The sequence below is a fragment of the Taudactylus pleione genome, unplaced genomic scaffold, assembly GCF_031769625.1.
Source record: "Taudactylus pleione unplaced genomic scaffold, aTauple2 ptg000579l, whole genome shotgun sequence".
In the NCBI taxonomy this organism is placed as follows: Eukaryota; Metazoa; Chordata; class Amphibia; order Anura; family Myobatrachidae; genus Taudactylus; species Taudactylus pleione.
Genome location: NW_028284981.1, coordinates 141,008 through 285,186, shown reverse-complemented (window position 1 = coordinate 285,186; position 144,179 = coordinate 141,008). Strand labels below are relative to the sequence as shown.

The 144,179-nt window shown below is 47.5% G+C and overlaps 3 protein-coding genes across 7 annotated transcripts; 2 read left to right on the top strand and 1 right to left on the bottom strand.

Moving 5' to 3' along the window:
- The first annotated feature begins 29,059 nt into the window (after window positions 1-29,059).
- Window positions 29,060-38,191, top strand: ASDURF (ASNSD1 upstream open reading frame). Its single transcript, XM_088453308.1, has 5 exons — window positions 29,060-29,126; window positions 30,011-30,128; window positions 32,051-32,104; window positions 33,723-33,798; window positions 38,104-38,191. Exons 2-5 carry the CDS (start codon window positions 30,051-30,053, stop codon window positions 38,166-38,168), a joined length of 273 nt encoding a protein of 90 aa, XP_088309434.1. The 5' UTR covers window positions 29,060-29,126; window positions 30,011-30,050; the 3' UTR covers window positions 38,169-38,191.
- Window positions 38,192-38,196: 5 nt separating this feature from the next.
- Window positions 38,197-43,890, top strand: ASNSD1 (asparagine synthetase domain containing 1). The gene is made up of 3 exons (XM_088453302.1): window positions 38,197-39,609; window positions 41,971-42,152; window positions 43,517-43,890. The coding sequence occupies exons 1-3, from the start codon at window positions 38,197-38,199 to the stop codon at window positions 43,770-43,772; spliced, it is 1,851 nt and encodes a 616-aa protein (XP_088309428.1). The 3' UTR covers window positions 43,773-43,890.
- Window positions 43,882-119,996, bottom strand: LOC148481416 (uncharacterized). Of its 5 annotated transcripts, none has more exons than XM_088453306.1 (10): window positions 119,869-119,996; window positions 63,476-63,675; window positions 63,304-63,393; window positions 58,163-58,242; window positions 55,996-56,111; window positions 53,884-53,981; window positions 52,533-52,601; window positions 45,451-45,477; window positions 45,004-45,062; window positions 43,882-44,177 (listed from the first exon to the last, which is right to left on the bottom strand). In XM_088453306.1, the coding sequence occupies exons 2-10, from the start codon at window positions 63,665-63,667 to the stop codon at window positions 44,057-44,059; spliced, it is 852 nt and encodes a 283-aa protein (XP_088309432.1). In that variant the 5' UTR covers window positions 63,668-63,675; window positions 119,869-119,996; the 3' UTR covers window positions 43,882-44,056. The 5 variants fall into 5 exon arrangements, with proteins under 5 accessions (XP_088309432.1, XP_088309431.1, XP_088309429.1 ...); XM_088453305.1 differs by lacking the exon at window positions 119,869-119,996 and adding an exon at window positions 65,632-65,913; XM_088453303.1 differs by lacking the exon at window positions 119,869-119,996 and adding an exon at window positions 65,427-65,611.
- Window positions 119,997-144,179: the final 24,183 nt, after the last annotated feature.

The following is a 144,179-nucleotide window of genomic DNA, read 5'->3' as shown; positions in this document are numbered from 1 at the left end:
CTTACTATACAGTATATAATACACAGCTTACTATACTGTATATTATACACAGCTTACTATACAGTATATAATACACATATTTCTATACAGTATATTATACACAGCTTACTATACAGTATATAATACACAGCTTACTGTACAGTATATAATACACAGCTTACTATACTGTATATTATACACAGCTTACTGTACAGTATATAATACACAGCTTACTATACTGTATATTATACACAGCTTACTATACAGTATATAATACACATATTTCTATACAGTATATTATACATAGCTTACTGTACAGTATATAATACACAGCTTACTATACTGTATATTATACACAGCTTACTATACTGTATATTATACACAGCTTACTATACAGTATATAATACACAGCTTACTGTACAGTATATTATACACAGCTTACTATACAGTATATAATACACAGCTTACTATACAGTATATTATACACAGCTTACTATACAGTATATAATACACAGCTTACTGTACAGTATATTATACACAGCTTACTATACAGTATATAATACACAGCTTATTATACTGTATATTATACACAGCTTACTATATAATACCCCAAACCTTACACACTGCTACAACAGTCATAGGCTGAGTGGTAATTATAACTCTGAATATATAATGTAAGAACCATTGGAGATGTATGTAGACCATTGGCTCATTGTATATCTTTGAATAAGGCCCAGGAATGGGTGAAGTGTTTGGCTATCAGGTGCTGACTCCACTGTGCCTACGGGTTAGTTATATGGTGATAATAAATAACGTGTCCGAGTTATGGGTTATCTCTGTGAGACTAAGCTGGCAGGGTTACATGCGTGTTCACATACAGGTACAGATACACGGTACAGGTGCAGAGACCCCCCCCCCATCCCCCTCTCTTCATGGACCCCTCACCATTTCCTTTACACTTTGCTAACCACATTGCTTTATCATTTGTGTATTTCACTAAGGTCTTTGGCCCTCATTCAGAGCCGTACGCTCTGAGCAGAGCGCACGCTCTGAATGAGGGCCGGGCTCCATTTTCATGGAGCGTCCTCCTGGACGCTCGTATAGCTGTGGGTCACCACCCACAGGCTATACGAGCGTGCATTTTGATGGCCGCGATGGTCGTGACCATCGCGACCATCGAAATTGCGAGCCGGAGCCTGCGGTTGAGGTTTTCAACCGCAAACTCCGGAGTGATTTTGGCTCTATCAGAGCCAAAATCACTCCCACTGACATCACTAGTGATGTCAGTGGGCCGGCTTCTGACGGGAGGCGTTCCCGTGGGAACGCCCCCATCAGGGAGGCACGCCCCCGGCACGCCCACCAAAGGGGGCGTGCTGTCAATCAACATTGACAGCACGCCCCCTTTGATCGGACACAACGAGCGAAGGAAAGTCCTTCGCTCGTCGTGTCTGGCGCATGCGCACGACGGAGCTCCCTCCGTCGTGCGCATGCTCAGTGCAGACCATCGACCCACTTGCAAGCGGACAGCCGCTCGCGAGTGGGTCTGAATCAGGCCCTTTATTTCAGTCAGGTGGATTTGTTGTTTTTTTATTATTATTATTATTATTATTATTATTATTATTATTATTATGTGTTTGTTTATGTTAATTACCCTTGGATATGACACAGATCCCTGTATATTGGATACAGCTGTAACCACATATTGGTCCTGTAAAAAAGGGTATGAGGGGATTTTAAAGGGCATGTAGAGAGCATGCATTCTGGTGGGACCAGGAAAAGGTGAGATAGGACCTCAAATTTTGGTTACATGAACAGGTAGTAGCCCACGCTGCAGGTCCCACCTAAATAATGCTAGCCGGCCCAGGGTTACTAGTACAGTAACTATATAGGAAGCATGAAGACATTGGGCCTGATTCAGACCCACTCGCGAGCGGCTGTCCGCTCGCAAGTGGGTCGATGTTATGGACTGAGCATGCGCACGACGGAGGGAGCTCCGTCATGCGCATGCGCCAGACGCGACGAGCGAAGGAAAGTCCTTCGCTCGTTGTGTCCGATCAAAGGGGGCGTGCTGTCAATGTTGATTGACAGCACGCCCCCTTTGGTGGGCGTGCCGAGGGCGTGCCTCCCTGACGGGGGCGTTCCCACGGGAACGCCTCCCGTCAGAAGCCGGCCCACTGACATCACTAGTGATGTCAGTGGGAGTGATTTTGGCTCTGATAGAGCCAAAATCACTCCGGAGCTTGCGGTTGAAAACCTCAACCGCAGACTCCGGCTCGCAAATTCGATGGTCGCGATGGTCTCGACCATCGCGACCATCACAATGCACGCTCGTATAGCCTGTGGGTGGTGACCCACAGCTATACGAGCGTCCAGGAGGACGCTCCATGAAAATGGAGCCCGGCCCTCATTCAGAGCGTGCGCTCTGCTCAGAGCGTACGGCTCTGAATGAGGGCCATTGGGTAGTCCTGTGCACCCCCCAGTGTCTATGCTAATGGATGGTCCTGTGCACCCCTGGACCACCCCCCAGTTTTGCCTATGCTTCTGTAGCTGCGTTAATTACCTGCTCCCCATCGTCCCCGGCTACGCAAAGCTGCCAGAGAGATAGTGAGTAGGCGGCAGAGGGATCCTCTCGGATCCTTCTTCACATCCCCGGAACTCCTTCCCATAGGAAGGAACCATGGATCTGAGAACAAGCTCCGTCTGAAGATGGTGCTTGTTCTCGGCAGCAAACTCCTCAAACTTTCAGTTTTCGCCGTTTGCTGAATACTAAGGGTGTCCTATCAGACCCCTGATGATGAATGGTCCGGTAACTTAAATATGCATGGTTACCGGGCCATAGGGGCTGATTCAGAGCCGCTCGGAAGCGGCAGTACGCTCGTTCCGAGCGATGTTCGCACATCTGCGCATGCTTACGGTTTTTAGTACGCATGCGCGAACCAGTCAGTGCGGCCGAAAATTGTTTTTTCGCTATATAGCGAAGGCCTGCTATTTTGAGTGACAGAATGAGGCGTATGTGGGTGGTAACGGGAAGGTGCTTGAAAACGGGGAGTGGAGATCAGAACGCAGGCGTGCTTAAAGGTCAAAGCGGGCGTTTTATGGGTGTGCATAATTAAAACAGCAGTGTCATTGACCACGTCACTAGGTTGTTTTATAGTCGGAACTGCTCGCAATATAGTGGTAGGAAAAACCAACCACAAGAATAGTGAGCAGTTCATACGCAGTTCGATGTACTCGATTAATCTATTAAATAGCGGACATGACGTATGATGCGAGCGGCCAGGGGGCGTTTTTATTAAATAAACAAACGCATGTTTTGATCGCTCATTCAGACATGGAGGCGGCAACAGACCGCAAGGAGCGAACGGATCATTTGAATAGCTACCCTCTTTTTCTGAACGAGCGAGCGCTAATTGCGTCCGGCTCTGAATCAGGCCCATAGTCATTAACAACGTCAAACAGCGTGGGTCAGGGCGACTTGGATCTCTACTAGGCATGGGTTAAAGTGGGCCGGAACGGGGCAGAACTGGGTTCCGTCACTTCTATTTGGAGACGTGACCAGTTCCGCCTCCTCCGACCCACCTCAGACCGGCGCCGCAGGGAGGCTCCATTTGACAAGCGTCCGCTGAGATTTTGTTACCAGCGAATGACTAGCTCCCTCCCCACAGCAGCTGCCGGAGGCTGGAGTTCACTTCTGGCTACTGCCGTGTGCACTATGGGAGAGACTTCATGACGTCTCTCCCATAGTTCCGAGGAGCAGGATGTCGATCGGCCACGGACGCAGGAGCGGGGCTTAAGGTAAGTATTGTGTTTGGGTTTTTTTGTGTGCAAGCGGCACTACTATAGGGGGTATTACTATTGGGGGCCCTACTACAAGGGGCATTACTATTGGGGGCACTTCTACTGGGAGTATTACTATTGTGGACATTACTATTGGGACACTTCTACTGGGAGTATTACTATTGTGGACATTACTATTGGGACACTTCTACTGGGAGTATTACTATTGTGGACATTACTATTGGGGCACTTCTACTGGGAGTATTACTATTGTGGACATTACTATTGGGGCACTACTACAGGGCGTATTACTACTGGGAGTAGTAATTGTTTTATATAAGGAATGTTTATGTGTAACATGGCTGGAAATTAAATGTATTTATATTTCATATGTCTTTCTTTCTTTCTTTCATAGTTGTCCTCACAGAACTTAAAGTGTTAGCATTTATTATGGCCCAAATAGCCTACATTTTCATTCTCGGGTTTGCCGTAGTTGGCTGCTACACCTGCGTACAGTAAGTTACTACTAATACCATGTAGAGATCGTGCTACAGTTTATTTAGATATAGCACTTACTGCCCTGACTTATGGGCGTGTATCTAAGGCTCCATCAGGGCCGTAGTGAGGATTGCCAGGCCCCGGTTGTTATTTTTTTTCGGGAGGCGTGGCCTAATAGCAGTAGGTGTGGCCACACCTTCGTAAAAAATAAAACGTAAAAAAAAAACTAGTTTTTGCAGTGCCACGGAGGGCTGGGAGCTGTGTGTCCCTTAGCCAGGAGCAAATACGAAGGGGCAGGGTGCAATCATTGTGATCGAACTGCCCCCCTTCCCCCCCTCCTACTGCCAGACTGCTGCTGCTGTTCAGTGGCAGCTGCCTCTCTGATCTCACACTGCAGCACAGCACACAGCAGCATGTGCTGGGTTGAGAAGTGGCAGGTAAGAGAGAGGTGGGTGGGGCCCTCCATCAAGCCCAGGCCTGGGTAATTAGCACACGCTCCTCCCCCCTCTCGGTGCCCCTGGGCTCCATACGAGTCTTGCGTATGGGGATCGGAATCCTGTATCTTACGGATCTCTTGCCTAGCATGGTGACGTTTGCGGTGGCCAGCGAAAAATCAGTGGACAGCACAGGTTTCCACGTGCAGGGCACGATCCCCCACATTATATGAATGGAATCTGGTATTAGCATAAGATAGTAAATCAGGCTTCCGTGACTGCCCACGACTCGGGCCACTTTGCGTGTGACTTAAGACTGTAGACATCTGGACTGCATCCCGACTTGGTGATGCTGGAGCCTATTTATCAAGAATAACATATTCACTGCGATCTGGTCACGATATTATGGCACCCATGATCGCATTGCAGTTTGCTATAATGTATTACATAGCACACGCAGGAGACCATGGGATGTACTCAGAGTGTAGTGACCGCTGCATCTTCTATCCGGAATCCTGCACATTTCAGGTCTACATACCACGCGTGTATGGCGGCCACTGCCTGGGAGGTACTGGAGGAACCCTCTCCTGGCAAATGTTGTGAAGTGTGGCCCATAGGCTACAGCGGCTAAAGCCATCTTCAGATGCTTGGTAAATCTGGCAGTTTCACATCCGCCATATGGAAACCTATAGAGATTGCGTTTGGTGTTGGAAGTGGGACTACTGCAGGTATCAGAGACATCTGCTCAGATCCCTCCGTAGTACATCTGGGGGATACTAAATATTTAACGGGTGTTGTCAGGGAATATGCTGCAAATATTTAATAGTAAATAGGTCCCTTAATACGCATTTGCTCCACATTTCTTGCTGGTTATTATCTGTAACTGATAAATTATTATATCTGCTCGTTTAGGAAGATATGGACAAAAATAAAAAACGAAAAAGACCCACAGCACCATCTTGAGGAAGTGGTTGTCCACAAACCAGGTAACAATAACTAGATACAGTATTACACAGTAACAAGTGACCACAGAATAGACTAACAGGTCTATATGCTAGAGCAGTGATTCCCAACCTTGGTCCTCAAGGCACACCAACAGTCCTGGTTTTAGTGATATCCATGCTTGAGCATAGATGGTTAAATCAAAATAACTGAGGTACTGATTAAATCACCTGTGCTCAAGTATGGCTATCCTTAAAACCTGGACTGTTAGTGTGCCTTTAGGACCGTGGTTGGGAATCCCTGTGCTAGAGAGAGAAAAGCCCTATCTCTGGTGAGAGCTTGTGTTTTTGGTGTAACCCAACCTATCAATGGCTACTGCTGTGCTATAACCATCCAATTACTATTATATCTAATTAGTCCTCTATATCCCTCTAATTAGGCAGTAACCTACGGTGCTGAGCTCTGACCTAGTGCAGATATCACGTGTTATTGCAGAGAGACAATGATTGCCCACTCGCCTTCAAAGACAAAAACAGCCCTAATAATGTGCCCTCTCCGCCCTGCCATCTCATGCAGGGCCGGCTCTTGGGGTGTTCGACCAGTGCGGTCGAACAGGGGCGCCACCCCATAGAGGGCGCACCCCCTCCCAACATCCCAATTTCAGCGGGACAGCACTGTCCCGATGTTCCACCCGTGGGCCGAAGTGTCCCGCGGGTGGTCAAATCGGGAGGTTGGGCACCCCCACCACCACGGCGGTGCCAGACCACAGTGTAGCTGAATGGATGCTGAGCGCGGCATCCATTCAGTGACAGGAGAGGGCTGGGGGAAGCTCAGATAGTAACGGAGGGCTGGACTCTCCCCCAGCCTGATGTTACACGGGAGGTGTGCCAGGCAGGCACGCCCCCAAATAATGTGAGCTAGGGGGCGTGGTCTATGGTAATTAGGGCACGCCCCATTTCTTTTCTGTGCGCAACTAGAGGCGCTTTACACCGAGCCAGCACAGGGCTCGGCTACCCCTGGAGCCGGCCCTGATCTCATGGCTATGCCCTCAGGATGTCACCGTTCAGGATTGACTGAAACAAGCAGTGCACACAGGACCATAACTCAGAGCTCTGTGGGCGGCACCATCGCCACCCTACGGCCTTCTGGCTAGGACCGCTGCTGCAGTGTCGCCAGAGTGTCCGTTAGATGCTCCAGACAGGCACTCTGCAGCCTGTACAGCCAATCGGAGCTTCCTCAGGATGTGTTTCCCTTACATATAAAGACACAGAAACACACAACACTATACTTACCTGAATCTCTGCTCCTGCGCCAGCCACCTTCCTACTGCACTATGGGTGAGATGTCATGACATCTCTCCCTTCACCCACTGCGGGAGCCGGAAGGTCGGTGCTCAGGAATGAGCTCCAGCTACCACTGCAGGGAGGGAGCTGCCGGGCACCCGCTGGTAACAAAATCTCAGCGGACGCCTATCGTATGGAGTAGACAGCGGAGGCACCTCTCTCCAGCCCGGTGCCGGGCCAGCTAAGTGGCCCATGGAGGAGTTCCTGTGAGTGAGACAGGTAATATGGTCATGGGCCATATGTACCAGGGTAATTTATATTTGCTTGAGAGTGTGAAAAATGGTGTTGGGGATTCCTATATCACAATATAGCATAATGTGCACTGCCTATCTTAAGGAAGTGTTGTCAGCCATTTTCTAGAAGCTCAGTAATCCGCATCCATGCGAACAGTCATGTGGATGTTTTGGCCAATAGCACAGATAGCAATATATAAAGAGCCAAAGTGGAGGCCCTCATTGCCATCATAGCCGTGTGCTTCAGCAAACGCGAGCTGCTCATACTCATGGACATAATGGACAGACGGCTGCAGGTGACGGTGCCTTATGTCACCAAGCATCTGAAACTTTCAGCCTACCATGAGGTGCAGAGCCGACTCTGCATGGAGCAAAGCTCAAAACGCACCATCGTCCAGCTACAGTAGAGTGGCAGTGGAGTGTCCTCTGGTGCAGGGAGCTGGGGTCTGCAGTATCTATCGAAAGTTTGGTAAATTACACACATGGCCAGTGGAATGACTGTAGGATGTATCATTATACACAAAATAGACAGTATATTCTGTACATTATAGAAAGTCATGAAATAACATTTAAGAAAAACTAAAGGCCTGACTTGTAATATAAAGTGTTTAGTTTGTCCAAGAATGCTTGTACCCAGGGCCAGATTAACAATGGGGCGGATGGAGCTACAGGCCTCCACATAAAAATAGGCCCATTGTCATGACAACATGATGATGACTGGCCATCTGCTCTCCACACGGTCAGCCATAAATCATAAGTAGTAAAATTGTATTTCTATTTACCTCACAAAATGAAGGATTTTTTTCCTTTTACATATTTAGGGAGACATTGGAACAGAGAGTATAGGGGGTACACGTCCACATGGCACTGGCCACACCCACACAGCACTGGTCAGGCCTCCTCTTCTCATAATAGGCCCTTTGGTCATTTTCAGCTCCAGGCCCATGTGGCCATCAATCCGGCCCTGAGTGTATGTAGACACCCATCAGCCTGTTTTAAGACGCCCACTTGTGCACGTCATGTCCAGGAAGTGTATGCAACCATCGGTACATCGGGTAACATCAGATGCTATCGCAGCGCTTGAGGTTGACCACCTCAGTGTATAAACAAGCCAGGTGACGTGTACTATGATGCTGTCTTTTTATTATGCACACCTCTAACACGCCGTGGAGATGCTCAGGCACGCCTGCGTTTGCACCTCCACTGCCCCGTTTTTAATGGCCAGCACGTTACCACCTACCAAACAGCTTCTCCTGTCACTCACTCTGCTGGGCTGTCTATGTGCAGCGAGCGAATGCATTGTGAACTTTCGCTAAGGTATGCGCATGCACACTGCATACCAGCGGCAGCAACAAAAGTATGCATCTTAGCGAGCGGGTCTGAATCAGGCCCTCAGGCCTCTTACTAGCTGCTTTTATCTCTTTTTCTGCCACACATGGGGCCTATTCATCATCACTTAATTTTTACAAAAGCAGCTTAAAATTAACATTTTCACATGCAATTGTAAAAATGAAGTTATCGGGCCATTCATCACGAAGGTAAAACAGGAGATATCACAGATATCACAGATATATCTCCTACTTACCTTTCTCTAGCGGATTGGCCCCCTGTCCCCATACACTAGTATCACAGATATCACCTTACCTTTCTCTAGCAGATTGGCCCGCTGTCCCCATACACTAGTATCACAGATATCTCCTGCTTACCTTTCTCTAGCGGATTGGCCCCCTGTCCCCATACACTAGTATCACAGATATCTCCTGCTTACCTTTCTCTAGCGGATTGGCCCGCTGTCCCCATACACTAGTATCACAGATATCTCCTGCTTACCTTTCTCTAGCGGATTGGCCGGCTGTCCCCATACACTAGTATCACAGATATCTCCTGCTTACCTTTCTCTAGCGGATTGGCCCCCTGTCCCCATACACTAGTATCACAGATATCTCCTGCTTACCTTTCTCTAGCGGATTGGCCCGCTGTCCCCATACACTAGTATCACAGATATCTCCTGCTTACCTTTCTCTAGCGGATTGGCCGGCTGTCCCCATACACTAGTATCACAGATATCTCCTGCTTTCTCTAGCGGATTGGCCGGCTGTCCCCATACACTAGTATCACAGATATCTCCTGCTTACCTTTCTCTAGCAGATTGGCCCCCTGTCCCCATACACTAGTATCACAGATATCTCCTGCTTACCTTTCTCTAGCGGATTGGCCCCCTGTCCCCATACACTAGTATCACAGATATCTCCTGCTTACCTTTCTCTAGCGGATTGGCCCGCTGTCCCCATACACTAGTATCACAGATATCTCCTGCTTACCTTTCTCTAGCGGATTGGCCGGCTGTCCCCATACACTAGTATCACAGATATCTCCTGCTTTCTCTAGCGGATTGGCCGGCTGTCCCCATACACTAGTATCACAGATATCTCCTGCTTACCTTTCTCTAGCAGATTGGCCCCCTGTCCCCATACACTAGTATCACAGATATCTCCTGCTTACCTTTCTCTAGCGGATTGGCCCACTGTCCCCATACACTAGTATCACAGATATCTCCTGCTTACCCTTCTCTAGCGGATTGGCCCGCTGTCTCCATATACTAGTATCACAGATATCTCCTGATTACCCTTCTCTAGCGGATTGGCCCACTGTCCCCATACACTAGTATCACAGATATCTCCTGCTTACCTTTCTCTTGCGGAATGGGCCGCTGTCCCCATATACTAGCATGGGGACAGAATTCATCAAGCACCGAAGATATTATATTTTCGGAGCTTGAGTGCGGCGAGTTAGAATGTTAATTATCAGACCCCAATAATTAACATAATGAACATTACCCTAAGGGGTAAATTTACTAAATGTTGATTTAGCTAGATTTAAAACACAGATGGGCTTTCCAAACGCAAATTTTGCATATTTATCATCCGTAGGGTTTCATCTTCAATTGGAAGTTGAAACCCTACAGATGATAAATATGCAGATTTTGCATTTAGAAAGCCCATCTGTTGATGAGTGACCATATAGACGTACAGTGCTGCCGGCCTAGTCTATTATACAGGTCATAGAACTCTGCGATGACCTCTGATATCTATAGTAATGTAAGGTAGGGGGGTATATTGCACCTTATGATACACAAGATTTAATTACATTTTGTAAGAAATAGAACTTGTGGACAGTATTAGCAATTTATAACGGTTTTATGTTAATCAATACCAATAAATGTATAACACTATGGGCAGTTAGATCATTTTTGCGTCACAATTTCCAAATGGTAAAATGCGTTAACTAAATAAACACGATTGCTTGTAAATACAGATTTGCAAAAATTGCAGGATGTGTGTCGGTCTGCGCCAGGATTGTGTCATGCATACATCACATACACTTACTTTTTGTTATAAATTGGTTTATTGCTAATTATATACAAATGTTTTTCTTTCTCCTGGTTTTCCTTCTCTATTTTAATTTCTGATGACAGTACTGTAGGCAGGAGTTAGTTTTGCTCCTACTCATGTCTTGCTCTCTGCAGAGAGTCCATATATAAATAGAGCATGGGGGTTCACCATCAATCTTCCTCTTCCACCATCGATAGTCTTGCTGCACGCGCTCTCATATGTCAGCATACAGCTTCTCCCAGTATGTATCAATCGTTTTTGCCCAGTTGTTTCTTTATTAGCGCCACCCATGTTCGGGGAGTTGCGACGACAGGGGCCATCCATTTTCTGGCTATCATCACCGGTTAAAATAAGCAATGTATCCAAAAATAGATGTGGATTCCGATTATCCATGACAGAACGCTGACCAGCATATATAGATATGGGTCATCAGCATTATTACAGCCAATGATGTTTCCTTCACCGTTGTTAAAACTTTCTTCCACAGGCTCCTCCGGCTCTTCCTCCTCACGTATACTGGGAAGATTTTCTTCCACAGGCTCCTCCGGCTCTTCCTCCTCAGGTATACTGGGAAGATTTGGCCTAAATGCATAGCTCTTGTATTTGTATATCCTACGTTTGCTATACATTGGTGGGGTGGTGATGATTTTTTCAAGGATATCTGCTTCCTCTTCCATCGAGAGATCCATGGATTGGACATTGGAGCAGATGTCAGGATTCTGAGCTACGGCAGACGCAGCATAATCCCCATCATCATCATCATCATCATCGCCTCTACAGCATTTGCTTCCGCAACATCCCATTTTGCAATGGAAACTTCTTACCACCAGCTCCCTTCAAGAAGTGAGCACCAAGCCAAACAGCTCAGTGTATATGATCCATATGTGACCTCATAATGGCCAGACTTGGTAATACATTGTGACATCACCAGTCTGTGTAATCAGCAGAAGCAGCACCTATCATACCTATGTGACTTTTTCTTGGTACCCATGAGTTGTAATAAAACATACTGTCCCCAGTTATTTCCAACCAGAGTTGACCAGTGACACAATCAGCACCATTAGTCAGTGCTGCCTATGCTTACTTATCAATCTGCCTCCCTTGGAGATAGAAGTAAAACAAGCTGAGCTCCACAGTGATGCTGAATGTACCCATATACACATATATCGTGAGATGAGAGGGCCGAACTGACACTGATGTGTTGCTTTATTTTAAATAGTTTTTGTTATAGGAATAATAAATATAACAAAACTTTTACAATGTCAAGAAAATCATGGAAAGCATGAGATAGTACTGATCTTTTCAATTTAGTTTGAGTGTCGTGGGCGTGTAGACCGACTTCCTTGCTGGTGTGTAAGAACAGTGGCCGGGTTAAGCTTCCACATGCAGTCACGCGGATATTTAGTATACATGAGCGGATTCTCACATTACCATAATGTAGTAAGCAGACAGCCGTAAAAGTGACCAGGGATACGTCTCTCTCTCAGAATCAGCCTTGCCACACCTCTCTGTTCATAGGGTACACCCACTTTGGCAGATGGTCACACCCCCTCAGCGGGCCCCTATCACTGCATTCCCCTGGTAGGCCCTTCATGCTCCAGTGCACAGTCCATCACTGCATAGGTGGAGGGTTTGCCTGTATCCAGGCCTGAAGGACACACAGTCACGGCGATCATTACATGTTTTCTCCTATCTCTGGTCAATTTTAAAGAGGAATGAAGAATGCCCAATATTGCCCACGCTGGGAAAATGGGGGCATAGAAAACTAAATGGGTAGAGTTATAGAGGTAAATTTGCCTCCAGAAATGTATAACAGAAGGACATTCCCACATGCAGTGCACAGGAGGCAGTGCTTGGAGGTTCACATCTTGAACAAGTAGAACTGAGAGCCCAGTAGCGGGGAGGGGACAGGTAGCCCCTATGGTATATATTAATAAACATTGCCCTATAAGAACTAACAGTAAGCATTTTGCAGGAGTAGGATAGTGTCATAAACAACTGGTCAATGGAAAGGGTAGGATTTTTTTTTTAATGACCTACGGAGGTACTGGTCATGTATGGAAATGTCCCTGTCTCTCACCAGAGGCTTACACACAAGGAAATCAAGGCTGTTATATCAATCAGATAAGGAAAAGTCATTAATAACTGAGTGTACTTGGTGCCCAGCAGAGACCAGCCAATTGTAGCCTGGGGGTGGGGGACTCTTAGCATTGGCCTATGAGGAATGGACAATCTATAGAAGGTGATTTCTGGTATAGAACAAAGGGGCTAGCTGTGTCTTGGGAGTTAAAATTCCCATTTTGTCTGACCCATATTGTATGTGAGGCTAATCTTTTGAGTTTGTGTGGACATCAGACATTTTGGGTCCTCCCCAAAGCCTTACGTTCCCCCTCTCACATTATTTTGGGATATCTATGTGATTATACACTCAATGAAAATAGAGATGAGCGGCTCGGTTTTGGCTCAGATCTGCCCGCCAAGTTCAGATTTTAGAACAAGGCAAAACGTCATCTTTCATGGACAAAGATGATGTTTTTCCTCATTTTGAGATGCGAAACTTGGTGGGAAGATCCAAGCCAAATCCAAATCGCTCAATAAAACTGACTTGTGTAAGTTGAGTTATTATTATTATTATTAAATTATGTGGAGACCCACCCGCCCCATTGTTAATCTGACCCTGATCATAAATCGATAGTCCATGTTCCTGATTGGATGGAAATGGATCGCAATAGTTGCCGCCATTGATTCTACGGTGTCAGCTTCATAGCACCCTTTGTGTATGGGCTGCAACTAAGCAGAGGGGTCAGCAGTTCTTGTGACACCCGGTACACACTCCATATCCCCCTAGCGCAGCAGAGACTCTGTGTTGCCATAGATTTATTCTTTTGCTTTGGAGTTTACTTTGTTGGCCTATTGACCCTGGGCTGGATGTTCCCTGGCCCTTGGCTACATGGGTATTGTTGCACCTCATTTATCTGGGTGGGGAATTAGATAGTTAAGTGCAGTTGGGGTGGAGCTTAGTTCGGGGATCCAGATATGACATAAGTTGGGTGTTTAGTCATATAGGGTGGGGGGAAATGGGGGGCGGGTGTTCTTATAGTTGCTGCCTAAGCTGTAGAGCCACTGGCTGATGTGCATATTATTTATTTCTGTTTTATGCTTGTTTGTCAGGTTTTTACCACTTTACAAACATTTCTTTGAGGTGAGTCTATGTGACCGGTTCTGGTATTGGGAATTGTGGCCAGTGGCGTAACTAGGGTCTTCGGAGCCCAGGATACATTTAAGATTGGCGGCACCCACCCCCCTCATCACAGAGGAAAATTTGTGTTGCGCACCTTTGTCGCGCAGCAAAAAATGGGCGTGGTCAGAAAAGAGGCGTGGTTCCTGAGAATGGGGCGGGCCAACATGACACGCCACCAATTTTTTGTCAGTCTGGGAACATTCCTTTCTATTCCATATACACCTTACCTATATGGTGGTTTCTCACAATGTGGAACCTCTGAAGAATTACATCCTCCCTGGGACAACGGAGTCTTCAGTCGGTATTCACTATTCATGTAGGTCACATGGTCCGGAAGATGCCTGTTTGTGTAGGAGTATTAACAAGGTCATCATCATACGATAGCGGTTCAACCAGACTCGTTACCCGTGTAACTTCCTTCCCCCTGCGTCTCTCAGTCACACCATCATCTCACTGCATCACCTCTTAGCCACACCATCATCTCCCTCCCTATGTTGTCTCTTCTTAGCCACACCATCGCCTCCCCCCCGCTTCATCTCTCAGCACACCATCACCCCCCCTGTGTCAACTCTCAGCACACCATCACCCCCCCGTGTCAACTCTCTGCACACCATCACCCCCTCCGTGTCAACTCTCTGCACACCATCACCCCCCTGCGTCAACTCTCATCACACCATCACCTTCCCCCCTGTGTTGTCTCTCAATACACAGACACACACTGACACATATACATACACACAGACTGACAGACAGATACACACACACCTTTCACACAAATGCAGCCAGCCAAGTAAAAACATCACTGACATCAATTGAAAGTCACCCCCCACGCGGCAGTCCGACCCTCCTTACCTGGCTGGTCCGGAGCAGAAAGAGCGCCGGGGAAGAAGAATCACCCTGTCACAGGCACCTCCAGCGGCAGCTCTCAGTATAGAGAGAATGGGAAGACTGCCTGGGAGGGGCTGCATGCTTCTGCTGCAGCTCCCCCTACAGTCCTTCAGCAGCACCAACAGGCACACATGCCTGTTTGTTCAATATTCAGTCCGGGAGCAATGGAGATGCTGGGGGGGTCGTTGGGCTGGGGGCCACGGTGTCCTGACCAGCGGGGCCCCCCTCTGCTGGGCCTGCCACGGCGCCATGGGCATGTGCCCCGCTTGCCCTGCCCTGGTTACGCCACTGATTGTGGCCTTTCCTATTTTGTTTATCCTTATTTTCATAAAGAGCTATATTGACCCTCTTTGTAGGCTGGAATTCTCCTTACTTTGCTGGTACCTATTGCTCCTGTTATTTTTATTTCTCATTGCGAGGGCCTGGAAAGCTCCTTCAGCCACCCGTCTCGTCGATATTATCCTATTAGGGGTTTTTGTATCTGTGGACTACCTGTACAGTATATTATAAAGCTGTTACCTGCTCGTTTTTGACCTTGTTCTATCCTTTATTTTTTGTTTTCTTTCATATATTCTGTACTTATCCTTCACCACACTACACCACTCACTGGATATGCTTTAAACTTTTTCATATTGTCTTTTTGTATTGTCTTTGATATTGTACATATATTTAATGTTATTTCCTTTTATTGCTGTCTTCATTCATGCCAGTCCTTTTGTATTGTCTATTCTAAAACTGCACATTTGTCTTGTCTGAAATGTGTTTTGTTGTTATTTTGGGTGTAAAAAATTCCAAAAATAAAATAATTAAAAAACCCTGCAGAGGAGCTGGGTCGGACTGGACCACAGGGTTTCGGGGAAATCCCCGGTGGTCCCCACTGCCTATGGGCCCACCCCTGTTTTCTAGGTGTTAGGTTCCAGACCTCAAATTATAGATTGTTACTCTATTAGACAGTAAGTTACCTGGAGGAGCAGGACCACTGATCAACATGGGGGCTTGGTTCCCTTCTAATGGTTAGGCAATCATCTGTGGTTGCTTTCCACAACCCCTCTGGTGGATGACCGCACCCTTTAAGCATGGGCCCCTACCACTGCATTCCCCAAGGTGGGCCCTTCATGCACTTCTGTTAAACACGCAGCTAACAGGCAGCTCTATTGTATTCAGTCCAAATACTACTGAATTCACACACTTGCAATATGATTGCATACACCATCGATAAATATCATTCTGTCACACACGTTTGTTTGAAACAACCTCACTGGTGTCCATGCAATACCCAGCGTGTTTGATACGGGGCCAGACACGATTCTTAGTAAATATACCCCTATGTATTTATATACAGTATACGTTAATATGGGGCGTGAGGCTGTATTTTGCCTAAGGCCCTGTGGGGTCTTAGGGCCTGATTCAGTAGCAGGCGCAGGGGCGTTTTTATAATGGGTGCAGGGTGTGCGGGGCACACGGCCCCTGTGTCCAGTAGACTTAGACTAGTTCCCGGAGTCTACTGCTGCTGTCAGTCGCAGGCGGCATCAGGGAGAGAGGAGGGGGCCCCAGACGGGGAATGCACATGGGCTCTCTTAATGCGCCCCTGGCATGGAGCCACGAGCAATAACAAAGTGGGAGGAGGCGGTTCCTTCCCATCATCACCCATGGCTCCTCCTTTTTGCCTCCACTGAGCTGCGTCCCATGCTGGCCCTGATGTCAGCTAGCCCGGATGGCATGAATTGAGCATCAGTCACACAGGAGGAGAGATCACGGTGGCTGTTTCCCTGCTGCTGAGGGGAGGCCTGAGCCGGGTGCTGTGTTGAGAGCTTGGTTGGTGGCACCCAGGACTGGGAGGAGCCAGAGCGGTGAGTCTGGTGCAAATTATCAGTGACTGCAGTGGTTATGTGTGAGTTCTCTGACTGCACTATGCTATCCAGCCATTTCAGCTGACCACCAAGCTGCTGGATCATTCCAGTTTCCATCTGGTGGTGGATCAATTATTGTGCGCTCCCATCCATATCTGACTCTGTGTGCGCTCACACACACCAGCCTGGGGATGTACAGATGTGTTACATACACCTTTTCTCACATTGCTTCAAATAGCTCCATTGGACGTACTACAGACTTTGCCATTTAGCTGCTCCAAACATCTTTTTCTTTTACTATGGATCTTATTCGCATACCAATTCCTGTGTGACCAAAGTATTCATCTAGTGTCCCTGGTATACTGTGAGCGAATCTGTAGGCCGCTACACTGTGACTATGACACAGAATTTAGGAAAAAGTATTAATCGCTATCCATGGCAGATTCATCCGAGTTGTGGCAAGCGTCTCATGCTATACATTATGTGAATGAGGACACAGAGGTCACCTGTATCTGTACGCTTAGGGCCTGATTCAGACCCTCTCGCTAAGATGTGATTGCTCTCACGATGTGTATGCAAATTGCGTAGGCAGTGCAACCGCACAGCAATGCATTAGCACGCCCAGTATTTCTTATAGAGCGATCACATAGTGTATGCAGGGCCAGATTAACAATGGGGCGGATGGAGCTCCAGCTCCAGGCCTCCACATAAAAATAGGCCCATTGTCATGACAACATGATGATGACTGGCCATCTGCTCTCCACACGGTCAGCCATAAATCATAAGTAGTAAAATTGTATATCTATTTACCTCACAAAATGAAGGATTTTTTTCCTTTTACATATTTAGGGAGACATTGGAACAGAGAGTATAGGGGGTACAAGTCCACATGGCACTGGCCACACCCACACAGCACTGGTCAGGCCTCCTCTTCTCATAATAGGCCCTTTGGTCATTTTCAGCTCCAGGCCCATGTGGCCATCAATCCGGCCCTGCTTGTACCGTTGAATGCATGTGTGTAATGCACCCACTAGCACTAACAAAATTGTCCTGTCATCTCCACAGCAAATACACCTGCTGAGGAGCATAGTCGGGCTCAGGAAGGAGAAGAGGTGGAGAGTTCTGCATCTCCTGCCTATACCCCCTCCCCAGCACCTGCCCACGCCAGCTCCCCATAAGAATCCCCAGCCCATGCCCACACTACCTCCCCAGAAGAATCCCCAGCCCATGCCCACACTACCTCCCCAGAAGAATCCCCAGTCCATGCCCAAATCACCGCCCCAGAAGTCTCCCCACCCCATGCCCAAATCTCCGCCCCAGAAGACACTGCTGTGAGTGGCGTTGTTGGTGAACGAGAAGGTAAATAACATGTTTTTTTGGTTTTGTTTTAATAATAATTGTAAATTATTTAAACAGGTGCAGATAGATAGCAATGTTTGTATACTAATGCTTTAATGATTACTGGAGGTAAAAGCAGGTTTATATTATTAGAATAGAGAAACATGTCTGTCTCTTAAGGTGGGTACACACCTGACAGATATATATCACTCGATCTGCAGATGATGGTCATTCATATACACTGAACAACCATCATTTGCATGCTGCAGCGGGTCCCGGGGGGCAGAGGGCGTGGCCTAATTGCGGAAGGCATGGCCACGCCCCCTTCAAAAAAAACATTTGCGGCGCTGGGGAGGGGGGCGCTGTGTGCCTTTCAGCCCGGCGCACAGCCAATGGGGGGCCGATCAGCGTGATCGCTCCCCCCTTTGGTATAGGAGACTGCTCGGGCTGCTGCTTTAGCAGCCTCGGACAGTCTCCCAGTGCAGCCCAGCACACAGCAGCGTGTGCTGGGCTGCTGTGGATGGGGAGCTGTGCCGGACCCGGGTAAGTAGTACCCGCTAGCGGCTCCCCCCCCTCTCTGTACCCCTGTGTACGGGCGATCGGCTGATCGCCCGTACACACTTGCCGATGGACATATATGTGCAGCACAGCCAATGCGATATGTCTGTGAACTACGTTGTTCACAAACATATTGTCTGTACACACTGGCCGACGGGGGCACGATATATTAGCCGATCAATTTTATCGACCAATATATCAGCCAGTATTTGTTTTACAGTAAGGAATATGCTTCAAAGTAGCCTGTATATTTGATGGTATGTTATGTGATGCTGTATCATAATTGCCTACCCTCCCTGGAACAGGTGGAAAGATGGATAAGTCAACAAGAGGCTGTGGCTACCCGGCCACAGCCGACCACTTCCCCAGGGAAGTGGGTGGCACAGACGGCCAATGATGCAATTCACATTGAATCGCGTCATTGTGGTTTCATTCCCCCGCTTCACAATGACGGTAATCACGGCATTGCATAGTGGGGGAGCGCAACCACGGGCATAACTAGGAGGGGGTGGACCACACCAGGGGGGTCATTCAAACCCGGTCGTTAGCGCCGATGCGCTCGGACCGGGTCGATGGTCCCCCACAGAGCATGCGCACGACGGCGCTGGCGCCATCGTGCGCATGCGTGAGACCCGCTACGACCGACAGCGCCGGTCGTAGCGGGTCTCGATCCAAAAGGGGCGAGCTGTCAATGTTGATTGACAGATCGCCCCATTTGGAAGGCGGGCCGGGGGGGTGGCAGCCCAAACAGGGGCGTTCCCATGGGAACGCCTACCGTTTGGGGGAGGCCCCACTGACATCACTAGTGATGTCAGTGGAGAGCTTCCGGCTCAGACAGAGCCGAAAGCTCTCCGGGGCTTACGACAAGGGAGACCCTACCCTAGGGTCTCGTCGTATGCCCCGATGGTCGCGATGGTCTTGACCATCGCGACCATCACCTTAGGCGGTCGTAAGGCTGTGGGTGTTAACCCACAGTCTTACCACCGCAAAGGAGGACGTCTTGAAAATTCAAGACGTCCTCCCCTCATTCAGACCAACGGCATGCTCTGTGCGACCGGCTCTGAATGAGGTCCCAGGTGTCACCCTCTCACGGGGTGACACCAAAATGCCAGCTCCTCAGTGACAGGGATCAGAGCACTCCACACCAACATCACAGTGCAGCGCATGGCTCCCATTTGCTGAGGAGGAGTGGGCAGCACAGGCAGAGACTGAGTCACTCTCTAGGGGCAGCCTGGCATCTCTGGGAGTGCTGGGCATGCTGGGACTGTAAGGACACTATGGGTTGGGACTGGAGGGACACTGGGCTGGGGCTGGAGGGACACTTTGGGGTTTGGAGAACGACTGTGGACTGAAGTGATAGAAGGGGTATTTGGTTGGAGAGACAGAAGGGAGTAGGGCTGGAGAGACACAGGAGGGGTGGAGAGACACAAGGCAAGATGAGGCTGTAAAAAACTTGGGGGGGGGGGAGCGGCTGAAGATTATCCACAACTGGCAGGATTACAAGGAAAAGGCTCGGGGACAGTAATCTTCATTCTAAAGAAACCTTACTGATACAAATGGGGCCAAATGAGCAAATACAGTTTATTAATATATAATTGTCTGATCGGGGAAGTTCACATTTTGCACTGCACCAAAACTTCTGTTGCTATGTGTTACCTGGTTGAACCTCTGATCTTTGACTATGACATTGGTTATATTCCTACGCAAACAGGTGTCTTCCGGACTATATGATTTCTTACGTGAATACTGAATACCGACTGCAGTCACCATCTGCCAAGAAAGAAACAATTTCTTCAGGGGTTACCCACTGCAGAGAAACCACATATAGGTAAAACAGACTCTCAAGCAACTGACCTGTACCAGCCAGGGACCTGGGGATGGGGGGACCCTAAAACTTGGGAGTACCAGGTTCTATGATTTCTGTTGCCGGCCCTGGCTGTATAGTACATATAGAAGGGCTTAAAGTGACCTAGCAGTTCACATGTGTGCCATAGACATGTGAAAGGTTACAGTAATGTAAATTGTCACTCCAAACCATCATTGTGTTTGTAGTAATGTTTTTTTTCCCCATTTTCTTCCCTTGTGTTTTTATGTAGATGGTGATGGTGAGAGCCTACAATTCCTCTAGGCTGTAAGGGCAGAAATGTTGCAGATGCAAGGAAGCCTCAAGTTCCTCCAACACGAGACAGATGGTGTCAAAAGCCATGAATAAGTTTGATAAGTGATCACAGGCCGGTTAGGTGACCATGGTGGAGAGCCGGCATTCAAAAAGTGAGCTTTGGCTTCTTCAGGATCAGCAGAAAAAAAAAAAGTATACGACCATTAATATCCACTAGCTGACGTGCTGGAAAAAGTGATGCAAATCTGAGTTTTTTTTGCACCAAGTGACGACAGACTGGAGAAAACACCTTTTATTTCTGTGGCACCATGGAGGAGAAGTCTTGGAAGACCAGAATTCTCCTATCATCTAGGATATATCTCCGAAATCTGGAGATGACTGGACGTGGATGGTTGTCATCTCCTGTCCACTCTGGATCTATTCTGTGTGCCAGTTCAATCAAAGGCTGGGGCCCATCAGAGTACAGTCGTAGAGCTTTGGACAGGGTAGTACATAGGTAATTAGAGAGATGCTCCCCTCTAACGGTTTCCGTAATGCCAATCAATCTCAAATGATTGCAACTGCTCCTTTTCTCGAGGTCCTCAGGCTTCTTGGACATGACTGTGTGAGCGGGATTGGGAATCCACCATGGTTTAAAGTGAGTGAATGGTATCTTCTATGTCGCTTAATTTTTGCTCTAAGCCAGAGATATGGGAAGTGTCTGAATCAACCTTGGACAACACTGCATCCAGAGAGGTCTGCACAGCTTCAAATTGTCAATCTGAGGCATAAGGTCTTTGGACATTGCAGTGACCATGTCAGCTATGGACGTTGGAGCAATCACGACACCCTGTGTAGTTGGCATTGACTCGGGTGGAGATGAGGAAGAATCAGACATGGATCTTTAACCTTTATTTTATGCTATTTTGTATATATGTATGTTATTATACCATATACAGTATATGTTACTTTTATGAATGTTATATATTTGTATGATGATTTTTATATGATTGTAGCTTGATTTTAATGAAAATAATGCATGCTATTAATGGTCAACAAGTTAAAAATTACCTAATTGACATGGGTATTTAAACTGATGCTGGGGGAAGAGGACCACACCTCCTGATGAAGTCAATGAGTGACGAAACATGTTGAGGCTTGGCTTGTGAAGCGAATGCTGTGACGAGATCTGCCGGTGTCCAGAGCCGGCGTTACTCGTGGAACGTTCGGGCTAATCTCTTGAACCATTGGATGGATTTTTTTTTTTAATGCAAACTGTTTTTTATTGAAAAAGGATCAGGCATTTTAGATGGAATACAACGGAAAAAGCATATAGATACAAGTGTTGACAATTGGTGTTTCCATTTCAAATAATACAATCAAAATCATAATATAACATAGATAGATCACATGAAAAATATACAATAAAATTAAATAAACAATAAAAAATAAACAATATAGGGGGAGTTTGGGGAAAGGAAAGTCAGAGGGGAAAAAGGAAACTGAGTGGGAGATAAGAAGGTGATCGAGGGGAGCAATTTATCATAGCCTCAAATAGATTATATTGGAATCAAAAAGAAACAGATACGGATGTAGAGTTTGAGCCATTAAACATGGAATATTGTGTAGAGCCCTTGAACACCAGCCAAGGAGACCACATAGCAGTAAAGTCGGTAGGTCTACCTTTAGTAAAAGATACTATGTCCTCCATATCCATGTAATAGTCGATCCTCTTAAACCAGTCTTTAATGGAGGGAGGGGAGATGGATTTCCACAAAACAGGAATGACGGCTTTAGCTGCATTATTCAAGTGCCTCAGTAAGGAATTCTTGTAGGAAGCCGTAGAAGATGAGGTCATGTTTAAAAGCCAAAAACCAGGATCTCTAGGGACCTTTCCCCCAAGAATTATCTTAGAACACTCAAATACATTCAACCAAAAAGGGGCCAGGGAAGGGCAATCCCACCATATGTGGAGAAGGCTACCTGGTGCAGAGTCACATCTCCAGCTAATTTTTGGGACCTGTGGAAACATTTTATTTAAAAGTACTGGATATCTTAACCAACGTAATATTGAAATGCAGGGGGCAAGTGTGAGAAGCAGGCGGCTATGGTGAGATACAGGGGGTAGTAGTTAGAAGTAGGAGACTGTTGTGAGATGCAGGAAACTGCTGAGATGATGGGGACTGTGGGGAACATAATACTGTTATCAAAATAGTAAGGGGCCCATTTATCAAAGTTAATTTGAGGTAAATTCCCCAAAAACACCTGTTTTCGGGGGTTTACCTCAAATACTAAGTATTCCCCGGATGTATGAAGGAGGGACCGCAGCAGGTATCTCCGATACCTGCTGCGATCCCTCCATTGCCGTCCGCAGCTGCCACTATAAGCATCAGCACATCCTCCTAATGCTGACTGCCTTCATGCCTCTCCAAACTTGCAAAAAAAAAATGGTAGTTGCTCAGATCAGCTTAATTACATAACACAGGTGCTTGTAAAGGGCGGGGTTTACACTGAACACAGAAAAAAAAGAGATTTTCCCCCCAGCACACTGCAGCAAAAACAATACTTAAATCCTGCATGATAATAGCGATTCAGAGGTATTAGTTACATACATTTGTAAATATATGAATAAGCGCCAGGCCAATCGTCAAGGCTCCTCTATACTGGCGTCCGTAGCATTAAGGGGTTCACGTCCGAGAAGCAAGGCACCCCAAAAATCATGCAGTAGTTCAATTGTAATTATATGACCCAGAGTGGGTGCTACCATTATGTAGCAATAATTATTTTGGGGTGAGCGTTTGGGAGTGGGGCCCCCGGGGGGGTTCTGACTGGGCCTTTCTCATGGCATCACCACTTAATTCACATAGAATACCTTTATCACTTCTCTATTTGTTTGTATATTATTTGTGTCATTTTAATTCTTTCTCATTTCATTAACACATTGATTTATACTTACACATCTTTTCTTTATACTTCACTATCACCTTTTTCCCTTTTCGTGTGATGCCCTGGGGATGGCCCTTGGTTGGAATTTTTTTGGGGTGCCTTGCTTCTCAGACGTGAACCCCTTAATGCTAGGGACGCCAGCATAGAGGAGCCTTGACGATTGTCCTGGCGCTTATTCATATATTTACAAATGTATGTAACTAATACCTCTGAATCGCTATTATCATGTAGGATTTAAGTATTGTTTTTGCTGCAGTGTGCTGGGGGGCAAATCTCTTTTTTTTCTGTGCTGCCAAATGTATCAATATCGGGAATGAGAAGCATTCCCGATATTGGCCCCAGCAGCTAACGCCATCTGAAGATAGCGTTAGCCGCTGTAGCCTATGGGGACTTACCGCATTTCAGCCGACGGAGGGATCTTCCAGATCCCTCTGCCGGCAATGGGCGCCGCTCATGTGCAGTCCGCGGGACTGCGCATGCGCAGGAGCCCCGCATGCACTCCAGCCACTTCGCAAGGACGGGCTCCTTTCGGAGCCCGTCTCCCTGCATGTGCCGGATCATACATCCGGCCGGTATGATCGCATTACAAAATGCGATCATTAATAAATGGGCCCCAATAAGTCTAATAAAAGATATGTCATAAAGTAAAACACCACTAGGTGTCAGCAAAATCAAACTAGTGAGAAAGGATCAGGTAATATTATAGACTGGAAAATATACAACCAGTGTGACAGTATTGGGAGATGGTTCTGTATCCACCCTGGTTCTACGTTATTATAAACAACAATATACAGTCAGGTGCATAAATATTGGGACATTGACAGAACTTTCATATTTTGGCCTCTATTCACCACCACAATGGCTCTGAAATGAAACAAACAAGATGTGCATTAACTGCAGACTTTCAAATTTAATTTGAGGGTAATTACATCCAAATCAGGTGAACGGTGTAGGAATTACAACTGTTTCTATATGTGCCTCCCACTTTTTAAGGGGACAAAAGTAATGGGACAAACTGTGGTGGTGAATAGAGGCCAAAATATGAAATTTCTGTCAATATTTATGCACCTGACTGTATGTTGGAATAAACCAGAGTATAGTGCAAAGTTATAAATGGCAGCATACAAATGGTAACGAGTAACTGACATGAAAATAACAGGAAAAATATATAAAACTGACAGGCAGAGCTCAAGGTATAAACAATCAATGGTAATACTGTAAGCAAATAATAAAACATAAAAAGCAGTTATCAGTTCTGTATATACTGGGTGCAGCTGTCTAATTAGGAAAGGTGTGCACTGTCATTTGCTCCCACACATTACCAGGTTTTCATTCCAACCAGCCAGATTGGACAGATCTCTGACAGAAAATTGTATAGTGGATGGCCAGCCTTAGGGTTAGGGGTCAGGTCTAGGGTTAGGGTTATGCACTAGGGGAGGGTTAGACTGCGGGAAGGAAGGCTTAGGGGTTAGGCGATGGTTGGGGATAGGCTGCAGGAGGGGTGGGTTAGAGTTAAGGTAAGGGTTACAATACTCACCAACATGCACCTGGGTGTTAACCATCAGGATTCCATAGACAGCATTGTCACCATCTGTATTCTGACTGCTGGGATTGTGTACCCAACCCCCTATGACGCATGGCCGCATGAAGAATGAAAAACTGCAGCAATACCGCCAGGTGTGTTTGGTCATGAATAAAATTCTTCACTCCTGTGCATGAAGTCTAACTAGTATTATATTTTCATTGTGGGAATCTAAATATTAAAGCTTAAAGGAGATTGATACACTGGACAAATTGTATTGCTGGGCATATACCAGCACAATTTCAGGCTGATTGGGCGATTTTCGACGAGTCATAAGATGGATCTTGTGAAAATCGTGTATAATTTTAGTAGGTTACGATGCGATGCGCGCTCCCGCAGCTCCTATAATCGGATCTTATGATCAGATGCGCAGCCCATATTGTCCATCGTATCGTCTGCAGATCGTACCGTACATTTAGTGCATGCGATGCATCGTGCGTCCATTCATGTCATTTCAATGACATTTTCCAGATGAGCGCGTGAGGCACACGATCGATTGTAGGATAGATCGTGTGTAAAGAAAAACACCAAATCATACCGCCGGGACTGCAGGGAGCTCCGGGGAATCGTGAGGTGAATCATATTGTATGCTGGTCGTGCAGGTGTATGGCCAGCATATTACTTATCTCAGCTGCAGAGAGTATCTGACCGTATAGGGCGTCACATGACCGGATGTGAGCGGCAGCTGAGGAACCTCCTGGCCAATCACGATCAAGAATGTGATTCAGTTGTGGGATTTATTCCCTTGACATATATTTATATTTTATTGTATATATATCTGCATATTGACTGATCTGCAGATATATCAGCAGATGATGGTTGTTCATACACACTGAACAACCACGACTGCCTCAGGCCGTGGGTCGGGCTGGCCAGTGGTCACGTCACGACCCCCTCCCCGCTGGCCTCTGAGCAAGTGTACAGGCAGTCGGCTGACTGCCTGTAGACAAGATATATCTGCCATCGGCTGTGCTGACACGATATGAACGACATCATTCACAGACATATCTCTGGTACACAATGGCTGATGGGAACACCATATATCATTTGAACGGCCGATATGTTGACCAGTGTGTGCCCAGCAAAATATCCAGACTTTAGACAGGTATCTCCTGGGCTGGCTTCTACCTTGCCGACTCCAGGTGCTGACAGGGCCCAGGGAAGTAGGGCAGCCGTGAGAGCTGTGAGGGAAGGGGGGCGGGATCTCCCTACATCTCTCAATGCGCTTGTGCAAGACACACATATATCAGAATTACATAATAGACTATCAATAATTCATGTACACAAAGAAAGCAGAGGAGCCTTCTTAAACATTATACAATTTGTCTCCCAATACCCACTTCACAGTTCATCATACACCTGATGTTTGTAAAACGTCTTACCTGCTACTGGCTGGCTGTCGAGGCTGCAGTCTAGATGCATGGATGAGGCTACAGTCTACTCTAGATGCATGGATGCAGTCCAGATGAAGAGATGTCTTCTGCAAAATGCTGTCCAGGCTCCACTGCTGCCCAAAGTAAACAAGATTTGTAGAAGGGGGAGGCGGGGCCAAAATGTTAATTTTCAGAACAAAGCGATGATCAAGTCTCCAGCGATACTGGCCAGCAGCAGTCAGCAGGATTAACCAAACTGCAGACCAGTCGGGTCCCTTTTGTGCATGCATGGCCCAGCATTTGCCAGGTCACATGAAGACAGGTTTTAGGCTTAACAGGGACTATCTGGCAAAATTTAGCTCATGAGTGGCAGCCCATCCTTGGACGCTACAGGCAGGCACCCTACCATAATTACAGCTGCCTGGAGCATCTTCAAGACGCTCCAGGCACTGCTGCAGCTTCAGGTGCCGACGTCTCATACCTCCCAACTGTCCCGCATCCAGCAGGACAGTCCCGTTTTTATGGGACTGTCCAACCCGTGGGCCGCAGTGTCACGCGGTGGCGGGGAGTTGGGAGGAGCTCAAACCGCTGCTCTGCAGAAACCGCTGCTATGCAAAGCAGCGGGTGTGCAGGAGGAGAACAGATGCTGTGCACATGCGCCCGGCATCTGTTCCCCAGTATACAGAGAGCCTGGAGGCTGTCCAGCATCTCGAGAGTGCTGGGCACACCCCCATAGTGATGTAAACAGGAGAAGCTGCTAGGCCCTGCCCTGTTTTCCCTCAGGCTCCTCCCACTTCCCCCCAAAGCCCTGCCCCTTTTCAGTCGAGCTCGTCTAAGGTGCGCGAACTGTCTCTCTTTGGGGGGACCTAAAAGTTGGGAGGTATGACGTCATGACGTCATGCGCAAGGGGGGCGGGGCTGGCACAGGGTGCTCAGAGCCCTAGTTACGGCTCTGCATAGTAGTGCCCACAATTCACGTTATGCCACACAGTAGTACCCACAATTCACTTTACGCCATACAGTAGTGACCATAATTCACATTATGCCACACAGTAGTGCCCATAGCTCACTTTATGCCACACTGTAGTGCCCTTTATTCACATTATGCCACAGCAGTGCCACTTTATTGTACACATTATACCACAGTGGTGCCCCTTATACACATTATACCACAGTAGTTCCCCTTATACACATTATGCCACAGTAGTGTCCCTTATTGGCATGTGAGCAGTCAAACGCGACCACACCAGACTCACCACTCAGGTTCCTCCCGGTCATGGGTGCTGCTACCCGGGCACTCAGCAGCAGCACCCAGCTCAGGCCTCTCAACAGGGACACAGCCGCCATGTTCTCTCCTCCTGTGTGACTGGTGCTCAATCTATGCTGAGGACAGGCCCAGGATGGGACCCAGCTAAGAGGAGGCAAAGAGGAGGAGCCCACTGCTACTTCATTTTCTGAACTGACCAGTTCTTAATCCGGGTACACACTAGACGATGTCTACTGTGTACTGACCTCGCTTGCGACGGTACCCGTCGGGGTACTGGTATTGGCAAGTGCATACATGCAGCAGCGACGGAACGACGGCGGAGGCCATGCTGCAATTGGCAGCATGGCCCCCGCTGACAATATCGCCCGCCCGACCTGCATGTAGGTCCAACAGACGAGGTCACTGACGACACGCATTGTCAGTGACATAGTGCGCACACACTGGACGACTGTCATAATGAGTAGTCGTTATCGGCAAATCGTTTACAATGTCATCTAGTGTGTACCCGGCATTACATGCATCTGTTTATTCAGAGATTCTATTTTATTGCTTTACTTATGCATATTGCCCCTGTCATTTGTGTATTATTCTAATCATCTGGTTTCACATTGGGCTATTTAATATTAATTTATGCCTCTCCTTTTCTTTTTTTTTTCCCTGGTGTTTCCCATTAATGATGGTATGTATCTATCAATGTGGTAGTCACTGCACTGATTCATCCCCATACACAGAGCTGCCTCACTGCGCTGATTCATCCCCATACACAGAGCTGCCTCACTGCACTGATTCATCCCCATACACAGAGCTACCTCACTGCGCTGATTCTTCCCCATACACAGAGCTGCCTCACTGCACTGATTCATCCCCATACACAGAGCTGCCTCACTGCGCTGATTCATCCCCATACACAGAGCTGCCTCACTGCCCTGATTCATCCCCATACACAGAGCTGCCTCGCTGCCCTGATTCTTCCCCATACACAGAGCTGCCTCACTGCGCTGATTCATCCCCATACACAGAGCTGCCTCGCTGCCCTGATTCATCCCCATACACAGAGCTGCCTCGCTGCGCTGATTGATCCCCATGCACAGAGCTGCCTCACTGCCCTGATTCATCCCCATACACAGAGCTACCTCACTGCCCTGATTCATCCCCATACACAGAGCTGCCTCACTGCGCTGATTCATCCCCATACACAGAGCTGCCTCACTGCTGGAACGCAGCTGTTTCCTCTCCTGTGGAGCGCAAGCCGGCTGGTCTCCATGGACACGCAGGCCACGCCTCCAGCTCCAGGATGGACGTCACATGCTCTGGTCACATGGGCGGTGTGGCTTCCTGGTCTGTGGGACTCTGCATGCTGCTGCTGCTGGGGATCTATGTTAAAGTGGGTAAGTGGTCTGTACATGTTCTGCTCTGATATTCTTTATGGACCTGGAGTGCAGTTTTATCAACACCGCCCTGATGTCACAATAGTAGATATTTATTACTAGTTTGTTCATTTAATTTATTCACATCGATCTTATAAAATCCATTATAGGAGAATAATATGGTGTCAGTACTGTGTAAGACCGTATTACTCGGGGTGGGGGGAGGCTAACGAGGCTTATGTTATGTGACATTTCTGCAAAATGGAAGAACAAAACACACTATACAGATGTGCCCTCATACACCTAGCCTCAGCACGCCATGCGGCGCAAGACGTCTGACTTGAGTGAGCGGTGTAGCATCGTTTTGTCACCTGTTTCACCTGTAAAAGTGTCTTGAGCTGGGTACACACTGACAGATCGACCAAGGTATCTGGTGCCCGTCGGCCAGTGTGTACCAGCGATATGTCTGTGGACGACGTCGTTCACAGACATATCGCGTCGGCAGTGCTGCACAGTCGATGTCCGATCCATCGGGCTGTGTGTACGGGCGGTCTGCCCGTACACATGAAGCGGGGTAGGGACATGCCCCCTGGCCAGCGGAACCCGCAGCCAGAAGCAGATGATGGTCGTTCAGTGTGTATGAATGACCATCATCTGCAGATGTATCTGTGCTGTGTGTACACCCTATTAGTCACAATTGGATGCAACAAACCGCTTCACAAGACTGCACTGATTAACGTGATACGCGACACTTCTATCTGTGTGCGACCCAGTCCGTATATGAAGCAAAACGGAGTTGGCGCGACTAAAGCAATAGTGTACGAGGACACGGCTGTAGGTTTGGCCGCTGTAGGCGCTGGGCAATGTACACGATGTGCAGCATCATTGAGTGTGGTGTCCTCCAGGTTCTTCTGATGGGAGGGAGCTAGTCCTTAACTTGTGAACATGTCAGAACCTATTACCAGCGGTACAGAGGACTGCAGAAGCTGGACAGGCAGACAGAAAGAAGAGTTCTCTGCTAAGGTGAGAAGACTAATGTTATCCCCATGGATGCATCCTGTTTTATTAATGTTAGAATGTACCCTGCCCTGTGCTTAGGGGGAATGACAAATTATAAAGTAACTGCTGGCCAATAGGAATTGGCGAACATCGATAGCCGCCATGCTGTGTTTCCGATTGGCAGGCAGATGTAAGGTGGCCCTTAAGTTAAGATGATCCTGTGCACATCAAGGGTTGTGCCTGCCTATTCCCGTATACAGGAGACACTTCTGCAAACTAAAATGGTGAGGACAGATGGATATAAACAGGATAAGTGCACTGTGGCAAAGTGTAAAGATTATATCGAGTCCAGGGTTCTACCGCTTTAGTTTTGTCTCTTTCCTTAAATGTATTTCTCCTAAAATACTGTTTACCTCATTTATGAGTGAGGGGATATTAGTTCTGTCTTTATTCCCTATGGCACTTTTGTGTGTTTAAGGGGCCTATGTATTAATGCTCTCTGCACTATTATTAACAGTCCGTATTGAGATGGATATTTTCATTCTGAATCAAAATATCCTGCTACAGTATGTACTAAAGTAAACTCGCAGTGGTAATGATCACCGCTGTCCCTGTGAGTTACATTCCCAGCATATCGGAGGACTCTTTCACAATTGTGACTCCTCCAAAGGAATCGGGCACAGTGCTTGTCCACAGTTTCAAGTTTGGGGGCCGGATAGAGGCTGCGGGAAAGGGATTGGCAGATCCCTCTCCTGCGAGTATGCCTCCATTTGGCATAAACGTTTTGTGCAATCTGCTTTTTGTAGTTTGGTACATAGGGGGCAGATGGTAGTTCCCATTGATAATAATGGGGACTGCACACTGCACCGATAGTTGGCCTATTGCAGGAGATGTCCGTGAAATCTCCCGTATTAGGCTATTAGTACATAGTGGTGATAGATAAAATTATGCCGAAACTTTTCTTTCTGCATAATTCTATGAAGAAAAGCCTTGATAAATAGGTCCCTAAATCTTGACACAAGTCATAGATAACGTGTTTGTCACCTATACGTAATCTGGGTGTATTGGCTGTATAGCTAGTATGAAGGCGTAGTTAGTGTATTTGTTACAAGATTTATATTGTACAATGTAAATTTATATAGGAGGTAAAGAGGAGGCTGACACTAGGCGTACTGCACCCATGGTAGTTATGCCCATGCGGACACTGGGGGTCATTCAGACCCGCTCGTGAGCGGCAGTACGCTCGCAAGCGGGTCGATGTTCCCCCACTGCGCATGCGCACGACGGAGGGAGCTCCGTCGTGCGCATGCGCGAGACCCGGCGAGCGACGGGCTCTCCATCGCTCCGGGTCTCGCACCAAAGGGGGCGTGCTGTCGATGTTGATTGACAGCACGCCCCCTTTGGTGGGCGTGCCGGGGGCGTGCCTGCCAGACGGAGGCGTTCCCATGGTAACGCTTACCGTCTGAAACGGCCCCACTGACATCACCAGTGATGTCAGTGGGAGTGATTTTGTCGTCGCAAGCCCGATGGTCAAGACCACCGCGACCATCATCATGGACGCTCGCTATAGCTGTGGGTGGTCACCCACAGCTATACGAGCGTCCAGGAGGACGCTCCATTTTCATGGAGGAGGGCCCTGATTCAAAGCGAGCGCTCTGGTCAGAGTGTTCAGCTCTGAATCAGGCCCACTGTACCTGAAGTACAGAATGTAACGCTCTCCTGTCAGCTCATGTTATCCCGCCTCATGTGACTGCTCTGTGCCCTGCTTGGATAAAATCACTACTGAATGACTGTACCGTTTGCAAACCATAACTCAAATCTCATTTTGCATTACATCCATTATATTCATCTTTATTCACATGTACAGATAATACTCCTTGCAAATACGCAATTTGTAATTTAGACACAAGATGAGGACATTCCCAATAAATCTTTCTTATATTCAGTTTAGAGAACAGAAAGTTCTTCTTGATGAAATATCCAATTTAAAGAAAGATCGGGTAAGCTGTTACCATGGCATTAGTGTTTTGCATTTCATGTGTTTGTCAAGTTTGTTCATACAGCGGCTTTATAGTTATTTTGTGTATATCACAGTGCACTAAGGGCCTGCTTCAGAGATGTGCGCAAAGCCGATATTTATGCAATTGTGCGATTATCGTCCGCCTGTGCTTGCGTCTTAGCTGCTATGTACACACGCGGCGATTGCAATCGAATGTGACTACGGTTGTAGTGAGGATTTATTTGCAAGTGATTGGCAGACAGAGTTGGTTTTGAGAGAATAGGGCGTGTTGTGACTCTTTTCGGGGCGTGTATCTGCCTATATCTGCGATCCCATATGCAGACTATATGGCGCCAGCATCTCCTTTCTGGCGGCCATTCTGCGCCACCATAGGATTACTCAGATGGTCGATTATCGAAGCATCTACAGCCACCGCTGCGGGTTTATACGCACTTGCTTGGACTGGTAAGGCGCCGGTGGTCGTCGCAAAACATTTCTAGACAGCTACGGCATTAGTAGATTTTCTCACAGCTCGCCGTGCGGGATCGCAGCTGCGATTTGCTTTAGTGTACATTTCTAATTCAGGCCCCTGGGAGCGCAGGTTGAACCTAGTTCCTGTCATCTGAGACGCGCTCCTTCTGTGGAAAGCTGAAGAGTCCCGTCCCCAGGGGGAAGCTTTGGCCAACCTGGGGGGCGTGGCTAAGGAAAAGGGGGTGTGTCTTGATGGCACGTCCCCTTTTCGTCACTCCTGGGGGCGTGGCCGGCACTTACACACGCCGGGGAGCCCCCAGGTGCTGCGATCACTGTGAATGGAAGCCGGGCGCATGCGCCTGGCATCAATTAACCGGCGGTGACCGCTGCACCGCCGTTTTCCACACCCACGGGACACTGCGGCCCGCGGGAGGGGACAGAACCCGCAGGCTGTGTCAATGGGGCGCCCCGCTGAAACAGCCTAGCGGGAACACACTATATATCAGATGTGTCCACATACATCTTACCTCTGTGCGCTACAAGTCGCATTAAACATAACGTATGAGCGTCATGCGGCTCTATCGCACCGAGTGTCTTTTCTTCGTGTGACTTTTTGCCTTCAAATGCGTCTCATTCAGTGATGCGAATATGTCGCACAAGCTTCTGCTGATTTAATTGATATGCGGCATGCCTCTATTCTGTGTGCGACGGCGGCTGTATTTGCATGCGAAATGCTGCGTTAGTGTCAACGCCTGTCACACTGTAATGTAGTACTTCGCATGCACATACAGCTGCAGTCGCACACAGATTACAGGCATGCCGCAAATCAATTAAATCAGCAGAAGCTGCCTGTGCGTCCTATGATAAGACTCATTTAAAAGGTAAAAAGTTGCACGAAAAGATGCTGGGCGTGACTATAAGGGCTCTTTAACGTGCTAGGCTTAAAATGTATGTGGACACATCTGTGTATGTACAGTATTTCTCTCCCTCTCCCCGTACGTACATACAGCTTTTATTTGCCTACTTCAAAATAATGGCTCGTACCATTTGAAGCACAATAAATTGTAGCAGGTAAATGGATGTGTTCCTACTTTTAGGGTGTCGGAGTAATGTGTTTCTCCCTTTTTCCCTTTTATTTTTTATTACAGAGGGTGTATAAGCAGCAGCGTAACAGCCACATTTACTTTCTCGCAGATAAATCTCAGACCCTCAGTGACTGCAAAAGTGAGTACAATTTATTTTCTGCTGATGTAGAGGGCGCAGTGCTCTGCACACACATGCACCCATGCCCATTGTATATGGTTCCTCTGCACACACATGCACCCATGCCCATTGTATATGGTTCCTCTGCACACACATGCACCCATGCCCATTGTATATGGTTCCTCTGCAGATGATGGGGCTGATGTAGGGGGAGCACTGCTCTGCACACACATGCACCCATGCCCATTGTATATGGTTCCTCTGCAGATGATGGGGCTGATGTAGGGGGGGCACTGCTCTGCACACACATGCCCCCATGCCCATTGTATATGGCTCCTCTGCAGATGATGGGGCTGATGTAGGGGTGGCACTGCTCTGCACACACATGCACCCATGCCCATTGTATATGGTTCCTCTGCAGATGATGGGGCTGATGTAGGGGGCGCACTGCTCTGCACACACATGCACCCATGCCCATTGTATATGGTTCCTCTGCAGATGATGGGGCTGATGTAGGGGGCGCACTGCTCTGCACACACATGCACCCATGCCCATTGTATATGGTTCCTCTGCACACACATGCCCTCATGCCCATTGTATATGGCTCCTCTGCACACACATGCCCCCATGCCCATTGTATATGGTTCCTCTGCACACACATGCACCCATTCCCATTGTATATGGTTCCTCTGCAGATGATGGGGCTGATGTAGGGGGCGCACTGCTCTGCACACACATGCATCCATGCCCATTGTATTTGGTTCCTCTGCAGATGATGGGGCTGATGTAGGGGGCGCACTGCTCTGCACACACATGCACCCATGCCCATTGTATATGGTTCCTCTGCACACACATGCACCCATGCCCATTGTATATGGTTCCTCTGCACACACATGCACCCATGCCCATTGTATATGGTTCCTCTGCACACACATGCACCCATGCCCATTGTATTTGGTTCCTCTGCAGATGATGGGGCTGATGTAGGGGGCGCACTGCTCTGCACACACATGCACCCATGCCCATTGTATATGGTTCCTCTGCACACACATGCACCCATGCCCATTGTATATGGTTCCTCTGCACACACATGCACCCATGCCCATTGTATATGGTTCCTCTGCACACACATGCACCCATGCCCATTGTATATGGTTCCTCTGCAGATGATGGGGCTGATGTAGGGGGCGCACTGCTCTGCACACACATGCACCCATGCCCATTGTATATGGTTCCTCTGCAGATGATGGGGCTGATGTAGGGGGCGCACTGCTCTGCAAACACATGCACCAATGCCCATTGTATATGGTTCCTCTGCAGATGATGGGGCTGATGTAGGGGGAGCACTGCTCTGCACACACATGCACCCATGCCCATTGTATATGGTTCCTCTGCAGATGATGGGGCTGATGTAGGGGGGGCACTGCTCTGCACACACATGCCCCCATGCCCATTGTATATGGCTCCTCTGCAGATGATGGGGCTGATGTAGGGGGGGCACTGCTCTGCACACACATGCACCCATGCCCATTGTATATGGTTCCTCTGCAGATGATGGGGCTGATGTAGGGGGCGCACTGCTCTGCACACACATGCACCCATGCCCATTGTATATGGTTCCTCTGCACACACATGCCCCCATGCCCATTGTATATGGCTCCTCTGCGCACACATGCCCCCATGCCCATTGTATATGGTTCCTCTGCACACACATGCACCCATGCCCATTGTATATGGTTCCTCTGCAGATGATGGGGCTGATGTAGGGGGGCGCACTGCTCTGCACACACATGCATCCATGCCCATTGTATTTGGTTCCTCTGCAGATGATGGGGCTGATGTAGGGGGCGCACTGCTCTGCACACACATGCACCCATACCCATTGTATATGGTTCCTCTGCAGATGATGGGGCTGATGTAGGGGGGGCACTGCTCTGCACACACATGCACCCATGCCCATTGTATATGGTTCCTCTGCACACACATGCCCCCATGCCCATTGTATATGGCTCGCCTGCAGATGATGGGGCTGATGTAGGGGGAGCACTGCTCTGCACACACATGCCCCCATGCCCATTGTATATGGCTCCTCTGCAGATGATGGGGCTGATGTAGGGGGCTCACTGATCTGCACACACATACCCCCATGCCCATTGTATATGGTTCCTCTGCACACACATGCACCCATGCCAATTGTATATGATTCCTCTGCACACACATGCCCCCATGCCCATTGTATATGGCTCCTCTGCAGATGATGGGGCTGATGTAGGGGGAGCACTGCTCTGCACACAGATACCCCCATGCCCATTGTATATGGCTCCTCTGCAGATGATGTGGCTGATGTAGGGGGCGCACTGCTCTGCACACACATGCACCCATGCCCATTGTATATGGTTCCTCTGCACACACATGCCCCCATACCCATTGTATATAGTTCCTCTGCAGTTTGTATGAATGAACACAGACTGTACCTGGGATTTAGAGCACATCTGCTGCTGTCTGTGCATCAGCCTCTGTAATAGTCAAATACTGACTGGAAAAATAATGCAGATCTTCAGCAATTACTTTCAATAAATTGCCTGTAAAGCATTCCCCCTTTTGAAGTACATCCGTGTAGATTCTTTGTATTACATTATTTCATAATGATTTATGTGGTGTAAGGGGCTTATGACTGGTAATCGCGCTGATCACCTGAATATAACCATTAAGGGAACACACAGTGTGAAGGAGGGGAGACATCACTCTTAAACAAGGGTGCCTCTGAAGTTTTAGCTGCCAGGGTGGGAGTAATAGGGTCCTGGATGAAGTACAGCGGGTCCTGGGATCTCGCACGCAGACCTCCCAAGCCACAGTAGCATTCCCTAAAACCATTGTCTGCGTCGGAGGATGCAGATTTCCTGGCCTCGCTGGCTGCCAACCTGACTAAAGCCGTGTATCCACTTGCCGATTCAAATGAGCGATTGAACGATAATGTTATCGTTCATTCGCTCATTAATCGGGCATGAAAATGGCGGTAAACGACCAGCAATGCGTGCAACCGCTGGTTGTTTCCGACATCAATTATCGCCCAAACATGCCGGTCAATCTGCCGATAACGACAGATTGGGCATATACGGGGATGAGGGAGGGTCCCTGCACTGGGCGACATATCGTTCAGTGTGGGCACCTACAGGATGAGGAACGACTGAACAATTACGATGTCGTAATCCTATATAGAGTACAAATGTTTCAGCTGTAAAACCTGCATTTAGATCTTACGGAATGCGATCGGCATCCCGACGGTTGGGATGCCGATGCTTACATTACCGGTGCCGGATTACCGACGCTGGTCAGAATCCCGGTGCCAGCATCCTGACCGCCGGGATGCCGAAGGTAAGTAGCGGGCGGGGTTGGAGGGAGGGTTTGGTTTAGGGGTTAGGCACTAAAGGGGGAGGTTTAGGGTGCGGGAGGTTAGGGTTAAGCACCAAAGAGGGAGGGTTAGTATACCGACCAACAAGTGTCGGTATGTTAACCCTGTCGGGATTCTGGGCCTGATTCAGAGCCGCTTGTAAGCGGCCGCTCGTTCGTTCCGAGCGATGTTTGCCCAACTGCGCATGCGTACGTGTCGTAATACGTATGCGCGAACCAGTCAGTGCGGCCGAAAATCGTTTGTTCGCTAAATAGCGAATGCCTGCTATTTTGAGTGACAGGAGGAGGCGTATGTGGGTGGTAACAGGGGAAGGTGCTTGAAAACGGGGAGTGGAGATCAGAACGCAGGCGTGCTTAAAGGTCAAAACGGGCGTTTTATGGGTGTGCATAATTAATACAGCAGCGTCATTGACCACATCACTGGGTTATTTTATAGTCTGAACTGCTCGAATGATTGCGGTAGGAAAAACCAACCACAAGAATAGCGAGCAGTTCATACGCTGGTCGATGTACTCGATTAATCTAATAAATAGCGGACATGACGTAGGATGCGAGCGGCCAGGGGGCGTAGTTTTCCAAAAACGACCGCATGTTTTGTTCGCTCGTTCAGACCTAGAGGCGTGAACTGACCGCAAAGAGCGAACGGTTCATTTGAATAGCCACCCCTTTTTTCTGAACGAGCGAGCGCAAATAGCGTCCGGCTCTGAATCAGGCCCTCTGACCGCCAGGATCCTGACTGTCTGTATTTCATACCGATTCTGATTTTACAGATGAAGCAATTGCATGTGGCAAGAAAATATATTTTTTATTTAAATATGTTTGTGACAACGTCTGTACTCACATTGTGGATCAGTTTCACTTCATTGATGGAATATACTGAATTTAATTACTTTACACATATTTTGTACTTGGCAGAAATATTACATGACATGGAACCTACTTACCTGACTCTCCAGAACGCTGAGAGAACCGAAGTTTGAGAATTAGGTTGTCTCGTGGACACCTGAGATGTGTGGCATATGTTGTACCGTCAGTTTAACTTCTCATGGGGACATAACCCATTCTCAAGAGGACGGGAACCTAAGACGCAGAGGTCCTGACAGCAGCCAGCAGACCATCGGCGGTGACCGTTCTCACAACTACAGATGTTTGTTCTCAGGTCATGTTCTTCACTTAAGAGGAAAGCTGACTCCACAACCTCTGCAAGACAACAGCGGCAATGTATTCTTGTGGAACGGAGAGGTCTTTGGTGGTGTTGAAATGTCAGATGGTGCCAACGACACTCAAGTAATGTTTGATCACCTTGCAACTTGCGATGACCAACATGGGTTGTTGTCACTGTTTTCCAAAATCCAAGGACCCTGGGCTTTTATTTACTATCAGAAAAGAAGTCACTGCTTGTGGTTTGGAAGAGATTATTTCGGCCGTCGTAGCCTTTTGTGGAGATTCAGTGAGAATCTCAGGGCAGCTTTGTGTCTCGCATCCGTGACGGAAGAATCACCAGCTGGAGCTGACGAAACTCCGTGGCAGGAAGTTCCAGCATCTGGAATTTTCAAGTGTAACCTAAGCTCCTGTGCGGCATTACAGTCCGTCACATTAACATGGTATTCATGGGTTTCTGCTTCAGAGATACCGCTCACAAAAACGTTAATACATGACGATGAACGGAAATCTATCTTGCATGACCTTCCAAAAAATGTAATTGAGCTACAGACTGGAGATGGTCCACTTATTACCCCAGTTTCTCCATTAAACCTAGAAGTTCCTGAATCAGTGCTGGAAACCAGTAGCAGTGTCAGCGTAGAAACACTTAAAATGCTGATTTCGGAAGAACGCAGGAAAAACGCCCAGTCGCTCATAAATGTTTTAAGTGAGGCTGTGAAGAAACGGGTTCTGCACCTGTCGCGATTAAACGATCGCTTGGTTTCGACGGTGGAAAGACGAGCCAATGTTGCAATTCTTTTCTCTGGTGGAATTGATTCCATGATTTTGGCCGCTCTGGCTGATCGCCACGTTCCGGCTGGGGAACCTATTGACCTTCTCAATGTAGCGTTTATGATGAGGTCCCCAAATCCCAAAAATATACCCTCAAAAAAAGGCACCAAGCTAAAGAAGCAAGGCTCTGCATGTTCACCCCAAAACCATGACCTCCACCCTTTTGATGTCCCTGATCGAATCACGGGCAGGTCTGGTTTGGATGAACTTAAGGCGCTGAGCCCGACGAGAATATGGAACTTTGTTGAAATTAACGTCATGCCTGAAGAGCTGAAACAAATGAGGCAACAGCGCATAACTCAGCTAATCCAGCCTCTGGACACTGTTCTGGATGACAGCATTGGCTGTGCCGTTTGGTTTGCTTCTAGAGGGATTGGCGTAGTGACTGGTAATGGAGAAATGGAACCCTATGCCAGCGCTTCTAAGGTAAGCAGCCCTATGCATTCATTACCTTATGTTGTGTTTGAGAGAGGAGCAAATCCCGGGAGCTACTGTAGGTTACCACTTTATTACATTATGGTTGCCAAAATTCCCTAGCTCCTTATAAAGGGGATATTTATCAAACCTTATAAAGCGGACAAGGGTAGGTGTTACCCCATAGCAACCAATCGGGTTCCGGTACATTTAATTTAAAGGTACTAGTTAAATGATGGTGATCATTTGATCGCTCCACTTGCCCTCCTTACAGGGTTGATCGATCTCCCCCTATATTTGTCTTACATCATTTAAAAAGGATTCCCCCCCATACGCAGCAGTTTTCTTCCTTCTGTATTATTACGTTACAAACCGTAATTGCAAATGCATTTTTACTAGTTGAGCACAACCCTGCCCACCACCCCATAACTGACCCTAAGGATGACGGGTAAGTACAGTTTACTACATTTATTTCTTTTTTTGTGAATTTCTCAATAACAAACGTTTGGCCTCGGGGTGCCGTTAAAATAATGATGATACTCTAGGGCACCGTGATTTCAGAAAGTTTGGGAAGCCCTGCTGTAAATGTTACATTGGATGGTGCAGCTTGTAAGGAAATGGACTGTGACATCCATATTGCTTAATAGGTGCAGTGCAGCACTTGAGTATTTTACAAGATATACGTTATGATATGTTGGTTTCTATATGCGAAACAAGTTAACAGGAAGGAGAATGTATATTAATGTGTGTCAGATATAAATTGTATTAATGCAGAGACCGTTTAATATGAGGGTTTAATGGAGCGTGAGGAGGTTTTTGTATAGGAAACGGGAGCTTCTCTTGGCATTTACTAGAAAATGTGACGCAAATTTGCCGACTCTCCGAATCTTGGCTGGCGTTCCCGGCTGCCCTAAGAGCATTTAAGTCTCCCGGGAGTAGCACCGCATGTTGTGAAACTACACATCTCAGCATGCCCTGCCACAGTTTTGCTATTTGGCCATGTTAAAAATGTTGCAAGGCGTGCTGGGATTTGTAGTTCAACAACCTCTGGAGAAGCCGCTTATTGCCCACCCCTGGTCTAACGAGTAGGGACCATTGTGTCAAAAAAAATCTGTAAATAGGAGCCGCTGATAACACCATTCAGTCAGTTAGTATAATCTGAAATATGTCCGAATCACGTGCATACGCCTAGATTTCAAAGACCGTAATCATGTATAATCTGTAAAAATGATGGTGTGCAAATTCTGCAATGCATAAGGTGCATACACACGGTCAGATTTTTCTTCAGATCTGAACGATAACGATTTAAAAAATCGTTCATATCTGAAGGGAAATCTGACATGTCTGAACGATGCGCGTTCCCGATGGTCAGATAACGATATCTGACATCTGATGTGTTTGCAGTCAGATTTGGACGATTCCATTCATTTTAATGCAGTCAAAAATCGTTCATAGTTCAAATCGTCGGTTAGATCGTTCATCTGACAAATCTGACCGTGTGTATGCTCCTATACTGTAGGTGCCCTCATACACCTATCCTCAAATCGTGCCATCAAAAATGCGGCCGAGTCATTTTACACGTCTCTTAGTATTTTTTTTTATTTTTTTTACTGAATTTGTGCATTTTTCTGCATTGAAGCGATAAAAGCCCATCATACGCGTACCCTGTACACCACAAGTGGATCCTGGTGTTATAGCAATGCGACAAGGACGCTAGTCTGATAATAAAGAGCGATCTGGGACCTACATGACTGAGCCGCATCCTGTCACATATTGTGCGAATCCTACAGCGCTAAAATTACAAAGCAGGCCTTAGTACACTACAGTCTTGTTTGCGTGCAGCCGCAATTCAAGTGCGAAAGGCCGAAACTATCCACGACGCCGCATTTTGTTCGTGCCACGCATCCCGCGCCTTACAGAGCAAAAACGCTAGGTAAATGAGGACACGTGTAGTTTTCCGTGGAGCAATGTGAACTGCGCAACTCTTGATCTGAGGCGCTGTCCATGCACTGACCTCAATTGAGTTTCATATCTTTCAGCCCAATCTGTCTCGTTAATTGAAATCGGGCTGCATACATACACAACTTTCCTGTAATTGGGAGTACCATGTGCTTTTACATAATCATTTATATTGTAAGGATAACAATAATTAATACTAATATTGTATCACTGCTTACTAGACAGGAAGTTACTCCTTTGCAAAGCAGCTGCTGTTTTCCTAGCTAGTTTCTGAGGAAAGTCCCCTCCCCCAGGTCAAATGTCTGAAGATTTGTAATTCCCTGGTGCTGGCATCATTTTGTTTGCAGCAGTGTCTCATGTACTAGTTTTCTGCATTCTCTCTCCCCCCCCCCCCCCCCCTCCCCCAATCTATAGGTCGTTCTTACGGGTATTGGGGCAGATGAACAGCTTGCTGGCTACTCACGTCACAGAGTGCAGTTCATTAAAAGAGGATACAAAGGTCTCCTTCAGGAGCTGAGCATGGAATTAGAACGTATCTCTTCCAGAAACCTTGGACGGGATGACCGAGTTATTGGTGACCATAGCAAAGAAGCTAGGTGAGCTTAATTGTGTGTTCTGTCTGTATGGCACATGTAACAACAGGCTGCTTGCATGATATACAGCCTGTAAGACTAGATTTCTAATAAATGATGAGCACACAGACAGTTGGGATGTTAAGTTGCCCCCAGCCTGTATCAGCCTCTTGTCTGTATTACATGGTGCGTTTTCCGGTCATCCACCTGCCATGTTTAAACAGGCAGGAAAACTGAGCCACCGTTTGTTTAAGGCAGGCCCAATAGGTGGCACATCAGGGTTCCAATTCTGCTGTAGCTGTTTCCATTGTCCCCTGTGGTGGGGCCAGTGCAGTGGCTGGTAAACAAGGATATTGCTTCAGTGATCGCACTAGGACCAAATTTTGGGCATCCCACATGCCCCCAAAATGTCCATCTAATCCCCCAACATAGCATCAGACCTCCCCACATGCCCCCAAAATGCCTATCTAATCTTCTATATAGGATTAGACATTCCCACATGCCGTTAAAATGCCTATCTAATCCCCCACCTAGCATCAGATGTCCCCACATACCCATCTAATCCCCCACATAGTATCAGACGTCCCCACATGCCCATCTAATCCCCCACATGCCCTTAAAATCGGAGATACCTGATGCGATCCCTCCTTAATACATACGGGGGATACTTAATATTTGAGGTAAACCCCTGAAAACGGGTGTTTTCGGGAATTATACCTCAAATACACTTTGATAAATGGGCCCCTAAGGGTGATGGCCATTCAGTTTTATTTATTTCCTTTGTTTATATGCTTATCCCCTCATGTGATAAATGTTCTGCTCTGTCAGCCAGATTTAAGCACTTCTTTGTAACACTAATGATTAATCATTTTGCAGAGAACTGAAACATATTAAAAATAGTCTGACTGCCTAATCCTGGGTACATACCTGGATGACTTGTCCGCCGAACCACGGATAAGCCAATACACACTTACCAATCTGCCGCTCGATATAAGTCACCGCTGACATCACATTTGGCGGGCATTTAAATTAGCCCACCTGAGGTGTCGGCAGTTCCTACAGCAAGTGGGGCGCCTTTACACGGCCAGATGTACAGCTATATCTGCGTTATATGTATCGGCTGTGCTGCAGGGCCAACGCAATATGTCTGAACGACGTCATTCCCACATCTATACACACGGACAGATGCTCTAAAGGAACGAACATATCGCATAGTGTGTGTGTCCAGCAATAGTCTACTGTATATGGGGAAAGGAGGGTTATGTGAGGTCACTGCTGCATTTAAATACTGTTTGTGACTCTTTATTGTGCAATGATTAAAATTGATCTGTAGAGCTTCTGTTTTACAATAAGGTTCTGTTGTCATGGTCTTTTGTTTTCCCCCCCAGATTCCCCTTCCTTGATGAGAATGTGGTCTCATTTTTGAACTCTCTGCCAATCTGGGAGAAAGTAAACTTAACTCTGCCCAGAGGGCTTGGTGAGAAACTGATCCTGCGCATGGCTGCTGTGATACTGGGACTCGGAAACTCCTCCGTCCTGCCCAAAAGAGCAATGCAGTTTGGATCTAGAATTGCAAAAATGGAAAACGCTAATGAAAAGGCATCGGACAAATGCAGCAGACTCCAGGCCGGTGTAACGGAATGAGCTCCTCGATACGCTATTGTCGCTTGAAAGATGCCGTTTGCAAAGAGAGGATTTTATTTTATTGTTTTACTGTAAATAAAGGCCACTTGACGAAAAATATATTTTCATATTGAATGTTTGTGCAATTAGATTTATTATTTTTAAAATAAAAAGTCCTAAATGTAATATTTCATGATAAAGACACAGATTACTAAAATTGCAGACGTTCTTTGGCAGTGAAGAACAATGACGGGTCTGTACTTTGGATCTTGGCTCTAGATTCACTGGAAACATCTTCTATGGGGTCACTGGAGATAATCTGGTATATTTTTTATCTTCTCTTGAAAATATTCATCGCAGGTAATGTAGGACTCTAAGTTTCCAACATCGAAACGGCCGGATATTGGGTAAATATAAACCGGTTTTCTAAAAAAAAAAAAATGAGGGGGAGAGATGGTGTTACGTCTAATGTGTTCTTAATCTGCTGGCCTTAACCTATGTGAGACATGATCTAGCTTCTTTAAAATGTGCATTTGAGACTGCGCACCTGAATGTGGGCCTGATGCACAGATGGCCGAAATGCAAATTTGCAGCTGCTGCGGTATTAGCGTCCATCTCAGGCCCTATGTGTCTACTATTAATGATGGGAGGATAGTGCCTGGGATTTAGATCTATACATATTGCATTTTTCTAGAGCGCCATGTTGTCTGCCGCGGCAGAATTCTGCATTTGCGTTAAGCAACTCCCCCACCGTGATCTCATTACAGGGTGTCCCATGGCTGGGGGGGATGAGATTGAAGGAAAAATCCAAAACATAAACGAAAAAAAAAAAAAAAAATCCCATAAAAGCATGCAATTTAACAGAACGGACACAAATACACAAAACCCACAATAAAGTATATTCAACTTTAGAAATTGCAGAAAAATATACAAGTAGAAAAAAAGGCAGAAATTTGAAAAAAACAAAAACTTTTTATGGCAGTACGTTGTGCCTCTCAAACCCCTACCTCCCCATCAATTTTTTATTTATTTTTTTAAGTGAAATTCCCTTGAGGTAAATTAGTTAGGAATTATTTTACTTCATTTAATGGTAACATAGCAAAATAGTGACATTTCCTCTGGTCCTGAAACATCAACTTGAAGAAAAAACAAAAAACTTTGTGTAACTACAGTACATAGCTAATTAAAGTGCAGCAAATTATTTTTCACTCATAATAAAAGTTCGATATACTCTGCTAAATGGTTTCCTCACCTTCTCACCAGCCAGGACAGAAAGTGACCTGGAGCATCTTTTTCCCCAATTGGCGATTCCTGTGATAAATTATTAGAATGTGCATTTAAAGCAATTCTGTTCTCTACACAGTAAACAGGTAGCATATATACCCATACATTTACTGTGTGCTACAGCTCTAGAGTTTCGTGTGAATTCACTTCTATTGATATAAGTAGATGTATGTGGATGGTGAAAGTTGCATTATTTTCTGACCCTCTGACTGATTAAGGAGCAAAACCAATGAGAGGAAAAATAATACGCTTGTTGGGCACTCTATAGCCGCATACACACTTAACGATTTGCTCCATGAGCAATATCGTTAAGTGTTTCCCCTGCACTGCCAGGCTCAGTGTCGTTAACGACATTGAGCAAACACACTGAACAATATCGTTCCGTGATGACACCCTCCCTCATCCCCGTACTTACAGAAGCCGACGATCTAGTCAGGTTGCCCTGCAAGTACGGGAGATGAAAGACGTCGTTAACGTTCCGCAGAAGCACGCATTGTTAATGAGGTCTTGCGTACACACTGGACGATATTGTACACGATGAATGATAACTATATTGTTAATATCGTCTAGTGTGTATGCGGCTTTAGAAATTTTTTTTGTAAAATATACTTATACTGTAAAGAGCCAGAAATATGAAACAAATGTGCATCTAAAACAAAAAAAACATCAAAAGTGATGTTTATAACGGTCACTTGCTCAAATTTAGATCTGGAGAATCAATATAACAAATATGGGATAAACATATAAACCTCCTAACATGCACATATAAACAAGATAAATACAAAGTGGCAAAATATAATTCACAGATTATAGAAAATTATAAAACCTATTGTTGACATTCTTTAACATTATACCACAGATCACAACTTATCAAAGATGCATTGCATAGATATACATTATATCACATCAATAGGCTAGGGTATATATATATTTTTTTTTATAAAAGCACAGGAAAAGTTGTAAATGGGAACTCTGTGTACCCTAGATTCCTGGCTTATATCTGATGAATAGAAGCTAATTGGTAACATTGATTGTCAGAGCAGCTGTGAGAGGCTGATAGAAGATGTGTCAGTTGGTAGTCTCATTCTCTCACTACCTGGGGAACAGGCAGTAGGCCTGTTGAGAGACAATATGTTTACTGGCTGTAAGAACTGTTGCTTTGTGAATGGGACATTTGGGTCCTCCACGCTGAGAGAGGGAGTAATTTGTTTAGTTGGAGCCTGACAGGATAGGCTTTTCTGTTATGTATCTTTGTGCTGCAAAATAAAACTAGCTGTGGACACTTGTATCAAGACCATGGACTAGTGTGCTACTAATTTGCTAAAGTGTGAAAGTGCACCTGTCTACTCCAGTAGGTGGCATCCTTACCCTGAGCTTGCCACACAGAATGTTGTATCTTCTGATAAAGTAGAAAATATTGTTGAACCAGTTGCCTGTATACCTGATTTTTAAGTAAGAAGAGATATCATTGCCTTAGAGCAGTTAAACAACCCTTCTCTGGTAAAGAGTAGAGAGAATGTAGAAGTGGTTGATGGAAACCCAGTAGAGCCTGATAGTAGGTTATCATACCCTCACATGGCAGTTGTACTAATTGTTAGAGAAAGGAGAAGTTATTGTGGAACAAGTAATAGTTCCAAAGGCATATAGAAGAAAGGTGTTAGGCTTAGCTCATGGTCCATTAACTGCAGGACAACGAAGGATAGAAAAAGTTTCTGAAATAATTTTATACATTTGTTCTAGACAGGGGTCCATAAAGATGGATGTGAGTACTGTGCATCCTGCTCTGAGTGTGAGTACCATGCTCCCGGGCCACATTATAGAAGTCTGCTTGTCCCATCAATGAGGTCCCGTATCAGAAAATAGCTATGGATTGGTTGGATCTCTATTAAAGTCTCCCCGGGGCCATCAGTATATTTGGTAATGGATTAAGCTATGTACCAGATACTGCTGTGCAACACGTCAACAAAGACAATTGCTAAGGAACTAGTTCATGTCTTTAGCGGACTGGGAATACCTAAGGAAATCCTAACTGATCCGGGTACCCCATTAGTTGTGGCGGCTGTTTAAGCTTACTCATCTAAGGACCTCCCTGTATCACCCTCAGACTGATGACATAGTGAGAAGGTTTACCAAAGCTTTCAAGAAAGTGGTGGATACAGATGGGAAATATTGGGATTGTTACTCTATTTATTGCTGGCCAGTAGAGAGGTTCCACAATTCTCCACCTTTTCATTTGCTTTATGGGAGACACCCAAGGGGCACGAGTGCGATTTCCCCTCCGCACATCACAGAAGAAGAGAGAGTAGACTGCTGCTGCAGCAACCTCCCCCCGGCATTAGAAATACTCAGTTACTACCTTTTAGGAAGAAAATTCAGGTTGATTACTGATCATGCTCTTTTCAAATGGATGTCTGAGAATAACCAGATGGTTCTTGACATTGCAACATATTAAATTCTCAGTAGAACATAGGCCAGTAAGCCAACTGGCCAATGTGGATTATTTCTCCCCTTTTTTTTTTTTTTTGCTTCGGAGCTACCCATGTACCGCCCTAGACGGTGAAACAGGAGGGAAGGATATGTGAAAAAAAGCACTATTGAAGTTATCAAGGGGAGATATATATATATCCCAGGTTCCTAGCTTCTGTCTAGTAGACAGCTAACTAGAAACCTTGATTGTCAGACCACCTGTGAGAGGCTGATAAGAGAAACTCACACTTTTTTTTTTTTTTTTGTATCAGTCACTACCTGGGGGAAGCAGGCTGGCAGGCCTGCTAAGAGACACTCATTGCTATAAGTAAGTTCTGTGTGAGGGAGTTCTCGGTTTAGCTTAGTCAGACAGGCCAGATTTTTTTTTTTTAAGTTTTTTTTTTAAGCTGCTAAAGAAAACTAGCTGTGGAAATTCGTACCAAGGCACTAGACTGGTGTGCTATTGATTGGCTGCTGCATAAGAAGTGCCACCGTTTACCCCCAGGAGATGGCACCCTTAACCTGATCTTGCAACAATACATATGATGTATGTGTGTATATGTGGATAGATAGATATATATATGTGAGTGTGAGAATAGATCTTAAATAAGCTCCTAACTTAGGGGGTCATTCAGACCCACTCGCAAGCGGCAGTACGCTCGCAAGTGGGTCAATGTTCCCCACTGCGCATGCGCACGACGGAGGGAGCTCCGTCGTGCGCATGCGCGAGACCCGGACTGCGACACCCAAGCTGTCGCTCCGGGTCTCGCACCAAAGGGGGCGTGCTGTCGATAGTGACTGACAGCACGCCCCCTTTGGTGGGCGTGCCTGCCAGACGGAGGCGTTCCCATGGGAACGCCTACTGTCTCAAGCCGGCCCCACTGACATCACTAGTGATGTCATTAGGAGTGATTTTGGCTCTGATAGAGCCAAAATCACTCCAGGGCTTGTGGCAAGGAGACCCTACCGCAGGGTCTCTGTCGCAAGTCCGATGTTCGCGATGGTCAAGACTAGGGATGAGCGGGTTCGGTTCCCTGAGAACCGAACCCACCCGAACTTCGGGGATCCGGGGCGATCCGAGCCCAAGCTCGGATCTCCCTGTCTGCCCCGGATCCCTCTCCCGAGGCAAAACCTCGAGATCTGCTGTCGGATCTCGAGGTTTTGCCTCGAGCGGCCATTTAAAAAAAAATGCCTTTGCCTTTAATGGGCAAAGTGCTGATTGGCTGACAGAGCCGTCTGTCACGGCTCTCAGCCAATCAGCATTATGGTGCTCATTTGCATGTAGCACGGACTCGTGAGATCCGTTCTACATGCATCTGTGTGATTGACAGTGACACAGAGCACAGATGGGTCAGTGAGACCCGTCTGTGCTGCTGTGTATTTCAATGACACAGATGCACGCACGGACCAGGAGATCCGTGCTACTTGCATCTGTGTCATTGACACAGAGCACTAACGGGTCCGTGAGACCCGTCTGTGCTGCTGTGGTAAATAAAAAAAAAAAAACCTGTGTAAAAAGAGAAAAAAATGGCGTGCCCCCCCCCCCCCCAAAAAAAGAGCAACCAGCCCCGGGCATTAGTGACCCAGTGCTGGGTGTGCTTAAATACAGGGGACAAACGACATAGGGGTCCCCTGTACTTAAACACAACCAGCACCGGGCTAGTCAGAACCAGAGCTGGTTGCCAAAATACGGGGGACAAACGACGTAGGGGTCCCCCGTATTCTGCGCAACCAGCTCTGGGCTCTGATCCGGTCCTGGTTCTGGAAATACAGGGGAAAAAAATGAGTAGGGTTCCCCTGTATGTTCCAGAACCAGCACTGGACTTTTTCTAGCGGGGGGCTGATGCCACAGCCAGGGGAGCCCTTTCACCGGGCCCCCCAGCCGCAGCATCAGCCCTGACCGCTAGTCAGCCCAGGCCGGGGATCCCTGGAGAGCTGGGGACCCCCCCAATAAAGGGGTCACCCTCTCCAGGGCTCCCCAGGCCCATGCTGATAGCCCGGGGCTATCCCCGCCACCTCTGGTGGCGGTGGGTGGCGGGTTGATTGTGTGGTGTGGTGTAAATAAAGAATATCAAACATTGTCTTTACAAGTAGAACTGCAAGTCCCAGCAAGCCTGCCCCGCATGCTGGTACTTGGAGAACCACAAGTACCAGCATGCAGGGCATTAAGGGCCCACAAGTACCTGTAGTTCACCTGTAAAAAAATGTTTAAAAAAAACACAGGACACACACACCGTGACAGTATAAGTTTATTAAACATACATACACACACACACACACACATGTACACATACTCACCTATGTAACCCTGTAGCATCGGTCCACTTGTCCGGTAAAGTATCCATAGGGGACCTGTGAAAAAAAACATACTCACCATCTCCTATGCGAGGTTCTGTCCTCTTCGTTCCAAAGTAGGCATCCCCGGACTTGGCAAAAAAAAAAAAAACGAAAACGCGATCCACGAACTTAGTACCGTTCTATAGAACGGTACTTCCCGAATGAGAGCTTAGCGGCGGGGTATCACCATGGAAACCCCGCTGCTAAGCGTTCATTGGCTGAGAGAGGCCATCTCCCGTCTCTCTCAGCCAATGAACGGCTCCCTCCATTGTAGTCAATGCTGGGAGCCGCAAGGTTATTAAAGTTTACCCTGCGGTTCCCACCATTGACTACAATGGAGGGAGCCGTTCATTGGCTGAGAGACGGGAGATGACCTCTCTCAGCCAATGAACGCTTAGCAGCGGGGTTTCCATGGTGATACCCCGCCGCTAAGCTCTCATTCGGGAAGTACCGTTCTATAGAACGGTACTAAGTTCGTGGATCGCGTTTTCGTTTTTTTTTTTTGCCAAGTCCGGGGATGCCTACTTTGGAACGAAGAGGACAGAACCTCGCATAGGAGATGGTGAGTATGTTTTTTTTCACAGGTCCCCTATGGATACTTTACCGGACAAGTGGACCGATGCTACAGGTTACATAGGTGAGTATGTGTACATGTGTGTGTGTGTGTGTATGTATGTTTAATAAACTTATACTGTCACGGTGTGTGTGTCCTGTGTTTTTTTAAACATTTTTTTTACAGGTGAACTACAGGTACTAGTGGGCCCTTAATGCCCTGCATGCTGGTACTTGTGGTTCTCCAAGTACCAGCATGCGGGGCAGGCTAGCTGGGACTTGCAGTTCTACTTGTAAAGACAATGTTTGATATTCTTTATTTACACCACACCACACAATCAACCCGCCACCCACCGCCACCAGGGGTGGCGGGGATAGCCCCGGGCTATCAGCCTGGGCCTGGGGTGCCCTGGAGAGGGTGACCCCTTTATTGGGGGGGTCCCCAGCTCTCCAGGGATCCCCGGCCTGGGCTGACTAGCGGTCAGGGTTGATGCTGCGGCTGGGGGGCCCGGTGAAAGGGCTCCCCTGGCTGTGGCATCAGCCCCCCGCTAGAAAAAGTCCAGTGCTGGTTCTGGAACATACAGGGGAACCCTACTCATTTTTTGTCCCCTATATTTCCAGAACCAGGACCGGATCAGAGCCCAGAGCTGGTTGCGCAGAATACAGGGGACCCCTACGTCGTTTGTCCCCCGTATTTTGGCAACCAGCGCTGGTTCTGACTAGCCCGGTGCTGGTTGTGCTTAAGTACAGGGGACCCCTACGTCGTTTGTCCCCTGTATTTAAGCACACCCAGCACTGGGTTACTAATGCCCGGAGCTGGTTGCTCTTTTTTGGGGGGGTGCACGCCATTTTTTTCTTTTTTTACACAGGTTTTTTTTTTTTTATTTACCACAGCAGCACAGACGGGTCTCACGGACCTGTCATTGCTCTGTGCCAATCACACAGATGCATGTAGCACGGATCTCCCGGGTTCGTGCTACATGCAAATGGGCACCATAACGCTGATTGGCTTCCTGTCTGCCACTGCAGTGCCACTCCTAGATGGGCCACGTGTTTGTGCCGCCCCCTTGTGTCGCTTAGCATAGTCATCCAGCTTCCTCGGTACAACCTTTTGGCCTAAAAACAATATTGTGAGGTGTGAGGTGTTCAGAATAGAGTGGAAATGAGTGGAAATTAATGTTATTGGGGTTATTAATAGCGTAGGAACAAAAAAAGGCCCATTTATGTGATTTTAGCGTTTTTTTTTTATTTTTTAAGAAAAAATCCAGATCCAAAACACAAAACCCAGAACCCAAAACACGGAAGGGTGGTTTTGGCAAAACCAATCCAGATCCAAAACACGAAGAAAGATCCAGATCCAAAACCAAAACACAAAAAGTGTCCGGTGCACACCCCTAGTCAAGACCATCGCGACCATCTTTTTGGACGCTCGTATATGCTGTGGGTGGTGACCCACAGCTATACGAGCGTCCAGGAGGACGCTCCATTTTAATGGAGGAGGGCCTGATTCAGAGCGAGCGCTCTGGTCAGAGCGTCCGGCTCTGAATCAGGCCCTTAGTTCATGCAATTAGTCATCCCCAGGAATTCATCACACATCCTTATGACATCTGTGTGCTGGAGAATGGTGGCCATGTTCTTGTATGCCACACACACTGGCGTCACTAGGGGGGTGCGGGCCGCACTGGGTGACACCATCTTGGGGTACCCCGTTGGATGGTATCACCATGAAACCAGGACACGGAGAGAGGCACAGGAGAGACTGTGGGCTTCGCCAGCAGCTGCAGAAGCGTTGGGGAAGCCCACTGTGTGCCGATAACGGGAGGCAAGATCGGCACACACAAGGGGCGTGGCTTCGCGGGTTGCATCCACGCCCCCTCCTGCAAAGCCACATCACCTTTCAAGATCAGTCCAGCCGCACCGGGTGTCACCCAGGTAAGTGACGCCCCTGACCACACATACTCCTTATCCTTCTCATCAGTGTTTTCCTCCATGGTGGGCAGAGCCTTGTGATGTCATCATTGTGTTGTACCCACTCAGGGAGACTGCTAATATTTAAGGGAGTAGGGAAGTATAGCACAATATACTAACTGAAGTGTATATTAGTATTTAAGAAATGCTGGCATCTGTAATAGGAGTATTTACCTTTTTTTCAGTGAGAAACTGTTTCACAAATGGTAGTGTGTGTTTAGAAAACACGTAAAAGCATGGACACTAAAATAAAAAAAATATTGAAATTATACATATATACAGAATAGAGTTTAAAGGTTAAACAGGAATTCATCAACACTAAAATAACGGTTTTAAAGGACTTTACTTAATTACCGTCTTTTTAGTATTCATTAACACACTTAACACAGGAGATATCACTGATATCTCCTGGTTAAGTCCGCCTGCGTTAATGTCCATACTCCCCATACATTAGTATGGGGATATGGAAATTATGTATTTTCGGAATTTGATGGTGTTACTATACGCCACTCTCAGAGGGCGTATAGCGGGTTACACTTACCTGCTTTCAGCTGGGCAGATCCTCCGTCACCTCCTCATCTCTCCTCCGGCTCCTGCACCGACTATGCTCTCCTCTTCAGACGGGAGGTTGGGGTCCGTGGTGCAGCGGCCAGGGAGGTTAACGGACGGGGTGGAGTTGGGACACACACAGAATTACCGCAGTAGTAGGCAGTGCTGCGCATGTGCCAATTTTGTGATCATAACGGCGCCTGTGCAGCACAGATTACAGCTGCGGTAAGTTAGTGTAGATAGATATAACTATCTATTTCCTGAAAAGCTGTCATCGCAAAAATGACAGCTGTTCGGAATAGATACTGATGGGGAGGAGGAATGATGACTTCCTCCTGTACTTAGTCAGAACTCCATGCGGGTTCTAAACCTAATTACCTCCATCGATGTTTTAGTTATGATGAATAGGCCCCTTAATTGCTTACTTATCAGAATTTTAAACTTTGAGTATTCTACAATCTGTCTGTAACCATTACAATGTTTGTGATGCAGTTAAGATGCCAGACGTCGCTATACCGACGCCAGAATCCCGTCGCCCGTCAGGATGCCGACATTGCCATCCCGAAGGGATGAAGATACCGCCGTCGGCATCCCAAAGGTAAGTATACGGGTAAAGGTTAGCGTTAGCGTGGGGATGGTGGGTTAGGATTAGGGACCTCCCAGGGTGGATTAGGGTTAGGCACCACCGGGGGAAGGTTAGGATACAAACGAGCCACTGTCTGGGTCTTCACTATCGGGATGTCGCTGTCTTCTGACTGCCGGCATCCCATTGGCCGGGAAATCATACTGATTCCCAATGTTCTATATTCCGGATGTTGTTACCATCCTGGTGGTCAGAATGCCGGCACTCAGAATACCGCGGCCGGAATCCCGACTGCAACTGTATTAGGGTAAGGGGGAGGCTTAGACTGTGGTGGGGGGTGTATTGGGGTTTTAGGTCATAGAGCAGTGAAATATGATTTGGAATAAGCCTTACCGCTTGTCTTGATGCTGTCTCCGTGGCTGGTGGTTTTTCCTTTACAGCTGTGATTCTCTGACATTCATCGGTTTCCAAAATACCATATTTACTTGTTTCTGTTTGATACAGAAATTGGTTGTTAATTCCCAAAAAATATTCTTTAATAACATATTTCTTTTCTACCAGTAATCTCCGGACGGTGCCGACACAGTGAGGCACAGAAGAGGCGTCCATATCCCGCTAGTATTCAAAGGGCTCATAGACCAGAAACACCTGTGGTGTGTTCAGCTGCAATCACTGCACAATGGATACAGCTGGGATACTGGTTACTGACCTCTATGGTAAATGCAGCCTCAATGTATTTGTTACACGCTGCACTTCAGCAAGGGGACACATTTAGCATAGGGATCAGTAATCTCTATAATAACTAGCTTTAAGGTCCAGCAATTTGTACCCCATATAAAATTATTATTTTTGCCTAGTGCACATAGGACTTCACTTAGAGATCTTTTACTAAGCCTTGGATGGAGATAAAGTCACCAGAGAAAGTACCAGCCAATCAGCTCCTAACTGCCATGTCACAGCCTGTGTTTGAAAAATGACAGGAGCTGGTCGGTTTGTACTTGATCTCCATCCAAGGCTTAGTAAATAGACCCTGTAGTAACTTAATTAAAAGTGAAGGCTCGGGTGCATTAGGCATTGTATACAGATAACACAAAGCATACTAAATCCTAATAGCCTTTCATCCCAATTCATGTTGCTTTTGGGGACTGAATCCCGACATTATATAACTGTGTTGGGGAGCAGCCTCAAACTCATTGACCATTAACACTATGCAGAAAAGACAAAAAGAGGAGTTGAGAGACCAGTACGATCGAAGTGATGTTTGTAAACAATAAAGCAGGGCCACAGAAAGCGTGGCCGGACCCAGGTACTTTTTGGGAGACGTGGCCGGATCCCCTTATAGTGGTCCTGCTGGGCTGCTTTAACAGGACGCCACGCCCTGCCCAACTTGGAAATGCTAAAATGCGCCCTGCCCTTATGGCTGAAACAGCCGTGCCCAACCCTCCCGTGGAGAGTTCCGGTGCTACAATCACCAGCAAGCATCTGTTCTCACTGCTGGGAGAGCTTGCATCTCCGAGAGTGCTAGGCACCCCCCCCCCACAGTAATAAGAGGGCACGTCTCAAGGCCACATCCCCTTTTCGAGTGACCATGCCTCTTTTCTGGGTGTGCACAGAAGTCCCCTTCCTAGATCGCTGCCCTGCCCCCTGAGTAGTGAACACTACTCTCCAGTGGCGTGAATTCATCCCAGACGCCCGGAGGCAAGTTGTAATTTAGGGTCCCCCGTCACAGCCGCTGATATTGTAATGCCGGGCGTGTCACCCTGACATAATCTGAGGAGCAGCGACACCAATGAGTAGGGACAGGCTATAGCTAGGAGGCGGCAGCTGATGGTCTGACACGAAGCTCTCCACTAGTGTATGGTGGCTTCTCAGGTGCCGGGAAGAGGTGCCATGTATTGGGCAGCCGTGACAATACACGCCGGGTACACAGTTACAGCCCTAAGTGGTGTGAATATATTGTGGGCAATGGAGGTGCCCCCTTCAGTCCAAGGCGCCTCCATTGTCTCCCATAGTTCTGTCCCTGCTACTCTCTTTGATATATATTTGTTTCCTAAGTATTTACAGAGCTGCGAAGCAGTACTGTGAGCCCCTCAGCCAAGGACAGGGGTTAGGTGCGATTAGGGTGATCGTACACCCCCGCACAGAGAGAGAGAGGCTGCTAATGACAGATAAGAGGGAGGACGGTGTCTGGCCCCTCAAAAAAGCCATGTACATCTTTTTTTAATCTACATAATTTATGTATTATATAGTGACCAACTTTTCAATTAAGATGAGGGTAATTAAGCCACCAAAACAATAGTCTGCAACTTGAAAAGCTCCCAAAGGCTCGCAGGGACTAAACTTTTACGGTTTTCTATATTCCAGGCCGGTTTTCAGCTATTATTGAACTAAATGCACAGCGGAGGTTGCAGTCATGTATACGATTAGGACATAATTCATGGAGCTAGATAAACAGACAAAATACAGTTTACAAGGGGCAAATAATGGTAGAATTCAAACGTTTACCTTCTTCCTTGCAAATGTACGATAAGACCAGGTTTGCGTCATTATTGTCCTGGTAAAGGGTTTTGTATTTTCTGAGAACATCTCGTAGATGAAAGTCCTCATAAAATATGGTATCTCTAAAATAATAAATATAAAAGTGTTATCCAGCCTCATCATTTTATACCATAGGTTCACATGTAACATTTCACATAGCTTTGCATTGTTTGGTGAGTTGCATGTAGACTGTAAAATATTCAGGGGTCTATTTACTAAGCTGTGTTAGGAGATTAAGTGAACAGAGGTTAAGGTACCAGCCAGTGGCGGATCCAGGGGGGAGCGATCAGGGCGATCGCCCCCCATAACACACAGCCACTGTACACAGGCAGGCAGCCTGAGTGATCTGCTCAGGTTACCTGCATTCACGCCGCTTGGAGCCGGGGACTCCAAGCGGCACTATGCTGCAAAAAGCCTGTTTCCCCCCCTAAGGGGGCGTGGCCACGCCTCCCGTGATTAGGCCATGCCCCCTTCCCAGTGACCCGTGGCAGCTCTTCGCAGACCTGGTTACAGACAGGGACAAGTACAGTAGGTTGCTGGGGGTTATGTGTGTGGGAGGAGGGCTGTCTGTGGTACAGTTTATGACTTAGCGGAGCACGGGGGAATGCTATCATCATGGACATATATATATATATGTGTGTGTGTGTGTATATATATATATATATATATATATATATATATATACATACATACACTGTATATGTGTATTATATATATTTATATATGTGTGTGTGCATATACTGTATATATATATATATATACACACAGTATATATGTAAATATATAATGTATATATTTATGCGTATATATATATATATAATATACATACATACATACACACACACCGCCCCACCCTACAGCAAGAGTCTAGATCCGCCCCTGGGACCAGCCAATCAGCTCCTGTCATTTTTCAAACACAGACTGGCAGTTAGGAGCTGATTGACTGGTACCTTACCTCCGTTCTTTTTATCTCCTAACACAGCTTAGTAAATAGACCCCTCAGATTCACTTCAAGGTACATTAATGTACAAAAAGCACACGTGTGATAACATATATACAACTACACTACTTATCTTGTTGAAGCAGCTGAAGAGTATGTTGAGAATAATTGTTATAGTACTGTGTCTTTCCTCTCCAATTGTTTTGTTTTTTAGCTCAAAAAGATAGAGAAGGCGGTCCAAGCGTTTAAAGAAGAACCTAAGTCCCAGGGGGGTTTGTAATCAGGAGGTTATCCTCTTAACGATAAGATGGTAGTACGGCAAGGGGATGCAAAACTGTACAGAAGTGACATCAGAAGATTCCGAGATCACATTTTAAATATGGGAATCAGAGAAGGTGCCGTATGCAGGCAATACATCTACGGCCCGATTCCCCGTTCAGTCGATCGGCGATCAAAAACACCAACCCGCTGACATCAATGACTGGCAATCCGTCGGCAAATCCTGGAAAAACTGCATGTTATAAAATCTCCGATCGGTGGGGTCGATATCTGAATTGAGGATTTCACCGATGTCGGCAGAGCAGGAAACTGGGGCAATACATTGCAGCTGTATGACTCTGTGGCCCGGAAACTTTTTTTTTATTCGCTGTTTATTTTATTTTCCACACTATTTATTATTGTTTTTAATCATTTTATTCTTTTCAATTATATGTAATAAAATATACAAAAACAGAGGTGTGATTAAATATTGTATATAAGTATACAAGGTATAATATGCAAATGTTTGAGTGAAAGGGTTAGAATACTGTATGTCTTTTTGTTTATAAAAAATAAATAAAAATAAAATTTTAATCCAAATAAAATGATTTGAGTCCACCACACAAATATGAAACTCACTATTCTGTCCTCTTCTTTGAATTTATGCAACTGAGTTACAGTGGAAGCATCACACCAATAGCCAATAAAATAATATTATAACACACTAAATATCCCCAAAATATGTATTTAAAAGGAACAAGAGGTCAAAGGTGAAAATAACATCCCAAAGACATCTTTGGCGTAGGACAAACACAATCGGTGTCCACATTTAATTCTGCCTGGAAATTTACTCCTAAATAACTAAACAAAGGCAGACAGAACGCAAACAAGATATAATAAAATAGCCGTATTTCGTTTTAAAATAGAAACACTTACCCTCCAATAACTATGACATGATCATCTATTGTACATTTTTCAATAATCAGCTGGAGGCAAGCGACAGCCCCTAAACGATCCTAAACTCAAAAATAAGGTATAGAAATTAATAACTGGAATGTCCGCTCAAAATGGCTGAAGTGACAAAAAAAAAAAAAACTTTCATATTTTGTTCATAAGAAAAATATTACAGCATACAGCCTGACTACACATGCCTAAAATGGCCGCCGCAACACTGAATGGGTTAACCCTGTTGCCACGGCACCATTTTTAAAGGGACAATGTAGGCGCACGGCGCCATGTACTGTGGATTTATGGGTGATATTGTATTTTACCATCTTGTACTTGAAGTGCTGTGCGCAGTTTTGACATTGGGGAAACCTGTTTGAATGTATAGACTTTGCACTTATGGAAATGTAAACGGTATTGACATTTGGGGGCCCATTTAACATTGAATATTTGAGGTAAAATCCCCGAAAACACTCGTTTTCGGGGGTTTACCTCAAATATTAAGTATCCCCCGGATGTATGAAGGAGGGACCGCAGCAGGTCCCTCCTTCATACCCAATATTGGCCCACTCAGCTAACGGCATCTGAAGATGACGTTAGCCGCTGTAGCCTATGGCTACATAACACATAGGGGTCTATTTACTAAGCAGTGTTAGGAGACAGAGTGAAAAGTGATAAGGTGCCAGCCAATCAGCTCCCAACTGTCATCTCACAGGCTGTGTTTGAAAAATGACAGTTGGGAGCTGATTGGCTGGCATCTTATCACTTTCTGATCACTTTTCCCTCTGTCTCCTAATACTGCTTAGTAAATAGACCCTATAATTAGCCGGTGGAGGGATCCCTCGGAACCTCCCTCCGTCGGCAATGGGCGCCGCTCATGTGCAGTCCACGGGACTGCGCATGCTCAGCAGCCCCGAAAGCACTCAGGCCACATCGCAGGGACGGGCTCCTTAATAAATGGGGTCCTAGGAGACAAACTGCTTTTTAGGCATCCTCGCATAGGCATTGATATGGTAATTGCCCTAGACTGGCAGTGAAGGGTTGGTGCTGGCTGAACAAACCTTTTCTATGAAATGCACTGCAGAGGTCTCCGGTGTGTCAAGTTTGGGAAAAACTATTTGTTTGTCTTTAAGAAGCCCCTATTGGGTGGAACTTCCTAAGAATTTAAAAGGTGTTAAGATTGTAAATAAGCCAAAATGGTTTTAGTCATAGAAATGTGAAAGGATGAATGCAAATGAAATTTTCGTTATATTTACCTTTTGAGAGACAGTATCTGCTAACTCAGTTCGTGCTTTAGGAAAGGCGACTGTTTTTGGGTGGTAACGAGGAAATTTTGATAGTTCCTTTAAAATAGGGCTCGACAAATTTTTCTACAATCCGGGAGTCAGGGCAAAAATGTAGGAGCTAGACCACACCCCAGACCCGATTTTTTGAGGGAAAAATCCGAACCTAGCGTGCAAATTCTGAACTAATCCGATCCTGCACATCCCTAATATATATATATATATATATATATCTTTTTGGACATCAAGAACGGGAGGCAATCGGGAAGCCGACTGCCTAAATACCGGCAGCCGGCTTCCCGGCTGTCTTATCCCGGCAAGGGTGAAATGCCGGGCGTCTAGATGTAGACGCCTGCATTTCCCCGACGCCGGGAGACCGGCACCCGGCATCACGATCGTAGTGATGCCGGGCGCCGCGAGCGGACAGCCGCGGGGGGGGATTAGGGTTAGACACTTGGGGGAGAATTTAGGGTTAGGCACCCCTAAGGAGGGTTAGGGTTAGGGGGGGTTATGTTAGGTTAGTGGACACTTACCTATCCACGATCTGGACTTCCAGCGCTGTCGGGCTTCCGATGCGTCGCACTCTGCTCCTGTCGGGCTGCCGCTGACGGGGATCGAACCGCCGGCCGCCCTCAAGAACTGCTGTAACATATTTGTATTCTGTGATACTCCTAAGTGGAATAGTCTTTTTTTAAGATTAACTGAGCAATAAAGATCTTTGCCTTTATAACGACTGCATCTGAATCCTGCGACAACAAAATTGCGCCAAACGCTATTCCGTTCCCCGGCTGTTCTGGATTGAACCCAGTGTCTCCAAGCTCATGCCCTCTGCCAGTTACGGTGCAGAGCCTGCTCCATTGTGAAGGATCAGGGGGGGGGGGATCAGCCGACACCAATCAGGAGGTGTGGCTGCAGCTTGTCAACGCATACACAGCAGTAAGTGGTTCCAGGGCTGGTCGAAAGACCTCGTGGTGGCAGCAATGTTACACGCCCACTGCACAGTGGGTGGAGTCAGTAACAGGCGTTTACTGATGGTAAGAGGGAATCTCTGATACCCCAGGTTCCATTGGGGATCAAGCCTAATCAGTGCTCGGGGCGGCAAGTGAGGTCATCGAGTCACGCATTCAAATAAGCCATCAATCCAAAAAGCTTGCCACAGCTAGTACACAGGCAATATTTATTCCCTTACTGTTCATTAGTCCATGAATATTCATTATTATGCATGAAGTGGTGACCCAAATTCAGAGAATATTAGATAGCATCTCTTAAAGTGAAAGGTCTGAAATATAACTGGTGAAAAGAGTTCATGGCAACAGTTAATTCAAATATCATTGGTCAGTTCAACCAAGAAAGTCCTGCCCACCATTTCTGGCTCATTATAATAACAGGTGTCAACCAGTGTTGAAACACGTGCTCAGGTGTTACTCCATCTTGACCAGGTTGGTTAACCATATGGTGAGGGAGCTTGGACTGCACGGCCTAATTCTAAACACAAGGTGAGGTGCTACCATGCTGAGACTTGTAGTTCTGCAAAGAAAGAAATAGAAAATGCAGGTGCACACTTCAAACACTAAACACTGCCAATCAGAATAATTATAATAGACTCTGCAATATAAAAGTTTAAATTTGAGGTGCTTAGCATAATTTTGGAAAAAATATGGGCTCGCCCACCGTGTCCAGGTGACCTCATCACCAGGTGGGTGCCTGACACTGAGGTTCAAGTCTAGGCCTCGTAACCCCCCCCAGGCCGGCCGACCCGAATGACGAAATGACGTCAGCCGCAATACTTTTTTGCGGATTCCGACTTTTCACCGCTAATTGAATACGGGCCATAGTGCCTTTTCAAAATGCATCCTGCAAATGCTCGAGATCCATTATGATTTGAAACACCCTTGGGCAGGTGTGAGTGGTGCTAATCCAAACTGAAGGAGTCTCCGCCGTCAAATGTACACAATATAGACTATATGGGGGGCCTCGAACGGCACACCCTAATTCTAAACATAATGGGAGGTGCTACCATGCTGAGACTAGTAGTTCAACAAAGAGAAAATGCAGGTGCATACTCCAAATACTAAACACTGCCAATCAGAGCAATTATTATAGACTCAATAAAAAATGGATTAAATTTAGAGGTGTTTAGCCTAATTTTGGGCCCACCCACCACGTCCCGGTGACTTTATCATCTGGTGGGTCCCTAATCCTAAGGTTCAAATCTAGGGCACGGGACCCCCCCCCCTCCCCCCCCTCAGGTGGGCACAAATCATCCGCCCTAAGGCATCACACTAGTGAGAGGTTTAAGTTAAAAGTGTTAAATTAGTCAGAAGCAGCAGCTTCCTCAGGTTGGTTACCCATGAGGACATGTTATCTGTGACTGTTATCTGCATTATCTGCGGAAGCTAAAGGCAACACCTTCAGACATCCTTGTACCTGACCATTTCTGCCCACATTTATGTTGAGCAAGTGCAGTTTGGATTTGTACAGAGAAAATCTTTGCATGGCTTAAACAGGAAATGTAGCTAACCACAGAATAATGACAGCGTTCTGTAACAAGCTAAGAACAAGAAAATCCTGTTTTAAGATTTATAAGACAAAGCACATTGTTAACTCTTAAACATTAAATAAAATACTTACATAACCCGGTATTGCAAAATACATAATTACTGACTCTTAAGGTGCCTACACACTTAGAGATATTTTACACGATTTGCCCGATTCCGACGCATCGTGACAACTGATCGTGTAAAACATGTCCTAATCATGAGTGTCTACTCGCGATCACGAGGCCGATGCGCATAGCCGCTGGTCGTACATCGCGTCTTCAGATCTGCCGTGCTGTAGGACAGATCTGACAATCTCAGTCACAATGCACTGGAATAGTTAGGAGGACCGATACATCGTTTGTCACATTGGACAGTTTTTAACACCAAATCGTGCCCACAACTGCCGGGGAGCTGCTGGGGAGAGTTCAAGGGGAAATCGGACACGATGTCTGATTGTGAGCACATCGCCAAGTGTGTAGGCACCTTTAAACTTAGCTCAACGATGATCATTATTGTGACCATCATACAAATAACCTCTTATTCCTAAACATTGCATCCAGCCGTCCATATCGTTTTTCAGATCATCTAATATTTGCATAAATCAGACATTTACATTGAAATTAATTTACTGTGGGGACAGGGAAAACATCTCAGCTAGATCCGGGACCTATTGGCGAAACATGGTGTTCTCATCTCAACTACGGGGGCTAGGTCTCGCCAACACCTGGGAGAGACGTATGAAGAGGACTTATATGTTGCCTTGCCGTTTCCTATCACCCGCTGCCCTTTCCCCCCTGGTCTGTGTTCCAACAACAGAAGCCCTTAAACACTAGGGCTTGACGCCCTTCTAAAATACACTGGTACAAACAAGAGTTCATGGCAGAATTTTGATCCACCCATACTACTGTATATGTAATAGATATACCACTCATGGGTGTGCGGCTGCACTCTGATATACAGTATGCGCTCCTTGGTGTGTATTCAGCCACCCAAGGCGTGCGTACATCAGAGCGCGACCTCACACCCAAGAGTGGTACATCTATCTCATGGATATCTGATGTCCGTGAAAGATTACATTTGCCTCGTTGTGAGATCCGCACTTGGTGGGAAGGTACGAGCCAAAATCGGACCGCTCATCTCTACTATTAATTAATGCTTATCAAATTATAGGTGTTTATTTCCCAATGTGTTTAGATCCCATGTTATTTATTGTTTTTAATCAAGTATTTTTTTTTTTTTCATATTTCTTTTAGTTTCAGTATTAGCAAGTTTGATTTTTTTCTCACAATTATCCACTTTAATAACTTACCTCGTTATTGGTTGTTCCGTCACTAATTAATGTTACACATGGGTAGTTTTCCATCCAGGTTTTGAATTTATTGTAATAGATGTCGTTGGTCTGTAAAATAATAATTATACGCCCATATAAAGTCTCATTTCAAAGACTTGTGACATTTATCACAACGTAAGAAAACACTTACAATGACAAAAATGTCCTTTGTGTCCTCTATTGCTTGGAAGGCGTCTATCCAATAACAAATCAGGGGAAGGCCTCCGATGGGAAGTAAGGGTTTGGGTAGATCAATAAGAGCTCTAAATCGTTCTTGGTTTGCTTTCTGCAAATCTTTAAGAAGCCTTGTACCATAGCCAGCAGCGAGTATAATTACCTTCATGCTTAAAACTACAAAAAAAAAATGAAATTATATATATATATATACACGATATAGTCTAGTCTAATACAGAAAATACAGTGCACCCGTTTTTACTCAAGAGCAGATCATTAAAAAAAAAGGCTTGTTCTTTCTATACATTTTTGAAAGTAATAAGGCTGAGTACATACTTGCCGATATATCGTTCGTACAGCCAATGAATAATATATATTGACTTGACCCTCAGCTCGCGTGTACAGCCGATACATCTGTGAACAACATCGTTCACAGACATATCAGGTCGGCTGTGCAGCACGGCGATGCCATTATATCAGGAGATATATCAGTACATCTGTCTGCGTGTACAGGCGACCCGCCCATCGAATAATATATCGGTCGCAGAAGCCATTGAATATGACGTCACAAGTGGGCAGGCATGTTTAAATGGAACTGCTGGGTGAACAATTGGTAAGTAGTGTTCATTCTAGCAACCTGCACCTGTCACAACCCCTGCAGTTCCTCTTTCCTGCCTGGGGTGTTGCTCTTTGCTCTGGTGCTTCTGATATATCATGCAGGTATATCAGTGCATCTGCCTGTGTATGCGGGTTACCAAATTGGCCACTTGGTCGGCTGGTTGGCAGAAAAAGTTTACACTATGTTTTTTTTTGTCAATAGCCATTTAACTTTCCAGTATGTTTTGGAGAGTGGGCTGTGAGGCAGAAATGCTAACCCCTATGCCACAGGTTCTCAAACTGGGTCCTCAGGACACCAAACAGTGCATGTTTTCCAGATCTCACAGAATCAGAAGTGAAATAATTAGCTCAATCTGTGGATCTTTTTAAAATGTGTCAGTGAGTAATGAATACACCTGTGCACCTGCTGGGTGACCTGGAGAACGTGACCTGTGTGGGGTCCTGAGGACTGAGTTTGAGAACCACTGCATTAGATAAAACATACACTGCACAAGCTGGCTAGCGTGCTCAGGGCCTGATTCAGAGCCACTCGTAAGCGGCCGCTCGTTCGTTCCGAGCGATGTTCGCACATCTGCGGATACGTATGGGTTGTAATGCGCATGCGCGAACCAGTCAGTGCGGTCGGAAATCGTGTGCTCGCAAAATAGCGAATGCCTGCTAATTTCAGTGACAGAATGAGGCGTTTGTGGGTGGTAACAGGGGAAGGTGCTTGAGAACGGGGAGTGGAGATCCGAATGCAGGCGTGCCAAACGGTCAAAACGGGCGTTTTAAGGGTGTGCATAATTAACAAAGCAGCGTCATTTACTCGATTAATCTAATAAATAGCGGAGATGACGTATGATGCGAGCGGCCAGGGGGCGTTTTTTCAAAATAGCGAGCGCATGTTTCGTTCGCTCGTTCAGACATAGAGGCGTCAACAGACCGCAAAGAGCGAGCGCTCAATTTAAATATCCGGCCCCTTTTTCAGAACGAGCGTCCGTAAATAGCGTCCGACTCTGAATGAGGTCCTCAGTGTATTGTAACTACTGTGTTCCATCACCAATCACACTTTATTATACGCAGAAATTATTTCACTTGTGATTCTGTGAGCAGAACTGGAAAACATGCACTGTTTGGGGTCCTGAGGACCGAGTTTGAGACCCTGTGCTCTAATGTAATACTCAAGACTGCCATCCCGAGAGGGCCCCATCAAGCAACACTTTTCCTTTCTATTTTTGTGTACAAGTGATTGCTCCTGGGGTGCACCTCCCTTTGTATATTTATGTGCACACATATGTGATATATTACTATTTGGGAAGGAAGGTTATTACCTTTCGTCTGTGCGGACATTCTTTCTCTTTTGGAAAACACAACACAACACACCACAATTTAATTGTCAAAAAAGGTTGAGCACTAGAACCATCGTCCCAAGATCAGATAGCCTGCATGCACCCTGCAGAGCATCGCATCCTGACTGCACAGGAGCTGCTGCTATCACTGGTCTCTGCTAACAGTAACATGTAACAATGTCATCACCTTCTTTACTCCCCGTCTGACTGTTCACAACAACAGAGGCACCGGAGGAGGAAGAGGAGGACGATGACGATGGCAGCCCGAGGTCAGGCACAGGGTGAGAGTGATCACATGTGAGCGGATTAGAGGTCTGCAAAGGGAGGAGACTGGCCGGGTCCCCCGGTCACTGTGATCGGCTGGTCCGTGCAGTGGGGAAGGGAGTCGGGATTCTCAGCAGCAATGGGGACAAGTCTGGGGCCGGTGCTTGTCTGATGCTGCTGCGCATGCGCGATCTCATCACCTCCAGCCTGGTAGAAGCTAATCAGAAGTGACTGGGGGGGGGGAATAGTGATCTGGCTGCTGCTGCCCTATCTCCGCGTTCACGTACGTGCGCGCAGCGCTATTTCCCGTGTGATCTCTGTGTTGAACGTTATGTGTATGTATTTATTTTAAATTCTCAAACAATACAGATAAAGAAATACATGGACGTAACGTTATGTTCAACACAGAGATCACACGGGCAATAGCGCTGTGTGCGCATATACGTGAGTAGATAGAGCTGAGTAACACTGCCCCCTCCCGGCCATTGATTACAGTTGCAGCGCATCAGGACTTTACCCCAAGATTTATAATATTACATTAGGGATCGATAGCTTGTGTGTGTCATTGTGACTGGCTATACTAATAACAGAAGGCAACATATCTAAAATAAATGTTATACCAACCCAGGATAATATATTTTACAGGTATAAGGTTCTTATAGATATAAGGATTATATAAACTGAGTGATCAGTATTCACCTCCTACAGGTTTCAGTAGGGAATACTATAAACACCACAAAGGGTGTATAAAAATGAGAAGGTTACTGAGGGTCACTTTTTTATCCATTTAATAAATACATATTACCTGTAATATATATTATATGAATCCTTCAGTGAAGATTTGAAGAGCCAGGAATCACCACACACAGTGCTGTACTGATAGAGAAGTCATTACATTGCTACATAATTGTTACATTGCTACATCATTGTTACATTGCTACATAATTGTTACATTGAGACAGAATTGTTACATTGCGACATAATTGTTATATTGCAACATAATTGTTATATTGCTTCATAAATCATTTTGGAAACCGTTACAATGTATTAAAGTATCCTTTAAGTGTCTGGTGTCAAAATCAAACCATAGTCAGTGGTATTACTGAAATAAACAGACAAGACACAAGGCACAAATAATACGACGGTTTAAAATTATCTTTATTGTGGAATAAAGTGATATAAGTGATTTAATGACATCAAATATATCATTTATTGTGGTCTATTAAGCCATCATTATACTACAAGAACAGAATACACGGAGAGCAGCTCAGGCTTTATAATATTACGAAACACATCTTCTATTTCCTTTACACTTTCTGTATTTTTATATTTCACCGTTGGTATATATTGTAAACAATACTTTAAAGTGCACCACTAAAGATGTATTCATTGTTATCATAAATAGGGTATTTAGTGCACCCACACAGATACTTTATTTTCTTAATATAGACAAAACTACACATGGACCTAACATTCATCACGGATTACACGCGCAGTAACACTGAGCGCAAATACGTGAGTGAGGAGATATAACACTGTAGCAGTGGCCATATAAGTCAGACAGTCCCCAGTCACTTCTGATCAGCTACATGGCTGAGAATTGCGCAAAGTGTCACCCTGCGCCGCATGCAGAGACGATTAAGGAAAGGGCACAGGACTGGACTCAGAGCCAGAGCCGTAACTAGACTTTTTGGTGCCCTGTGCCAGAAAGAGCATTGGCGTCCCCATCATTTTTCAAAGGTACATAATACACCCAAAAAAGGGGAATGGCCTCATGGGGAAGGGCCAGGGAAGAGATAGAGGCCAGGAGATGCTGGGGATGAAATAAGAGGAAGCTACAAGCAAGAATGATAATAAACAGAAATTTGACAGGCCCAAACTGCACCCCCTGACCTGTGGTGCCCTGTGCCATGGCACCGACCGCACTACCCTAGCTACGGCCCTGCTCAGAGCTGTAGGAGGAGGCTGTAGGGGAAGGAGCTGGTGGAGTCGGGGCAGGGGGCAGCCAGGCCAGCAGAATGGGAGAGAGAGGAGGGAACGGAGGAGCTACTTTGCTACAGTGTGTAGTTTACACTGTAAGATGAGGGGCGGCACTATATTGTTGTATGTATGTATATAAGTGTGTGTGTCTGTAACTGTATGTATGTATGTCTGTAACTGTATATGTATGTATAGGTGTGTAGTGTTCCCTGTAGCTCCGGCGGGAGGCAGGGCGCTGGAGATAGAGAGGGCATGCGCCCGGCGTCTATTCTCCGGCGGTGACCGGGTCACCGCATGTTTCTCCACCTGCGGGACACTGCGTCCCGCGGGTGAGAACGGCTCCCGCAGGCTGTGAGGGCAGGGTGCTTTTTGCCCTCCAGAAGGAGGGCAGGGTGCCTGGCCCCGCTAAAACAGCCTAGCGGGAACGCTAGGTGTGTGTGTCGGTAACTGTATGTATGTATGTGTATAGGTGTGTGTCCGTAACTGTATGTATGTATGTATAGGTGTGTGTCTGTAACTGTATGTATGTATAGGTGTGTGTCTGTAACTGTATGTATGTATGTATGTATAGGTGTGTGTCTGTAACTGCATGTATGTGTCTGTAACTGTACGTATGTATATAGGTGTGTGTCTGTAACTGTATGTATGTATATAGGTGTGTGTCTGTAACTGTATGTATGTGTCTGTAACGGTATGTATGTGTATAGGTGTGTGTCTGTAACTGTATGTATGTGTCTGTAACTGTATGTATGTATATAGGTATGTGTCTGTAACTGTATGTATGTGTATAGGTGTGTGTCTGTAACTGTATGTATGTGTATAGGTGTGTGTCTGTAACTGTATGTATGTGTATAGGTGTGTGTCTGTAACTGTATGTATGTGTCTGTAACTGTATGTATGTATATAGGTGTGTGTCTGTAACTGTATGTATGTGTATAGGTGTGTGTCTGTAACTGTATGTATGTGTATAGGTGTGCGCCCGGAGTCTATTCTCCGGCGGTGACCAGGTCACCGCATGTTTCTCCACCCGCGGGACACTGCGTCCCGCGGGTGAGAACGGCTCCCGCAGGCTGTGAGGGCAGGGTGCTTTTTGCCCTCCAGAAGGAGGGCAGGGTGCCGCGCCCCGCTAAAACAGCCTAGCGGGAACGCTAGGTGTGTGTGTCGGTAACTGTATGTATGTATGTGTATAGGTGTGTGTCCGTAACTGTATGTATGTATGTATAGGTGTGTGTCTGTAACTGTATGTATGTATAGGTGTGTGTCTGTAACTGTATGTATGTATGTATGTATAGGTGTGTGTCTGTAACTGCATGTATGTATGTATGTATAGGTGTGTGTCTGTAACTGCATGTATGTGTCTGTAACTGTACGTATGTATATAGGTGTGTGTCTGTAACTGTATGTATGTATATAGGTGTGTGTCTGTAACTGTATGTATGTGTCTGTCATGGTATGTATGTGTATAGGTGTGTGTCTGTAACTGTATGTATGTGTCTGTAACTGTATGTATGTGTATAGGTGTGTGTCTGTAACTGTATGTATGTATAGGTGTGTGTGTCTGTAACTGTATATGTATGTATAGGTGTGTGTGTCTGTAACTGTATGTATGTATGTATAGGTGTGTGTCTGTAACTGTATGTATGTATGTATAGGTGTGTGTCTGTAACTGTATGTATGTATATAGGTGTGTGTCTGTAACTGTATGTATGTATAGGTGTGTGTCTGTAACTGTATGTATGTGTCTGTAACTGTATGTATATATATAGGTATGTGTCTGTAACTGTATGTATGTATATAGGTGTGTGTCTGTAACTGTATGTATGTGTATAGGTGTGTGTCTGTAACGGTATGTATGTGTATAGGTGTGTGTCTGTAACTGTATGTATGTGTCTGTAACTGTATGTATGTGTATAGGTGTGTGTCTGTAACGGTATGTATGTATAGGTGTGTGTGTCTGTAACTGTATGTATGTATAGGTGTGTGTCTGTAACTGTATGTATGTATGTATAGGTGTGGGTCTGTAACTGTATGTATGTGTCTGTAACTGTATGTATGTATATAGGTGTGTGTCTGTAACTGTATGTATGTGTCTGTAACTGTATGTATGTATATAGGTGTGTGTCTGTAACTGTATGTATGTGTATAGCTGTGTGTCTGTAACTGTATGTATGTCTGTAACTGTATGTATGTATATAGGTATGTGTCTGTAACTGTATGTATGTATGTATAGGTGTGTGTCTGTAACTGTATGTATGTGTCTGTAACTGTATGTATATATATAGGTATGTGTCTGTAACTGTATGTATGTGTATAGGTGCGTGTCTGTAACTGTATGTATGTATATAGGTGTGTCTGTAACTGTATGTATGTATAGGTGTGTGTCTGTAACTGTATGTATGTGTCTGTAACTGTATGTATATATATAGGTATGTGTCTGTAACTGTATGTATGTGTATAGATGTGTGTCTGTAACTGTATGTGTGTATATAGGTGTGTCTGTAACTGTATGTATGTATAGGTGTGTGTCTGTAACTGTATGTATGTATATAGGTGTGTCTGTAACTGTATGTATGTATAGGTGTGTGTCTGTAACTGTATGTATGTGTCTGTAACTGTATGTATATATATAGGTATGTGTCTGTAACTGTATGTATGTGTATAGATGTGTGTCTGTAACTGTATGTGTGTATATAGGTGTGTCTGTAACTGTATGTATGTGTCTGTAACTGTATGTATGTATATAGCTGTGTGTCTGTAACTGTATGTATGTAGGTATATGTGTGTGTGTCTGTAACTGTATATGTATGTATAGTTGTGTGTGTCTGTAACTGTATGTATGTGTATAGGTGTGTGTCTGTAACTGTATGTATGTATAGGTGTGTGTCTGTAACTGTATGTATGTGTCTGTAACTGTATGTATGTATATAGGTGTGTGTCTGTAACTGTATGTATGTATAGGTGTGTGTGCCTGTAACTGTATGTGTATAGGTGTGTGTCTGTAACTGTATGTATAGGTATGTGTCTAACTGTATGTATGTATAGGTGTGTGTCTGTAACTGTATGTATGTGTATAGGTGTGTGTCTGTAACTGTATGCATGTGTATAGGTGTGTCTGTACTGTATGTATGTGTCTGTAAATGTATGTATGTGTATAGGTGTGTGTCTGTAACTGTATGTATGTCTGTAACTGTATGTATGTATATAGGTATGTGTCTGTAACTGTATGTATGTATGTATGTATAGGTGTGTGTCTGTAACTGTATGTATGTGTCTGTAACTGTATGTATATATATAGGTATGTGTCCGTAACTGTATGTATGTGTATAGGTGTGTGTCTGTAACTGTATGTATGTATATAGGTGTGTCTGTAAATGTATGTATGTGTATAGGTGTGTGTCTGTAACTGTATGTATGTCTGTAACTGTATGTATGTATATAGGTATGTGTCTGTAACTGTATGTATGTATGTATGTATAGGTGTGTGTCTGTAACTGTATGTATGTGTCTGTAACTGTATGTATATATATAGGTATGTGTCCGTAACTGTATGTATGTGTATAGGTGTGTGTCTGTAACTGTATGTATGTATATAGGTGTGTCTGTAACTGTATGTATGTATAGGTGTGTGTCTGTAACTGTATGTATGTGTCTGTAACTGTATGTATATATATAGGTATGTGTCTGTAACTGTATGTATGTGTATAGGTGTGTGTCTGTAACTGTATGTATGTATATAGGTGTGTCTGTAACTGTATGTATGTATAGGTGTGTGTCTGTAACTGTATGTATGTGTCTGTAACTGTATGTATGTATATAGCTGTGTGTCTGTAACTGTATGTATGTAGGTATATGTGTGTGTGTCTGTAACTGTATATGTATGTATAGTTGTGTGTGTCTGTAACTGTATGTATGTGTATAGGTGTGTGTCTGTAACTGTATGTATGTATAGGTGTGTGTCTGTAACTGTATGTATGTGTCTGTAACTGTATGTATGTATATAGGTGTGTGTCTGTAACTGTATGTATGTATAGGTGTGTGTGTCTGTAACTGTATGTGTATAGGTGTGTGTCTGTAACTGTATGTATAGGTATTTGTCTAACTGTATGTATGTGTATAGGTGTGTGTCTGTAACTGTATGTATGTGTATAGGTGTGTGTCTGTAACTGTATGCATGTGTATAGGTGTGTCTGTACTGTATGTATGTGTCTGTAAATGTATGTATGTGTATAGGTGTGTCTGTAACTGTATGTATGTCTGTAACTGTATGTATGTATATAGGTATGTGTCTGTAACTGTATGTATGTATATAGCTGTGTGTCTGTAACTGTATGTATGTAGGTATATGTGTGTGTGTCTGTAACTGTATATGTATGTATAGTTGTGTGTGTCTGTAACTGTATGTATGTGTATAGGTGTGTGTCTGTAACTGTATGTATGTATAGGTGTGTGTCTGTAACTGTATGTATGTGTCTGTAACTGTATGTATATATATAGGTATGTGTCTGTAACTGTATGTATGTGTATAGGTGTGTGTCTGTAACTGTATGTATGTATATAGGTGTGTCTGTAACTGTATGTATAGGTGTGTGTCTGTAACTGTATGTATGTGTCTGTAACTGTATGTATATATATAGGTATGTGTCTGTAACTGTATGTATATATATAGGTATGTGTCTGTAACTGTATGTATGTGTATAGGTGTGTGTCTGTAACTGTATGTATATAGGTGTGTCTGTAACTGTATGTATGTATAGGTGTGTGTCTGTAACTGTATGTATGTGTCTGTAACTGTATGTATGTGTCTGTAACTGTATGTATGTGTATAGGTGTGTGTCTGTAACTGTATGTATGTATAGGTGTGTGTCTGTAACTGTATGTATGTGTCTGTAACTGTATGTATGTATATAGGTGTGTGTCTGTAACTGTATGTATGTATAGGTGTGTGTGCCTGTAACTGTATGTGTATAGGTGTGTGTCTGTAACTGTATGTATAGGTATGTGTCTAACTGTATGTATGTATAGGTGTGTGTCTGTAACTGTATGTATGTGTATAGGTGTGTGTCTGTAACTGTATGCATGTGTATAGGTGTGTCTGTACTGTATGTATGTGTCTGTAAATGTATGTATGTGTATAGGTGTGTGTCTGTAACTGTATGTATGTCTGTAACTGTATGTATGTATATAGGTATGTGTCTGTAACTGTATGTATGTATAGGTGTGTGTCTGTAACTGTATGTATGTGTCTGTAACTGTATGTATATATATAGGTATGTGTCTGTAACTGTATGTATGTGTATAGGTGTGTGTCTGTAACTGTATGTATGTATATAGGTGTGTCTGTAACTGTATGTATGTATAGGTGTGTGTCTGTAACTGTATGTATGTGTCTGTAACTGTATGTATATATATAGGTATGTGTCTGTAACTGTATGTATGTGTATAGGTGTGTGTCTGTAACTGTATGTATGTATATAGGTGTGTCTGTAACTGTATGTATGTATAGGTGTGTGTCTGTAACTGTATGTATGTAGGTATATGTGTGTGTGTCTGTAACTGTATATGTATGTATAGTTGTGTGTGTCTGTAACTGTATGTATGTGTATAGGTGTGTGTCTGTAACTGTATGTATGTATAGGTGTGTGTCTGTAACTGTATGTATGTGTCTGTAACTGTATGTATGCATATAGGTGTGTGTCTGTAACTGTATGTATGTATAGGTGTGTGTGTCTGTAACTGTATGTGTATAGGTGTGTGTCTGTAACTGTATGTATGTATAGGTGTGTGTGTCTGTAACTGTATGTGTATAGGTGTGTGTCTGTAACTGTATGTATAGGTATTTGTCTAACTGTATGTATGTGTATAGGTGTGTGTCTGTAACTGTATGTATGTGTATAGGTGTGTGTCTGTAACTGTATGTAGCGTTCCCACTAGGCTGTTTTAGCGGGGCGCGGCGCCCTGCCCTCCTTCTGGAGGGCAAAAAGCACCCTGCCCTCCAGGAGGAGGGCAAAAAGCGCCCTGCCCTTACAGCCTGCGGGAGCCGTTCTCACCCGCGGGACGCAGTGTCCCGCGGGTGGAGAAACATGCAGTGACCCGGTCATGCGCCCGGCATCTATTCTCCCTGTCTGCAGGGCTTGGGGGCTGCCCTGCGTGTCCGTAAGTGCCGGGCACGCCCCCAAGAGTGACGAAAAGGGGACGCGTCTTATAGACACGCCCCCTTTTCCGATGACCGCACCCCCTTCCCGGCCGCACACGCGGCCATGCCCTCTCTAGCTCCGGCGCCCTGCCTCCCGCCGGAGCTAGAGGGAACACTAGTATGCATGTGTCTGTAACTGTATGTATGTATATAGTTGTGTCTCTGTAACTGTAAGTATGTATATAAGTGTGTGTCTGTAACTGTATGTATGTGTCTGTAACTGTATTTATGTATGTAGGTGTGTGTCTGTAACTGTATGTATGTATGTATAGGTGTGTGTCTGTAACTGTATGTATGTGTCTAACTATGTATGTATATAAGTGTGTGTCTGTAACTGTATGTATGTATATGTTTGTATAAGTGTGTGTGTCTGTAACTGTATATGTATGTATAGGTGTGTGTGTCTGTAACTGTATGTATGTGTGTGTATAGGTGTGTGTCTGTAACTGTATGTTTGTATGTATAGGTGTGTGTCTGTACCTGTATGTATGTGTCTATAACTGTATGTATGTATACAGGTGTGTGTCTGTAACTGTATGTATGTACTGTATGTATAGGTGTGTAACTGTATGTATGTTTGCTTATATATGTGTGTGTCTGTAACTGTATGTTTGTATGTATGTATGTGTATAGGTGTGTGTCTGTAACTGTATGTATGTATAGGTGTGTAACTGTATGTATGTTTATATATATATGTGTGTGTCTGTAACTGTATGTTTGTATGTATGTGTATAAGTGTGCGTAACTGTATGTATGTATGTGTATAAGTGTGCGTGTCTTTATCTGAATGTATGTATGTGTATAGGTGTGTGTGTCTGTAACTGTATGTGTATAAGTGTGTGTGGCTGTGATTGCATGTAAGTATGTATGTATAGGTGTGCATGTGTCTGTCTGTATGTATGTGTGTGTATAAGTGTATCTGTCTGTCTGTAACTGTATTTATCTGTATATGTGTATTTGTTTCTGTTAAAGCATATGTGTGTATAAAACTGTTTGTGTGTCTGTACTCTGTACCTGTATTAATTTATGTATGTGTGTCTGGGTGTGACAGTGCCTGTGACAGTATATGTATTATTGTATGTCTTTGAGTCTGTGTGACTGTACAGTCACAAAACACATACAGTATATATAAATACATAGTTACAAACAGGAACACATACATACAGTCACATACATATACTTACATGAATACATACAGACACTTATTCAGAGCTGAGTAACATTGTAGCCATATAAATCAGACCGATCTTCCCAGTCACTTCTGATCATGTACTTGGCTGAGGGTTGTACAGAGAGGAGAGGATGTGGGTTGGGGAGAATGAGGACTGGCTATGGTGGGAGGAGGTATAAAACCTGTGGACACAGCAGCATTGCCGGAAGAGCTACAGTCAGGCTGGGTTGGAACAGACAGACGAGCTCAGCACTTACAGTGGATAGTGATTAGAATGAAGTAATTCACTATTGTTATCCAGCGTTATACTGAGAACCTGTGGGCACAGCGCACACCGGGGCTCTGGGTGGCAGGAGAGGTAGAATATCTGTCCCCCGTTCTCCATACCAGGGCTGTTCTATTGCTGCGCTTCTCTGTGCCATGGAACCAGGGCCAATCTCTGTCTGGTGATGTCCGGCTGTCACTTTGTTTGACCGGGAAAATCGAATTGGAGACTTCCTGCGCAGTGCAGGTTTATGGGATATCCCTGACGGCGCATCTGTATGCTGCTCTGAGATAGCGGGAGTGAAGAGTGCGGCGCACTGTGGGAAGGGAGAATAATTCTACTGCTGGCTCCACGTAAGAGCGCGACACATGGCTGGTGAGATACAGGTCTACATTGCGCTTTGCCGGAGGAAGAAGACAGCTACCCCGTACTGTAAGCTGCAAAGACTGCGCAATATGGTGGAGGAGGCTCCGCTATCCCGTTCTGGAGGCTGCAAATCCTGTGCAATATTATGGAGGAGGCTTAGCTAGCCCATGGAGGAGGCTGCGCACCCTGCGCAATATGGTATGGGAGGCTCAGCTAGCCCATCGAGGAAGCTGCGCACCCTGCGCAATATGTATAGGAGGCTCAGCTAGTCCATCGATGAAGTTGCGCACCCTGTGTGAGGTGGTGAAAGCGTCTCAGCTAGCCCGTAGAGGAGTCTGTGCAACCTGCGCAATACGGTGGAACGGTCACAACTATTCCTGTCAGGCAACAGCGCGTTATCGGGGTGGAGGCACGGGTAACCCATTTAGGATGCTGAGGAGCCTGCTTAGGATGCTGAGGAGCCTGCTTAGGATGCTGAGGCGCAGCCTACCCGAGATAAGCGCAGCAACCCGTCACAGTGCATGAAGCGTTGAATCACCAGCCATGTATATAAATAAACTCTATTTTTATCCTAAATTGTTCTGTATTTATTGTGTGTCAGTGAATGTTGGCCACAAAACCGTTAATGTTCTACAGCCAATTACTTGGTGTAATCGATGTTTCCTTTACTTGTCCCATCCTTAAACTTTTTTAGTTTCAATTAACTTTTTTGAAAATATAAACAAAAATTATTTCTTTCTTTAAACAATAAAAAACAAATACATATGAATATAACATTCATCATGGATCACACATGCAGGAACACTGTGCGCACATACGTGAGTGAGGAAATAGAGCGGAATAACTCAGTTACAGCCCCAGCCACATATCAGTTCCCAGTCACTTCTGATCAGCTAAAGAGTCACCCTGCGCGCGTAGCATGTCAGAAGATACTCAACTTCTCCACAATCACATTATTTCTACATTTTCATTACTTAAACAATGCAGAAGAAATTACACGCAGACATAACATTCATCACAAATGACCGTGTCGAAGTCTGCAAAGCAGAGTTAAACTCTAGCAGTAGATATTTAAGTCAGACAGTAACCAGTCACTTCTGATCAGCTACTTGGCTTGGGTTTGCACAAGTGTCACCCTGCGCGCGTAGCATGTCACCCTGCACGCACAGCATGTCACCCTGCGCGCGTAGCATGTCACCCTGCGCGCGTAGCATGTCACCCTGCGTACACAGCATGTCACCCTAGGTGCACAGTATGTCACCCTGCGCGCGTAGCATGTCACCCTGCGTGCACAGCATGTCACCCTGCGCGCGTAGCATGTCACCCTGCGCGCGTAGCATGTCAGAAGATACTCAGCTTCTCCACAATCACATTATTTCTTCAATTTCATTATTTCTCCACAATCACATTATTTCTTCAATTTCATTACTTAATGCAGAAGAAAACACACGCAGACATAACATTCATCACGGAAGACCGCGTCGAAGTCTGCAAAGCTGAGTTAATCTGTAGCAGTAGATATTTAAGTCAGACAGCCCCCCGTCACTTCTGATCAGCTACTTGGCTGAGGTTTGGGCAAGTGTCACCCTGCGCGCGTAGCATGTCACCCTGCGCGCACAGTATGTCACCCTGCGCGGATAACATGTCACCCTGCGTGCACAGCATGTCACCCTGCACGGGTAGCATGTCACCCTGCGCGGATAGCATGTCACCCTGCGCGCGAAGCATGTCACCCTGCGCGGATAGCATGTCACCCTGCGCGGATAGCATGTCACCCTGCGCGCGTAGCATGTCACCCTGCGCGCGTAGCATGTCACCCCGCGCGCGTAGCATGTCACCCCGCGCGCGTAGCATGTCAGAAGATACTCAGCTTCTCCACAATCACATTATTTCTTCACTTTCATTACTTAATGCAGAAGAAAACACACGCAGACATAACATTCATCACGGAATACCGCGTCGAAGTCTGCAAAGCTGAGTTAAACTGTAGCAGTAGATATTTAAGTCAGACAGCCCCCCGTCACTTCTGATCAGCTACTTGGCTGAGGTTTGGGCAAGTGTCACCCTGCGCGCGTAGCATGTCACCCGCCGCGCACAGTATGTCACCCTGCGCGGATAGCATGTCACCCTGCGTGCACAGCATTTCACCCTGCGCCGGGTAGCATGTCATCCTGCGTGCACAGCATGTCACCCTGCGCCCACAGCATGTCACCCTGCGCGCACAGCATGTCACCCTGCGCAGGTAGCATGTCATCCTGCGTGCACAGCATGTCACCCTGCGCCCACAGCATGTCACCCTGCGCCCACAGCATGTCACCCTGTGCGCACAGCATGTCACCCTGCGCAGGTAGCATGTCACCCTGCGCGCGTAGCATGTCACCCTGCCTGCACAGCATGTCACCCTGCGTGGGTAGCATGTCACCCGGTGTGCACAGCATGTCACCGTGCGCGGGTAGCATGTCACACTGCGCGCATAGCATGTCACCCTGCGCGGGTAGCATATCACCCTGCGCGCGTAGCATGTCAGAAGATACTCAGCTTCTCCACATTATTTCTTCATTTTCATTACTTAAACAATGCAGAAGAAAATACACGCAGACATAACATTCATCACAAATGACCGCGTCAAAGTCTGCAAAGCTGAGTTAAACTGTAGTAGTAGATATTTAAGTCAGACGTTCCCCAGTCACTACTGATAGCTACTTGGCTGAGGGTTGCGCAGAGAGTCGCTGTGACAGTGTAGCAGACAGAGAGAGGATGTGGGTTGTTCAGAGTGAAGACTGGCTATAAGGGAGGGGGTATAAAACCTGTGAGCACTGTAGCATTGCCCGCACAGCTACAGTCTGGCTGGGTTGGAACAGACAGACGAGCTCAGCACTTACAGGGGAGAGTGATTAGAATGAAGTCATTCACTATTTTTATCCGGCGTTACACGGAGAACATGAGAGGTGTCATCCTGTGGGCACGGCGCGGACCGGGGCTCTGGGTGGCAGGAGAGGTAGAATATCTGTCCCCCGTTCTCCATGCCAGGGCTGTTCTATCGCTGCGCTCCTCTGTGCCATGGAACCAGGGCCAATCTCTGTCTGGTAATGTCCGGCTGTCACTTTGTTTGACCGGGAACATCGAATTGGAGGCTTCCTGCGCGGTGCAGGTTTACGGGATATCCCTGACGGCGCATCTGTATGCTGCTCTGAGACAGAGGGAGTGAAGAGTGCGGCGCACTGTGGGAAGGGAGCATAATTCTACTGCTGGCTCCATGTAAGAGCGCGACACATGGCTGGTGTCTTTCAGGTCTACATTGTGCTTTGCCGGAGGAAGAAGACAGCCCGTACTGTAAGCTGCGAAGACTGCGCAATATGGAGGAGGAGGCTCCGCTATCCCGTTCTGGAGGCTACAAACCCTGTGCAATATTATGGAGGAGGCCCATCGAGGAGGCTGCAGCGCACCCTGCGCAATATGGTAGAGGAGGCTCAGCTAGCCCATCGAGGAGGCTGCGCCCCCTGCGCAATATAGTAAAGGAAGCTCAACTAGCTCGTACAGGAGGCTGCCCACCCTGTGTAATGTGGTGAAAGCGTCTCAGCTAGCCCGTGGAGGAGTCTGCGCAACCTGCGCAATACGGTGGAAGAGTCACAACTATCCCTGTCAGAAACCAGCGCGTTATCAGGGAGGAGACTCGGGTAACCCATTTAGGATGCTGAGGAGCCTGCTTAGGATGCTGAGGAGCCTGCTTAGGATGCTGAGGAGCCTGCTTTGGATGCTGAGGCGCAGCCTACCCGAGATAAGCGCAGCAACCCGTCACAGTGCATGAAGCGTTGAATCACCAGCCATGTATATAAATAAACTCTATTTTTATCCTAAATTGTTCTGTATTTATTGTGTGTCAGTGAATGTTGGCCACAAAACCGTTAATGTTCTACAGCCAATTACTTGGTATAATCGATGTTTCCTTTACTTGTCCCATCCTTAAACATTTTTAGTTTCAATTCACTTTTTTCAAAATATAAACAAAAATTCTTTCTTTAAACAATACAAAAACATATATCTAGGAATATAACATTCATCATGGATCACACATGCAGGAACACTGTGCGCACATACGTGAGTGAGGAAATAGAGCTGAATAACACGGTTGCAGCCCCAGCCACATATGTCAGTTCCCAGTCACTTCTGATCAGCTAAAGTGTCACCCTGCGCAGCATGTCAGGAGATACTCAACTTCTCCACATTCACATTATTTCTACATTCTCATTACATAAACAATGCAGAAGAAAACACACGCAGACATAACATTCATCACGGAAGACCGCGTCGAAGTCTGCAAAGCTGAGTTAAACTGTAGTAGTAGATATTTAAGTCAGACAGTCCCCAGTCACTTCTGATCAGCTACTTAGCTGAGGTTTGCGCAGTTTTATCCTGCGCTGCGTGAGGTGCGCAGCATGTCAGAAGATAAACAGCTTCTCCACAATCACATTATTTCTACATTTTCATTACTTAAACAATGCAGAAGAAAATACAGGCAGACATAACATATATAACAAATGACCGCGTCAAGCACACAAAACTGAGATAAACTGAATCAGTAGATATTTAAGTCAGACAGTTCCCTGTCACTTCTGATCAGCTACTTGGCTGAGGTTTGCGCAAAGTGTCATCCTGTGCAGCATATCAGAAGATACTCAGCTTCACCACATTCACATTATCATTACTTAATGCAGAAAAAAACACACGCAGACATAACATTCATCACGGAAGACCGCGTCGAAGCCTGAAAAGCTGAGTTAAACTGTAGCAGTAGATATTTAAGTCAGACAGTTCCCAGTCACTTCTGATCAGCTACTTGGCTGAGGTTTGTGCAAGTGTCACCCTGCGCCCACAGCATGTCACCCTGCGCGCACAGCATGTCACCCTGCGCGCGTAGCATGTCAGAAGATACTCAGCTTCTCCACAATCACATTATTTCTTCAATTTCATTATTTCTCCACAATCACATTATTTCTTCACTTTCATTACTTAATGCAGAAGAAAATACACGCAGACAAAACATTCATCACGGAAGACCGCGTCGAAGTCTGCAAGGCTGAGTTAAACTGTAGCAGTAGATATTTAAGTCAGACAGCCCCCCGTCACTTCTGATCAGCTACTTGGCTGAGGTTTGGGCAAGTGTCACCCTGCGCGCGTAGCAGGTCACCCTGCGCGCACAGTATGTCACCCTGCGCGGATAGCAGCTCACCCTGCGCGGGTAGCATGTCATCCTGCGTGCACAGCATGTCACCCTGCGCGGGTAGCCCTGCGCGGGTAGCATGTCACCCTGCGCGCGTAGCATGTCACCCTGTGCGCACAGCATGTCACCCTGCGCGCGTAGCATGTCAGAAGATACTCAGCTTCTCCACAATCACATTATTTCTTCACTTTCATTACTTAATGCAGAAGAAAACACACGCAGACATAACATTCATCACGGAAGACAGCGTCGAAGTCTGCAAAGCTGAGTTAAACTGTAGCAGTAGATATTTAAGTCAGACAGCCCCCCGTCACTTCTCATCAGCTACTTGGCTGAGGTTTGGGCAAGTGTCACCCTGCGCGAGTAGCATGTCACCCTGCGCGCACAGTATGTCACACTGCGCGGATAGCATCTCACCCTGCGTGCACAGCATGTCACCCTGCACGGGTAGCATGTCATTCTGCGCGCACAGCAAGTCACCCTGCGCGCGAAGCATGTCCCCTGCGCACACAGTATGTCACCCTGCGCGGATAGCATGTCACCCTGCGTGCACAGCATGTCACCCTGCGCGCGTAGCATGTCACCCTGCGCGTGTAGCATGTCAGAAGATACTCAGCTTCTCCACAATCACATTATTTCTTCACTTTCATTACTTAATGCAGAAGAAAACACACGCAGACATAACATTCATCACGGAAGACCGCGTCGAAGTCTGCAAAGCTGAGTTAAACTGTAGCAGTAGATATTTAAGTCAGACAGCCCCCCGTCACTTCTGATCAGCTACTTAGCTGAGGTTTGCGCAGTTTTACCCTGCGCTGCGTGAGGTGCGCAGCATGTCAAAAGATAAACAGCTTCTCCACAATCACATTATTTCTACATTTTCATTACTTAAACAATGCAGAAGAAAATACAGGCAGACATAACATATATAACAAATGACCGCGTCAAGCATACAAAGCTGAGATAAACTGAAGCAGTAGATCTTTGATTCAGACAGTTCCCTGTCACTTCTGATCAGCTACTTGGCTGAGGTTTGCGCAAAGTGTCATCCTGTGCAGCATATCAGAAGATACTCAGCTTCTCCACATTCACATTATCATTACTTAATGCAGAAAAAAACACACGCAGACATAACATTCATCACGGAAGACCGCGTCGAAGCCTGAAAAGCTGAGTTAAACTGTAGCAGTAGATATATAAGTCAGACAGTTCCCAGTCACTTCTGATCAGCTACTTGGCTGAGGTTTGTGCAAGTGTCACCCTGCGCCCACAGCATGTCACCCTGCGCGCACAGCATGTCACCCTGCGCGCGTAGCATGTCACCCTGGGCGCGTAGCATGTCAGAAGATACTCAGCTTCTCCACAATCACATTATTTCTTCACTTTCATTACTTAATGCAGAAGAAAATACACGCAGACATAACATTCATCACGGAAGACCGCGTCGAAGTCTGCAAGGCTGAGTTAAACTGTAGCAGTAGATATTTAAGTCAGACAGCCCCCCGTCACTTCTGATCAGCTACTTGGCTGAGGTTTGGGCAAGTGTCACCCTGCGCGCGTAGCATGTCACCCGCCGCGCACAGTATGTCACCCTGCGCGGATAGCATGTCACCCTGCGTGCACAGCATTTCACCCTGCGCCGGGTAGCATGTCATCCTGCGTGCACAGCATGTCACCCTGCGCCCACAGCATGTCACCCTGCGCGCACAGCATGTCACCCTGCGCAGGTAGCATGTCACCCTGCGCCCACAGCATGTCACCCTGCGCCCACAGCATGTCACCCTGCGCCCACAGCATGTCACCCTGTGCGCACAGCATGTCACCCTGCGCAGGTAGCATGTCACCCATGTCACCCTGCCTGCACAGCATGTCACCCTGCGCGGGTAGCATGTCACCCGGTGTGCACAGCATGTCACCCTGCGCGGGTAGCATGTCACACTGCGCGCATAGCATGTCACCCTGCGCGGGTAGCATATCACCCTGCGCGCGTAGCATGTCAGAAGATACTCAGCTTCTCCACATTATTTCTTCATTTTCATTACTTAAACAATGCAGAAGAAAATACACGCAGACATAACATTCATCACAAATGACCGCGTCAAAGTCTGCAAAGCTGAGTTAAACTGTAGTAGTAGATATTTAAGTCAGACGTTCCCCAGTCACTACTGATAGCTACTTGGCTGAGGGTTGCGCAGAGAGTCGCTGTGACAGTGTAGCAGACAGAGAGAGGATGTGGGTTGTTCAGAGTGAAGACTGGCTATAAGGGAGGGGGTATAAAACCTGTGAGCACTGTAGCATTGCCCGCACAGCTACAGTCAGGCTGGGTTGGAACAGACAGACGAGCTCAGCACTTACAGTGGAGAGTGATTAGAATGAAGTCATTCACTATTTTTATCCGGCGTTACACGGAGAACATGAGAGGTGTCATCCTGTGGGCACGGCGCGGACCGAGGCTCTGGGTGGCAGGAGAGGTAGAATATCTGTCCCCCGTTCTCCATGCCAGGGCTGTTCTATCGCTGCGCTCCTCTGTGCCATGGAACCAGGGCCAATCTCTGTCTGGTAATGTCTGGCTGTCACTTTGTTTGAACGGGAACATCGAATTGGAGGCTTCCTGCGCGGTGCAGGTTTACGGGATATCCCTGACGCGCATCTGTATGCTGCTCTGAGACAGAGGGAGTGAAGAGTGCGGCGCACTGTGGGAAGGGAGCATAATTCTACTGCTGGCTCCATGTAAGAGCGCGACACATGGCTGGTGTCTTTCAGGTCTACATTGTGCTTTGCCGGAGGAAGAAGACAGCCCGTACTGTAAGCTGCGAAGACTGCGCAATATGGAGGAGGAGGCTCCGCTATCCCGTTCTGGAGGCTACAAACCCTGTGCAATATTATGGAGGAGGCCCATCGAGGAGGCTGCAGCGCACCCTGCGCAATATGGTAGAGGAGGCTCAGCTAGCCCATCGAGGAGGCTGCGCCCCCTGCGCAATGTAGTAAAGGAAGCTCAACTAGCTCGTACAGGAGGCTGCCCACCCTGTGTAATGTGGTGAAAGCGTCTCAGCTAGCCCGTGGAGGAGTCTGCGCAACCTGCGCAATACGGTGGAAGAGTCACAACTATCCCTGTCAGAAACCAGCGCGTTATCAGGGAGGAGACTCGGGTAACCCATTTAGGATGCTGAGGAGCCTGCTTAGGATGCTGAGGAGCCTGCTTTGGATGCTGAGGCGCAGCCTACCCGAGATAAGCGCAGCAACCCGTCACAGTGCATGAAGCGTTGAATCACCAGCCATGTATATAAATAAACTCTATTTTTATCCTAAATTGTTCTGTATTTATTGTGTGTCAGTGAATGTTGGCCACAAAACCGTTAATGTTCTACAGCCAATTACTTGGTATAATCGATGTTTCCTTTACTTGTCCCATCCTTAAACATTTTTAGTTTCAATTCACTTTTTTCAAAATATAAACAAAAATTCTTTCTTTAAACAATACAAAAACATATATCTAGGAATATAACATTCATCATGGATCACACATGCAGGAACACTGTGCGCACATACGTGAGTGAGGAAATAGAGCTGAATAACACGGTTGCAGCCCCAGCCACATATGTCAGTTCCTAGTCACTTCTGATCAGCTAAAGTGTCACCCTGCGCAGCATGTCAGAAGATACTCAACTTCTCCACATTCACATTATTTCTACATTCTCATTACATAAACAATGCAGAAGAAAACACACGCAGACATAACATTCATCACGGAAGACCGCGTCGAAGTCTGCAAAGCTGAGTTAAACTGTAGTAGTAGATATTTAAGTCAGACAGTCCCCAGTCACTTCTGATCAGCTACTTAGCTGAGGTTTGCGCAGTTTTATCCTGCGCTGCGTGAGGTGCGCAGCATGTCAGAAGATAAACAGCTTCTCCACAATCACATTATTTCTACATTTTCATTACTTAAACAATGCAGAAGAAAATACAGGCAGACATAACATATATAACAAAAGACCGCGTCAAGCACACAAAACTGAGATAAACTGAATCAGTAGATATTTAAGTCAGACAGTTCCCTGTCACTTCTGATCAGCTACTTGGCTGAGGTTTGCGCAAAGTGTCATCCTGTGCAGCATATCAGAAGATACTCAGCTTCTCCACATTCACATTATCATTACTTAATGCAGAAAAAAACACACGCAGACAAAACATTCATCACGGAAGACCGCGTCGAAGCCTGCAAGGCTGAGTTAAACTGTAGCAGTAGATATTTAAGTCAGACAGCCCCCCGTCACTTCTGATCAGCTACTTGGCTGAGGTTTGGGCAAGTGTCACCCTGCGCGCGTAGCAGGTCAGAAGATACTCAGCTTCTCCACAATCACATTATTTCTTCACTTTCATTACTTAATGCAGAAGAAAATACACGCAGACAAAACATTCATCACGGAAGACCGCGTCGAAGTCTGCAAGGCTGAGTTAAACTGTAGCAGTAGATATTTAAGTCAGACAGCCCCCCGTCACTTCTGATCAGCTACTTGGCTGAGGTTTGGGCAAGTGTCACCCTGCGCGCGTAGCAGGTCACCCTGCGCGCACAGTATGTCACCCTGCGCGGATAGCAGCTCACCCTGCGCGGGTAGCATGTCATCCTGCGTGCACAGCATGTCACCCTGCGCGGGTAGCCCTGCGCGGGTAGCATGTCACCCTGCGCGCGTAGCATGTCACCCTGCGCGCACAGCATGTCACCCTGCGCGCGTAGCATGTCACCCTGCGCGCGTAGCATGTCACCCTGCGCGCGTAGCATGTCAGAAGATACTCAGCTTCTCCACAATCACATTATTTCTTCACTTTCATTACTTAATGCAGAAGAAAACACACGCAGACATAACATTCATCACGGAAGACAGCGTCGAAGTCTGCAAAGCTGAGTTAAACTGTAGCAGTAGATATTTAAGTCAGACAGCCCCCCGTCACTTCTCATCAGCTACTTGGCTGAGGTTTGGGCAAGTGTCACCCTGCGCGAGTAGCATGTCACCCTGCGCGCACAGTATGTCACACTGCGCGGATACCATCTCACCCTGCGTGCACAGCATGTCACCCTGCACGGGTAGCATGTCATCCTGCGCGAACAGCAAGTCACCCTGCGCGCGAAGCATGTCACCCTGCGCACACAGTGTCACCCTGCGCGGATAGCATGTCACCCTGCGTGCACAGCATGTCACCCTGCGCGCGTAGCATGTCACCCTGCGCGCGTAGCATGTCACCCTGCGCGTGTAGCATGTCAGAAGATACTCAGCTTCTCCACAATCACATTATTTCTTCACTTTCATTACTTAATGCAGAAGAAAACACACGCAGACATAACATTCATCACGGAAGACCGCGTCGAAGTCTGCAAAGCTGAGTTAAACTGTAGCAGTAGATATTTAAGTCAGACAGCCCCCCGTCACTTCTGATCAGCTACTTAGCTGAGGTTTGCGCAGTTTTACCCTGCGCTGCGTGAGGTGCGCAGCATGTCAAAAGATAAACAGCTTCTCCACAATCACATTATTTCTACATTTTCATTACTTAAACAATGCAGAAGAAAATACAGGCAGACATAACATATATAACAAAAGACCGCGTCAAGCATACAAAGCTGAGATAAACTGAAGCAGTAGATCTTTGATTCAGACAGTTCCCTGTCACTTCTGATCAGCTACTTGGCTGAGGTTTGCGCAAAGTGTCATCCTGTGCAGCATATCAGAAGATACTCAGCTTCTCCACATTCACATTATCATTACTTAATGCAGAAAAAAACACACGCAGACATAACATTCATCACGGAAGACCGCGTCGAAGCCTGAAAAGCTGAGTTAAACTGTAGCAGTAGATATATAAGTCAGACAGTTCCCAGTCACTTCTGATCAGCTACTTGGCTGAGGTTTGTGCAAGTGTCACCCTGCGCCCACAGCATGTCACCCTGCGCGCACAGCATGTCACCCTGCGCGCGTAGCATGTCACCCTGGGCGCGTAGCATGTCAGAAGATACTCAGCTTCTCCACAATCACATTATTTCTTCACTTTCATTACTTAATGCAGAAGAAAATACACGCAGACATAACATTCATCACGGAAGACCGCGTCGAAGTCTGCAAGGCTGAGTTAAACTGTAGCAGTAGATATTTAAGTCAGACAGCCCCCCGTCACTTCTGATCAGCTACTTGGCTGAGGTTTGGGCAAGTGTCACCCTGCGCGCGTAGCATGTCACCCGCCGCGCACAGTATGTCACCCTGCGCGGATAGCATGTCACCCTGCGTGCACAGCATTTCACCCTGCGCCGGGTAGCATGTCATCCTGCGTGCACAGCATGTCACCCTGCGCCCACAGCATGTCACCCTGCGCGCACAGCATGTCACCCTGCGCAGGTAGCATGTCACCCTGCGCCCACAGCATGTCACCCTGCGCCCACAGCATGTCACCCTGCGCCCACAGCATGTCACCCTGTGCGCACAGCATGTCACCCTGCGCAGGTAGCATGTCACCCATGTCACCCTGCCTGCACAGCATGTCACCCTGCGCGGGTAGCATGTCACCCGGTGTGCACAGCATGTCACCCTGCGCGGGTAGCATGTCACACTGCGCGCATAGCATGTCACCCTGCGCGGGTAGCATATCACCCTGCGCGCGTAGCATGTCAGAAGATACTCAGCTTCTCCACATTATTTCTTCATTTTCATTACTTAAACAATGCAGAAGAAAATACACGCAGACATAACATTCATCACAAATGACCACGTCAAAGTCTGCAAAGCTGAGTTAAACTGTAGTAGTAGATATTTAAGTCAGACGTTCCCCAGTCACTACTGATAGCTACTTGGCTGAGGGTTGCGCAGAGAGTCGCTGTGACAGTGTAGCAGACAGAGAGAGGATGTGGGTTGTTCAGAGTGAAGACTGGCTATAAGGGAGGGGGTATAAAACCTGTGAGCACTGTAGCATTGCCCGCACAGCTACAGTCAGGCTGGGTTGGAACAGACAGACGAGCTCAGCACTTACAGTGGAGAGTGATTAGAATGAAGTCATTCACTATTTTTATCCGGCGTTACACGGAGAACATGAGAGGTGTCATCCTGTGGGCTCGGCGCGGACCGGGGCTCTGGGTGGCAGGAGAGGTAGAATATCTGTCCCCCGTTCTCCATGCCAGGGCTGTTCTATCGCTGCGCTCCTCTGTGCCATGGAACCATGGCCAATCTCTGTCTGGTAATGTCCGGCTGTCACTTTGTTTGACCGGGAACATCGAATTGGAGGCTTCCTGCGCGGTGCAGGTTTACGGGATATCCCTGACGGCGCATCTGTATGCTGCTCTGAGACAGAGGGAGTGAAGAGTGCGGCGCACTGTGGGAAGGGAGCATAATTCTACTGCTGGCTCCATGTAAGAGCGCGACACATGGCTGGTGTCTTTCAGGTCTACATTGTGCTTTGCCGGAGGAAGAAGACAGCCCGTACTGTAAGCTGCGAAGACTGCGCAATATGGAGGAGGAGGCTCCGCTATCCCGTTCTGGAGGCTACAAACCCTGTGCAATATTATGGAGGAGGCCCATCGAGGAGGCTGCAGCGCACCCTGCGCAATATGGTAGAGGAGGCTCAGCTAGCCCATCGAGGAGGCTGCGCCCCCTGCGCAATGTAGTAAAGGAAGCTCAACTAGCTCGTACAGGAGGCTGCCCACCCTGTGTAATGTGGTGAAAGCGTCTCAGCTAGCCCGTGGAGGAGTCTGCGCAACCTGCGCAATACGGTGGAAGAGTCACAACTATCCCTGTCAGAAACCAGCGCGTTATCAGGGAGGAGACTCGGGTAACCCATTTAGGATGCTGAGGAGCCTGCTTAGGATGCTGAGGAGCCTGCTTTGGATGCTGAGGCGCAGCCTACCCGAGATAAGCGCAGCAACCCGTCACAGTGCATGAAGCGTTGAATCACCAGCCATGTATATAAATAAACTCTATTTTTATCCTAAATTGTTCTGTATTTATTGTGTGTCAGTGAATGTTGGCCACAAAACCGTTAATGTTCTACAGCCAATTACTTGGTATAATCGATGTTTCCTTTACTTGTCCCATCCTTAAACATTTTTAGTTTCAATTCACTTTTTTCAAAATATAAACAAAAATTCTTTCTTTAAACAATACAAAAACATATATCTAGGAATATAACATTCATCATGGATCACACATGCAGGAACACTGTGCGCACATACGTGAGTGAGGAAATAGAGCTGAATAACACGGTTGCAGCCCCAGCCACATATGTCAGTTCCCAGTCACTTCTGATCAGCTAAAGTGTCACCCTGCGCAGCATGTCAGAAGATACTCAACTTCTCCACATTCACATTATTTCTACATTCTCATTACATAAACAATGCAGAAGAAAACACACGCAGACATAACATTCATCACGGAAGACCGCGTCGAAGTCTGCAAAGCTGAGTTAAACTGTAGTAGTAGATATTTAAGTCAGACAGTCCCCAGTCACTTCTGATCAGCTACTTAGCTGAGGTTTGCGCAGTTTTATCCTGCGCTGCGTGAGGTGCGCAGCATGTCAGAAGATAAACAGCTTCTCCACAATCACATTATTTCTACATTTTCATTACTTAAACAATGCAGAAGAAAATACAGGCAGACATAACATTCATCACAAATGACCGCGTCAAGCACACAAAACTGAGATAAACTGAATCAGTAGATATTTAAGTCAGACAGTTCCCTGTCACTTCTGATCAGCTACTTGGCTGAGGTTTGCGCAAAGTGTCATCCTGTGCAGCATATCAGAAGATACTCAGCTTCACCACATTCACATTATCATTACTTAATGCAGAAAAAAACACACGCAGACATAACATTCATCACGGAAGACCGCGTCGAAGCCTGAAAAGCTGAGTTAAACTGTAGCAGTAGATATTTAAGTCAGACAGTTCCCAGTCACTTCTGATCAGCTACTTGGCTGAGGTTTGTGCAAGTGTCACCCTGCGCCCACAGCATGTCACCCTGCGCGCACAGCATGTCACCCAGCGCGCGTAGCATGTCAGAAGATACTCAGCTTCTCCACAATCACATTATTTCTTCACTTTCATTACTTAATGCAGAAGAAAACACACGCAGACATAACATTCATCACGGAAGACAGCGTCGAAGTCTGCAAAGCTGAGTTAAACTGTAGCAGTAGATATTTAAGTCAGACAGCCCCCCGTCACTTCTCATCAGCTACTTGGCTGAGGTTTGGGCAAGTGTCACCCTGCGCGAGTAGCATGTCACCCTGCGCGCACAGTATGTCACACTGCGCGGATAGCATCTCACCCTGCGTGCACAGCATGTCACCCTGCACGGGTAGCATGTCATCCTGCGCGCACAGCAAGTCACCCTGCGCGCGAAGCATGTCACCCTGCGCACACAGTATGTCACCCTGCGCGGATAGCATGTCACCCTGCGTGCACAGCATGTCACCCTGCGCGCGTAGCATGTCACCCTGCGCGTGTAGCATGTCAGAAGATACTCAGCTTCTCCACAATCACATTATTTCTTCACTTTCATTACTTAATGCAGAAGAAAACACACGCAGACATAACATTCATCACGGAAGACCGCGTCGAAGTCTGCAAAGCTGAGTTAAACTGTAGCAGTAGATATTTAAGTCAGACAGCCCCCCGTCACTTCTGATCAGCTACTTAGCTGAGGTTTGCGCAGTTTTACCCTGCGCTGCGTGAGGTGCGCAGCATGTCAAAAGATAAACAGCTTCTCCACAATCACATTATTTCTACATTTTCATTACTTAAACAATGCAGAAGAAAATACAGGCAGACATAACATATATAACAAATGACCGCGTCAAGCATACAAAGCTGAGATAAACTGAAGCAGTAGATCTTTGATTCAGACAGTTCCCTGTCACTTCTGATCAGCTACTTGGCTGAGGTTTGCGCAAAGTGTCATCCTGTGCAGCATATCAGAAGATACTCAGCTTCTCCACATTCACATTATCATTACTTAATGCAGAAAAAAACACACGCAGACATAACATTCATCACGGAAGACCGCGTCGAAGCCTGAAAAGCTGAGTTAAACTGTAGCAGTAGATATATAAGTCAGACAGTTCCCAGTCACTTCTGATCAGCTACTTGGCTGAGGTTTGTGCAAGTGTCACCCTGCGCCCACAGCATGTCACCCTGCGCGCACAGCATGTCACCCTGCGCGCGTAGCATGTCACCCTGGGCGCGTAGCATGTCAGAAGATACTCAGCTTCTCCACAATCACATTATTTCTTCACTTTCATTACTTAATGCAGAAGAAAATACACGCAGACATAACATTCATCACGGAAGACCGCGTCGAAGTCTGCAAGGCTGAGTTAAACTGTAGCAGTAGATATTTAAGTCAGACAGCCCCCCGTCACTTCTGATCAGCTACTTGGCTGAGGTTTGGGCAAGTGTCACCCTGCGCGCGTAGCATGTCACCCGCCGCGCACAGTATGTCACCCTGCGCGGATAGCATGTCACCCTGCGTGCACAGCATTTCACCCTGCGCCGGGTAGCATGTCATCCTGCGTGCACAGCATGTCACCCTGCGCCCACAGCATGTCACCCTGCGCGCACAGCATGTCACCCTGCGCAGGTAGCATGTCACCCTGCGCCCACAGCATGTCACCCTGCGCCCACAGCATGTCACCCTGCGCCCACAGCATGTCACCCTGTGCGCACAGCATGTCACCCTGCGCAGGTAGCATGTCACCCATGTCACCCTGCCTGCACAGCATGTCACCCTGCGCGGGTAGCATGTCACCCGGTGTGCACAGCATGTCACCCTGCGCGGGTAGCATGTCACACTGCGCGCATAGCATGTCACCCTGCGCGGGTAGCATATCACCCTGCGCGCGTAGCATGTCAGAAGATACTCAGCTTCTCCACATTATTTCTTCATTTTCATTACTTAAACAATGCAGAAGAAAATACACGCAGACATAACATTCATCACAAATGACCACGTCAAAGTCTGCAAAGCTGAGTTAAACTGTAGTAGTAGATATTTAAGTCAGACGTTCCCCAGTCACTACTGATAGCTACTTGGCTGAGGGTTGCGCAGAGAGTCGCTGTGACAGTGTAGCAGACAGAGAGAGGATGTGGGTTGTTCAGAGTGAAGACTGGCTATAAGGGAGGGGGTATAAAACCTGTGAGCACTGTAGCATTGCCCGCACAGCTACAGTCAGGCTGGGTTGGAACAGACAGACGAGCTCAGCACTTACAGTGGAGAGTGATTAGAATGAAGTCATTCACTATTTTTATCCGGCGTTACACGGAGAACATGAGAGGTGTCATCCTGTGGGCACGGCGCGGACCGGGGCTCTGGGTGGCAGGAGAGGTAGAATATCTGTCCCCCGTTCTCCATGCCAGGGCTGTTCTATCGCTGCGCTCCTCTGTGCCATGGAACCAGGGCCAATCTCTGTCTGGTAATGTCCGGCTGTCACTTTGTTTGACCGGGAACATCGAATTGGAGGCTTCCTGCGCGGTGCAGGTTTACGGGATATCCCTGACGGCGCATCTGTATGCTGCTCTGAGACAGAGGGAGTGAAGAGTGCGGCGCACTGTGGGAAGGGAGCATAATTCTACTGCTGGCTCCATGTAAGAGCGCGACACATGGCTGGTGTCTTTCAGGTCTACATTGTGCTTTGCCGGAGGAAGAAGACAGCCCGTACTGTAAGCTGCGAAGACTGCGCAATATGGAGGAGGAGGCTCCGCTATCCCGTTCTGGAGGCTACAAACCCTGTGCAATATTATGGAGGAGGCCCATCGAGGAGGCTGCAGCGCACCCTGCGCAATATGGTAGAGGAGGCTCAGCTAGCCCATCGAGGAGGCTGCGCCCCCTGCGCAATGTAGTAAAGGAAGCTCAACTAGCTCGTACAGGAGGCTGCCCACCCTGTGTAATGTGGTGAAAGCGTCTCAGCTAGCCCGTGGAGGAGTCTGCGCAACCTGCGCAATACGGTGGAAGAGTCACAACTATCCCTGTCAGAAACCAGCGCGTTATCAGGGAGGAGACTCGGGTAACCCATTTAGGATGCTGAGGAGCCTGCTTAGGATGCTGAGGAGCCTGCTTTGGATGCTGAGGCGCAGCCTACCCGAGATAAGCGCAGCAACCCGTCACAGTGCATGAAGCGTTGAATCACCAGCCATGTATATAAATAAACTCTATTTTTATCCTAAATTGTTCTGTATTTATTGTGTGTCAGTGAATGTTGGCCACAAAACCGTTAATGTTCTACAGCCAATTACTTGGTATAATCGATGTTTCCTTTACTTGTCCCATCCTTAAACATTTTTAGTTTCAATTCACTTTTTTCAAAATATAAACAAAAATTCTTTCTTTAAACAATACAAAAACATATATCTAGGAATATAACATTCATCATGGATCACACATGCAGGAACACTGTGCGCACATACGTGAGTGAGGAAATAGAGCTGAATAACACGGTTGCAGCCCCAGCCACATATGTCAGTTCCCAGTCACTTCTGATCAGCTAAAGTGTCACCCTGCGCAGCATGTCAGAAGATACTCAACTTCTCCACATTCACATTATTTCTACATTCTCATTACATAAACAATGCAGAAGAAAACACACGCAGACATAACATTCATCACGGAAGACCGCGTCGAAGTCTGCAAAGCTGAGTTAAACTGTAGTAGTAGATATTTAAGTCAGACAGTCCCCAGTCACTTCTGATCAGCTACTTAGCTGAGGTTTGCGCAGTTTTATCCTGCGCTGCGTGAGGTGCGCAGCATGTCAGAAGATAAACAGCTTCTCCACAATCACATTATTTCTACATTTTCATTACTTAAACAATGCAGAAGAAAATACAGGCAGACATAACATATATAACAAATGACCGCGTCAAGCACACAAAACTGAGATAAACTGAATCAGTAGATATTTAAGTCAGACAGTTCCCTGTCACTTCTGATCAGCTACTTGGCTGAGGTTTGCGCAAAGTGTCATCCTGTGCAGCATATCAGAAGATACTCAGCTTCTCCACATTCACATTATCATTACTTAATGCAGAAAAAAACACACGCAGACATAACATTCATCACAGAAGACCGCGTCGAAGCCTGAAAAGCTGAGTTAAACTGTAGCAGTAGATATTTAAGTCAGACAGCCCCCCGTCACTTCTGATCAGCTACTTGGCTGAGATTTGGGCAAGTGTCACCCTGCGCGCGTAGCAGGTCAGAAGATACTCAGCTTCTCCACAATCACATTATTTCTTCACTTTCATTACTTAATGCAGAAGAAAATACACGCAGACAAAACATTCATCACGGAAGACCGCGTCGAAGTCTGCAAGGCTGAGTTAAACTGTAGCAGTAGATATTTAAGTCAGACAGCCCCCCGTCACTTCTGATCAGCTACTTGGCTGAGGTTTGGGCAAGTGTCACCCTGCGCGCGTAGCAGGTCACCCTGCGCGCACAGTATGTCACCCTGCGCGGATAGCAGCTCACCCTGCGCGGGTAGCATGTCATCCTGCGTGCACAGCATGTCACCCTGCGCGGGTAGCCCTGCGCGGGTAGCATGTCACCCTGCGCGCGTAGCATGTCACCCTGCGCGCACAGCATGTCACCCTGCGCGCGTAGCATGTCACCCTGCGCGCGTAGCATGTCACCCTGCGCGCGTAGCATGTCAGAAGATACTCAGCTTCTCCACAATCACATTATTTCTTCACTTTCATTACTTAATGCAGAAGAAAACACACGCAGACATAACATTCATCACGGAAGACAGCGTCGAAGTCTGCAAAGCTGAGTTAAACTGTAGCAGTAGATATTTAAGTCAGACAGCCCCCCGTCACTTCTCATCAGCTACTTGGCTGAGGTTTGGGCAAGTGTCACCCTGCGCGAGTAGCATGTCACCCTGCGCGCACAGTATGTCACACTGCGCGGATAGCATCTCACCCTGCGTGCACAGCATGTCACCCTGCACGGGTAGCATGTCATCCTGCGCGCACAGCAAGTCACCCTGCGCGCGAAGCATGTCACCCTGCGCACACAGTATGTCACCCTGCGCGGATAGCATGTCACCCTGCGCGCGTAGCATGTCACCCTGCGCGTGTAGCATGTCAGAAGATACTCAGCTTCTCCACAATCACATTATTTCTTCACTTTCATTACTTAATGCAGAAGAAAACACACGCAGACATAACATTCATCACGGAAGACCGCGTCGAAGTCTGCAAAGCTGAGTTAAACTGTAGCAGTAGATATTTAAGTCAGACAGCCCCCCGTCACTTCTGATCAGCTACTTAGCTGAGGTTTGCGCAGTTTTACCCTGCGCTGCGTGAGGTGCGCAGCATGTCAAAAGATAAACAGCTTCTCCACAATCACATTATTTCTACATTTTCATTACTTAAACAATGCAGAAGAAAATACAGGCAGACATAACATATATAACAAATGACCGCGTCAAGCATACAAAGCTGAGATAAACTGAAGCAGTAGATCTTTGATTCAGACAGTTCCCTGTCACTTCTGATCAGCTACTTGGCTGAGGTTTGCGCAAAGTGTCATCCTGTGCAGCATATCAGAAGATACTCAGCTTCTCCACATTCACATTATCATTACTTAATGCAGAAAAAAACACACGCAGACATAACATTCATCACGGAAGACCGCGTCGAAGCCTGAAAAGCTGAGTTAAACTGTAGCAGTAGATATATAAGTCAGACAGTTCCCAGTCACTTCTGATCAGCTACTTGGCTGAGGTTTGTGCAAGTGTCACCCTGCGCCCACAGCATGTCACCCTGCGCGCACAGCATGTCACCCTGCGCGCGTAGCATGTCACCCTGGGCGCGTAGCATGTCAGAAGATACTCAGCTTCTCCACAATCACATTATTTCTTCACTTTCATTACTTAATGCAGAAGAAAATACACGCAGACATAACATTCATCACGGAAGACCGCGTCGAAGTCTGCAAGGCTGAGTTAAACTGTAGCAGTAGATATTTAAGTCAGACAGCCCCCCGTCACTTCTGATCAGCTACTTGGCTGAGGTTTGGGCAAGTGTCACCCTGCGCGCGTAGCATGTCACCCGCCGCGCACAGTATGTCACCCTGCGCGCATAGCATGTCACCCTGCGCGGGTAGCATATCACCCTGTGCGCGTAGCATGTCAGAAGATACTCAGCTTCTCCACATTATTTCTTCATTTTCATTACTTAAACAATGCAGAAGAAAATACACGCAGACATAACATTCATCACAAATGACCGCGTCAAAGTCTGCAAAGCTGAGTTAAACTGTAGTAGTAGATATTTAAGTCAGACGTTCCCCAGTCACTACTGATAGCTACTTGGCTGAGGGTTGCGCAGAGAGTCGCTGTGACAGTGTAGCAGACAGAGAGAGGATGTGGGTTGTTCAGAGTGAAGACTGGCTATAAGGGAGGGGGTATAAAACCTGTGAGCACTGTAGCATTGCCCGCACAGCTACAGTCAGGCTGGGTTGGAACAGACAGACGAGCTCAGCACTTACAGTGGAGAGTGATTAGAATGAAGTCATTCACTATTTTTATCCGGCGTTACACGGAGAACATGAGAGGTGTCATCCTGTGGGCACGGCGCGGACCGGGGCTCTGGGTGGCAGGAGAGGTAGAATATCTGTCCCCCGTTCTCCATGCCAGGGCTGTTCTATCGCTGCGCTCCTCTGTGCCATGGAACCAGGGCCAATCTCTGTCTGGTAATGTCCGGCTGTCACTTTGTTTGACCGGGAACATCGAATTGGAGGCTTCCTGCGCGGTGCAGGTTTACGGGATATCCCTGACGGCGCATCTGTATGCTGCTCTGAGACAGAGGGAGTGAAGAGTGCGGCGCACTGTGGGAAGGGAGCATAATTCTACTGCTGGCTCCATGTAAGAGCGCGACACATGGCTGGTGTCTTTCAGGTCTACATTGTGCTTTGCCGGAGGAAGAAGACAGCCCGTACTGTAAGCTGCGAAGACTGCGCAATATGGAGGAGGAGGCTCCGCTATCCCGTTCTGGAGGCTACAAACCCTGTGCAATATTATGGAGGAGGCCCATCGAGGAGGCTGCAGCGCACCCTGCGCAATATGGTAGAGGAGGCTCAGCTAGCCCATCGAGGAGGCTGCGCCCCCTGCGCAATGTAGTAAAGGAAGCTCAACTAGCTCGTACAGGAGGCTGCCCACCCTGTGTAATGTGGTGAAAGCGTCTCAGCTAGCCCGTGGAGGAGTCTGCGCAACCTGCGCAATACGGTGGAAGAGTCACAACTATCCCTGTCAGAAACCAGCGCGTTATCAGGGAGGAGACTCGGGTAACCCATTTAGGATGCTGAGGAGCCTGCTTAGGATGCTGAGGAGCCTGCTTTGGATGCTGAGGCGCAGCCTACCCGAGATAAGCGCAGCAACCCGTCACAGTGCATGAAGCGTTGAATCACCAGCCATGTATATAAATAAACTCTATTTTTATCCTAAATTGTTCTGTATTTATTGTGTGTCAGTGAATGTTGGCCACAAAACCGTTAATGTTCTACAGCCAATTACTTGGTATAATCGATGTTTCCTTTACTTGTCCCATCCTTAAACATTTTTAGTTTCAATTCACTTTTTTCAAAATATAAACAAAAATTCTTTCTTTAAACAATACAAAAACTGATATCTAGGAATATAACATTCATCATGGATCACACATGCAGGAACACTGTGCGCACATACGTGAGTGAGGAAATAGAGCTGAATAACACGGTTGCAGCCCCAGCCACATATGTCAGTTCCCAGTCACTTCTGATCAGCTAAAGTGTCACCCTGCGCAGCATGTCAGAAGATACTCAACTTCTCCACATTCACATTATTTCTACATTCTCATTACATAAACAATGCAGAAGAAAACACACGCAGACATAACATTCATCACGGAAGACCGCGTCGAAGTCTGCAAAGCTGAGTTAAACTGTAGTAGTAGATATTTAAGTCAGACAGTCCCCAGTCACTTCTGATCAGCTACTTAGCTGAGGTTTGCGCAGTTTTATCCTGCGCTGCGTGAGGTGCGCAGCATGTCAGAAGATAAACAGCTTCTCCACAATCACATTATTTCTACATTTTCATTACTTAAACAATGCAGAAGAAAATACAGGCAGACATAACATTCATCACAAATGACCGCGTCAAGCACACAAAACTGAGATAAACTGAATCAGTAGATATTTAAGTCAGACAGTTCCCTGTCACTTCTGATCAGCTACTTGGCTGAGGTTTGCGCAAAGTGTCATCCTGTGCAGCATATCAGAAGATACTCAGCTTCTCCACATTCACATTATCATTACTTAATGCAGAAAAAAACACACGCAGACATAACATTCATCACAGAAGACCGCGTCGAAGCCTGAAAAGCTGAGTTAAACTGTAGCAGTAGATATTTAAGTCAGACAGCCCCCCGTCACTTCTGATCAGCTACTTGGCTGAGATTTGGGCAAGTGTCACCCTGCGCGCGTAGCATGTCAGAAGATACTCAGCTTCTCCACAATCACATTATTTCTTCACTTTCATTACTTAATGCAGAAGAAAATACACGCAGACAAAACATTCATCACGGAAGACCGCGTCGAAGTCTGCAAGGCTGAGTTAAACTGTAGCAGTAGATATTTAAGTCAGACAGCCCCCCGTCACTTCTGATCAGCTACTTGGCTGAGGTTTGGGCAAGTGTCACCCTGCGCGCGTAGCAGGTCACCCTGCGCGCACAGTATGTCACCCTGCGCGGATAGCAGCTCACCCTGCGCGGGTAGCATGTCATCCTGCGTGCACAGCATGTCACCCTGCGCGGGTAGCCCTGCGCGGGTAGCATGTCACCCTGCGCGCGTAGCATGTCACCCTGCGCGCACAGCATGTCACCCTGCGCGCGTAGCATGTCACCCTGCGCGCGTAGCATGTCACCCTGCGCGCGTAGCATGTCAGAAGATACTCAGCTTCTCCACAATCACATTATTTCTTCACTTTCATTACTTAATGCAGAAGAAAACACACGCAGACATAACATTCATCACGGAAGACAGCGTCGAAGTCTGCAAAGCTGAGTTAAACTGTAGCAGTAGATATTTAAGTCAGACAGCCCCCCGTCACTTCTCATCAGCTACTTGGCTGAGGTTTGGGCAAGTGTCACCCTGCGCGAGTAGCATGTCACCCTGCGCGCACAGTATGTCACACTGCGCGGATAGCATCTCACCCTGCGTGCACAGCATGTCACCCTGCACGGGTAGCATGTCATCCTGCGCGCACAGCAAGTCACCCTGCGCGCGAAGCATGTCACCCTGCGCACACAGTATGTCACCCTGCGCGGATAGCATGTCACCCTGCGCGCGTAGCATGTCACCCTGCGCGTGTAGCATGTCAGAAGATACTCAGCTTCTCCACAATCACATTATTTCTTCACTTTCATTACTTAATGCAGAAGAAAACACACGCAGACATAACATTCATCACGGAAGACCGCGTCGAAGTCTGCAAAGCTGAGTTAAACTGTAGCAGTAGATATTTAAGTCAGACAGCCCCCCGTCACTTCTGATCAGCTACTTAGCTGAGGTTTGCGCAGTTTTACCCTGCGCTGCGTGAGGTGCGCAGCATGTCAAAAGATAAACAGCTTCTCCACAATCACATTATTTCTACATTTTCATTACTTAAACAATGCAGAAGAAAATACAGGCAGACATAACATATATAACAAATGACCGCGTCAAGCATACAAAGCTGAGATAAACTGAAGCAGTAGATCTTTGATTCAGACAGTTCCCTGTCACTTCTGATCAGCTACTTGGCTGAGGTTTGCGCAAAGTGTCATCCTGTGCAGCATATCAGAAGATACTCAGCTTCTCCACATTCACATTATCATTACTTAATGCAGAAAAAAACACACGCAGACATAACATTCATCACGGAAGACCGCGTCGAAGCCTGAAAAGCTGAGTTAAACTGTAGCAGTAGATATATAAGTCAGACAGTTCCCAGTCACTTCTGATCAGCTACTTGGCTGAGGTTTGTGCAAGTGTCACCCTGCGCCCACAGCATGTCACCCTGCGCGCACAGCATGTCACCCTGCGCGCGTAGCATGTCACCCTGGGCGCGTAGCATGTCAGAAGATACTCAGCTTCTCCACAATCACATTATTTCTTCACTTTCATTACTTAATGCAGAAGAAAATACACGCAGACATAACATTCATCACGGAAGACCGCGTCGAAGTCTGCAAGGCTGAGTTAAACTGTAGCAGTAGATATTTAAGTCAGACAGCCCCCCGTCACTTCTGATCAGCTACTTGGCTGAGGTTTGGGCAAGTGTCACCCTGCGCGCGTAGCATGTCACCCGCCGCGCACAGTATGTCACCCTGCGCGGATAGCATGTCACCCTGCGTGCACAGCATGTCACCCTGCACGGGTAGCATGTCATCCTGCGCGCACAGCAAGTCACCCTGCGCGCGAAGCATGTCACCCTGCGCACACAGTATGTCACCCTGCGCGGATAGCATGTCACCCTGCACGGGTAGCATGTCATCCTGCGCGCACAGCAAGTCACCCTGCGCGCGAAGCATGTCACCCTGCGCACACAGTATGTCACCCTGCGCGGATAGCATGTCACCCTGCGTGCACAGCATGTCACGCTGCGCGCGTAGCATGTCACCCTGCGCGCGTAGCATGTCACCCTGCGCGCGTAGCATGTCAGAAGATACTCAGCTTCTCCACAATCACATTATTTCTTCACTTTCATTACTTACTGCAGAAGAAAACACACGCAGACATAACATTCATCACGGAAGACCGCGTCGAAATCTGCAAAGCTGAGTTAAACTGTAGCAGTAGATATTTAAGTCAGACAGCCCCCCGTCACTTCTGATCAGCTACTTAGCTGAGGTTTGCGCAGTTTTACCCTGCGCTGCGTGAGGTGCGCAGCATGTCAAAAGATAAACAGCTTCTCCACAATCACATTATTTCTACATTTTCATTACTTAAACAATGCAGAAGAAAATACAGGCAGACATAACATATATAACAAATGACCGCGTCAAGCATACAAAGCTGAGATAAACTGAAGCAGTAGATCTTTGATTCAGACAGTTCCCTGTCACTTCTGATCAGCTACTTGGCTGAGGTTTGCGCAAAGTGTCATCCTGTGCAGCATATCAGAAGATACTCAGCTTCTCCACATTCACATTATCATTACTTAATGCAGAAAAAAACACACGCAGACATAACATTCATCACGGAAGACCGCGTCGAAGCCTGAAAAGCTGAGTTAAACTGTAGCAGTAGATATTTAAGTCAGACAGTTCCCAGTCACTTCTGATCAGCTACTTGGCAGAGGTTTGGGCAAGTGTCACCCTGCGCGCGTAGCATGTCACCCTGCGCTGGTAGCATGTCACCCTGCGCGCGTAGCATGTCACCCTGCGCGGGTAGCATGTCACCCTGCGCGGGTAGCATGTCATCCTGCGCGCACAGTATGTCACCCTGCGCGCGTAGCATGTCACTCTGCGCGCACAGATTGTCACCCTGCGCGCGTAGCATGTCAGAAGATACTCAGCTTCTCCACAATCACATTATTTCTTCACTTTAATTACTTAATGCAGAAGAAAACACACGCAGACATAACATTCATCACGGAAGACCGCGTCGACGTCTGCAAAGCTGAGTTAAACTGTAGCAGTAGATATTTAAGTCAGACAGCCCCCCGTCACTTCTGATCAGCTACTTGGCTGAGGTTTGGGCAAGTGTCACCCTGCGCGCGTAGCATGTCACCCGCCGCGCACAGTATGTCACCCTGCGCGGATAGCATGTCACCCTGCGTGCACAGCATGTCACCCTGCGCGGGTAGCATGTCACCCTGCGCGCGTAGCATGTCAGAAGATACTCAGCTTCTCCACAATCACATTATTTCTTCACTTTAATTACTTAATGCAGAAGAAAATACACGCAGACATAACATTCATCACGGAAGACCGCGTCGAGGTCTGCAAAGCTGAGTTAAACTGTAGTAGTAGATATTTAAGTCAGACAGTCCCCAGTCACTTCTGATCAGCTACTTGGCTGAGGTTTGCGCAAAGTGTCATCCTGTGCAGCATATCAGAAGATACTCAGCTTCTCCACATTCACATTATCATTACTTAATGCAGAAAAAAACACACGCAGACATAACATTCATCACGGAAGACTGCGTCGAAGTCTGCAAAGCTGAGTTAAACTGTAGCAGTAGATATTTAAGTCAGACAGCCCCCCGTCACTTCTCATCAGCTACTTGGCTGAGGTTTGTGCAAGTGTCAACCTGCGCCCACAGCATGTCACCCTGCGCGCGTAGCATGTCACCCTGCGCGCGTAGCATGTCACCCTGCGCCCACAGCATGTCACCCTGCGCGCGTAGCATGTCACCCTGCGCGGATAGCATGTCACCCTGCGTGCACAGCATGTCACCCTGCGCGCACAGCATGTCACCCTGCGCGTGTAGCATGTCACCCTGCGCGCGTAGCATATCAGAAGATACTCAGCTTCTCCACAATCACATTATTTCTTCACTTTCATTACTTAATGCAGAAGAAAACACACGCAGACATAACATTCATCACAGAAGACCGCGTCGAAGTCTGCAAAGCTGAGTTAAACTGTAGCAGTAGATATTTAAGTCACACAGTTCCCAGTCACTTCTGATCAGCTACTTAGCTGAGGTTTGCGCAGTTTTACCCTGCGCTGCGCGAGGTGCGCAGCATGTCAAAAGATAAACAGCTTCTCCACAATCACATTATTTCTACATTTTCATTACTTAAACAATGCAGAAGAAAATACAGGCAGACATAACATTCATCACAAATGACCGCGTCAAGCACACAAAGCTGAGATAAACTGAAGCAGTAGATCTTTGATTCAGACAGTTCCCTGTCACTTCTGATCAGCTACTTGGCTGAGGTTTGGGCAAGTGTCACCCTGCGCGCACAGTATGTCACCCTGCGCGGATAGCAGCTCACCCTGCGCGGGTAGCATGTCATCCTGCGCGCACAGCATGTCACCCTGCGCGCACAGCATGTCACCCTGCGCGGGTAACCCTGCGCGGGTAGAATGTCACCCTGCGCACACAGTATGTCACCCTGCGCGCACAGTATGTCACCCTGCGCGGATAGCAGCTCACCCTGCGCGGGTAGCATGTCATCCTGCGCGCACAGCATGTCACCCTGCGCGCACAGCATGTCACCCTGCGCGGGTAGCCCTGCGCGGGTAGCATGTCACCCTGCCCGCACAGCATGTCACCCTGCGCGCGTAGCATGTCACCCTGCGCGCGTAGCATGTCAGAAGATACTCAGCTTCTCCACAATCACATTATTTCTTCACTTTCATTACTTAATGCAGAAGAAAACACACGCAGACATAACATTCATCACGGAAGACCGCGTCGAAGTCTGCAAAGCTGAGTTAAACTGTAGCAGTAGATATTTAAGTCAGACAGCCCCCCGTCACTTCTCATCAGCTACTTGGCTGAGGTTTGGGCAAGTGTCACCCTGCGCGAGTAGCATGTCACCCTGCGCGCACAGTATGTCACACTGCGCGGATAGCATCTCACCCTGCGTGCACAGCATGTCACCCTGCACGGGTAGCATGTCATCCTGCGTGCACAGCAAGTCACCCTGCGCGCGAAGCATGTCACCCTGCGCACACAGTATGTCACCCTGCGCGGATAGCATGTCACCCTGCGTGCACAGCATGTCACCCTGCGCGCACAGCATGTCACCCTGCGCGCGTAGCATGTCACCCTGCGCGCGTAGCATGTCACCCTGCGCGTGTAGCATGTCACCCTGCGCGTGTAGCATGTCAGAAGATACTCAGCTTCTCCACAATCACATTATTTCTTCACTTTCATTACTTAATGCAGAAGAAAACACACGCAGACATAACATTCATCACGGAAGACCGCGTCGAAGCCTGAAAAGCTGAGTTAAACTGTAGCAGTAGATATTTAAGTCAGACAGTTCCCAGTCACTTCTGATCAGCTACTTGGCTGAGGTTTGTGCAAGTGTCACCCTGCGCCCACAACATGTCACCCTGCGCGCGTAGCATGTCAGAAGAAACTCAGCTTCTCCACAATCACATTATTTCTTCACTTTCATTACTTAATGCAGAAAAAAACACACGCAGACATAACATTCATCTCGGAAGACCGCGTCGAAGCCTGAAAAGCTGAGTTAAACTGTAGCAGTAGATATTTAAGTCAGACAGTTCCCAGTCACTTCTGATCAGCTACTTAGCTGAGGTTTGTGCAAGTGTCACCCTGCGCCCACAGCATGTCACCCTGCGCGCACAGCATGTCACCCTGCGCGCACAGCATGTCACCCTGCGCCCACAGCATGTCACCCTGCGCCCACAGCATGTCACCCTGCGCAGGTAGCATGTCACCCTGCGCGCGTAGCATGTCACCCTGCCTGCACGGCATGTCACCCTGCGCGGGTAGCATGTCACCCGGTGGGCACAGCATTTCACCCTGCGCCAGGTAGCATGTCACCGTGCGCGCGTAGCATGTCAGAAGATACTCAGCTTCTCCACAATCACATTATTTCTTCACTTTCATTACTTAATGCAGAAGAAAACACACGCAGACATAACATTCATCACGGAAGACCGCGTCGAAATCTGCAAAGCTGAGTTAAACTGTAGCAGTAGATATTTAAGTCAGACAGCCCCCCGTCACTTCTGATCAGCTACTTAGCTGAGGTTTGCGCAGTTTTACCCTGCGCTGCGTGAGGTGCGCAGCATGTCAAAAGATAAACAGCTTCTCCACAATCACATTATTTCTACATTTTCATTACTTAAACAATGCAGAAGAAAATACAGGCAGACATAACATATATAACAAATGACCGCGTCAAGCATACAAAGCTGAGATAAACTGAAGCAGTAGATCTTTGATTCAGACAGTTCCCTGTCACTTCTGATCAGCTACTTGGCTGAGGTTTGCGCAAAGTGTCATCCTGTGCAGCATATCAGAAGATACTCAGCTTCTCCACATTCACATTATCATTACTTAATGCAGAAAAAAACACACGTAGACATAACATTCATCACGGAAGACCGCGTCGAAGCCTGAAAAGCTGAGTTAAACTGTAGCAGTAGATATTTAAGTCAGACAGTTCCCAGTCACTTCTGATCAGCTACTTGGCAGAGGTTTGGGCAAGTGTCACCCTGCGCGCGTAGCATGTCACCCTGCGCTGGTAGCATGTCACCCTGCGCGCGTAGCATGTCACCCTGCGCGGGTAGCATGTCACCCTGCGCGGGTAGCATGTCATCCTGCGCGCACAGTATGTCACCCTGCGCGCGTAGCATGTCACTCTGCGCGCACAGATTGTCACCCTGCGCGCGTAGCATGTCAGAAGATACTCAGCTTCTCCACAATCACATTATTTCTTCACTTTAATTAATGCAGAAGAAAACACACGCAGACATAACATTCATCACGGAAGACCGCGTCGACGTCTGCAAAGCTGAGTTAAACTGTAGCAGTAGATATTTAAGTCAGACAGCCCCCCGTCACTTCTGATCAGCTACTTGGCTGAGGTTTGGGCAAGTGTCACCCTGCGCGCGTAGCATGTCACCCGCCGCGCACAGTATGTCACCCTGCGCGGATAGCATGTCACCCTGCGTGCACAGCATGTCACCCTGCGCGGGTAGCATGTCACCCTGCGCGCGTAGCATGTCAGAAGATACTCAGCTTCTCCACAATCACATTATTTCTTCACTTTAATTACTTAATGCAGAAGAAAATACACGCAGACATAACATTCATCACGGAAGACCGCGTCGAGGTCTGCAAAGCTGAGTTAAACTGTAGTAGTAGATATTTAAATCAGACAGTCCCCAGTCACTTCTGATCAGCTACTTGGCTGAGGTTTGCGCAAAGTGTCATCCTGTGCAGCATATCAGAAGATACTCAGCTTCTCCACATTCACATTATCATTACTTAATGCAGAAAAAAACACACGCAGACATAACATTCATCACGGAAGACTGCGTCGAAGTCTGCAAAGCTGAGTTAAACTGTAGCAGTAGATATTTAAGTCAGACAGCCCCCCGTCACTTCTCATCAGCTACTTGGCTGAGGTTTGTGCAAGTGTCAACCTGCGCCCACAGCATGTCACCCTGCGCGCGTAGCATGTCACCCTGCGCGCGTAGCATGTCACCCTGCGCCCACAGCATGTCACCCTGCGCGCGTAGCATGTCACCCTGCGCGGATAGCATGTCACCCTGCGTGCACAGCATGTCACCCTGCGCGCACAGCATGTCACCCTGCGCGTGTAGCATGTCACCCTGCGCGCGTAGCATATCAGAAGATACTCAGCTTCTCCACAATCACATTATTTCTTCACTTTCATTACTTAATGCAGAAGAAAACACACGCAGACATAACATTCATCACGGAAGACCGCGTCGATGTCTGCAAAGCTGAGTTAAACTGTAGCAGTAGATATTTAAGTCAGACAGTTCCCAGTCACTTCTGATCAGCTACTTAGCTGAGGTTTGCGCAGTTTTACCCTGCGCTGCGTGAGGTGCGCAGCATGTCAAAAGATAAACAGCTTCTCCACAATCACATTATTTCTACATTTTCATTACTTAAACAATGCAGAAGAAAATACAGGCAGACATAACATATATAACAAAAGACCGCGTCAAGCATACAAAGCTGAGATAAACTGAAGCAGTAGATCTTTGATTCAGACAGTTCCCTGTCACTTCTGATCAGCTACTTGGCTGAGGTTTGCGCAAAGTGTCATCCTGTGCAGCATATAAGAAGATTCTCAGCTTCTCCACATTCACATTATCATTACTTAATGCAGAAAAAAACACACGCAGACATAACATTCATCACGGAAGACCGCGTCGAAGCCTGAAAAGCTGAGTTAAACTGTAGCAGTAGATATTTAAGTCAGACAGCCCCCCGTCACTTCTGATCAGCTACTTGGCTGAGATTTGGGCAAGTGTCACCCTGCGCCCACAACATGTCACCCTGCGCGCGTAGCATGTCAGAAGATACTCAGCTTCTCCACAATCACATTATTTCTTCACTTTCATTACTTAATGCAGAAGAAAATACACGCAGACATAACATTCATCACGGAAGACCGCGTCGAAGTCTGCAAGGCTGAGTTAAACTGTAGCAGTAGATATTTAAGTCAGACAGCCCCCCGTCACTTCTGATCAGCTACTTGGCTGAGGTTTGGGCAAGTGTCACCCAGCGCGCGTAGCATGTCACCCACCGCGCACAGTATGTCACCCTGCGCGGATAGCATGTCACCCTGCGTGCACAGCATTTCACCCTGCACCGGGTAGCAGGTCATCCTGCGTGCACAGCATGTCACCCTGCGCCCACAGCATGTCACCCTGCGCCCACAGCATGTCACCCTGCGCGCACAGCATGTCACCCTGCGCAGGTAGCATGTCACCCTGCGCCCACAGCATGTCACCCTGCGCCCACAGCATGTCACCCTGCGCCCACAGCATGTCACCCTGTGCGCACAGCATGTCACCCTGCGCAGGTAGCATGTCACCCTGCGCGCGTAGCATGTCACCCTGCCTACACAGCATGTCACCCTGCGCGGGTAGCATGTCACCCGGTGTGCACAGCATGTCACCCTGCGCGGGTAGCATGTCACACTGCGCGCATAGCATGTCACCCTGCGCGGGTAGCATATCACCCTGCGCGCGTAGCATGTCAGAAGATACTCAGCTTCTCCACATTATTTCTTCATTTTCATTACTTCAACAATGCAGAAGAAAATACACGCAGACATAACATTCATCACAAATGACCGCGTCAAAGTCTGCAAAGCTGAGTTAAACTGTAGTAGTAGATATTTAAGTCAGACGTTCCCCAGTCACTACTGATAGCTACTTGGCTGAGGGTTGCGCAGAGAGTCGCTGTGACAGTGTAGCAGACAGAGAGAGGATGTGGGTTGTTCAGAGTGAAGACTGGCTATAAGGGAGGGGGTATAAAACCTGTGAGCACTGTAGCATTGCCCGCACAGCTACAGTCAGGCTGGGTTGGAACAGACAGACGAGCTCAGCACTTACAGTGGAGAGTGATTAGAATGAAGTCATTCACTATTTTTATCCGGCGTTACACGGAGAACATGAGAGGTGTCATCCTGTGGGCACGGCGCGGACCGGGGCTCTGGGTGGCAGGAGAGGTAGAATATCTGTCCCCCGTTCTCCATGCCAGGGCTGTTCTATCGCTGCGCTCCTCTGTGCCATGGAACCAGGGCCAATCTCTGTCTGGTAATGTCCGGCTGTCACTTTGTTTGACCGGGAACATCGAATTGGAGGCTTCCTGCGCGGTGCAGGTTTACGGGATATCCCTGACGGCGCATCTGTATGCTGCTCTGAGACAGAGGGAGTGAAGAGTGCGGCGCACTGTGGGAAGGGAGCATAATTCTACTGCTGGCTCCATGTAAGAGCGCGACACATGGCTGGTGTCTTTCAGGTCTACATTGTGCTTTGCCGGAGGAAGAAGACAGCCCGTACTGTAAGCTGCGAAGACTGCGCAATATGGAGGAGGAGGCTCCGCTATCCCGTTCTGGAGGCTACAAACCCTGTGCAATATTATGGAGGAGGCCCATCGAGGAGGCTGCAGCGCACCCTGCGCAATATGGTAGAGGAGGCTCAGCTAGCCCATCGAGGAGGCTGCGCCCCCTGCGCAATGTAGTAAAGGAAGCTCAACTAGCTCGTACAGGAGGCTGCCCACCCTGTGTAATGTGGTGAAAGCGTCTCAGCTAGCCCGTGGAGGAGTCTGCGCAACCTGCGCAATACGGTGGAAGAGTCACAACTATCCCTGTCAGAAACCAGCGCGTTATCAGGGAGGAGACTCGGGTAACCCATTTAGGATGCTGAGGAGCCTGCTTAGGATGCTGAGGAGCCTGCTTTGGATGCTGAGGCGCAGCCTACCCGAGATAAGCGCAGCAACCCGTCACAGTGCATGAAGCGTTGAATCACCAGCCATGTATATAAATAAACTCTATTTTTATCCTAAATTGTTCTGTATTTATTGTGTGTCAGTGAATGTTGGACACAAAACCGTTAATGTTCTACAGCCAATTACTTGGTATAATCGATGTTTCCTTTACTTGTCCCATCCTTAAACATTTTTAGTTTCAATTCACTTTTTTCAAAATATAAACAAAAATTCTTTCTTTAAACAATACAAAAACATATATCTAGGAATATAACATTCATCATGGATCACACATGCAGGAACACTGTGCGCACATACGTGAGTGAGGAAATAGAGCTGAATAACACGGTTGCAGCCCCAGCCACATATGTCAGTTCCCAGTCACTTCTGATCAGCTAAAGTGTCACCCTGCGCAGCATGTCAGAAGATACTCAACTTCTCCACATTCACATTATTTCTACATTCTCATTACATAAACAATGCAGAAGAAAACACACGCAGACATAACATTCATCACGGAAGACCGCGTCGAAGTCTGCAAAGCTGAGTTAAACTGTAGTAGTAGATATTTAAGTCAGACAGTCCCCAGTCACTTCTGATCAGCTACTTAGCTGAGGTTTGCGCAGTTTTATCCTGCGCTGCGTGAGGTGCGCAGCATGTCAGAAGATAAACAGCTTCTCCACAATCACATTATTTCTACATTTTCATTACTTAAACAATGCAGAAGAAAATACAGGCAGACATAACATTCATCACAAATGACCGCGTCAAGCACACAAAACTGAGATAAACTGAATCAGTAGATATTTAAGTCAGACAGTTCCCTGTCACTTCTGATCAGCTACTTGGCTGAGGTTTGCGCAAAGTGTCATCCTGTGCAGCATATCAGAAGATACTCAGCTTCACCACATTCACATTATCATTACTTAATGCAGAAAAAAACACACGCAGGCATAACATTCATCACGGAAGACCGCGTCGAAGCCTGAAAAGCTGAGTTAAACTGTAGCAGTAGATATTTAAGTCAGACAGTTCCCAGTCACTTCTGATCAGCTACTTGGCTGAGGTTTGTGCAAGTGTCACCCTGCGCCCACAGCATGTCACCCTGCGCGCACAGCATGTCACCCTGCGCGCGTAGCATGTCAGAAGATACTCAGCTTCTCCACAATCACATTATTTCTTCACTTTCATTACTTAATGCAGAAGAAAATACACGCAGACAAAACATTCATCACGGAAGACCGCGTCGAAGTCTGCAAGGCTGAGTTAAACTGTAGCAGTAGATATTTAAGTCAGACAGCCCCCCGTCACTTCTGATCAGCTACTTGGCTGAGGTTTGGGCAAGTGTCACCCTGCGCGCGTAGCAGGTCACCCTGCGCGCACAGTATGTCACCCTGCGCGGATAGCAGCTCATCCTGCGCGGGTAGCATGTCATCCTGCGTGCACAGCATGTCACCCTGCGCGGGTAGCCCTGCGCGGGTAGCATGTCACCCTGCGCGCGTAGCATGTCACCCTGCGCGCACAGCATGTCACCCTGCGCGCGTAGCATGTCACCCTGCGCGCGTAGCATGTCACCCTGCGCGCGTAGCATGTCACCCTGCGCGCGTAGCATGTCAGAAGATACTCAGCTTCTCCACAATCACATTATTTCTTCACTTTCATTACTTAATGCAGAAGAAAACACACGCAGACATAACATTCATCACGGAAGACAGCGTCGAAGTCTGCAAAGCTGAGTTAAACTGTAGCAGTAGATATTTCAGTCAGACAGCCCCCCATCACTTCTCATCAGCTACTTGGCTGAGGTTTGGGCAAGTGTCACCCTGCGCGAGTAGCATGTCACCCTGCGCGCACAGTATGTCACACTGCGCGGATAGCATCTCACCCTGCGTGCACAGCATGTCACCCTGCACGGGTAGCATGTCATCCTGCGCGCACAGCAAGTCACCCTGCGCGCGAAGCATGTCACCCTGCGCACACAGTATGTCACCCTGCGCGGATAGCATGTCACCCTGCGTGCACAGCATGTCACCCTGCGCGCGTAGCATGTCACCCTGCGCGCGTAGCATGTCACCCTGCGCGCGTAGCATGTCACCCTGCGCGCGTAGCATGTCAGAAGATACTCAGCTTCTCCACATTATTTCTTCATTTTCATTACTTAAACAATGCAGAAGAAAACACACGCAGACATAACATTCATCACAGAAGACCGCGTCGAAGCCTGAAAAGCTGAGTGAAACTGTAGCAGTAGATATTTAAGTCAGACAGTTCCCAGTCACTTCTGATCAGCTACTTGGCTGAGGTTTGTGCAAGTGTCAACCTGCGTGCACAGCATGTCACCCTGCGCGCGTAGCATGTCACCCTTCGTGCACAGCATGTCACCCTGCGCGCGTAGCATGTCACCCTCCGCGCACAGTATGTCACCCTGCGCGGATAGCATGTCACCCTGCGTGCACAGCATTTCACCCTGCGCCGGGTAGCATGTCATCCTGCGTGCACAGCATGTCACCCTGCGCAGGTAGCATGTCACCCTGCGTGCACAGCATGTCACCCTGCGCGCGTAGCATGTCATCCTGCGTGCACAGCATATCACCCTGCGCGCGTAGCATGTCACCCTGCGCGCGTAGCATGTCACCCTGCCTGCACAGCATGTCACCCTGCGCAGATAGCATGTCACCCTGCGTGCACAGCATTTCACCCTGCGCCGGGTAGCATGTCATCCTGCGTGCACAGCATGTCACCCTGCGCCCACAGCATGTCACCCTGCGCGCACAGCATGTCACCCTGCGCAGGTAGCATGTCATCCTGCGTGCACAGCATGTCACCCTGCGCCCACAGCATGTCACCCTGTGCGCACAGCATGTCACCCTGCGCAGGTAGCATGTCACCCATGTCACCCTGCCTGCACAGCATGTCACCCTGCGCGGGTAGCATGTCACCCGGTGTGCACAGCATGTCACCCTGCGCGGGTAGCATGTCACACTGCGCGCATAGCATGTCACCCTGCGCGGGTAGCATATCACCCTGCGCGCGTAGCATGTCAGAAGATACTCAGCTTCTCCACATTATTTCTTCATTTTCATTACTTAAACAATGCAGAAGAAAATACACGCAGACATAACATTCATCACAAATGACCACGTCAAAGTCTGCAAAGCTGAGTTAAACTGTAGTAGTAGATATTTAAGTCAGACGTTCCCCAGTCACTACTGATAGCTACTTGGCTGAGGGTTGCGCAGAGAGTCGCTGTGACAGTGTAGCAGACAGAGAGAGGATGTGGGTTGTTCAGAGTGAAGACTGGCTATAAGGGAGGGGGTATAAAACCTGTGAGCACTGTAGCATTGCCCGCACAGCTACAGTCAGGCTGGGTTGGAACAGACAGACGAGCTCAGCACTTACAGTGGAGAGTGATTAGAATGAAGTCATTCACTATTTTTATCCGGCGTTACACGGAGAACATGAGAGGTGTCATCCTGTGGGCACGGCGCGGACCGGGGCTCTGGGTGGCAGGAGAGGTAGAATATCTGTCCCCCGTTCTCCATGCCAGGGCTGTTCTATCGCTGCGCTCCTCTGTGCCATGGAACCAGGGCCAATCTCTTCTGGTAATGTCCGGCTGTCACTTTGTTTGACCGGGAACATCGAATTGGAGGCTTCCTGCGCGGTGCAGGTTTACGGGATATCCCTGACGACGCATCTGTATGCTGCTCTGAGACAGAGGGAGTGAAGAGTGCGGCGCACTGTGGGAAGGGAGCATAATTCTACTGCTGGCTCCACGTAAGAGCGCGACACATGGCTGGTGGCTTTCAGGTCTACATTGTGCTTTGCCGGAGGAAGAAGACAGCCCGTACTGTAAGCTGCGAAGACTGCGCAATATGGAGGAGGAGGCTCCGCTATCCCGTTCTGGAGGCTACAAACCCTGTGCAATATTATGGAGGAGGCCCATCGAGGAGGCTGCAGCGCACCCTGCGCAATATGGTAGAGGAGGCTCAGCTAGCCCATCGAGGAGGCTACGCACCATGCGCAATGTAGTAAAGGAAGCTCAACTAGCCCGTACAGGAGGCTGCCCACCCTGTGTAATGTGGTGAAAGCGTCTCAGCTAGCCCGTGGAGGAGTCTGCGCAACCTGCGCAATACGGTGGAAGAGTCACAACTATCCCTGTCAGAAACCAGCGCGTTATCAGGGTGGAGACTCGGGTAACCCATTTAGGATGCTGAGGAGCCTGCTTAGGATGCTGAGGAGCCTGCTTAGGATGCTGAGGCGCAGCCTACCCGAGATAAGCGCAGCAACCCGTCACAGTGCATGAAGCGTTGAATCACCAGCCATGTATATAAATAAACTCTATTTTTATCCTAAATTGTTCTGTATTTATTGTGTGTCATTGAATGTTGGCCACAAAACCGTTAATGTTCTACAGCCAATTACTTGGTATAATCGATGTTTCCTTTACTTGTCCCATCCTTAAACATTTTTAGTTTCAATTCACTTTTTTCAAAATATAAACAAAAATTCTTTCTTTAAACAATACAAAAACATATATCTAGGAATATAACATTCATCATGGATCACACATGCAGGAACACTGTGCGCACATATGTGAGTGAGGAAATAGAGCTGAATAACACGGTTGCAGCCCCAGCCACATATGTCAGTTCCCAGTCACTTCTGATCAGCTAAAGTGTCACCCTGCGCAGCATGTCAGAAGATACTCAACTTCTCCACATTCACATTATTTCTACATTCTCATTACATAAACAATGCAGAAAAAAATACACGCAGACATAACATTCATCACGGAAGACCGCGTCGAAGTCTGCAAAGCTGAGTTAAACTGTAGCAGTAGATATTTAAGTCAGACAGTCCCCAGTCACTTCTGATCAGCTACTTAGCTGAGGTTTGCGCAGTTTTATCCTGCGCTGCGTGAGGTGCGCAGCATGTCAGAAGATAAACAGCTTCTCCACAATCACATTATTTCTACATTTTCATTACTTAAACAATGCAGAAGAAAATACAGGCAGACATAACATTCATCACAAATGACCGCGTCAAGCATACAAAGCTGAGATAAACTGAAGCAGTAGATCTTTGATTCAGACAGTTCCCTGTCACTTCTGATCAGCTACTTGGCTGAGGTTTGCGCAAGTGTCAACCTGCGTGCGTAGCATGTCACCCTGCGCGCGTAGCATGTCACCCTCCGCGGGTAGCATGTCACCCTGTGTGCACAGCATGTCACCCTGCGCGCGTAGCATGTCACCCTGTGTGCACAGCATGTCACCCTGCGCGCGTAGCATGTCAGAAGATACTCAGCTTCTCCACATTTACATTATTTCTTCATTTTCATTACTTAATGCAGAAGAAAACACACGCAGACATAACATTCATCACGGAAGACCGCGTCGAAGTCTGCAAAGCTGAGTTAAACTGTAGCAGTAGATATTTAAGTCAGACAGCCCCCCGTCACTTCTGATCAGCTACTTGGCTGAGGTTTGGGCAAGTGTCACCCTGCGCGCGTAGCATGTCAGAAGATACTCAGCTTCTCCACAATCACATTATTTCTTCACTTTCATTACTTAATGCAGAAGAAAACACATGCAGACATAACATTCATCACGGAAGACCGCGTCGAAGTCTGCAAAGCTGAGTGAAACTGTAGCAGTAGATATTTAAGTCAGACAGTTCCCAGTCACTTCTGATCAGCTACTTGGCTGAGGTTTGCGCAGTGTTACCCTGCGCTGCACGAGGTGCGTAGCATGTCAGAAGATACTCAGCTTCTCCACAATCACATTATTTCTAAATTTTCATTACTTAAACCATGCAGAAGAAAATACAGGCAGACATAACATATATCACAAATGACAGCGTCAAGCAGGGCCGGACTGGGACTAAAAATAGGCCCTGGCTTTTTAAAACACACAGGCCCATCTTGGGGATCAATCATATTAGCCGTGATGATCTCGCTGGTGCGAGTCATTGCGGCAGTGGACGCACCTTACAGCAGCCCGGATTTGCCTAATATTGCTCACAGCCCCATAGGGCTCCGAAAAAAATTATGCGAATCCTGGCTTGGGTAGCGAAGGGTGCGAGCTGCGGTGCCGTTGGCGGCGATTAAATGCCATTGCAACGACACATCGCACCTAATAGGATTGACCCCCTTGGTGTCAGCATCCTGGTTCCTGTCACAGACTACTCCCCTTGCTATTCCTAACTATTCCCACTGCTTAGTCTATTCTCATACACATATAATTAATATTAGAACATAAAAGTGTACATTATTCTGTGTATTTAGTGTTCACTCTAGGTCCGGCAGTAGGCAGGGTGCCGGACCTAGAGATAGGGCGCTGAAGGCACGCGCGGCCGAAAAGGGGGTGTGGGCAAAGAGAAGGGGGCGTGTCTTTATGACGCTTCCGTTTTTCGTCACTCCTGGGGCACTTAAGTGCCAGGCAGTCCCCAAGCGCTACGGTCACTGTGAATGGATGCTGGGTGCACCAGCGGTGACCGCAGCACCGTTGTTTTGACCACACGTGGGACACTGTGACCCATGGGTGAAGACAGAACCCACAGGCTGTCTCAGCGGGGCACCGCGCTGGAGGGCAGGGTGCTTTCTGCCCTTCAGAAATAGGGCAGGACGCGGCGCCCCGCTGAAACAGTCTAGTGGGAACGCTAGTATTAAAACACACACAACAGTGCACATTGTGCAAGGGATTTAAACATGTGCCACCACACAGGTGAGGGCTGGGACACTGAGGGATGGTTCAGGGAGGGTGAGGGAAGGGACACTGAGGGGGGTTAAAGGGAGGGTGAGGACGGGGACACTGATTGGCGGTTACAGAGAGGGTGGGGGCTGGGACACTGAGGGAGGTTACAGGGGGGGGTGAGGGCTGGGACACTGATTTGGGGTTACAGGGAGGGTGAGGGCTGGGACACTAATTTGTAAGGAAACATAGGGCCTGATTCAGAGCCGCTCGCTAGCAGCAGTACGCTCGTTCCGAGCGATGTTCGCACATCTGCGCATGCGTACGGTTTTTAGTACGCATGCGCGAACCAGTCAGTGCGGCCGAAAATCGTTTCTACGCTATATAGCGAGTGCCTGCTATTTTGAGTGACAGAATGAGGCGTATGTGGGTGGTAACAGGGGAAGGTGCTTGAAAACCGGGGAGTGGAATTCGAACGCAGGCGTGCTTAAAGGTCAAAATGGGCGTTTTAAGGGAGTGCCTAATTAATACAGCAGCGTCATTGACCACGTCACTTGGTTTTTTTTAACTCAGAACTGCTCGCAATATAGCGGTTGAAAAAACCAACCACAAGAATAGCGAGCAGTTCATACGCTGTACGATGTACTCGATTAATCTAATAAATAGCGGACATGACGTATGGTGCGAGCGGCCAGGGGGCGTTTTTATCAAATAAACGAGCGTATGTTTTGCGCGCTCGTTCAGACTTAGAGGTGGGAACAGACTGCAATTTGCGAAGGGATCATTTGAATAGCCACCCCTTGTTTTTGAACGAACGACCGCAAATAGCGAACGGCTCTGAATCAGGCCCATTGTTTCCTATACACTACTGTCAAGCAGGGACGGCATGGACACAGCACGGCAGCCATCCTGCTCAGTGGATATTCCCGGCTGTAACATGACGACTGTGCCGTGTGAAAAGAGGCACCTGTTTTCAGCCACCATTATTTTTTACACCCGGCAAAAAAACGGACGGCCTTTTGTCGCCCGGTCAAAACCGGCATGTGTGAAACTGGCCTGAGGGTGAGGGAAGGGACACTGAGGGGGAGATACAGGAAAGGTGAGGGAGGGGACACTAAGGGAGAGATACAGGAAAGGTGAGGGAAGGGACACTAAGGGGGAGATACAGGGACGGTGAGGGAAGGGACACCGAGGGGGAGATACAGGGAGGGTGAGGGCAGGGACACTGAGGAGATACAGGGACGGTGAGGGCAGGGACACTGAGGAGGAGATACAGGGACGGTGAGGGCAGGGACACTGAGGAGATACAGGGACGGTGAGGGCAGGGACACTGAGGAGGAGATACAGGGACGGTGAGGGCAGGGACACTGAGGGGAGTTTCAGGGAGGGTGAGCGTAGGAGGGCAGGGACACTGAGGAAGAGATACAGGGAGGGTGAGGGCAGGGACACCGAGGGGGAGATACAGGGAGGGTGAGGGAAGGGACACTGAGGGGGAGATACAGGGACGGTGAGGGCAGGGACACCGAGGGGGAGATACAGGGACGGTGAGGGCAGGGACACCGAGGGGGAGATACAGGGAGGGTGAGGGCAGGGACACTGAGGGGGAGATTACAGGGAGGGTGAGGGCAGGGACACCGAGGGGGAGTTACAGGGAGGGTGAGGGCAGGGACACAGAGGGGGAGATACAGGGAGGGTGAGGGCAGGGACACCGAGGGGGAGTTACAGGGAGGGTGAGGGCAGGGACACCGAGGGGGAGTTACAGGGAGGGTGATGGCAGGGACACCGAGGGGGAGTTACAGGGAGGGTGAGGGCAGGGACACCGAGGGGGAGTTACAGGGAGGGTGGTGGCAGGGACACCGAGGGGGAGTTACAGGGAGGGTGAGGGCAGGGACACCGAGGGGGAGTTACAGGGAGGGTGAGGGCAGGGACACTAAGGGGGAGATACAGGGAGGGTGAGGGCAGGGACACTGAGGGGGAGATACAGGGAGGGTGAGGGCAGGGACACCGAGGGGGAGATACAGGGAGGGTGAGGGCAGGGACACTGAGGAGATACAGGGACGGTGAGGGCAGGGACACTGAGGGGAGTTTCAGGGAGGGTGAGCGTAGGAGGGCAGGGACACTGAGGAAGAGATACAGGGAGGGTGAGGGCAGGGACACCGAGGGGGAGATACAGGGAGGGGGGGCTGGGACACTGAGGGGGAGTTACAGGGAGGGTGAGGGCAGGGACACTGAGGGGGAGATACAGGGAGGGTGAGGGCAGGGACACCGAGGGGGAGATACAGGGAGGGTGAGGGCAGGGACACCGAGGGGGAGATACAGGGAGGGTGAGGGCAGGGACACCAAGGGGGAGATACAGGGAGGGTGAGGGCAGGGACACAGAGGGGGAGTTACAGGGAGGGTGAGGGCAGGGACACCGAGGGGGAGTTACAGGGAGGGTGAGGGCAGGGACACCGAGGGGGAGTTACAGGGAGGGTGAGGGCAGGGACACAGAGGGGGAGTTACAGGGAGGGTGAGGGCAGGGACACCGAGGGGGAGATACAGGGAGGGTGAGGGCAGGGACACCGAGGGGGAGATACAGGGAGGGTGAGGGCAGGGACACCGAGGGGGAGATACAGGAAGGGTGAGGGCAGGGACACCGAGGGGGAGATACAGGGACGGTGAGGGCAGGGACACCGAGGGGGAGATACAGGGAGGGTGAGGGCAGGGACACCGAGGGGGAGATACAGGGAGGGTGAAGGCAGGGACACCGAGGGGGAGATACAGGGAGGGTGAAGGCAGGGAGACCGAGGGGGAGATACAGGGAGTGTGAGGACGGGGACACTGAGGGGAGTTACAGGCAGGGTGAGGGCGGGGACACTGAGGGAGAGTTACAGGGAGGGTGAGGGCAGGGACACTGAGGGGGAGTTACAGGGAGGGTGAGGGCAGGGACACTGAGGGGGAGTTACAGGGAGGGTGAGGGCAGGGACACTGAGGGGAGTTACAGGGAGGGTGAGGGCAGGGACACCGAGGGGGAGATACAGGGAGGGTGAGGGCAGGGACACCGAGGGGGAGTTACAGGGAGGGTGAGGGCAGGAACACCGAGGGGGAGTTACAGGGAGGGTGAGGGCAGGGACACCGAGGGGGAGTTACAGGGAGGGTGAGGGCAGGGACACCGAGGGGGAGTTACAGGGAGGGTGAGGGCAGGGACACCGAGGGGGAGTTACAGGGAGGGTGAGGGCAGGGACACAGAGGGGGAGTTACAGGGAGGGTGATGGCAGGGACACCGAGGGGGAGTTACAGGGAGGGTGAGGGCAGGGACACCGAGGGGGAGTTACAGGGAGGGTGAGGGTAGGGACACAGAGGGGGAGTTACAGGGAGGGTGGTGGCAGGGACACCGAGGGGGAGTTACAGGGAGGGTGAGGGCAGGGACACCGAGGGGGAGTTACAGGGAGGGTGAGGGCAGGGACACTAAGGGGGAGATACAGGGAGGGTGAGGGCAGGGACACTGAGGGGGAGATACAGGGAGGGTGAGGGCAGGGACACCGAGGGGGAGATACAGGGAGGGCGAGGGCAGGGACACTGAGGAGGAGATACAGGGACGGTGAGGGCAGGGACACTGAGGGGAGTTTCAGGGAGGGTGAGCGTAGGAGGGCAGGGACACTGAGGAAGAGATACAGGGAGGGTGAGGGCAGGGACACCGAGGGGGAGATACAGGGAGGGGGGGCTGGGACACTGAGGGGGAGTTACAGGGAGGGTGAGGGCAGGGACACCGAGGGGGAGATACAGGGAGGGTGAGGGCAGGGACACCGAGGGGGAGATACAGGGAGGGTGAGGGCAGGGACACCGAGGGGGAGATACAGGGAGGGTGAGGGCAGGGACACAGAGGGGGAGTTACAGGGAGGGTGAGGGCAGGGACACCGAGGGGGAGTTACAGGGAGGGTGAGGGCAGGGACACCGAGGGGGAGTTACAGGGAGGGTGAGGGCAGGGACACAGAGGGGGAGTTACAGGGAGGGTGAGGGCAGGGACACCGAGGGGGAGATACAGGGAGGGTGAGGGCAGGGACACCGAGGGGGAGATACAGGGAGGGTGAGGGCAGGGACACTGAGGGAGAGTTACAGGGAGGGTGAGGGCAGGGACACTGAGGGGGAGTTACAGGGAGGGTGAGGGCAGGGACACTGAGGGGGAGTTACAGGGAGGGTGAGGGCAGGGACACTGAGGGGAGTTACAGGGAGGGTGGGGGCTGGGACACTGAGGGGGAGACACAGTGATTATACAGTATAAAGCTTTCTGTCATTAGGGTAAAGAGCAACAGATTTAAAAAGTAAATAAAGTGCACACACTTACCTGATAGTGTTTGGTGGTGTCCCCTCTCCTCTCCACTTCAGGGTCGCATTGGGTCTCCTCCTGCTCCTGTAGAAGCCTGCTGCTCCTCTTCGGCACTTCCAGCTCTTCACAGAAGTTCACACACACACAGCAGGCAGGGGGGCGTGTCACACAGTACCTGTTACTAGAGGTCCTGCTGGTCCTCCAGTGTTTGCTGGCAGACCATGGCAAGTGGACACTAGAGGACTAACGGAGCCTCTAGTGTCATTACTGTTCTTAATGTGGAAAAAATGTCTTCTCTCCGGCGGTGGCCATTTTGGGAAAGACATTTTGTATGGCATCCAAACGGATGGCCAGACCAGCCCACTTGACCATCGGCCCTTCTGGCATTTGCCAGAAGTGCCCGATGGCCAGTCCGGCCCTGGCGTCAAGCACACAAAGCTGAGATAAACTGAAGCAGTAGATCTTTGATTCAGACAGTTCCCAGTCACTTCTGATCAGCTACTTGGCTGAGGTTTGCGCAAAGTGTCATCCTGCGCAGCATGTCAGAAGATACTCAGCTTCTCCACATTCACACTATTTATTTTTTTTATTTTTTTAAAGAAAGCAGAAAAAAACACAAACATAACATTCATCACGGATCACACTCGCAGTGACACTGTGCGCGAATACATGAGTGATGAGATAGAGCGGAGTATCACTGTAGCACCAACCAAGCCAGACGGTCCCCAGTCACTTCTTATCAGATACTTGGCTGAAGGTTGCGCAAAGAGTCGCTGTGACAGTGTAGCAGGCAGAGAGGATGTGGGTTGGGTAGAGGGAGGACTGACTATGGGGGGCGGGGGTATAAATCCTGTGGGCACAGCAGCATTTCTCGCCGAGCTACAGTCAGGCTGGGTTGGAACAGACAGACGAGCTCAGCACTTACAGTGGAGAGTGATTAGAATGAAGTCATTCACTATTGTTATCCGGCGTTACACGGAGAACATGAGAGGTGTCACCCTGTGGGCACGGCGCGGACCGGGGCTCTGGGTGGCATGAGAGGTATAATATCTGTCCCCCGTTCTCCATGCCAGGGCTGTTCTATCGCTGCGTTCCTCTGTGCCATGGCACCAGGGCCAATCTCTGTCTGGTAATGTCCGGCTGTCACTTTGTTTGACTGGGAACATCGAATTGGAGGCTTCCTGCGTGGTGCAGGTTTACGGAATATCCCTGACGGCGCATCTGTATGGGAGCCTGCTTAGGATGCTGAGGAGCCTGCTTAGGATGCTGAGGAGCCTGCTTAGGATGCTGAGGCGGCAGCCCACCCGGAGATAAGCGCAGCAACCCGTCACAGTGCATGAAGTTTTGAATCACCAGCCATGTATATAAATATACTCTATTTTTATCCTAAATTGTTCTGTATTTATTGTGTGTCAGTGAATGTTGGCCACAAAACCGTTAATGTTCTACATCCAATTACTTGGTGTAATCGATACTTCCTTTACTTGTCCCATCCTTAAACATTTTTAGTTTCAATTCACTTTTTTGAAAATATAAACAAAAATTCTTTCTTTCTTTAAACAATACAAAAACATATATATACGAATATAACATTCATCATGGATCACACATGCAGGAACACTGGGCCTGATTCAGAGCCGGACGCAAAACTGTGTTCGCCTGCAGTAGGTACGACTGTCCAAATGTCAAACCAAGCGCTCGCACGTGTGGTCGCTCGTAGCGAGTCTTCCGCCCCATATTTCCCCAACCCCTCCTCTAGCTAACGAGCGTCCAAAATAGCGAGCGCTCTACTCGTTTTTTGTTGATGTGTTCGCTCGCACAAGTACTACCGGAAGTAGGCCTGTCATTTGTCGATTGCCTTGTTTCTCGTTCGGCAAACATCCGTGAATCGATTGGTGCCAATCATTACCTTAATTTACTTAATTGTTGGTCGAATGTTTTCAATCTTGTTTGTTTTTTGAATGTCAATAAACTTTATTGTTTGTTTTGTGTTCAATTTGTTCCGTAGGTTCCGTCCGCTTTTAAGGGCAAACTTGTTGTTTATTTTAAATCCAAAGGCTGTTTGTTTGGTTTTGTTTTATTTTGGTTTATAATATAGAAAATGTTTTTTTTTTTTTTTTCCGGATTGTTGCTAACGCATCAAAATGCATCAAGCCAATCCTAAGTCACAATATATTTTTATGGGTTGTTCACATGACTCACACATTAACCAATAGAATTGTTCATGTTATTTATGAAAGTACATTAGCCAATCAAAATTTAGGGGTCCCTGTAATAAAACTGATGTGTGTTAAAAAAAAAACATTGCCATCATGACAGCCAGTGCTTTTACACGGCGTGAGCTGCTGGTGCTCACTGAAATCATCGATCGCAGTATAACAGATAGGCCGCCCCCCATCACGAACATCCTAAAGTGACGGGCGTACGCGGAGGTGCAGCGGAGGCTGCGTACTTTGGGGTATCGGCGGACCATCGGGCAATTGGAGCGCCGTTGGTCCGATTTGCGGCGCAGGCCCCCACACCTGCTTGCGCATCTTCGGATGCGGATCCATCGGCGTAAGTGGATATTTGAATGTTTACATATCTATGTCAATCTGATTTTAATTTTTGTCTTTGCTAATGTAAATTTGCATTAATGCGTGTGCATGTGTGCAGTATGTGTTTTTATTTTGCTAAATGAGATCTTGTTAATGTTGTATTTTTTAAGTTTTTATTTTATTTTGGGTTAATGTTTTACATTTCAAATGTTTTTTGGAATACATATTTGGTAATATTCCAAACTATACATCATTTAGGTCAGGAGCGGATCCAGAGACGTAGTCGGAGGCCTGCCCGACCCCTCTCCCCAACTCCCAACATGTCCTCCCCTGCCCACTCCTCCCAAATTTCTCCACCCTCCCCTGACCTGGACATCCCTCTTTCAAATCCCTCTCCTAGACCCCAATCCCAAATTTCCCCTCCCTCCCCTGTCCTCCCCATTCACATTTCCACACCCTCCCCTGATCCACCCACTCTTTTCTTCAACTCCCTCCCCTTTATCCCCACCTCAAAAAACCCCTCCTAATTCCTCAATCCACTGGCCGACATCATCTGAGGATGAGGATCTTGCCCAACCTGTCCCTGAAGCTGCAGGTAATATGTTTTACATTTGTGCAATTAATTTCTGAAAAGGTGCCCTATATGCATACACTGTGGTATCCTGGAATACAATCTAAGGCCATTCCAAATTTGAACAATTTTTCTTTTTTTTTTATGTTAAATCATCACATTTTTGGGGATTAAATGTAAAATTTAGGGGCCATTTTTTACATTACAATGTCTTCCATTTTTTTTTTTTTTTTTGTGGTGTATAACAATTTTTATTATTTTTTTTATTTTGGGGGGTTTTCTACATTCTTCTTTACCAAATTAATTTTTTCATGACCACATATGCCACAGCCCAATACAAGTTTCTTGTGGCTTTTTTAATTTGTTGTATTAAATCAAAATACAAATTGTGTAAGGATTATTTCAGATGCCAAAGTGATTGTTCAACCCACTATTCTCATGTTGTTGGTTTTTTTATTTTTGGGCCAATTGGTAATTTAGGCGAGTTCATGTAACCACTATATTTTGGTCAAAAATTTTGCATGGTATGTTAACTAATTTTCATGGTAAATCATACTGTCGTTTAAAAAAAAAAAAAAAAAGTATATTAATACACAGATTTCTCTTTCAACAGACCCAAGTATGCGGGATCAGCTGATTTTGGCCCAACTACACAATATGCGGGGGCATTTTGTCCAGCTTCTTGTGGCCATGGACCATTTGGTTTTGTTATTGCACCATTAATATTGTTTTCTTATTGTTTGTGTTAATAAAATTTGTTACATTCTAAAGATCTAATTTATTGCCTCAAACATTGGCTACCAAGGACAATCAATTTGTTTGCATGTGTGAAATGTTTTTTGTATATTTTTTTTCTTTTGATTTTGCTTATGAAAATGCAAACAATGTTCCAGACTAAAAAATTTTACATTTTTAGGGGCCAAAATTTTAATTTTTTTTCCAAAAAATGACATAATATACAATCTGAGTGGTTTCCCAGAAATTGTAGACATAACTTAAAATTCCCAAAATTTGGTTAATTGACATTAACTCCATAATGGTTCGCTAGAATACCCTTATGTAGTTATTGCTTTTTAAAAAAAAAAAAATTGCAACTCCAAAAATGGGAAAATAAAGCAGAAAAAAGGTTGTCCAAACTATGCAAACATGTTAATTTTTAGGGAAAAAAAATTGACCAAAAAAAAAAAAAACAAATTACACTTGGAAACAAATTTCAAAGGTACTGTCTATTTGTTAAAGGCTTTTGGTGTATTTTCACTTTCAAAAAAAACAAACAAATATAAATCAACAATTTTTAATACACATTATCACCAAAAACAAGAAATATACACACAAATTTAAAAAACACAAAATCAAGAACTGGTTGAAGATGGTGCATGCCAACATGTTGTCCAAATTCAGGATAAAAACACATTTGTCCAGGTGTTAAGTTCATTTGTGAGTCATTATTGTCACAGTCGATCGATTTCAGGGAGCAAGCAGGTTGTTGTTTGGTTTTTGAAAAAAATAAGAAAAGAAGCATTTTACAATTCAAAACATAGGATAATTAACACACATAATTTACCTTCTTCCCAATGAAAACAAATGTTAAAAAAAGAAAAATAAAATACCTGAAAAAACGAGAAACTACGTCATCGGGTATGGAACCCCCAGACACTCTCCTAGGACCAACCTCAGGGGGGCCATCCTCCGGCAAGGCATCCTCTGGCTGCATTAGGACACCACTCCTTATGGCGATGTTATGAAAAATCCCATACAGGACCACAATTTTGGAAACCATAGCCGGCAAATACATTAGGTCGCCACCAGAGCGGTGGAGGCATCTAAATCAGCCTTTTAAAAGGCCGATAGATCGCTCCACCACCTGCCTGGTGGCAGTAAGTGCGGAATTAAATTGCCTTTGTGGCCCTGGTGTAGGAACCAAATAAGGAGTGAGCAGCCAGGGCGTGCAAGGGTAACCACTATCTCCTGCAAATTTAAAAACATAAAAATAAAATAAATACATATTAAAAAAAAGGTAACGTCAAGACATTAAGGGTCCCACTTACCCAGAAGCCACGCATCACCAGCTTGTAGGTTGTTTAATTTATGCCAAAGCCCTGATTGCAGGATGACAAAATAATCATGTGCACTTCCTGGGAACTTTGCATTCAGGGACAGGACCTGGAGGGATGCATCACATACCACCATTACATTGAATGAAAATGTTTACGGTTCCTAAATATAACCTCCAGCACTGCTGGAGGCTGAAGTGGTATGTGAGTGCCATCCACAACCCATATGATGTGTGGGAAGCCTGCAATTTCGAAAAGTTTTTGCTTGACCACAGTAAGGGAACCCATATCCAATGGCATATTAATAAAATGATGGAGGTGCTTAAATAATGCATCCATCACGCCCCTCAGGATCCGGGAAAAGGAGGACTGTGAAATTCCAGCCACTATTCCAACTGTGGTTTGGAAGGATCCTGAGGCACAAAAATGTAACACCGACATAAACTGTGTTAGTGATGGTATTGCTGTTGGATTGGTAATTTGCCTTTCAAGATCACTCTCTATTAATGAAAGAGTGTCTAGGATAATTTTTGGTGGTAGGCAGTAACGCATTAACACCTCATCATTAGGCATTCCAAAAAGGGTGACACGTGTTCGAAATATCTGGGGCCTTGCACGCCTACAAGGCCTACGCCTAGGATGATGTCCCGGTTGGTCGGGGTCTGTGATCATCGCCAATATAATTCGACCAACATCATTCTGAAATGTTAAGCAATGAAGTTAAGATTTAGATCATTGCGAACGTTAAAAAATACTTATCTTTTCAGCATAAAAAGGCAAATCTTACAGGGTTGGGCAGTGACATCTTGTAGTAAACCTACGAATTTGTTATTGAAAAGAAAATAACACTCAAAATTTCAGCCAAAAATACAGACTAAGGCCAAATGAACCAGAATGCATGCAATACCCAGGTGATGTATTTTTAAAATCACAATTTAAAAAAAAAATGTACTGTCCGCTTAACATTGACATTGGCAAACTCTACGCCACATTTTACCTTAACGCTTAAACCACAAACATAAGATCGCAAAACTCTACGCCACATTTTACCTTAACGCTTAAACCACAAACATAAGATCGCAAAACTCTACGCCACATTTTACCTTAACGCTTAAACCACAAACATAAGATCGCAAAACTCTACGCCACATTTTACCTTAACGCTTAAACCACAAACATAAGATCGCAAAACTCTACGCCACATTTTACCTTAATGCTTAAACCACAAACATAAGAACGCAAAACTCTACGCCACATTTTACCTTAACGCTTAAACCACAAACATAAGAACGCAAAACTCTATGCCACATTTTACCTTAACGCTTAAACCACAAACATAAGAACGCAAAACTCTATGCCACATTTTACCTTAACGCTTAAACCACAAACATAAGATCGCAAAACTCTACGCCATACATTTTATGTTAAAAAAATAAAAAATCATGGCAAATCAGACATGTTTTTAGGCACAACACTGCACAGCGTGACCACTAAAAATAACCTCACACATGTAGATAAATACAAGTTTTTAAGGATATCAAAAAACACTTACCACACATATGAAGACACCCAAAGTTTCCAAATCCTAAAAAAATCAAAGAAAAAGTTCAAACAACTAAATGAAAGAAAAGTAAACACGTATTAACATTTAAAATTTTTTAATAATTTACCATGTAAAATAGAAAGTATATTAATAATCCAAAACACTTTCAAAATACAACATAATTTTACAAAAAAAAAGAGAAAAATCTAACGTACCGAACCAAACCCCCCAAAAAAATTAAAACAGCACACTCCAAACTCGACGCCCAAGACCACGACTCCAAATCCAACTCCAAGTCCAACTCCAAACTCTAAACAACCCACCCCGAAAGCAGGCCATAAATAAGCCTTAAATAGCCTAAACTTTCCCGCACAAATCAATGACGCACAATAGGTGCGCACAAAGCATGATGCGGCCGCGTAATGCACACGCATCTATAAAAAGGACACGAGAGCACTAAATCGGTCTGCTTTACTCATTTTGGACAGAATGACCACTGAGGAGCAGCAAAGCCAAATTCCTGAATCTCACAGTAAGTACCTCAAAAATTGAATGACAAAAAACATTACAACAATTAAAAAAAAATAATAATAATAACTTTTTTAAAGGCGTGGAGACAGAGAATGAGGAAGCTGCGGGGCCGAGCAACCAGCCCCGTCAAAAAAAAAAACGCCAGCCACAATTCACAAGAAACGAGATGGAGGTTTTGGTGCAAAAGTGCATGGATAACCTGGCACAAGCACCAAGTAATATGGGTGCAACACAGAGATGGAAACTGTGGGAGGACATAGCCAGTGCTGTCAATGGGGTTGGTGACTTTGTCCGTTCAACCAAAGAGGTCAAACGGCGGTACATAAATGCTCTAACCTATTTCCAAATATTTGGAGGAACATTTTAAATCTAAAACTACTTTTTTTCCCAACAGATGGAGTGACTTCAAATATCGCCTTAAGCAAAAATTGGCTGATAGGGCTAGGCATGCAGGGGGGACAGGTGGTGGGCCAACCCCTGTGTCACTGGAGCTGACCGATTTGGAGGAGCTGGCACAGGGGTGTGTGCAGGAAGAAGAGGTGTTTGGCGTGTCCAACATGGACACAGACATGCCAGACTTTGCGGCTCCACATGTTGCCGCAGGTAATTAAGTTAAAAATGTTTAAAAAGGTTGTTTAAGTAAAATTTAAAATGTACTAATATTTGTATTATCTATCTTTTTCACACAGGCACAGAAGAGGACGAGTCTGCTCCAGAACTGAGGTTTGGTCACAGTAGATCTGCTGCCTCCGCAGGGGAGGAAGCAGTATATCCGGCTGGGGATCCTGTGGCGGACAGTCCAGGGCCTCCCCCCTCGCAGGCAGTGGCCCTTCTCTCAGATCTCAATGAAAAAACGGATAAGAACACCGAGATTCTGATGAGGATGGACGCCAATCTGCTATGGGTGGCGGACGCCCTGGAGGAAAATGCTGTGGCCAATGTCAGAATAGCTAATGCCCTGGAGCAGCTCGTCCGCCTGCGCATGTTGGAGCCGGCTTCCCTTCCTGCCGGAACATCAGGGCCCTCCACCTCGGGCGCAACATCAGCTATCCCTCCAAATGTGCCTAGCCCTATGCCTAGGCCAGAGGAAACAACATCTTAGGCCAGGCAAGGCGTACGACCAGACGGACAAAGTCATACTCCCTCCAATATCAAGCCAAGCAGGGGAAAAGGCGTTGACAGCACTGGCTAATTCCCCCAAATTCCATCTCTGTGTTTGCCCCATATTTTTGCACCACAAAACCTCCCTCTCCTTTCTTGTGAATTGTTTGGTTTTTTTTACATTACTTTGTATCTTTGAAAATCAAAAAATTTGAATTTTTGGCTGAACAAAAAGTCAAATTTAAAAAAAAATTTAAACATTTAATTTTTTTAAATAAAAAAACAAAAATCAAAAATTGTGTGTCAAATTCATTATCAAATGGCTAAAAGGGACTGGAACAAACATACTTTAATACATAACAAAGGTAATATACTAAAAAAAATGATTTAAAAAAAACATCAGGTAACAGGTAAGTAAACAATAACACAAGTAAAGCAATTAGTAGCTGATTGTCTTTCGGTATTTAAGCCAAAACGAAAATAATATTTTACAAAAAAGTAGAGTGGTGTTGGGCTATGAAAAAACAAAAGAAATCTGACAACAACATGCGTACGGGATATATCAAAAACATCACGCATTTTTAACATAAGTGATACATTTATTTGGTGATTGCTGTGATTTCAAAACACAAATAAATAGGAACACAACATGCGCTCCAAATTTAGCTAATAAATTAGGGCCATTGCAAATCACTTTCTAACAAGTGATCCAATTATTAGGTGATTGGTCTTGTGCCTTCTTAAGGAGAATAGCAAAACATCGATTCGCTTAGGGAGCTACGAAGAGACCATCGTCTTTGCGAGATCCAATGCCCTACCACAAGCTGAACAAGCAGTCATAATGGAAACTGGATCACACAGTGACGTATCCAAAATTCCGTCCAAATTGGACGTTCGTTCAAGATAATACATGTACGCCCAAAAAACGGCTTGACACACCTGCGTTTTCACATCTCCACCCCCGTTACCACCCATAAACGGAACATTCTGTCAATCAAATTACATAGGTCACTTCCTGTTCGCTGTGTATACGAGCGACAGAAAATTGACGGCAAAGATACGTCCGCACATGCGCAATGATAACCGGACGCATGCGTGGTTTAAAAAAATCGAATGTGTACGAGCAAACGGCTGCTTGCGTCCGGCTCTGAATGAGGTCCTCTGTGCGCACATAGGTGAGTGAGGAAATAGAGCTGAATAACACGGTTGCACCCCCAGCCACATATGTCAGTTCCCAGTCACTTCTGATCAGCTAAAGTGTCACCCTGAGCGCGTAGCATGTCAGAAGATACTCAGCTTCTCCACATTCACATTATCTCTTCATTTTCATTACTTAAACAATGCAGAACAAAATATAGACAGACATAACATTGATCACGGAAGACCGCGTCGAAGTCTGCAAAGCTGAGTTAACCTGTAGTAGTAGATATTTAAGTCAGACAGTCCCCAGTCACTTCTGATCAGCTACTTGGCTGAGGTTTGCGCAGTGTTACCCTGAGCTGCACAAGGTGCGCAGCATGTCAGAAGATACTCAGCTTCTCCAGGGCCTGATTAACAATGGGGCGGATGGAGCTACAGCTCCAGGCCTCCACATAAAAATAGGCCCATCAACATGACAGCATGATTACCAGCTGTCTAACTGGCCATAAATTTTAAGTATTTAAATAGTTTTTCTAGTTTTCCCTTTAAAAAAAATTATGCAATTTTTCTATTTCTATGTAGTTAGGGAGACACTGTGTCTCATAGTGTAGGGGGTGTACACACCAAGGTGACTGACCACACCCACACAGCACCGATCACAGCTCCTCCCCTTCTCAGTATAGGCCCTTGAACATTTTCAGCTCCAGGCCCATGTGGGCCTTAATCCGGCCCTGAGCTTCTCCACATTCACATTATTTCTTAATTTTCATTACTTAATGCAGAAGAAAATACACGCAGACATAACATTCATCACGGAAGACCGCGTCAAAGTCTGCAAAGCTGAGTTAAACTGAGTTCCCTGCTAGGAAGCTGCGCAATATCGTGGAGGAGGCTCAGCTAGCCCTGCTAGGAATCTGCACAATATCATAGAGAATGCACAGCTAACCCTGCTGGGAACCTACGCAATATCGTGGAGGAGGCTCAGTTAGCCCTGCTAGGAAACTGCGAAATATCGTGGAGAAGGCTCAGCTAGCCCTGCTAGGAAGCTGCACAATATCATGGGGGAGGCTCAGCAAGCCCTGCTAGGAAGTTGCACAATATCGTGTAGGAGGCTCAGCTAGCCCTGCCCCCCGGCCCAGTCCGCCCCTGGTAACAGTTATATCTATCTATTTATAAATATATATATATATATATGTATATGTGTGTGCATATATATATATATATATGTAAATATATATATATATATATATATATACCCCACCTTCCACTTACCTGGTATGAGTGGAAAATACAGGACTTCCATGGGTGCCATAAAATTTAGTTTTTCGGCTCCTCTTCCCACTCGATAAGCCATGCCCCCTTTTCCCATTCTCCAGCCTCTTGGGTTTCTGGGTAGGGAAACCTGGCTCCCCATTGGTCGAAGGTGGCCATCTTTTTGTAGTCTCTAACGGGGGCAGCCATTTTCTTTTAGTCCCTGCACTTCAGTCAGATCTCTCTCTAGCTGGGCAGCGGCCGGGGAGCAGAAGCATACTCTGCCTGCCGCAGCCTGGCGGCCCTAGAACACTGAAATTGTACCGGCCCGGGGGGTAGGATTTTAAAAATCGTCCCACCGCAATAACCAGCCTTAAATTGACCAAACCACACCCCCAACATTATTGTCACGCCCATTTTTAAAATTGCATTTACTGGGCCACTTACTTGTGTTTGCCCCCCAGGCTGAAAGTTGCCAGCCAGCCCCTGCGGAGGAGTCTCAGCTAGCCTTGATAGGGAGCTGTGCAATATTGTGTAGGAGGCTGAGATAGCTCTGCCAGCAGGGGCGGACTGGGCCGCGAGGCAGGATTTTAAAAATCGTCCCACAGCAATAAACAACTTTAAATTGACCAAACCACACCCCCAACATTATTGCTCACGCCCATTTTTAAAATTGCATTTTGGGCCATTTGCTTGTGTTTGCACCACAGGCTGAAAGTTGCCAGCCAGCCCCTGCCTGCAAGGAAGCTGAACAATATCGTGGGGGAGGCACAGCTAGGCATGCTTAGATGCTGCAAAATATCATAGAGAAAGCTGTGCTATCCCTGCTAGGAAGCTGCGCCATATTGAAGAGGTGGGTCAGGTAGCTAAGCTAGGAAGCTACACAAAATCGTGGCGAAGGCACAGCTAGCCCTGCTAGGAAGCTGCGCAACATCATGGGGGAGGCTCAGGTAACCCTGCTAGGAAGCTGCGTAATTTCATGCAGGAGGCTCAGCCACTCCTGCTAGGAAGCTGCACAATATCATGGAGAAGGATCACCTAGCCCTGTTAGGAAGCTGCGAATTACTGAGGAGGAGGCTCACCTAGCCCTGCTAGGAAGCTGCACAATATTATGGAGGAGGCTCAACTAGCCCTGCTAGGAAGCTGCACAACATCGTGGAGAAGTCTCAGCTATACCTGATAGGAAACTGTGCAATATCATGCAGTAGTATCAGCTAGCCCTGCTAGAAAGCTGTTCAATAATGTGGAGTGTAGAGGAAGTTTAGCTAGCCCTGCTGGGAAAAAGCCCAATATCGTGGAGGAGGCTCAGCTAGCCCTGCTAGAAAGCTGAGCAATATCGTGGAGGAGGCTCAGATAGCCCTGCTAGAAAGCTGCGCAATATTGTGGAGGAGGCTCAGCTAGCCCTGCTAGGATGCTGCACAACATCGTGGAAAAGTCTCAGCTATACCTGATAGGAAACTGTGCAATATCGTGCAGTAGTATCAGCCAGCCCTGCTAGAAAGCTGCTCAATATTGTGGAGTGTGCAGGAGGCTTAGCTAGCCCTGCTAGAAAGTTGCACAATATCATAGGGAGGCTCAGCTACAACTGCTAGGATACTGCGCAATATCGTGGAGAAGGGTCAGCTAGCCCTGCTATGAGTCTGTGCAAAATCATGGTGGAGGCTCAACTATCCTTGCTAGGAAGCTGCACAATATTGTGTAGGAGGCTCAGCTAGCCCTGCTAGGAAGCTGCGTAATATCATAGTGGAGGCTCAGCTAGCCCTGCTACGAATAAGCTGTGCAATATCGTGGAGGAGGCTCAACTAGTCTTGCTAGGAAGCTGCACACTATCATGTAGAAAGAACAGCAAGCCATGCTAGGAAGTTGTGCAATATAGTAGAGGAGGCTTAGCTAGCCCTGCTAGGAAGCTGCACAAAATTATGGAGGAGGCTCAGCTAGCTCTGCTAGCAAGCTGCTCAATATCGTGGAGGAGGCTCAGCTAGCCCTGCTGGGAAAAAGCCCAATATCGTGGAGAAGGCTCAGCTAGCCCTGCTAAGAAGCTGTGCAATATCGTGGAGGAGGCTCAGCAATAACTGCTAGGAAATGGCGCAATATTGTGGAGTGTAGAGGAGGCTCAGCTAGGAAGCTGTGCAATATCATGGAGGAGTCTCAGCTGGCCTTGCTAGGGAGCTGCGCAATATTGTGTAGGAGGCTGAGATAGCCCTTCAAGGAAGCTGAACAATACCATGGAGGAGGCACAGCTAGGCCTGCTTAGATGCTGCGAAATATCATGGAGAAAACTGTACTATCCCTGCTGGGGAGCTGCGCCATATTGAGGAGAAGAGTCAGGTAGCTAAGCTAGGAAGCTGCACAAAATCGTGGAGAAGGCTCAGCTAGCCCTGCTAGGAAGCTGCGCAATATCATGTGGGAGGCTAAGGTAGGCCTGCTAGGAAGCTACACAATATTGTGGAGGAGGCTCAGTTAGTCCTGCTAGAAAGATGCACAATATAATGATGGAGGCTCAGTTAGGCCTGCTAGGATGCTGAGCAGTATCGTGGAAGAGGCTCAGCTAGCCTTAATAGGAAGCTGCACAATATCATGGAGAAGGCTCACCTAGCCCTATTAGGAAGCTGCTCATTACCGTGGAGGAGGCTCACCTAGCCCTGCTAGGAAGCTGCTAATTACCGTGGAGGAGGCTCAGCTAGCCCTGCTAGGAAGCTGTGCAATGTCATTGAGGAGGCTCAACTAGCCCTGCAACGATGCTATGCAATATTGTGTAAGAGGCTCAGCTAGCCCTGCTAGGAAGTTGCACAATATTGTGGAGGAGGCTCAAGTAGCCCTGCTAGGAAGCTGTGCAATACTATGGAAGAGTTACAGCTAACCCTGCTAGGTAGCTGCTCATGATTGTGGAGTGTGAAGGAGGCTTAACTATCCCTGCTAGGAAAATTCATAACCCTTTTTAATTACCTTATGTATAGTATTGTATAAAGTAATTGAATCACAGTTTTAATAAACCTCAGCCTGAGGCTGTTCTATGGTCTGCCGTTATGGTAACACTGGAGAAATCTGGCTGACAGGAGACATTCGAATAAGGGAGAGCAGGAAACGCGGTCACCACTAGTCTCAGCTAGCCCTGCTAGGAAGCTGAACAATATTATGGAGGAGGCTCAGCTAGACTTGCTAAGATGCTGCACAACATCGTGGAGAAGACTCAGCTATACTGTGCAATATCGTGCAGTAGTATCAGCTAGCCCTGCTAGAAAGCTGCTCAATATTGTGGAGTGTGGAGGAGGCTTAGCTAGCCCTGCTGGGAAAAAGCCGAATATCGTGGAGGAGGCTCAGCTAGCCCTGCTATGAAGCTGCGCAATATCGTGGAGGAGGCTCAGCAAGCCCTGCTAGAAAGCTGAGCAATATCGTGGAGGAGGCTCAGATAGCCCTGCTATGAAGCTGCGCAATATCGTGGAGGAGGCTCAGCTAGCCCTGCTAGAAAGCTGAGCAATATTGTGGAGGAGGCTCAGATAGCCCTGCTAGGAAGCTGTGCAATATCGTGGAGGAGGCTCAGCTAGCCCTGCTAGAAAGCTGAGCAATATTGTGGAGGAGGCTCAGATAGCCCTGCTATGAAGCTGCGCAATATCGTGGAGGAGGCTCAGCTAGCCCTGCTAGAAAGCTGAGCAATATTGTGGAGGAGGCTCAGATAGCCCTGCTAGGAAGCTGTGCAATATCGTGGAGGAGGCTCAGCTAGCCCTGCTAGAAAGCTGAGAAATATCGTGGAGTAGGCTCAGCTAGCCCTGCTAGGAAGCTGCGCAACATCATGGGGGAGGCTCAGGTAACCCTGCTAGGAAGCTGCGTAATTTCATGCAGGAGGCTCAGCCACTCCTGCTAGGAAGCTGCACAATATCATGGAGAAGGATCACCTAGCCCTGTTAGGAAGCTGCGAATTACTGAGGAGGAGGCTCACCTAGCCCTGCTAGGAAGCTGCACAATATTATGGAGGAGGCTCAATTAGCCCTGCTAGGAAGCTGCACAACATCGTGGAGAAGTCTCAGCTATACCTGATAGGAAACTGTGCAATATCATGCAGTAGTATCAGCTAGCCCTGCTAGAAAGCTGTTCAATAATGTGGAGTGTAGAGGAAGTTTAGCTAGCCCTGCTGGGAAAAAGCCCAATATCGTGGAGTAGGCTCAGCTAGCCCTGCTAGAAAGCTGAGCAATATCGTGGAGGAGGCTCAGATAGCCCTGCTAGAAAGCTGCGCAATATCGTGGAGGAGGCTCAGCTAGCCCTGCTAGGATGCTGCACAACATCGTGGAAAAGTCTCAGCTATACCTGATAGGAAACTGTGCAATATCGTGCAGTAGTATCAGCCAGCCCTGCTAGAAAGCTGCTCAATATTGTGGAGTGTGCAGGAGGCTTAGCTAGCCCTGCTAGAAAGTTGCACAATATCATAGGGAGGCTCAGCTACAACTGCTAGGATACTGCGCAATATCGTGGAGAAGGGTCAGCTAGCCCTGCTATGAGTCTGTGCAAAATCATGGTGGAGGCTCAACTATCCTTGCTAGGAAGCTGCACAATATTGTGTAGGAGGCTCAGCTAGCCCTGCTAGGAAGCTGCGTAATATCATAGTGGAGGCTCAGCTAGCCCTGCTACGAATAAGCTGTGCAATATCGTGGAGGAGGCTCAACTAGTCTTGCTAGGAAGCTGCACACTATCATGTAGAAAGAACAGCAAGCCATGCTAGGAAGTTGTGCAATATAGTAGAGGAGGCTTAGCTAGCCCTGCTAGGAAGCTGCACAAAATTATGGAGGAGGCTCAGCTAGCTCTGCTAGCAAGCTGCTCAATATCGTGGAGGAGGCTCAGCTAGCCCTGCTGGGAAAAAGCCCAATATCGTGGAGAAGGCTCAGCTAGCCCTGCTAAGAAGCTGTGCAATATCGTGGAGGAGGCTCAGCAATAACTGCTAGGAAATGGCGCAATATTGTGGAGTGTAGAGGAGTCTCAGCTGGCCTTGCTAGGGAGCTGCGCAATATTGTGTAGGAGGCTGAGATAGCCCTTCAAGGAAGCTGAACAATACCATGGAGGAGGCACAGCTAGGCCTGCTTAGATGCTGCGAAATATCATGGAGAAAACTGTACTATCCCTGCTGGGGAGCTGCGCCATATTGAGGAGAAGAGTCAGGTAGCTAAGCTAGGAAGCTGCACAAAATCGTGGAGAAGGCTCAGCTAGCCCTGCTAGGAAGCTGCGCAATATCATGTGGGAGGCTAAGGTAGGCCTGCTAGGAAGCTACACAATATTGTGGAGGAGGCTCAGTTAGTCCTGCTAGAAAGATGCACAATATAATGATGGAGGCTCAGTTAGGCCTGCTAGGATGCTGAGCAGTATCGTGGAAGAGGCTCAGCTAGCCTTAATAGGAAGCTGCACAATATCATGGAGAAGGCTCACCTAGCCCTATTAGGAAGCTGCTCATTACCGTGGAGGAGGCTCACCTAGCCCTGCTAGGAAGCTGCTAATTACCGTGGAGGAGGCTCAGCTAGCCCTGCTAGGAAGCTGTGCAATGTCATTGAGGAGGCTCAACTAGCCCTGCAACGATGCTATGCAATATTGTGTAAGAGGCTCAGCTAGCCCTGCTAGGAAGTTGCACAATATTGTGGAGGAGGCTCAAGTAGCCCTGCTAGGAAGCTGTGCAATACTATGGAAGAGTTACAGCTAACCCTGCTAGGTAGCTGCTCATGATTGTGGAGTGTGAAGGAGGCTTAACTATCCCTGCTAGGAAAATTCATAACCCTTTTTAATTACCTTATGTATAGTATTGTATAAAGTAATTGAATCACAGTTTTAATAAACCTCAGCCTGAGGCTGTTCTATGGTCTGCCGTTATGGTAACACTGGAGAAATCTGGCTGACAGGAGACATTCGAATAAGGGAGAGCAGGAAACGCGGTCACCACTAGTCTCAGCTAGCCCTGCTAGGAAGCTGAACAATATTATGGAGGAGGCTCAGCTAGACTTGCTAAGATGCTGCACAACATCGTGGAGAAGACTCAGCTATACTGTGCAATATCGTGCAGTAGTATCAGCTAGCCCTGCTAGAAAGCTGCTCAATATTGTGGAGTGTGGAGGAGGCTTAGCTAGCCCTGCTGGGAAAAAGCCGAATATCGTGGAGGAGGCTCAGCTAGCCCTGCTATGAAGCTGCGCAATATCGTGGAGGAGGCTCAGCAAGCCCTGCTAGAAAGCTGAGCAATATCGTGGAGGAGGCTCAGATAGCCCTGCTATGAAGCTGCGCAATATCGTGGAGGAGGCTCAGCTAGCCCTGCTAGAAAGCTGAGCAATATTGTGGAGGAGGCTCAGATAGCCCTGCTAGGAAGCTGTGCAATATCGTGGAGGAGGCTCAGCTAGCCCTGCTAGAAAGCTGAGCAATATTGTGGAGGAGGCTCAGATAGCCCTGCTATGAAGCTGCGCAATATCGTGGAGGAGGCTCAGCTAGCCCTGCTAGAAAGCTGAGCAATATTGTGGAGGAGGCTCAGATAGCCCTGCTAGGAAGCTGTGCAATATCGTGGAGGAGGCTCAGCTAGCCCTGCTAGAAAGCTGAGAAATATCGTGGAGTAGGCTCAGCTAGGCCTGCTAGGATGCTGCGCAAAATTATGGAGAAGGCTCAGCTAGCCCTGCTAGGAAGCTGCACAATATTATGGAGGAGGCTCAGCTAGCCCTGCTAGCAAGCTGCTCAATATCGTGGAGGAGGCTCAGCTAGGCCTGCTAGGAAGCTGTGTAATATCGTGGAGAAGGCTCCGCTATCCCTGCTAAGAAGCTGTGCAATATCGTGTAGGAGGCTCAGCTAGCCCTGCTGGACAGCTGTGCAATATCATGGAGGAGGCTCAGCTAGCCCTGCTAGGAAGCTGCACAATATGATGGCAGAGGTTCAGCTAACGCTGCTAGGAAGCTGCACAATATCGTGGAGGAGGCTCAGAAATACCTGCTAGGAAATGGCGTAATATTGTGGAGTGTAGAGGAGGTTCAGCTAGGAAGTTGTGCAATATCATGGAGGAGTCTCAGCTGGCCTTCCTAGGGAGTTGCACAATATTGTGTAGGAGGCTGAGATAGCCCTGCAAGGAAGCTGAACAATACTATGGAGGAGGCACAGCTAGAACCTGCTTAGATGCTGCGAAATATCATGGAGAAAACTGTACTATCCCTGCTAGGAAGCTGCGCCATATTGAGGAGAAGGGTCAGGTAGCTAAGCTAGGAAGCTGCACAAAATCGTGGAGGAGGCTCAGCTAGCCATGCTAGGAAGCTGCGTAATTTCATGCAGGAGGCTCACTTAGTCCTGCTAGAAAGTTGCACAATATAATGATGGAGGCTCAGTTAGGCCTGCTAGGATGCTGAGCAGTATCGTGGAAGAGGCTCAGCTAGCCTTAATAGGAAGCTCATGGAAAAGGCTCACCTAGCCCTGTTAGGAAGCTGCTCATTACCGTGGAGGAGGCTCACCTAGCCCTGCTAGGAAGCTGCTAATTACCGTGAAGGAGGCTCAGCTAGCCCTGCTAGGAAGCTGCACAATATTGTGGAGGAGGCTCAGCTAGCCCTGCTAGGAAGCTGCTCAATATCGTGGAGGAGGCTCAGCTAGCCCTGCTGGGAAAAAGCCCAATATCATGGAGAAACCTCAGCTAGCCCTGTTAGGAAGCTGCAATATATTATGGAGGAAGCTCAGTTAGCACTGCTAGGAAGCTGTGCAATGTCATTGAGGAGGCTCAGCTAGCCCTGCTAGGATGCTGTGCAATATTGTGTAAGAGGCTCAGCTAGCCCTGCTAGGAAGATGTGCAATATCATGGAGGAGGCTCAACTAGTCCTGCTATGGAGTTGCGTAATATCGTGGGGAGGCTCAGCTAGCCCTGCTAGGAAGCTGCGCAATATGGCGGAGGCTCAGCTAACGCTGCTAGGATGCTGATCAATGGCATGGAGGAGGCTCAGCTAGCCCTGCTAGTAAGCTGCACAATATTATGGAGGAGGCTCAGCTAGCCCTGCTAGGAAGCTGCTCAATATCGTGGAGGAAGCTCAGCTAGCCCTGCTGGGAAAAAGCCCAATATCGTGGAGGAGGCTCAGCTAGGCCTGCTAGGAAGATGCGCAATATTGTGGAGGAGGCACAGCTATCCCTGCTAGGAAGCTGTGCTATATCGCGGAGGAGGCTTAGCTAGCACTGCTGGGAAAAAGCCCAACATCTTGGAGGAGGCTCAGCTAGCCCTGCTAGGAAGCTGTGCAATATCATGGAGAAGGCACAGCTCTCCCTGCTAGGAAGCTGTGCTATATCGTGGAGGAGACTCAGCTAGGCCTGCTAGGAAGATGCATAATATCATGGAGGAGGCTCAGCTAGCCCTGCTAGGAAGCTGTGCAATATCATAAAGAAGTTTAGCTATCCCTGCTAGAAAGCTGTGCAATATCGTGGAGGAGGCTCAGCTATCCCCACTAGGAAGCTGAGCAATATCTTTGGGGAGGCTCACCGAGCCCTGCTAGGAAGCTGTGCAATATCATGGAGGAGGCTCAGCTAGCCCTGCAATGAATCTGCACAATATTGTGGAGGAGGTTCAGCAAGCCTTGCTAGGAAGCTGCACAATACCGTGGGGCATGCTCAGATAGGCCTGCTAGGAAGCTGCGCAATATCATGGCAGAGGTTCAGCTAATGCTGCTAGGAAGCTGCACAATACCGTGGAGGATGCTCAGCTAGGCCTGCTAGGAAGCTGCACAATATCGTGGAGGAGGCTCAGCAACACCTGCTAGGAAATGGCGCAATATTGTGGAGTGTAGAGGAGGCACAGCTAGGAAGCTGTGCAATATCATGGTCTTCCTAGGGAGCTGCGCAATATTATGTAGGAGGCTGAGATAGCCCTGCAAGGAAGTTGAACAATACCATGGAGGAGGCACAGCTAAGCCTGCTTAGATGCTGCGAAATATCATGGAGAAAACTGTACTATCCCTGCTAGGAAGCTGCGCCATATTGAGGAGAAGGGTCAGGTAGCTAAGCTAGGAAGCTGCACAAAATCGTGGAGAAGGCTCAGCTAGCCCTGCTAGGAAGCTGCGCAATATCATGTGGGAGGCTAAGGTAGGCCTGCTAGGAAGCTACACAATATTGTGGAGGAGGCTCAGCTAGCCATGCTAGGAAGCTGCGTAATTTCATGCAGGAGGCTCACTTAGTCCTGCTAGAAAGTTGCACAATATAATGATGGAGGCTCAGTTAGGCCTGCTAGGATGCTGAGCAGTATCATGGAGGAGGCTCAGCTAGCCTTAATAGGAAGCTGCACAATATCATGGAGAAGGCTCACCAAGCCCTGTTAGGAAGCTGCTCATTACCGTGGAGAAGGCTCACCTAGCCCTGTTAGGAAGCTGCTCATTACCGTGGAGGAGGCTCACCTAGCCCTGCTAGGAAGCTGCTAATTACCGTGGAGGAGGCTCAGCTAGCCCTGCTAGGAAGCTGCACAATATTGTGGAGGAGGCTCAGCTAGCTCTGCTAGGAAGCTGCTCAATATCGTGGAGGAGGCTCAGCTAGCCCTGCTGGGAAAAAGCCCAATATCGTGGAGAAACCTCAGCTAGCCCTGTTAGGAAGCTGCAATATATTATGGAGGAAGCTCAGTTAGCACTGCTCGGAAGCTGTGCAATGTCATAGAGGAGGCTCAGCTAGCCCTGCTAGGATGCTATGCAATATTGTGTAAGAGGCTCAGCTAGCCCTGCTATGGAGCTACGTAAGATCGTGGGGAGGCTCAGCTAGCCCTGCTAGGAAGCTGCGCAATATCGTGGAGGAGGCTCAGCAATACCTGCCAGGAAATGGCACAATATTGTAGAGTGTAGAGGAGGCTCATCTAGGAAGCTGTGCAATATCATGGAGGAGTCTCAGCTGGCCTTGCTAGGGAGCTGCGCAATATTGTGTAAGAGGCTGAGATGGCCCTGCAAGGAAGCTGAACAATACCATGGAGGAGGCACAGCTAGGCCTGCTTAGATGCTGCAAAATATCATGGAGAAAACTGTACTATCCCTGCTAGGAAGCTGCGCCATATTGAGGAGAAGGGTCAGGTAGCTAAGCTAGGAAGCTGCACAAAACCGTGGAGAAGGCTCAGTTAGTCCTGCTAGAAAGTTGCACAATATAATGATGGAGGCTCAGTTAGGCCTGCTAGGATGCTGAGCAGTATCGTTGAGGAGGCTCAGCTAGCCTTTATAGGAAGCTGCACAATATCATGGAGAAGGCTCACCTAGCCCTGTTAGGAAGCTGCTCATTACATTGGAGAAGGCTCACCTAGCCCTGTTAGGAAGCTGCTCATTACCGTAGAGGAGGCTCACCTATCCCTGCTAGGAATCTGCTAATTACCGTGGAGGAGGCTCACCTAGCCCTGCTAGGAAGCTGCTAATTACCGTGGAGGAGGCTCAGCTAGCCCTGCTAGGAAGCTGCACAATATTGTGGAGGATGCTCAGCTAGGCCTGCTAGGAAGCTGCACAATATCGTGGAGGAGGCTCAGCAACACCTGCTAGGAAATGGCGCAATATTGTGGAGTGTAGAGGAGGCACAGCTAGGAAGCTGTGCAATATCATGGTCTTCCTAGGGAGCTGCGCAATATTATGTAGGAGGCTGAGATAGCCCTGCAAGGAAGTTGAACAATACCATGGAGGAGGCACAGCTAAGCCTGCTTAGATGCTGCGAAATATCATGGAGAAAACTGTACTATCCCTGCTAGGAAGCTGCGCCATATTGATCAGAAGGGTCAGGTAGCTAAGCTAGGAAGCTGCACAAAATCGTGGAGAAGGCTCAGCTAGCCCTGCTAGGAAGCTGCGCAATATCATGTGGGAGGCTAAGGTAGGCCTGCTAGGAAGCTACACAATATTGTGGAGGAGGCTCAGCTAGCCATGCTAGGAAGCTGCGTAATTTCATGCAGGAGGCTCACTTAGTCCTGCTAGAAAGTTGCACAATATAATGATGGAGGCTCAGTTAGGCCTGCTAGGATGCTGAGCAGTATCATGGAGGAGGCTCAGCTAGCCTTAATAGGAAGCTGCACAATATCATGGAGAAGGCTCACCTAGCCCTGTTAGGAAGCTGCTCATTACCGTGGAGAAGGCTCACCTAGCCCTGTTAGGAAGCTGCTCATTACCGTGGAGGAGGCTCACCTAGCCCTGCTAGGAAGCTGCTAATTACCGTGGAGGAGGCTCAGCTAGCCCTGCTAGGAAGCTGCACAATATTGTGGAGGAGGCTCAGCTAGCCCTGCTAGGAAGCTGCTCAATATCGTGGAGGAGGCTCAGCTAGCCCTGCTGGGAAAAAGCCCAATATCGTGGAGAAACCTCAGCTAGCCCTGTTAGGAAGCTGCAATATATTATGGAGGAAGCTCAGTTAGCACTGCTCGGAAGCTGTGCAATGTCATAGAGGAGGCTCAGCTAGCCCTGCTAGGATGCTATGCAATATTGTGTATTAGGCTCAGCTAGCCCTGTTATGGAGCTACGTAAGATCGTGGGGAGGCTCAGCTAGCCCTGCTAGTAAGCTGCGCAATATGGCGGAGGCTCAGCTAACGCTGCTAGGATGCTGATCAATGGCATGGAGGAGGCTCAACTAGCCCTGCTAGGAAGCTGCACAATATTATGGAGGAGACTCAGCTAGCCCTGCTAGGAAGCAGCTCAATATCGTGAAGGAGGCTCAGCTAGCCCTGCTAGGAAGCTGCTCAATATCGTGGAGGAGGCTCAGCTAGGCCTGCTAGGAAGATGCGCAATATCGTGGAGGAGGCACAGCTATCCCTGCTAGGAAGCTGTGCTATATTGTGGAGGAGGCTTAGCTAACACTGCTGGGAAAAAGCCCAACATCGTGGAGGAGGCTCAGCTAGCCCTGCTAGGAAGCTGTGCAATATCGTGGAGGAGGCACAGCTAGGCCTGCTAGGAAGATGCGCAATATTGTGGAGGAGGCACAGCTATCCCTGCTAGGAAGCTGTGCTATATCGTGGAGGAGGCTTAGCTAGCACTGCTAGGAAGCTGTGCAATATCATGGAGGAGGCACAGCTCTCCCTGCTAGGAAGCTGTGCTATATCGTGGAGGAGGCTCAGCTAGCCCTGCTAGGAAGCTGTGCAATATCATGGAGGAGGCACAGCTCTCCCTGCTAGGAAGCTGTGCTATATCGTGGAGGACACTCAGCTAGGCCTGCTAGGAAGATGCATAATATCATGGAGGAGGCTCAGCTAGCCCTGCTAGGAAGCTGTGCAATATCATAAAGAAGTTTAGCTATCCCTGCTAGGAAGCTGCACAATACCGTGGAGGATGCTCAGCTAGGCCTGCTAGGAAGCTGCACAATATCGTGGAGGAGGTTCAGCAATACCTGCTAGGAAATGGCGCAATATTGTGGAGTGTAGAGGAGGCACAGCTAGGAAGCTGTGCAATATCATGGTCTTCCTAGGGAGCTGCGCAATATTATGTAGGAGGCTGAGACATACTTGCCGACAATCAGCTCCAGCCTTCCGGGAGGGAGCTGATTGTCGGCTAATAGCAGGGGGCGGGGCCGGCCATTGGGGGCAGAGCCGGGAGTGGGGGCGGCCATTTGGTGGCACACTGGGGGCGGGGACGGGGACGCACAATCGTGTCATCGTGACTCCGCCCCCTCTTCACAATGCTGTTATTTTCAGCATTGTGAAGCGGGGGGCGGGGCCACGATGACGCGATTCTGCGCGAATCGCGTCACCGGGCCCCCCGCTGCGGGGGTTTCCGTTTTTGAAAGGGGGGAGGTGGGGAGGGTCTCAAGCTTCCGGGAGGCTTGCCTGCCTTTCCGGGGGGCCGGGAGCGGCACCCGAAAATCGGGAGGCTCCTGGCCAAATCGGGAGGGTAGGCAAGCCTGGGCTGAGATAGCCCTGCAAGGAAGTTGAACAATACCATGGAGGAGGCACAGCTAAGCCTGCTTAGATGCTGCGAAATATAATGGAGAAAACTGTACTGTAGCTAGGAAGCTGCACAAAATCGTGGAGAAGGCTCAGCTAGCCCTGCTAGGAAGCTGCGCAATATTGTGGAGGAGGCTCAGCTAGCCATGCTAGGAAGCTGCGTAATTTCATGCAGGAGGCTCACTTAGTCCTGCTAGAAAGTTGCACAATATTATGATGGAGGCTCAGTTAGGCCTGCTAGGATGCTGAGCAGTATCGTGGAGGAGGCTCAGCTAGCCTTAATAGGAAGCTGCACAATATCATGGAGAAGGCTCACCTAGCCCTGTTAGGAAGCTACTCATTACCGTGGAGAAGGCTCACCTAGCCCTGTTAGGAAGCTGCTCATTACCGTGGAGGAGGCTCACCTAGCCCTGCTAGGAAGCTGCTAATTACCGTGGAGGAGGCTCAGCTAGCCCTGCTAGGAAGCTGCACAATATTGTGGAGGAGGCTCAGCTAGCCCTGCTAGGAAGCTGCTCAATATCGTGGAGGAGGCTCAGCTAGCCCTGCTGGGAAAAAGCCCAATATCGTGGAGAAACCTCAGCTAGCCCTGTTAGGAAGCTGTGCTATATCGTGGAGGAGGCTCAGCTAGGCCTGCTAGGAAGATGCGTAATATCATGGAGGAGGCTCAGCTAGCCCTGCTACGAAGCTGTGTAATATCGTGGAGAAGGCTCAGCTAGCCGTGCTACAAAGCTGTGCAATATCATAAAGAAGTTTA

Coding starts and splice junctions, on each gene's coding strand:
- ASDURF (XM_088453308.1), top strand. CDS start 30,051: ATGTCAGAACCTATTACCAGCGGTACAGAGGACTGCAGAAGCTGGACA. Junction 30,129..32,050: donor AAGAAGAGTTCTCTGCTAAG/GTGAGAAGACTA, acceptor TCTTATATTCAG/TTTAGAGAACAGAAAGTTCT. Junction 32,105..33,722: donor CCAATTTAAAGAAAGATCGG/GTAAGCTGTTAC, acceptor TTTTTATTACAG/AGGGTGTATAAGCAGCAGCG.
- ASNSD1 (XM_088453302.1), top strand. CDS start 38,197: ATGTGTGGCATATGTTGTACCGTCAGTTTAACTTCTCATGGGGACATA. Junction 39,610..41,970: donor CCTATGCCAGCGCTTCTAAG/GTAAGCAGCCCT, acceptor CCCAATCTATAG/GTCGTTCTTACGGGTATTGG. Junction 42,153..43,516: donor GACCATAGCAAAGAAGCTAG/GTGAGCTTAATT, acceptor TTTCCCCCCCAG/ATTCCCCTTCCTTGATGAGA.
- LOC148481416 (XM_088453303.1), bottom strand. Junction 58,243..63,303: donor ACGGAACAACCAATAACGAG/GTAAGTTATTAA, acceptor TTTTGAGTTTAG/GATCGTTTAGGGGCTGTCGC. Junction 45,063..45,450: donor TGACTAGATCGTCGGCTTCT/GTAAGTACGGGG, acceptor AATTTATCACAG/GAATCGCCAATTGGGGAAAA.